Below are 121546 nucleotides of genomic sequence, written 5' to 3' on the forward strand. Positions count from 1 at the left end.
TGAAAAATATTGATTTAGCATCTAAAGACACATTTAGATATGTAGCTCACACTAAATACAATGTTAGGAATAAATTTTTGTGCTCTTAACTTCAAGCTAGTTATCATTTTTTTTATTAGCAAAAAGAATAAATAAATAAAAAATAGAGCATTTTAGGGACAATTTCGCCATAATCTAAAAAAAAAACTACATCCATCCAAATGGAACTACTACCCATTCCCCTAGATACATCCACCCTACCCGGCAAAAAAGATTACACATGGTTATGCAAAGTTAAACAAAGTTGTAAATACAAGTTGTCTCTACTGCAAACAAAACTGGCTACCGTGGTTTCTACTCTCTAGATGGTGATGTGATCATGAATGTTTTTTTTTATTAGCAACCCGCCCCGCGTTTTTTTCAGCGGGTTGTGGGCCGGCCCGTACGGCCTGCCCCACTTTGCCACCCTTAGCAATGAATTAATAAAATAAAATGGAACACTTTAGGAGTGTCCCAACCCATGTGATCATGAATGTAGAGAAGCAATCCAAGAAGATTACGAGAGTTAGAAACCTCAAAGAGTCTTACAAAGAGTGAGATTAAGAAAAAAAATGAAATATTATTTTTGTAAAAATTAAAAATTCTTTGTTTGTAAACATGTTGTGATTTGTTTTTCAAAATATATTAAACATCTGAATATTATAGAAGGAGATGAAAAAATGTATGCACTAACTTAACTACCAAGATGGTTAAGCTAGTTTATGAGTGTAATCATCTTATTTATGAAATCATGTAGAATGTCAACCAAGGTGGGGTCTATTACCCTTTTGTTAAGTTTGTTTTGCTTTCTTACCATTTTTAAGAAGCTTATGAACCTTTTATCACCTTATGAACCTTTTATCATCCAATCTTAATTTTTCTTAGTTTGTGATCTCATCGTGATAAATTATCTTTAAAGTATCTATTCAACTATATTTGGATCGGAGGTATCTTGTGTGTCCTGAAAAAAAGAGAGTATAATTTGGCGTGAAAAACACTTATAACACCATTTCACCAGCATCATCTATACATATGGATATTAGATCTAAATTAACCTATAAACTAGTTAGATCTGAATTAACTTATACACTATTTTATAAAAACGTTTATATAATTTCTCTCAATTCTTATCTCAAACATCGATATAAGTTAATTTTATCTTCAAAAAATAATTTCATTATTTTTTTTATTTTAAAAAAATTATAAAAAGGTTTTTCTGAATTAATAGTAATTAAACTATAATTGGACATTAACAATATGCTTCCAGGCCTTTAATTGATAGTATAATAAGTAAGTTATATGAAACAAAATAAATTTATTCTCTCCTATAATTTAAAATTGATACACTTTTAGAACATAGTATCATCAACTTTTTATTACAAGTTAAGAAAAATCTCATGATAATATTTATTGAAATGTAAGTGTAAACATGAGTTTCACATTAGATAAAAATAAACAACATAAAAAAAACTTTAAATTTAATGTTTAATGATTTTGAGTTAATTAAGTATAATTTTAAATTCACTTATATAATTTATTTATGTTTCATTATAAATATATTAACAAATTTCATATTAGCAATAACATTTGTAATCATGACAATTATAATTTTAGAAGACATCAGAACCTATTAATAAACATGATTACTTGTCAATCATACCAATCTTTACCAGCCCTATATTTTGAATCAATAATAGCATATTCTAATTAAAAAGTTATATTATTTAATATTTTATTAATTAACTTCTACTTTTATAATGTTTAATTTAAAATATCTTAAATGTAATAAATGAGCTGGCGTTAGTAAGATTATTCAATTTAGACATTTATCTCTACCAAAACAATGTTCAAAGATAGCAATAACACAGTAAGAAAAACTTACTTATCTCAGAATTTGCGAGAGTTTCTTTTTTTTTTCATTACTTGAAGAAAGAAAAAAAGTCACATCAAAATTTGACATTTGGTTGTTCCACTGGTTTTTAACAATTGATATTTTCTATAAAATTTTGATTATATTCTCTGCATCAAAATTAACACTGTATTCTTTCATTACTAATTCAATGCGAGTTATCAATTCATAACAAGATCTTAAAAAATAAAACATTAATCGATCTCAACAAATCTAAACCAAGTGAATTTATGGAAAAGGATCAAATTCTTCGATACTTTCAATACTTTAAATAGAAACAATTTTAAAAATAAAATTAATTAATTGTTATATTGACTAAATTAAATATTATTTTAGAGATTAAAAGAATTATTGATTTCTAGATTAGTTTATATTATTGATAAGTATCTAATTAGTTAACAAGATTTTAACTACTAATTATTTAGATTCTAAATTTGGTAGTAAAAACTTTGATAGCTAATTAAATACCAATTTAAAAACTTTTTATCAATAATATAAACTAATTTAAAAATTAATAATTTTTTTAATCTCTAAAATAGTATTTTTTTTATCAGCAATAAAAAATCAATAAATGGGAACCACTTAACCCTTATATATAAATAACATTACCATTCTCCTAGCTAGAACCGCCTACCAGAATGCAAAAAAAAATATTAACGGATCATTTTCATACTGTCCAAAGGATTCAGAATCTAATTTGAGGAAAGAAAGGGATCACAACTAGACTTTGCGTAAATCCAAAACCAAATCTTTAAAATAGTATCTAATTTAGTCAATATAACAACTAATTATTTTTTATCTCTAAAATTAGTTTTTATTTAGTAATTTTCTTGTAGTGTTAAAAGGATTGCAATCCATAAACTTAATTAAAACTAATTGATCCTTAACACTAACACAATAATTAAAGAGAGTTTATTTGTTAATTTTTGATATACAAGAAAAATTATTTTCTCAACAAACACTCTTTCATAAGAGAATTGGGAAAAACAACGATTAACCAAACCTAGATGCAAGATAATTTGGATGGTATTGAGTATCAATTCCTTCTTCTCCTTTTGGTAATTGGTCGATTTGGTACTCCAATTACAGCTTCTTTTGCGAGAAGCAACATACACTCTGAGACCTCCATGGCATCCACATAATCTTTCACCATACGCTGAAGGGCTGGTGAACTCTGCAACAATTCTTTGTTTTGGGAGAATTGTGAAGCTTCTTGTTCTTTCTCTCGCATTTCAAGTTCCGTAGCCTTCTTGTGTTCCTCCTCTGTAAGAACTTCAACAGCAGATAACTCCTGACATAGCCTCTCACCAACTTCATTCGATGCGTTATTTTCTCGTACATTTGCTCCGACAACATTTGACCTGCGCTTCCTCCGAAGATATTTGTCTGCAACAACGTCAACACTTGGATGCGCATAAGAGTAAGGCTTTTGCCCAGGAGAGAACATAACAATAGCAACTTCTGCACCGCACAAAACAGACAATTCGTTTGCTTTTTTGAACAAACCTGTGCGGCGCTTGGAAAACGTTACTAGCTTGGTGTTGGGATTCTTCACCTCTGCAATTTCAATCCTACGACGACCCATGATTCCAGAACAAGATCGCTGAAAGAGAAGGGTTTCTGTGATGATTCATTTCCCCACACTTCTTTCTTTATATACTCCCTCAAAATGTTACACATCTTTCTAATATTGAAATTACAGTTCCTAACTTTTTTTTTGTACGCGTATTGGAAATGTTTTAATTTATTAAATTGGTGCTATCAATAGTTTTGGCTTCATCTCTTCACATTTTTTAATTTAATTTTAAATATGTAGCCATCTTTCAATTTTTTTAAAACAAAAATACAACTTCTATATTCGTTAGATATATATTATTGCAGGAAATACCAATAATTCTTTTATTTATTAACGTTGTTTTCTCAAATATTTATTTGAGTTGTTACAAAGACGGTGTAGATGAAAAAATATCGTATATATACATTCTTACGAAAATTATTAGATATATATTTCGGACCAATAATATAATTACAAAAATATGAGATGAAAAGAAGAAGGTTGCTAAAATATATATCTATTGTGTATTGTCTTTCATTTTGTAAAAGGTAACACATTTAGTAAGTAAGAGGTACCTTTGAATTTAAGAGTGATATTAATCAGATGAAGTCAATGACACAAGTATTAAATAAAATATTAATTATATGTAATGGTATCATTAAATGTTATAGTTACTAATTATAATATATATTAAAATAAAGAAATGCAATAAATGATAATTTAATGTGTCATTAATATTTTTTGGGGCAAATATGGCATTTATATATATATATATATATATATATATATATATATATATTTTTCTAAATTCAACTAAATATTTAACAAAATTCTTAATTTTTTTAATGAAAATTTTCATGTTAGGCATCACTATGCAACTTGACATCTCAGCTAGGCTGACATCTCAAGTAACAACAATCATCTGTCATCACATGAAAAAGTATTATTAAAAAAAGGAAAAAGAAAGAAAATACAAAAATATGGGGGGACTAGACCAAAACCCACATGTTAACAAAAACGATACATAAGTAGACTATACCTATTCATAAAGAATTCTAAGAACATACTAGATGGAAGTCTATTATACCAATGAAATGATTGTCTATGAATGAACCCTAAATTAGCCAACTTATCAGCACATGCATTTCCCTCACGAAAAATATGAGTAACCCTAAACCTGATTGTCCTACAGAAATTAAGACAAGTATTCCATCGATTACGAAGCATCCACGGAACAGTAGTCCTAGCAGTAAACGCAGCACAAACCAAGACAGAATCACATTCAAGCCAAACATTAGTAAGTCCCATCTTTTGAGCTTCCTCCATAGCATGTATAACTCCATAAAACTCAGCAACCAAAGCAGTTTGAACTTCAAGAAACCCTGAAAAAGCACCAATAAATTCTCCCATACTCCCACGAAAAATACCTCCACAAGTAGCAAGACCAGGATACCCCCTAGCAGCCCCATCAGTGTTAATTTTAACCCAGCCTGGTGAAGGAAATTCCCATCTAACTGGAAGAGGATGAAGAACTTTCCCACTACGAGTCTTAATACCAAAAAACTTAATCACGTTGAAATCCAACATATCATTCTTCATTGAAGCTTTAGACGAATTTCCCACTAGACGAGTTAAATCTTTAATTACCGAAATAGCCTTAGAAACCTCAATCTTATCCTGAAATCTAGCATAATTCCTCATACGCCATATCATCCATATAGAAAAGGTTGTCACAGCAAGTTTAATCAATTTAACCAAAGGACTACCATCACTCTTAATAAAAGAAAGAAGATCATCCTTATTAGAGAAATGAGAAGTAAGAAAAATTTGTCGAACCCAACTCCAAATATGTAATGCATTAGAACATTCAAAAAATAGATGTTGAATAGATTCTTCATGCTTTTCACAAAGCGTACACATAGAACATATATGCAAACCCTTATTCTGAATATGCAGATCTGTAGGAAGTCTTCCATGAAAAATTTTCCAGAGTACTAAAGTTTTGGAAGGTGGAATAGATGAAGACCAAATGAACTTACCCCAACCACCTGGAACTCCTGGTTCCAAGAAAAAAGTCCTAGCCGATTTAAGAGTGAAACGACCAGACTCATCTAGAATCCAATTAGGAATATCTTGTTCCTCTCTAACCATGATATGATTAAAAAAATGCGGCATCTGCTGTAAAGATAAAGGAATATTCCAATCATAACCTGACCAAAATTGAGAGACTGTATCCGGAATGTTAGCCCCATCAGATAACCCTGCAATATTTGCTAAAGAAGTAGTAGAACACCATTTATCATTCCAGAAATTAATAAAAGAACATGTACCAACAGTCCAAGAAGTATAATCAAGTATGATAGAATAAAATTGTTTAATTCCAAGCCAAAGAGAGGAGGATCTATAAACCATTCTAAACTCGTATTTTGATTTAAGAACTCTGGCTTTCAAGAGTAAAGACCAAGGTTTGTTGCTATAAGCGAAGTTCCAAGCAAGCTTAAGAAGATATGAATTATTTTCATGATGAAGATTAATAATATTCAAGCCTCCATCCTCAAGAGGTGAACAAATTTTCGCCCAATTAACAGTAGCGATACCTTTTTTCATAATATCACCAGTCCAAATAAAATTCCGGCACCACTGCTCAACTTGCTTAATAAGAGAAACTGGCCATTTATACATATTAAAACTATAAGCTAGAAATCCAGTAATCACTGTATTGACCAGCTGGATCCGACCCATCATGCTAAGAGATTTACCTTTCCAAGATGCTAGCTTCAATTTGACTTTATCAGCCAAAGGTTGAAGAAATCGACACTTTGGAGCACCAACAAAGATATGCACTCCTAAATAATTGAAAGGCAAACAACCATGACTACAAGAAAGAATATTTTGAATTTTGGTGACAAATCTTGGAGAATTATCCATGGTGAAGAAACTACTTTTAGAGTTATTAATATATTGACCAGAAAAATCACCATATGTTTTAAGAAAAGTACTCAAATTTCGAAGAGACTTAATATCCCCCCTACAGAAAATAAAAATGTCATTAGCATACAAAATATGAGAGGGAGTGAGATAACCTTTCGGACTAGCCATATTTAAAATCTTCTTATCATTCACAAGTTTAGAAATACCTCTACTAAGAACTTCCTCTGCAAGACAAAAAAGTAAAGGAGACAATGGATCACCTTGTCTTACACCTCGACTGCAGGGAAAAAAACCCACCAAACTACCACTTATTCTGATAGAAAGCATAGCTGAACGGAGAATTGTACTAATCCAACTGACAAACGAGGGGTGAAAACCAAAGCGTTTCAAAACTAATAATAAGAACTTCCAACTCAGAGTGTCAAAAGCTTTATGAATATCAACTTTGTAAGCCACATTACCTCCTCTAACCTTTTTAGAAAGCATATTAATAGCCTCAGAAGCAATACCAATGCAATCCTGAATCTGTCTACCCTGCACAAACCCATATTGATTAGGAGAAATGATTCTAGCAGCCACAAGAGCAAGCCTATCCGCCAGTATCTTGGAAATAATTTTAAATTTGAAATTAGCAACAGCAATTGGCCTGTAATCTTTAATGGAATCAACACCCTGAATCTTAGGAATAAGAGATACCACATTACTGTTCATTCCAGGGAGAACCCAATTTTGTTTAAAAATTTGTTGAACAGCATTACAAACATCTGTCCCAATAATTTCCCAGCAAGAATGATAGAAAACACCACCAAAACCATCAGGACCAGGAGCACTATTACCGTTAAGATGAAAAACCGCATTCTTGATTTCAGAAAAATCAGGACATTTAATCAACATCATATTTTCCTCAGAGGAAACCATCGGAGGAATATAAGTACCAATAAAATCTTCCATATTATCAGCATTCAGAACATTAGAAATAGACTCAGCATAAAGATTTTTATAAAAGTCCAAAATATGATCCTCAATGATTTTAGAATCCTCCGTAACCTCATTATCAATCCGTAGACGATGAATCCCACTAGAATTATTTCTCCTTTTGACCACAGCATGGAAAAAAGCTGTATTTCGATCTCCATCCTTGAACCATAACATCTTAGCCCTTTCTTTCCAAAACAAATATTGACAGTGAAGAGCATGATCAAACTCCTCCTTAGCAATCTTTTCTTGACAAAGAAGCCCATCACTATCAGACAAACTAGCAGTCTCTAAGTTTTTTTGAATACCAAGGAGGATACCCTGCTTAAGAAGAACTGCATTGTGAACATTACCAAAAGAATTTTTATTCCAGTCCCGGAGCTCAAGTTTCAACCTTTTTAACTTATGTTGCAAGATAAACATAGGACAACCAACAACCTTATTAGCCCAAGAATCATGAATAAGCTTCATACACGAAGTGTCCTGAAGCCACATAGAAAAGAAACGAAAATTGCTAACCTTCCGCAAAGAATTACTAGCAAGACTAGCAAGAATAGGGGAATGATCAGAACAATTTTTAACAAGAACTTGATAAGTACAAGAATCCCATTCATCCAGACACACTCCATTACATAAAGCCCTATCCAGTCTTCTGTGAATTCTATGCAACCCTCTCCTTCCGTTACACCAAGTATAACAAGATCTAGTAAAAGGCATACAAGTCATCCGCCGAGAGCACAACATTAAAATCTCCCAGAATACACCAAGGCCCTGTGAAGAAACTAAGATCCCTCCACAAAAATCGTCTAGACAAGTATGTGTTAGCACCATAAACACCTGCAAAGCTAAAACTTTTATCCTGCCAAAGACAAGTTACAGAGATAAATTGATCATTAACCAAGAAATTTTGGACAAGATTAGGAACCGACAAACACCAAAGCTTAGCAACTTTATTAACAATAGGAGACGTAGCCACCAAATGCATATTGACAAATTTGAAAAGGACGTCAAAAGCAGTAGTGTACGGCATCATGGGTTCAGCAAGAAAAACCAGGAGAGGTTTATGTAGGTTAAGTAAACTAAGCAACATCTCCACAGTTTTGTGGTTTCCCAATCCTCTGACATTCCAAAAAAAAAGAAGAGACCTTCATTGCGACGTTGTAGAGAGAACTGCCTTAGCAATTTTCCTGGATTTACCAGTCCCCTTAGGTGGTCTCCCTGGTTTTCTTTTAGTGCGAACTGTTTCTTCCCCATTATCACTATCATCCTCCTCCATCTCAGTAGAGTCAACCCAAAATTTTGAAACAACCTGATTTTCAATATGATCAGAATTAATTCCAACAATGGTAGGCGGAATAGTTGATGCTCCAATATGAGAATTACCTCCCACATCTGTAGTTTCCAAACCATCAAGAGAGGAAAAGTGATTTTGAAGGACCAACGATATTGCTTTAACATCCCCAATATATTTAGCCTTCCGAGGGGAGGTATGAGGCGACTGAGATGGTACAGTCACAATAGCAGAGACCTCCACATTAGGATTAGTATCTGCATGTGATTTAGCCCTCCGAGGAGAGGTAGTACGCAATGGAGATGGTACAATCACAGGAGCAGAGGCCTCCACATGATGATCATCAATAAGAATCGTTGAGTGTGACTCTGAGTCCTTAGCTTGAATAACAACAAGTGAATCCAAAGTGGGAGAGGACAACCCCTGCTTGGGTGAGGACCTATCATGATCTGAAGCATCCTCAAGAGGAGGCATATCTGCAAAATCATCCTCTCCTCCATCTGTTTTATCAGCAAGGTGCCCCAGGGGTGACCCTACATTAACCCCACTAGTAGCATCAACTCTCAAATTATCCATGGGACCTTCTAAGAGCTTCGTCTGCAGATTTTTTTTCCGATATTCTTTACGTTGGGTTGGAATCGTGGTCCTCCCTTGTTCCTGTTCATCAGAAGGTGTCTTCTGAGAAGGTTTATGTAGAGGCCCAGGAACACGACCCTGGTCATGGATCACTCGGCACTGAGCAAGCTCGTGCCCAATCATCTTACAATGAGAGCAAAATGGAGGGAGCCATTCATATTCCACACCAGCTACAAAAGCAAAGTCTGGACGTTCAACCAAGAGCTGATCAGGAAGGGGGGACAACAGATCAATATCCACCAGCACTCTAGCAAACATAGCCCTATTCTTTCTCATAGTATGCTCATCCAAAGACAAAGGAGTACCAAGGCCTCTGACGATGGAAAATATTGTCCTTGGTTTCCAATACTCCAAAGGCAAATGGTAAATTCTAACCCAGGTCTGAGCTTTGGTACTCCTCATGGTAGATGGGACAAAGTCTTTTGTCCAGGCAAACAGTCTCAATAAACCAGGAGATAACTTCAGGGAACCCATCCCGAGGGCCCATCGCATGTCTTCTATAGAAGCGAACTCAAACTCATAGAAACCCTTTCCAAGAGGAATTGCTTTCCATGGTCCAAGAGCTTTCCACACCGGCTGCAACTTTTTAGTTAAATCCAGGTGTGTGAGAGGTTTATCCCCCTTAGATAGAATAACCCGACCATGGAGATGGGTTTTGCAATCCTCAAGACCAGCCAAGTAATCTGCCTCATCAATTTGGACAGCAATCATGTCACCCTTAATACAAGGGGTAGGTAGTTGGGACAAAGGAATGTCACATGTATTTCCCAAAGCCTGAGCAAAAGTCTTCCTTTGACCGGTCATAGAATATACTTTATTATCAGGACAAACTTTTCGATCCATCAAACAAGTCCATGGAATGAGGAAACCCGCAGAGCCCTCCGCCATTTTAAAACCTTTAGTAGGAAACCCTAAAACCCCCAAATCTTCAATAGGGTTTCGGTTTCGTTAATTTACGTAACCTGGACCTGCTGCTATTGGGGTTCGTCGTCGTCTTTCTCACAGTACTTGCTTCGTTGTCGCCTTTACCTGCGACTGCTGCTGCACCGCGGCGGCGACTGCTGGCTTGGCGTTGGAGGAACCAGGCTTCGCAGAGAGATAGAAACAAAAACCCTAGCGATGCTGTGAGGGAGGGCGGTTGCGACGGTGGAGAAACCGGTCAAACCCTAACCTAGCGAATCTTGCGATCGCTTTGGGGGCGCTTGAACCTCTTCACAATTATTATTTTTCATAAAATATATTTTTGAGTAATTAATTAATAAATAAATAAATATAATTTATCGATATTTATTACATATTTTTGATAAGGTAGTTATTACATTTAATAAATCGTATATATATATACATATAACACTTATTTTTTATAAGAATGTATATATATACGATATTTTAAAATGATTTTTTAAAAATATAATATTAAAGTATTATTTAAATTTCAAACATTTTTAAAAAAGTAGTTGAAAATCATACATTTAAAAAAATTTTAAGCCTTGATATTTTAAGTAGATTTGATAAAATAGTGGAATCGAAATTTTCAATTAAACTTGCTTGTATTATTGAAAAACATAATAAATACACAACTAAAAGCTAATTTTCAATTAAAAATAATAAATTTAATTTACACTACAAGAAAATCATTAAATATAAACTAATTTTAAAGAAAAAAAAATTAGTTCCTAAATTAGTTTATATTATTGTTAAATAGTTTCTAAATTAGTATCTAATTAGCTACCAATATTTTTGCTACCAATTTTAGAATCTAAATAATTGGTAGTTAAAATCTTAATAGCTAATTAGATACCAATTTAGAAACTGTTTAACAATAGTAAAAACTAATTTAGAAACCAAAAATTATTTTAATCTTTAATTTAGTCACTATAACATATAATTATTTTTTGTCTCTAAAATTGATTTATATTCCATCATTTTCTTGTAGTGTTTAATGAGATGAAAAAATTATATATTGGTTTAGTATTGATATTATTTTTAACTAATATTTTTATTTTATTATTAATGTATTATTTTGTCCCTTATTAATACGATTTTCTATTAATTATAATTATAATATTTACTGGTATTATTATTATTATTTTATTATTATTATTATTATTATTATTGTCATAAATAAATTAATACGAGAGGAAAGGGAAAAGTGGTTAATACGCGTGAAGAATTTAATAAATACATTAAAAAACAAAAATTGTCTAATCAATTTTGTTTGTTTTGATAATCAATGAAGAGAATAATAGTTTCTATGCAAATATGTGTTATCTGGCAAAAACAATTTATCAGTATTTTTTGTCAGCTTTTTATCAGTCACGTAACAACAATACTTTCTGTACAAATGTGAGTTAAAAAGAGTTTTTTACATATCTCTTTATCCTTTCAAACAATTCACATTCTTTTCTCTCGTTTTCTTTATTTGCTTTCTACCAAACAAATTATATGTGTGTGTTTGTTCATATTTCTTCATACTAAAATTCAGTATTCATTATAAAGCTAAATGAATAAAAAAATTTCAGGTTCCTAGGAGTGATGCAAAAGTAAAAAACTATTCTTTTGTTGAAGCTTTTGAAGGCTCTTTTTCTTTCTTATGCAGTAGACGGTACAAGTTATGTTCTTTATTTTTCAATTTCTTCACTGATAATATGGAGTATGTTAGATTAACCTTTTCTCAAATGAATTTGATGGATTTAACTGACATGGATATGGTCAGCTCAAGTACTAAAGTATTAGGGAGTGGAAAAACACTTTTTACAAGATTATACTTTTAAATTATAAATGATTTCTTGTTAATATCTCTGACTATTTGTGTGCTTGATGCGAGGTCTGCTAGTGTTGAATGCAAGAAATAATGCTGAAGGTGCTTGTGTTATCTGGGTTTTGATTTGTGATAAAGTAAAGAAAAGTAACATGTGAGGTGCATGTGATTGTTGCAGTAAAAATTGAAAAAATAGGAGAATGTTGGTGTTTTGAGAGGTAGGAGAAAATTGAGGGTGAGTAATGTGTTGAGTGAAAGTGTGGTTGTGGGTGAAAGGAAAAAAGAGAGAAGGAATCTGTGTATTCTGTTAATGAAAGCCATAGAAAGTTTCATATCATATTGATCAGCAACATGCTGCAATGAGATGCAATTCCAGTTTTTTGTGAGTGAAATCACCATTGAGCAACTTTTGCCTCAAAATACTTGATGTAGCTTGCCTAAAACATACCAAGCAAGAATAGTATGGCACTTTGGCTGTAGATGAGGTAAATATTTTCAATATGAGGGTCAACTTTCAAATTTGGATCTTGATTCTTGAATACAGAATAAGCATATGCAAATACTTTATCAAACCATGAACCAACATTCTTCCTGCTTTTCAATGAAAAATACAGGCTAAAAAAACTTTCATGTGACAAGATTATGTTTAGATTAATATCAGCGTATTTCAATGAAAAGCAATCAAGACCAAAGGGCATTTACAAGTTGTGATAAGATATAGAGAGAGAGAGAGTAGAAGGAAGTTACAGGCACTGATTCTTGTTTGATTTATCATATCAAACCACTAAAAAACTAGATTGTGGACTTAAGAAATCATCACTGTGCTTTTCTGATAGGCCTTAAGGTGAGGCCATGAGTAGGGGAGAGAAGGAGAGAGCAAGATTATATAATGGATGGGGGGTAGCTGAAGATGGGTTACTTGTTACTTATTTATTCATCTAGTAACTTAGATTTATAACTTTGATTTCATTCCAATTCAGCATCAATATTACTTTTATTTTATGATTCCTATTTGGTTTTATATCTTTTTTATAAAATTGTTATAAACATCACAACAAGGCTTTCAATGAATTCATGTGATCTGACATTAAAAGGAAGAACATCTTTCATTTGCCGTATAGTAATAATTAAGTAGAGTTTCCAAGTTGGTTTCTACATTAGAATAAATCCGCAGTTAGTCCCATTTAATTGATTGAAGTAAATTAGCACATGTCAATTGCCACATGATAGAGCAAGGAATAGATTTGATAGAATATGGACTTTGCAGAACTATATAAATTGCAGAAGCTTATTTTAATTTTATTCAACTAAAGTGTTTATATAATTATATAAAATCAACTACATATTTGATATATGCTAACTTATTAAAAGTCATTTGAGTAGGTAGAGCAGTGATTATATAAAGGTAGTACATGGTACAATAGGATTGAAACAAGCCAAGCTCGATTACATAGTAGAAAAAACACTAGCTCATGCATGAAATTGTTTGTTCTTGAATATGCATGAAGCACAAGAAAACGTCATACACAAAACACATTCTTGTTAGAGCCAAAAGGCAAGAGTCCATAGAAGTTGTCATCATTCACCTATAGTTGCGGTATACAGGGGTATACATGCAACTCTCAGCATACTCCACAAGATTCTGTGGTCGAGGAAGACGAGTGGCCAAGCCTACAAAAACAGTAGAAACAGTTGTTTAGTTTACAAGGAAATAGATGAGGATGAAAGAGTCAAGAGAATGAGCACACACCCAGTTCGTAGGCCTTGGCAGCAACATTTGCTGCTATATTGGCTGAGATTTTTCTGATATTAGAGAATGGTGGGTAAATCAAACCATTTTTGTAGTTCTCCTCGCTAACTTGTTTAGCCAAGGCTTCAGCTGCACAATTCACAAGAAGAATGTCAATGAGTTCATTATTCCATTCTCAATTTTACATCATCCAAAAGCATTGTTTATGTGTAAGCACTGCTTATTACATGCTAATAGATTGCAATATTTGATAAAATATTGGATTTATCTTGCTAAATTTGTCACATTCACTTACAAGCTGCTAGAAGCATATCATCATGTACTCGAATAGCTCCTGAGATTACTAAACCCAAACCAAAGCCTGGGAAAATGTAAGCATTGTTTGCCTGAGTTAACAAGGAAAGCATCAGACACGATGTTCTGCTGTTTAACAAACGAAAATATAGAAACAACAATGAATTTGGAGAAGACTTTTAGACCTGGCCAGAAGCATAAACCTTGCCCTTGTATTCAACAGGATCAAATGGACTCCCACTAGCGAAAATTGTACGACCCTTTTTTGGAAAACAAGCAGATAAATTAATATTCTTGCAAAAATGTACGAGTGTTGAGCATAATTTGCATCAAAGAATATTAACCAGACTAGAGAAAGATGTGATTATCAGTCTCTTTACCTCACTCCACTGATAAGCCTCTTCAGCAGTACACTCAGACTGTGAGGTAGGATTGGAGAGAGCCAAAATGAGAGGTTTCTGCAAGGGAGCATGGCAATGCAGTTCTTATGTAAAATTATATATCTAAATACTCACACAAATACTCATCCACAACAAGAGTGAGATTAGGTTTTACATCATTGTTTGAAGTCATAGCCTCAACCACTTCCTTTGTAAATGTTTTTCCCACGCCCGATGATCCAATCAAAACTGTAGGTTTGATAACCTGAAATATGCAGTAATTAAGGAGAAGGGCATATCTAAGGCAACCTATTGAAGGCCATAAGCAAACATATCAAACACCTTGACGGCCTCTAGGAGACTGTTGACTGGCTCATGTTCATGAGCCCAAGGCTTCTTGAAGTGTTGAAGTGAATTCTTCCGGGAACTAACAATTAAACCCTGCAACACAATGAAAAAATGCTTTAGAAAAAACTGAACAAAACTAAAATTTAATAAAAAAAATGAATCAGCAGAGAAGATTTTCCTGCAGAAACTTGTCAAGCTCTCTACTACCTTTGAGTCTACAAGCCATATCTTCTTGCGACTCTCTTCTATAGGTGTCTTAGTCTGGCAGAGAAACAAATAGAACGTCACCAATTGTGATTTAAAATGAACTCAAAAAACAAGTGTTCCTGAATAAACGGTTGATTCACCTGCTTTGACATCTCAAGAGCTATTAGCTCTGCTATACCGGTTCCTGCCTGAAAATGAACAAACAATGAATTAGACAAACTGATTTGTTGAGTAACAAAACGATGGGCAATTGATGCCTTGTATTGTCACCCTCAGAATAAAGATGAAATTTAGATGATGAAAAATTAAATGACATAAAATGTGTAATGCTGGATACTGCTTTACTACTTTAGTTGTTTCTCTCCACTTTGACGGCATGGAAAGAAACATAAATAACTGTTAAGAAGTGGACTTTAAGCCTAATTCAAGTTCATAAAATCGACTTATAAGGTGAGATTTGCACTTACTTCTATACTAAGAAATGTCCTTATCTCTAATCAATGTGAGATCTTCAACAATAACGTCAGAAAAAAGGGGCAAAACAGAAAATGGTCTTACTTCTCCAGCACCAAGAAAGAGGAATGTGTGCTCAGGCAAGGTACCACCAATGAGCTTCAGGGCTGCTACAACACCAGCTAGAACAACAGATGCAGTCCCCTAAAATAACACATTAATAATTAGAACATAATAGCAATATTCAAGAAATAGATGCCTGATTTTGAGAGACAAAGTACCTGTATATCGTCATTGAAAACAAGATGAGTTGTACCATACTTAGCAAGCAACTCAAAAGCATTGTGATTTGCAAAGTCTTCAAACTGCAAAAATCATTTGAAATAGAAAGAATGAGGCATAATAATTGAAGAAAATAGGTTTAGAAGCCCTATAAACCATGCATGGAAAATTTGTACCGACCTGTACAAGAACTTTTTCTCCGTAGTTTTGCTTCACAGCAGTCATGAACTCATGCAGAAGTTCATAATATTCCTAAAATGAAACCATTAAAGTTGCCTCAGATCAAAACAAGTTATTAACTGTACAATAATATGATAAAACAATTCTTAGCAAGACATATATCTTATACAAACCTGCCCAGTTGCCCTATTTTGCCTAAGCCCAATGTAAAATTCATCGTTCAGTAATTTCTCATTATTTGTCCCCACATCGATAGTGACAGGCAAACACTGACCACAAAAATAAAATCAAATGTAAGAAACAGAGGAAGAAATGAAGAGGACCAAACACAAACATCATATGTAACATGCAACAATAAATGGAAAATGCTTACAGCTGAAGGACGAACTCCTCCTAGTGCCGTGTACAAAGCCAATTTACCAACAGGAATCCCCATCCCCTGAAGAACAACCAAAGTAATTAGTTATGTGTTCATCTACTTTCACATGTCTATATTTTCTGTGTAAATTAAGAAGTTCAATTCCCCTGCATATGTACCTGACATCCAAGATCTCCAAGTCCCAAAATTCTCTCACCATCAGTTACAACAATAACTTGAATACTCCTCTCAGGCCAGTTTTTCAAAACCTCAAGGATTTTACCCCTGCAAATAGTCAACAACTTTACTACACTGCACCAAATGTGGCTGAAAGTTTCATACTAATGCAGGAAAATAAAGAATTATACTTTTCTTTCAAACTAATGTAAAGACCCTGAGGTCGCCTGAATATGCTCCCATATTTCTGGCAAGCCTCACCAACAGTAGGAGTATATACAACTGGGAGCAATTCCTCGACATTATCAATGAGAAGTTTGTAAAACAGCCTTTCATTCCTCTCCTGTATACAAGAACAAAATGCTGGTTAGTTACTTCACAGCTTTCATATCCTCATTTTATATAAAATATATCAGTTCTCATTAAAATGATATATTTTCTATGTTCTTACAAAATTCAAGGGCCTTGATTATTTGCAGGGATATAGTTCAAAGCACTACTAAGAGAAGAAAACAGACCATGAAAGAAAGAAATTACTATCAAATATTGCAATGATATACTACCATCTTTTCAGCAGGAAACTTAATATGAACAAAAACACCATGAACAATGGAACCTAAACAAGAACAAATCTCATGCAGTTTAGTCTATTTATAATGACTTGAAATTCTTGCCTGAAGGTCCATCATGGCCACGTACTTTTGCAAGGGAACCTGATATTGCCTGATGTTGTGCATCAGCTTCTTCTCCTATAGAGAGTACAAAGAAATAATGAGACCAAAGAGGGGGAGGAAAATAATACTCTCATAGATTTTACATAAAACTCCTATCAGAAGGCACGAACCTGAAGTGACTGATTGCTGACAGTGGGAGGTAGAAGCCCACGCAAATAGTGTGCATCCCTCTCTTTCTCAGTGAAAGCTAGCCCTTTGTTGTACTGTGGATCCCTTAGCAGAGAGTAACCACTGCAAGTAGCACAAATTGTAACAGAAACTCTAAATCAAATCAGAGAGGTATTTCTATCTACTAAAAGAGTAAATAGTAAATGCATGCACTCATAAAGGAAAGGATTTTTATACAACTATCTAATCACAACTTACAATATACAACAAATTCTCGATGTTACATTAATTATCTTAAAAACCATTCTAACATGAATTTTAAATGGTTTACCATGTAAATTTTTCTGTAATAACAGTACATAGAAATAAAGAGGTTACTAAAATCAACCCAGTAGTAATGGCACAAAAAAAACAAAGCTATCAGCTAACTAAAATGCACAAAATTCCATGAAAAGATGCAAAAGAAACTACATCCAACTCAACTTAGAAATACAATATTAAAGCATGAGCATATACACCACATGTGATTGAACTAATGAAGAAGTAAAACGAGTGAGAAAGTGCATGTAATGTGAGTAGGACCTGGCAACTGAGAAAGTCCATGGGGTGACAAGTTGGTCCTCGGTGGCGCGATCCTCGCCGTAGACATCCTCAACGCCGCCGCTGACGGTGGATCTGGGGCTGAGGTCCAACACTGACTCTCCATCTCTCAATGACTTCAGTGTGCTCTCCATATTCCTTCCAATCACTTTCTTCTCTTCTCCCTCTTCTTCTTCACCGGTGCTGTGGATATTATTATTTTGACTAACCTGTGAGTTTACACGCAATACAACTTTCTCTGATATTTTCCTCTTATCACCGCCACAGCAGCCAGAAAATCCAAAATATTTTGAGCACCCGTGTCCCTACTTCACAGAAGTTAAATGTCAAATACACAACAATTATGAAGAGAAGTCAAGGGAAGAGTGTGCAAGTGGGGTGCATGATGTGTTATCTGTCATTTTCTATTTGAAAAACCCTGCCAAGTCTCGTCTTCTGTGCTTAATCGTTGTTATTTTACTAAGTTTTGCAGATGGTTAACTTATGTAGACCATGTTGGAAATTTTCAAACTTTAACCAAAAACAAGTAAAAAAACGAACTATCTCTGGGTGAGAATCGTTAATTACCATTAAACTGGCTATGTTCAACGAAATCATACGAGGGATAGAGAGAAAAGATAAAGGCTTTGTCTCTGTTGGGCGATACTAGATAGAATTTGTAGATGACAACGTTATATAGGTGGCACTGTGAGGTATGAATTAGCTTGAGGAATACTTTTTGTCTTATGTCACGTATTCTTGTTGGATAAAGGGAGATTAGACAATGTTAAGAAAATTGTTAAAGCAATAATTTTCTACTTTGCTACAAAATCATTTATTTCAAAGTACACATTGTTAGTTATATTATAGTTATGGTTTGTAATATGGTTGGAGAAAGGTGTCCAAATTAGAAGGAAACGACCGCTGTTAAACACGTGCTGTGCGTTGTTTATCCTGAAGAAACTATTAACCTAGGATATTCATCATCACACGCAAAGTTAGGATATTCTTTTGTGCATTGTATAAAAAAAATACACATTGGTGTTTCTTTTTTAGAATATAGAGAGAACTTTTTCTTTAAGGAGAATATAGAGATAACTTCAAATAGTTTCTTGGCTTTTAAAATGATTCGTATAAACAATTTTTTAGTTTTGTATAGGTTTAATTAAATTTTAATTACTTTATAAATTTAAATATTTTGAATTGAGTTCTATTAAAAAAAAATTCTATTAAGTGTTTAAAATTTTTTATTTAAGTATTTTGTCATTTGATTTTGTCATTAATAATAACACGTAATTGTTATTTTTGTCTTCCCGCCTTCAATATCACTTTGTTTATACCAGTGACATTTAGAATAATTTAATAATTGGTGTAAAATACTAAAAATAATCAATATAAAAATTGATATTACAATAATTAATAAATATATATCTTATAAGACTTTCGAAAATGACTATATAAATATCATTAAAAAATTTAAAACTTATAAATTGTATGACATTTTTTACATACTTATTAAATAGGTATCAATTATTCATTATCTTTATTAATGATTAATTTTATGGAATAACTTAATTTAGAAATTCTTTTGTTTCAATTTTTCCTTGCAGATAACTCCTTATTAACCATTTGAGTCCTATTTCATTCCAATCAATAATTTGTTACTCGTTTTGATGCTACTTTTAATTATTATTTTTAAGTTTAATTAAGATTCATAATAGTAACGGTGAAAAAAAAACTATAATAAGTGATTTCACATTTTGACCTAACAATGATTGACATTGTTTCTTTATTGATTTCAGGTTGTGAAGCCCAAAAGCACCTATAAACATAATTCTTATTATGGTAATTGTTAAATGCACCTATAAACTTTATTCTTATTATGCATTGTTAAAAGCAGCCATAAGATTGTGATTCGAAAAAAAACAAAAATATGTTTAGGAAAAAAAAAAGTATCCCTTCACCTCCATAGTTTCTTCTCACACCCCATATTTTTTAGAATACTACAATTGTTCCTTTCAAAATTTAAAATTTAGAATACAAAATTTAACATTTCAGATTGTTGTATTTCGAATACTAAAATTCGAAAAGTATTTTCAAATCCAAAAAATATAATTTTGTATTTCAAATCATAAAATTTAGAAGGTATTTTGAAATTAAAAAATATCTTTTGAACTCTACAATTTGAAAGTTGGGAAGGTATTTTCAAATTTAACAAATATCTTTTAAATTCTACAATTCGAAAAGGGTAAATTAGACTTCTCACAAAAAGAATGGAGTTGCGGACAAAAGATATGGAGGTGCAGGAAGAAAACGACAACTCTCTGACAGCTGTGCCAAAATCGTGGCCCAATGTCTTTTGTGCAGTGGGAGATGAGAGGAGAGACTTTCTGTTTCTGCACCCATAGTTTCCATGTGCAGCCACGGAGGTGGTCAAAAGACGAAAATGACCATTAAAAATAGATAACAGAACAAATGTATACATGTATGGTTAAAAGTAACATGTTTTTTCCCTTTGAAATGAAAAGCAGATGAATTTGGAATGTATAGAGAAGGGGTTGGTATAATGAGAAGAATAATGCTAAAAAATGGAAATAGAGGAGAAATGAAAGTGGCTTTTTATCTCAGCATTACCTAACTAAGCAACAATGGTGTGTTTGGGTCCTTAGTGATCCCTAAAGCAGCACGTACTTTATTTTTGTCTTTGACAAAATGGCTCTAATGTTTGCCATCGCCACTGCTTTGGGAAGAAATAGACAAACTAATCCACACACCAACTAAAGTTCCCTCAAATAATACCACTGACCCACATGTAATGTATGCCCATTACTATCACCCTTTTCAATCCCATCCTTTTTTTCTTTCAACTTGCAATTTTTCATTAATTATATCATTTTTCTCTAATCATTTTATTTTTATATAACTTTTGAATAATGTTAAGAAGTACACTTCTTTCAATATATGTTATGAATGATCCGATAACATATCGATAGCAAATGACACTATAGATCAATAAATTCTTGTTATGATAGACTTTGAATGACTCTGATATCATGTTAAGAAATAAACTTCAAGTCTAACTCAATCTCATAAAATTGACTTATATGATGAATTTACACTCATTTATAAAGAATAAAATATTCTAATTTATAATCGATGTGAAATCTCTAATAATAAACATTAAGATATTTAGTGAAAGAACATAAAATATTTAGACATGGATGTAATTTCGATTCCTTAAAAAAATAATATAAAAAAGTTGAAAGTTTTAACTTGTGAGCATTAAGACCCAGTGTTTGTACAAGGCATACAGAACAATTACTGAACATTTTTTCCTAAAACATGATATTTTCGTACTGATAAGAAGAAAATGGAAGCGAAGATACGGATCCCAAATTTAGAGATTGAATGAATTTATTTATTAATGTTTATGGTGAAAGAGGGTTAAGGAGCTTTTTTTGAGATTCAATGATGGCACACGACGACAAGTGCCAAGGCAGCCAAAGTAAATATAAAGTGTAGTGCTATCATAAAGACACACCTTTCAATTAAATAACTCATTATTTCTGTCATACGTGCTAACTTCAAAGCAGTTTCCAAAGTACATTCAAATAATAATAAAAAAGTTTAAATATTTTTTAATAAAATAAAATAAAAAATCTTAATATATAAGTGGATGTAAAATTCAATTTAGTAAAATTCATTGTATAATATAGATATCAGTTTTTTAAATAAATATAAATTTTATAAATTGATTTTATATAATTGAGTTAAATTTAAAATTTATTTTAATATTTTTTTATACCATCATTCAAACAATGTTTTTCATATTATATAGGATAACTGTAAGGTAAAATTCTTCATCCCAAGTACTTTAAGAAATTGTATATCCAATTCTTAAATTAATGTCAAAATACCACTAAGTTTTTAATTCAAGTTCTAATAAACTCGGTCGTTTTATATAATATTTTGAGATCAAAAGAAAAATTCAATAAAAAGTAATTAGTTATGTTTTTCTATAACAAAGTAATTATAGATAAAGTCAATAAACTCCATAACAATATGATATATAAATTTTGATGCCAAAATAATGAAACTATAGTGTATATTTATATGGTTAATGAAGAGTGAATGTGAAAATAACCATTTTTAATAACATAAAATTTTCAATATATAGAAAAAAATTGGAGGCATCTTATTATAAATATATTTATGTTAAATGAAATTTAAAATCTTAAGTTTTACATCAGATTTTGGGACATAAATATATATATATATATATATATATATAAATTTTGAAAAATTAAAGAATAAATAAAAAATATCTAAGTGTAGGAAAAGAAAGTTTTAAAAATATTTGACAATGATAAACTCATAAACTCATAATATCACTCTTAATTATATTTTAGATTAACTTAAGTTTATAATACAATCCCATTGATTGATACTTTAAAAATATATTTAAAATTATAAAATAAACGTTGTTTATTTAGTAAAAACATCTAAAAGCTAATATTAATTATTTAAAGTTTAGATTATTAAAAATAAAATAAAAACATAAGGATGAAAACAAAAATGTATTCATTTTATAAGAGTTAAAATCAATAATTCTAAATGAGTAATAATAGTATTTCTTCACATCTGTACAATTTCTGCCAAATTTTCCATTTTCTTTATCAATCTTCATAACCCCTGTCACTAATATTCTAAACTTACAATATTAATATTCTTTTTTATGCGCACACAGTAGAATAATTAAACTTCACTGTTTAATATGTTCACTTCAGTTTTGACCAACATTTAAATTAAAACTATGGCGAAGTTATTGTTGTTATTTCACTTTTTTTTTCTAATTTGGCAATGGGATATTAACTATTTTTTTCTATTTTTATTTTTTTTAATGAGATTTATAGTGATTTAACTTTTTAGGATTCAGTTAGTTTAAACTTAATATATTTTGACTTTTAAGTTTAAGGGATAGCATAGTGAGTTAGAGGAGGAAAGAGTTATAAACTGTTATTGGTTTTGATTCCCGAACGATGTTAAACTATATTGATATTACCAGAACAAGTCTCTAATCGAGGTCTAAAGGGAGTGATTTCCTCCAAATTGAAGGGTTAATGAACATTTTTATCCACATAGATGATGTCACTGGAAGGATCGTAAATTTTTTTCCTTAATCCTTGAATGGGAATTATTATTCTGTTACGATCAATATAATCTTACACCACTTAAGAATCGAGGTGAAAGACTCTTTAATACACCTTCTTCTCTTGATTCAGCATAATGTCTTTTAAAACAAAAATAAAAGACGAAACACCAAATTTTAAAATAAATAATTTCTCTAATGTGGTGATTTTGATCTTATCCATTCAATCTCATAAATTTGAATTCGAAACGCAATAATAGTTAAACACATGCTTCATACCAATTTGAATTAAAACACCTTACCATAAAAGACACTAAACCATTAAAACCTTTGAAATTTAATAAGGATAGATAGAACAGCAGAAATTTGGAATGATGGATGAGAGCAGCGTAACAGAGAAAGACGAACTGAGGAACAAGAGAGACATAAAGGCTCTAATAAAGCCAATTTCCAACTCACCAAACTTGAAAAGCTGTAAATTAATTTCGTGCACAAAAAAACAATAGCTGCATTAATCTCCCACTTTAATTTATTACTGTGAAAAGTTGCAGTAGGTGCATTCCTTTATTGGGAACTGAGAAATTCCAAACCACTGGAAGAAGACAGGCACAAAATAATTCACAAACAAACACATCACATTTTTCTTTTCTTTTTCCTTTCATTCTTTTCTTCCATTACACTAGTACTGTCACCAACATCCTCAAACCCCAAAGTACAGGGAGAAAGAAAAACACAGTTTCAAAACACTAATATACAGTGTAGTGTAGTGAACCGAAACAAGACAGTATAAGCAAAAACACAAAATAAGCATCAGGACAATCATCTCCCAAGAACCGATCCGAAAAAAACCAAAGCTGCTACATGGAACGAGAGCAACAAAGTCACGTGACATGTCATCCACGTGTCACGTGCAAATGATCAATCTGATCATATAACTCTCGTCACGTAGCAGCCAAAAATATGCAGAAGTAGGTTCTGTTGATGCGAGATGAGAAAGGTTCTTGTTGTTCTGAAAATTGGAAGTTAAAAATGTTGAAGATTCCAAAATACTGTTCATGTGTTCATGTTCTCCATGAAGTATGATATGGGGACTCAAGATGTGCCATTTTTTTCTGCAAGTTGAGGTCATTGTAGAACTTCTTGATGAATTCTTCCGCTGCCACGTCGACTTGGCTATCGCCGTCGTCTTTGAGAGGGAAGGGTGAGTCGGTGACTCTGAGTTGCTTGCCGATAGGGCTTTTTCCGAAGGCGGGGAAGGGGGAGTTGCTGGCGTCGTTGTTGAGGATTTCGAGAACCTTCTGAACGGCGGAGAGCGTGGAAACGTCGTGGTGTTGGGAGGGTTTGGAGAAGCGGTGATTTTTGTGGGTGCGTTTGACGGCGTGGAAGGGGATGACGGGGCTGTTGCTGCAGCTGAACTCGTAGTCGCGTGGGGAGATGAAGGTGGCGTGGTGGTTGTGGTGGGAGCGGGAGGAGGTGAAGGAGGCCATGTAGTAGTTGAGCATGAGGTTGTTGAGCAAGGCCTTCTTTCCACGTTTGAGCATGAGATGGAAATCCGCCATTATTTTGCTCTTGGCTATGCCCTTCCTCAACATGAAGAACATCACACGTACGATGTTCCATACCTTCTTCGCCACCATCTCCGTGCTTCCCTCAATCTCCATTTTTCTTCTTTTATTTTATGTATAGATGCTTAAGATTCTTTCAAGGGAGAGAGAGAGAGAGAGAAAGTGATAGAGAGAAAGAGAGAGAGAGAGAGAGAGTAATAATTGAATGATTGGATTGTGTTTTGGTATGCAGTGGGAGAGAAGGGTTGCAGAGCTATTTAAAGGATTCAGTGCACATGCAAGTGCCACACGTTCTTCTTCTTATTAATTATTATTATCATTATTTCTTTTCATTTTTTTAACAATTCATTTAAAAATTATATTTATTAATGGGATGAAAATGTTTAAACCAGACTAATCTCCACAACCATATTTATCAATTATACACCCATTTCTCTCTTTGGCACAATACATTATTATCACACTAACTTTACATATTCCAAAATTCAGTCATTATAAACAACTATGTTATACATAATCTTTTATTTTAATGTCTCATTTTATTTTTATTTATCAATTAAAAAATATTTAAAAAAGTGTATATAATTTAAATTGCTTTCTGATAAACCAGAAGCTGATATATTAAATAATACTTTTGTACTAAAGATGTTTGTTAATATTTTTTTTTTCTATTATACCACGCACTTTTGATTTGAAAAGTCTTTATTATAATACATGAACCTAATAAAATATTAAATATTTATTACATATGTTAGTAACAAAAAATTGTGATTACTTCATAGGTTGATAATTTCCATCTTAAAGGCAACTCGAATTCATAAATTGAATAATCATAGAAATTCATTTATTGTATACCTATAAACATTCACATGCAACGTAGAGCTTTTCCCCATTCATCATTTATATTTTGATCAAAATTATTCTTAATTACTTTTCATCTGACTAATTAATGTAAATGATAAAAAAAAAACCTTCCCAATTTAATAGTTTATTTCGTTTTATTATTTTCAAATTTATTTAAATATTATCTTATTATTTAAAATTTATTAACTAATTTTATTAATAGATATATAGCATTATTGCCACGTTTAATTAAAGACAATTTTATGAAAACTATAATAAAATAAAATAAAAAATTAAATTAATTATTTACTTCTAAACACAACATTTGTTTTTTTTAATAATCATCTATCACTACATCATGAAAAAAATATCATTAAAAAAAATAAAATAAAAATAAAAACACTAGATAAAATACTTATTTTAACTAATGTACGAAAACTAAATTTAAAGTTTCTCACATTTTATATAAAATAAGTGAATGCCCTAATAAATTTATTAACTTAAACTTTATTTATAAAATTTATTTTAATTGATATAATAGATTTTCATAAAATATTTTCTTATAGAGATAACATTTGTTTACGCATAAAGTCTCTGTATAAACAATGTCATTTAATATCATTATTGCTGTACTTTACATAATTTCTAATAAAAAAGTAATTTATTGACCACCGCTATAGAAATGACGGATTAAACAAAACAGCAAAACAAGTTTATGTATATATTGAAGGGTGAGGGGAAATTTATATGACAATGACAATTTGGATATTTAAAATTGTGGTATTGGTGTTGGTAGGTTGGTGCATTGCAAGGAATGTACGTTGGAGTTTACTCCAACTTCTCCATCATGGAAACCCATGTTTATTTATTTAACTAAATTGCAATTTTACAGTTTAATAAATACAAATATTATCAAGAGTAGTTAGTCGATATTCAACTCATTTTTTATTAAATAAAAATTTTATGATAGTTATCATCCAACTTGATTTTTCATCTATGCTAACAACAATCATTTGCATAAAAAAAATATTATTAAAAAAAATATAAAAATATAAAAATATGAAAAGTTAGACCAAAACTCATATATTAACAAAAACGATACATAAATAGATTATAACTATTCATAAATAATTCTAAGAACAAACTATATGGTAGTTTAATAAAAATAAATCTTCTATAAATAAATCATAAATTAACTAACTTATGAGCATACGCATTTCCTTAACGAAAAATATGAATAATCATAAACCTAATTTTTCCACAGTAATTAAGACAAGTATTCAATCGATTCCGAAGCATCAAATGAACACTGGTCCTAGTATTAACACAACACAACCCAAAGCAGAATCACATTCCAGCCAGACATTATTAAGCCCATCTTTTGAGCTTCCTCCTTAGCATGTATAACCCCCATTAAACTCAGCAACCAGAACAATTTGAGCTTCAAGAAACGCAGAGAAAGCTCCAATAAATTCTCCCATACTCCCACAAAAAATATCTTCACACGTAGCTAAATCAGGATATCCCCTAACAGCCTCATCAGTGTTAATTTTAACGGAAACTCCCATCTAACAAGTAAATAAAATTTAAATTTAAATTTATGAATATAGAAAGTATAATTAATAAAAGAATTAGTCATATTTTTCAATAAAAAATATTTACCGTAAATCCAATGAAAATTAGTTACAGGTGAATAGATTTGCATACCCAAAACTAATAATTAGCGACATTATTTGAGATTTTTAGTCAAGGATTTGCATTTGCCGTGCGGACTAAGTATTGATTAAATGTATTTCAACCGCGTAATCTCTACCGTCCATTTCCACTTATAATACTTTTTTCTGCCTCATTTTTCCCTACCTTATTATTCGAGGAAAGCGTGATATGTCAACACGTTGACTGTTTAAATTACGTTTTGGCCCATTGAAATAAGTTAACATTATTTATACACGTTTTACTTTTTAATTACTTTTTAAGATCTATGTGACTTTTCAGCAAGAAATCAATTATATTAATAACTAAGTTTCATGGAAATATGCATGAAATAAAAATCACGAAAGAAAGAATAATGTTTGATTCCTGGAAATAGATTAGATACTATTAAGGCGATTTTTACTAATTAGTTTGAGCATAAACTAATTTTAATTTATAATAAAAAATTTATTTATTTTATTAAAATGTTTGTACAATGCATGTAGAAACAAGAGATCCATGATCGTCTTGCAATCCCTTTCAAATATCATTAATGCTTCAGTCGCTGTTAAGGGCATAATTTGTAATTTTGGTAAACTTATTCATAGAAATATAAATGAGTTGAAATTTATGTTAATAATTTTTAATTAACACAATTTTTATAAATAATATTATATATATAGTTGTTTTAGCCAATCAATTACAATATTTAGTTGATGTTGATTAAATTTTGAGATGACCACCATATCATATTTTTGCATGTTTCATGAATTGGTTCAAAAGAAATAAGGAAGTTTCACCTGTCAGAAGATACACGACGTTCAAGTCAATAAAAATATAAATTCTAGTGTATATAGTAATATAACATAAGATGAGTTGAAATTACTTCCTGTGAGTTATTGTTTCTGTGAGTTATTGTTCTTGTTGTCTGAGTCGTCCTTCTTATCTTCATTCTTTCTTATCATAAGATGAGTTGAAATTACTTCCTGTGAGTTATTGTTCTTGTTGTCTGAGTCTTTCTTCTTATCTCCGTTCTGTCTTATCAGGTCATTTTTTTTCTCTTATATAGGATATAGTGTTTTCTCCATTCTCCCTGTATCTGGTATTGTTTTGAGATATATTTCCAACTTAATTACAATCTCGCATATACGGTCAATCTCCATAATTAACTTTCTTCCCTCTTTATGAAAAATAAATGAGATATTTATCATTAACTTAGAGATCGATATTAAGATTGTTTCACCACATAATTGAATTTGACCAATTATCTCAAAGATCAACAACATTAAGACCGTTTTATCACGTAATTGGATTCGACTCGTTACCTCAAAAATCCTAACCTCAAATCGAAGTGAATGAAGCTAATAATTCATAAACATTAACTCCATATATCAAATCTATTTTCACCTTTGACTCAATCCATAACCTCACAATAATATTATTATTAATTTTTATTTAATCTGTCATTAAAATATTTGACTCCACAAGTTTGAGCCTCATATATAAGGGATGTTTAGGTTACGAGGATTTTTCGGTGGGTCTCACCCTTATGAGTTATAGATATCAATATTTTTAAAATTAAAGATCCCAACAACACTGAAAAAAGCATGTACATTGTTAAGCGAGAGAGAATGATGCATCAGGTGTATAACGCTCGCTCAACTACTACCAAGTGTGTGCCTATTAATATTTCACCTCACTGCAAAATCGCACCCATCACTCATTAATAGGAACAACTACTTTGGAAACGTGGCATTCTCCTGTTCTCTTACAACACCACATAAAACATGAACCGTTCGTAATTCGTTATTATGTGTGACTAGATATTAAAATTTTAGTTTAATTTAATGATTTCAATCACAATGAGACATTGTAATAACAACACACACACATTATCCAAATATACAATGCTTACATATTACACCTAAAATTTGTCTTATGTAATATGTCTCTATCTGCCAATGTCTCGTGAGTTGAATGTTTAAGTGAAAGATCAATTCTCACATTAATTCAGAATAAATGAGTGAATAGTATGTATAATTTAAAGGAGCGACAAAAATAATTATATATATATGCACAACCTCTGGTTATATAAAATGACTATATTTAAATATAGCTAATTTGTTAGCTGAAGAGGATAATGTGGAATTGAATGAGCAATCTAACATTTACAAAATTTTCATTAAACAATTAGACATTTTGAGTTGATTAAACGATAAATTATAGTGAATTTTATGACTGATTTTGAAATTGATGAATTTAATTAATAAACGTTATTTTCTTTAAGTACAACTGAAAAAATTGGGGTAATAATCATAATAATAATAATTTCACCCAATAATATTCATACTAAATTAATTTAATTAGACCGATTTATTTTAATGATGTTTGAATATGAAACTACACTAATTAGTTTTTTACTAGTTGAAATCGGACGAACTCTAGAAACTTTATTATTTGATTTTGGCTGACCGACATGTTTAGAATGCAATAAATTCAGAAGATGATTAATAAAGTTAAGTCGTATGGAGAATTAGGTAATACATCTTTAATCATGATCCATGCGTTAATTTCGGTCCAACAGTAACAAGACCCATTACAAACATATAAATAAGCATAACTTACAAGAAAAAAAAAACAAGTCATTATTATGCATTTATTGTACTGAATACTTGAGTGTCACAACACTTTTTGCAAGTGTCCTCCCAACCGAGAGTGAATGAAGAAAGGAAAACTTGATTGAAGGAGAGAAACGAGAGTTGAGGAAGGAAAAGTTTACCGGCCAAATCTAAGGAGTAGAAGAAGAAGCATATATCGACCGACCGAAACGAATGAGTGAATTGTTCAGCTGGTAGAAGTTCTCTCAGTCCTTATTGAATGATAACTAGTTTCAAAACTTTAATTTTACTTAATAAAAAAAATTATAATAGTTTAAGGTGATTCTCAATTTTTTGTAAAGGAAGGGATTGGAGAGTATAAATAGTTTTTTTGTTCTTTCATTGATAAGGACTTTGCAAAATATATAGAGAAGTTAAAACTACTTAAAAGATATGTCTTTTTCTGAATAACGTCATATCAGTGAATATTTCTATTATATTTTTGTTTTTTTAAATTAAAAATTACGCGTACGCAGATTCCCTTTGCAACAAATTATGATGTAGGCTCTATCAGTTGAATATGCCTTAAAACAACACCCCTTTTAAAATGCAATGAAGGTTAGTGTTATAGGCAATGGTCCTTAATGATCAACCATACACTCAAGGTAAAGGTAAGTTTCATCATTTATTTTCATTACTCTTTATATTTCTCGCTTGATTATTGCTTCTCAGTTTTTTATAAGTTACATTTTACATAGATTTATATTTTCACTGCTTTCTCTCTAATGCCTTTTCATATAACTTCATTTCTAATATTAAATATTTTTTTATCCTTTTCATTTTAAAGAAATGAGTGAAGTTTACATGGTTGATACACATTTGAAGGATCAAACTTGTTTTTACAAATATTATAATAAGAATGTTTTCAATGAAATCAATGTGTTTAGTAGAATTGTTTTTCTTTGATATTTAAAGTTAATTAAATACATTTAAAATGAACATTTATTTAGATTACTAGTCTAAACAAAAAAGTCCAAGTAAAATTATATTTCTTTTGATTAAAATAATTTGCTCTCATAATAAGTCTAAAAAAATAATATTCATCTGACTAAAATCTAAAATTTAGTTAAATAATTACACAGCATTAATGCACAAAATTATTTTTAAAATATTTTTATATCAATAGTTGCATAGCAGTGCTTTGACCTGATGATCGAGTTTTTGTGATAAGGAATATAAACGATAATTTATTACAAAAAAAAAATCATATTATAAGAAAAAAGTTCTCACAATATTTAGTTTTCATTGAGTCTTTTTATGAAAAAGTTTTCAACTTTGTTTACATGGGAAAGTAAAGTAATGTTTTATTTTTTATGGAACAAGTAAATGTTACTGTAGAGAACAAGAATAAATTTAGGAGTTTCCTTAGCCTTGTTCTCTTCCAAGGGAAAACCTTTGACTTTGAATCTTTTCTTAGACTCAGATTTAGTGCACTTTGCTTTATAAAAGCATCGAGATAAGAGCAAGACTATTTTGAAGGGATAACCCATACTTCACTTTTCCAATGCTTTACACAATTTAAACTGTTCTAATTTAAACATTATTAGGTTGATTCACTTTAGAGTTTTGTTTATAATAAAAAATAATAAATATAAACCACTTATTATACATAAACACTTCTAGTAGACATACTCATATATACTTGTAAGAATTACTCCTAATTGAATCAGAAAAAAAACCACCTGTCAATCAAACATACACCTAAAAGAGTACATAAAAAAATCATCCTCATACAAATCAAAGGTCAATACACCAATTAAAAAAAAAGAAATACACAATATATGACTTAGATGAAACTTAAAACCAAACATTTAATTGAACTAAAACAAACACTTTCAATATATCTAATTTAGATTCACTTTTAGAGTATAATTTTTTTTTATCAATAGAAGATCGTTAATAATTTAATGTTAATATATTACTATAACATTTTTTTTATAATATAGTTTTTTTTTTTCAAAAACATCAAATTTTTACCCTAAAATTAGAGTATACATGGTAATCCAATGCGACACATTTGTTATAAGTAATATAGAATTTAGAGTATTATGAAAACATATAATAGATTACCATTTTAATAACAATAGTAATGTATATAAAATATTTAAACTTGTAAATATATTTTTTCTTATTGAAAATTGTAAGTGTTAGATATACTTGTACAAGCTCGACAGTAGTATACAATGGTAAGCATTTTGAAAGTGACCATAAATCAAGAGATTAATGTGAGATTCAAACATATTATGATATATTGAATAATTCTAAATAATAAGTTTATGATATATGATTTTTAGCTTAGGTGGTGTTTTAGGTGGAAAATAGATATTTAAATTTAAAATACATATTTTTATTTTGAGTTTTTTTTAGATTGGTAATCTCTACATTTTTAGTTTTGAATAAACAAAAGTACAATAATAAATCAGATAATATCATACAAAAACAATAAATTTTAATAAACAATTAACATCATTGTTAAACTTATTTTAACAAAGATCCGTTTTTCACAAATGAACATACAAAAATAAAAAATTATATTTTTTACTTTAAATTTTGATTAAACCATTTAATTGAATAACCTATATTATAATGTGGATTTTTTAATCTATTTATGTAAATAAAACGACTAATTCAACATAAAAACGAATAACTAATTTTAAAGGTAAATTTAAGGTCAACAACAGCAACATAAAAAGAAAAAAAAAATCAATTAAGAGTACATAACTCTAAATAAATAAACGCGAATAATTAAATAAATAATTATGAAAAAAATACAAAAGACTACATAAGTCATAAAAAATTATGGTGAACAAAGACCGAATGAACACAATTTTTTTAGAGTTACACCATTTTTGTGTGTGTATTATGTGGATTTTTTTGAACTTTGAAATTTTTCATAAAACTCCTAACTATAAGTTTATCTTGACAATTATTTCCTTACAATGAAAATTTAAACTTTGACGGTATGTTTTTATGTTGTTAAAGACTCACTTTTTTTTATATATAAAGACACATGTTTATAAAGTTATTTTCTTTCTATAATTTTGTTAGATTATGAAAATTGTTCAAGAGGAAAAATATTGATAATCAATATATCATTTATTTTAATGATATTAAAACATGAGATATCTTCTAATAAATATTTTATAAAATTTGAGATAGGTCACTTATTACTTATAATTTAAAAAAAAAATCTCAAGAGTTTAAATGAAATGCAAATTTTTGATTATGAAAATCAATCCCAACTTCATTAGTATAGTGATTAAAAGTTTTATGTATACTAAGACTTGCATTCAATTTTATCTTAAAACAAAATGTTAATTAAAATTAGAAATCAATACCAACTATATGAAATAAATTGTTTCAATAAATTATTCTTGAAAAAATAGTGTATCTTTAACTTTCTTTTTTATTTGGCAATTGCTCTAGAGTTATTCTTTATTGTTTAAATGATCTATTTAATTTTTGTTGCAAGTATTCAAATAATTATTAAATACATTGATTTAAAGATATATATATATATATATATTAAATAACTATTAAATTTATTGATTTAAAGTTTTATGCCATGTCATATATGAGAAGAAAAAAACATAATTAATATTCTTTATTGTTTAAATGATCTATTTATTTTTTGTTTAAAGTATTTAAATAATTATTAAATGCATTGATTTAAAGATATATACATTAAATAATTATTAAATTTATTAATTTGAAGTTTTCTGTCACTGTAGATGTCATATTTGATATAAATATTTTTACATAAAATAAACTTCTAACTTTCTTTAATTGTGTATATTAATACAATTTCTATTACAATCATAACTTCTTATTGGATTGTTTCGAACACTATCTTCCTTTTTCTATTATTTCAAATATTGAGTACATCTTCAATTCTTTATAATTATATTGAATTTAAAGTATTATCCATCTTTTGCTTGATTATAGTATAATGTAAAGATTAATTAGGTAAAAATCTTATTAAGATTCCAATACTGTCTAACCTTCAAAATGTTTAATAGAATTTTAGTAAAACATACAATCTTAGTTTTTACGTTTTTACTTATACTAGTGTAATATACATAAACTATTTTAGTAATCCTAATAGAAAACATAGTTACATGTTTCACGAAAGTTGGTTACGATAATTATATATTAAATATGGACATGTAATGACACTTTATAGTTCAGTTAGAGTTATTGTTCAATTGAAACATTATAGTAAAAGAGTAAGTTGAATGACCGCTCATCTTAAGACAAAAACTTAGTATTGTAATATTTGTGATAAATGAATTTCTTTATGTACATAAATTAAATAATACTTCAATTGAATCATGTTATTTCTACGTATTGAATCTTTCTTATTTATTTATTCTTTTAGTTCATCTTATTAATCATTCGTAACCACTTTTTCCTTATCATCTTACATTTACATTTGTGTCATACACACTTTTGAAACTTAAGTTTTTTTCTTATACTTATACTTTTCCATTTTAGGAAATTGATCAAAGTGTTTTGCACAAATATTTTACACATAACATTGGCAATTTTGTATGATTTCTTCAATTTTCATATTTATTAACATTGACAATTTAAATTGAGTGAGTTAAATTATATGATATTTTAAGTAAAAAAATATTTGATTTACCAAAAAAAATGGTGGTATATTTAAGTTTCACTCATGATAAGATAATATTTTCAATAGAAGAATATACCAATTATAAAAAAAATTAAAAATATAAAATTATCAAACATTTCTTGTCATGAAATATTTTTTATCTCTATAAAAAATAAAATAAATGAGTTTATAAATACATATATAATTAAATATAATTTTTCCTTAATTTTTTATTCAATTTACTTTTTTTTTGGTAAACAAGAAAAAAAGATGAGATATATATATCATGGATTGAGTCTTCTTACTAAAAAAAACTAACATATTAAAAATTATTCATAAAAAGTTACTTCTACAATTTTTTTTTAAAAAAAAAAACATAACAGACACTTTTAGTTGAGTTAATTACCCATTTTTTTTCTAACCAAGGTTTTTTTAACTAAATATTTAAAGGATATTTTTGTTTTTCATTTTATTAGAGGTTTAATTAACAAGTTATAAGTGGGAATAGCAGGGCCCAAGTGTTTTAATTAAAGAGCAACACAGGAAGTTGATCCAATCTCCATGAGCTGAGCCCATGAGATCAGTGGGAATATCTTCCTGCACTCCCATAATTGATTTCTGCACTCCATATTTTCAAAAGAATTTATTTTAAATTTTACAGTTTGAAATTTGTATTATAGAACATACAATCTCAAATAAAATTGTATATTATTAATTATACAATTTAAAATATAAATTATTAATAAATTTTTTGAAAAAAATAAATTATATTTTGAATTATGTAATTTAAAATACACTATATTACAAATTCAAAATATAAATTTTATATTTTAGATTTTATAATTTAAAATAATTTTTTTATAAATTTTAATTTTAAATTGTACAATTCAAAATAAAAAATTATAAATTTTAATTTTTAAATTTTATAATACAAAAAGTCTTTAGATTTCATATTTTGAAATTAAAAAATGTTCAAAATAAAAAATATAAAAGGGTAATTTAGTTATTTTAAGAAATATGGGAGTGCAAGAAACGCATAGAGATGCATAAGCCATGAGGGTTAATAAGAAGTTTGAATTGTGAATATTTCCCCAGAATGATTTCTTTGACTTTCTCTGGTTGCGTGTTGGAGAATCCCATCCCAGGATTATTTGTGATGGCGACAAAATGTTAACTGCTACTTTTCGGCACTCTCAACTACTCTTCTAGTTTTCTGTACTTTCAAAATCATTAATTTTGATCTTCTTGTTCCAACTACAATTTAAAACTACAAACAGATTCAACAACACTAATCTCACACAACAAATAACAAGATCATTTCCTCAGACCAGAAAATAAGCCAAAAGGTAATTTCTGGATAAACTCCTCATTTTTTCTGTTGAATTTTCTATACCTCTACAATCTTTTATTCTTTCTTTCTTCAACCATCATGGTCAAACTTGTTTCTTGGATTCAGTGGTTTCTCATGAAGTTAAGTGTTCTTGGGCATCATTATTTGGGACTTTTTTTTATCAGCATCATATTTGGGGCTAGAAAGGGCCCATGAATGTGCATGTTGACTTGATGATTGGCCTGGTTTGCGATTCTAAAGCATCTGCCATGGAAGAAATACTTCTCTTCCGCCATGTTTGAATGAATTGGGTGCACTTGTTTGACTTTTTATTTCTTGGATTTTATTTCAAGTCAGGATTATTAGGCAGTTTTGGTGGTGCTTGCACATGCGTCTCTTATCTTTCTGTAGTGTAATTGTTAGTAATCAGACTTGTTTCTCCAATTGTTAGTTGGATTTGTTTATTCCCTATTGCTGGTTTAAATATTTACTAGTAGTTTTACTTTTCCGGTTTTAATGCAAGAACCAAAATGTTAAAATGTTCAATTGTCTCCTCCAAATATTTATTTGAGCATTGACAAAGATTCTGAATCATATGCAGAAGAATGGAGTATCAAGCTTTTGGAAGGGCTCAGAGACCAAAAGGGGCTATCATAAAACAGACATTGAAGGTGATGCTAGTTTTGGCTGTTGGTGCCTGGATGTTATATCAGATCAAGCAATCAAGAAATGATAGAGAGAACTATAGCGATGAAAGCAACCTTGTTGGAGGGCCTGAAGTTGTATTGTTAGGGCGTAAAGGGATCCTATCACGGTTATATGAAATAGATTTTGCAGACTCAGGAAATGTAGATTCTGCAGGAGAAGCTAAAGAGTCAAGTAGTGTCAGGGATGATGGATCTGAATCATCTGATGGAGCCAAGGAAGATAAGGGTGAAGCAGAGTCTGTAGTTATCAATGAGAAATCCAGCTCAAGAGAAAGAAAAGAAGTGGAACTTGAACCACAAACTCAAGCTGAGGTGTCATCTGAAAATCAATACAAAGATTCATCCAAAACAACAGCCAGAAAGGTTGGTATAGAATCAAGGAGAAGTGAGTCAGGTCACAAAGAGCATGGTGATGAGAAATACCCAAAGGGATCAATAGTAAATGATTCTAAAAGTAATGGCAAAGAAAAAGAAGTACAACTCAGGAAACAGCTAAATGATGTGCATGCTAGACAGAATGCTACATTAGATTTCTCAGAAAAAGAGAATGATGGAGATGAAGGGCCAATAATTAGAGAAAAGAAAACCGGGATACAGAAAAATGTGGTGGAGGGTGCCACAAATGCTGAATTGACAGAAGAAATAGATGAGGTCCAAAGCTTTCATGATGAAAATGGTGTCCCACCTGATGTCAATGAAACTGAAATAGTATTTGGTCGGGCACACATCCGGCATGAAGAAAACCTGTCAAGTGTTAGTAAAGGAAGTTGGCTCAGAGGACACATATATGAAGTCACATACGTAGAAGATAACACTGTTGAAGTGAATTTGGAAGCATCAAAGAACGATGCTGATGAGGAAATGAATGCAGGAAATAGTATTACTCATGCCTATACTTCAGGCATGAAACACAGTTCAGAAATCGGTGAAGCAGATAGCTAGTTTGGTTTAATAAGATTATGTTTCTCATCTTTGTAAACTAGAGTTCATAGATGCCATTTTCATAAAAAAAAAAAATACAGAGCTGTAAGGGGTGAATTTCTAGGCTATAGAGTTTCTTTAGTTCATGACTATGTATGATGTAATTGTACATAGGGAATTGTAACATTGCAGATATTTTTCTTGAAGAGATCACTTCTGCAGCATTGTTTTCGTTGGATTTGAAAAACTGTATAGGCTAAGATAAATGTAATTGTTGTGAATGATACATTTTGTTTTCCAGCTACTTTCAGCTTTGTTTAAAGTAGTTTGGTTTTTCATTGCAAATCCGGTGACAAGCATTTCGAGTCCCATGATTTGTAATATTATACGGTCCTCAAAAGTAGTTTTCTGATATGGAGAGTATCTGAAACGAAAAAGAAGAAAAGAAATATTGGCATATATGAATGGTATAATATGATTGTAAATGGCAACTCCTAGAAATGCCATTTTTGGTAGCTGTTGAATATTAGCAGAAATGAAAAAAATAGATGAAAATGTGATATGTTGACGCAATAATAAAAGATACAGATGATAGGCTGTAAAGGGTTTAAGGAAAGAGGTGATGCCTTATTCCTAAATCCTACTATTTTTTTGGTACTTCATAATGAAAATCACATTCTGAGAGTTGCAAGAGGTAGTAATAGAAAAAGGTAATAATGCAAAAAGGCCAGAAAAAGGTAAATAGAAAGTGAGAACTTTAATTGCATTGTGTCTAAATTTGGCAGCTACTCACCCAAGCCTACCCAACAGTAGCTCATCTGTTTGTTAGACTGCTGCATTCATTGGAACCTAACTTTTGGGGGACGAGATTTCTGAAGATTTGTGTGAGAGAGAGATAAAGGATGTGTGAATATTTGAGAGTTATTTGACTTGTTAGAATAGATTTATAAGGATAATTAATTGAAGTTTGTAAGTAATATAATAGGTGAAAGAAATTTTATAAATTAGTTTAAAGATGTAAATGTAAGTTTACAAATTTATAAAGTTTTTTAAAAATATTTAAATAATTAAATATGAAATTTTTTTGTATAGACTTGAGTTAATTAATATTTTGTTGAATAATTATTTTAAAAAAATGAATTTTTTGGAATATGTAAATTTTTTATAAATTTTTTTTGATAAGTAATATGATGAGTGTGATTGAAATTTTATTTTATTTAATTAATAAAAGATTAAGATTACATGTTTACTATTTTAAAAACTAATTAAATTATTTATGTATTTATTTTTTTATAATTAATAATAATATTATTAAGTAAATATAAATTCATAGATATTTAATGTCTTATTTAAATAAAAATTTAAAAAATATATATTTTTTTAAATATTCAAAATCTTTAATAAATACTAATACTAAATATTCAATGTCCTATTTAAATAAAAATTTAAAATATTCGAAATCTTAAATAAATACAAATCCTAAATATTTAAATAAAAATATGAATTAAATAAAATTCCTAAAATATTCAAAATTCTAAATAAATAAAAATTCTAAATATTTAATGTCTATTTAAATAAAAATATGAAATATATAAAATATTCAAAATCTGAAATAAATAACAATCCTAAATATTTAAAGTAATATTTAAATAAAAATCTGAAATATATAAAATTTTTAAAATATTCAAAATCTTAAATAAATATAAATCCTTTAGTTCTATTTAAATAAAAATCTAAAATATATAAAATTTCTAAAATATTCAAAATCTTAAATAAATACAAATCCTAAATATTTAAAGTTATATATTTAAAAGTCCTATTTTTTGAAATTTACCTATTTCCATAAAATCAACGTAAAATTACATCAATTTTTTAGATTTGCTGAAATTGCATATACTATATTCTTGAGTGATCCATGCAAAATCATTCATAAAGAAAAAGTTGAGAGTGAGAGAGAAATTGACACTTTATATTTTTTTGAAGAAAAATACGGGAAGTTAATTGATTCGTATGCAAACAAAAATTAATTTGAAGTGAAGTGGATGTCCAAGACAAATTACAATATCAAAAGATAAACTGATCTTATAATGAAGCTTGATTGCAAAAGAATAAAAACCAAAACAACATTCTCCCTCAAAAAATATTTGGTGACGAACAAATTTGCTATTAAATTAACTAAATATCCGATTTTTCACTTGCAGTTAAAGCACCTTGATATAAAATTTCGGGCAAATTGATAGTTTTAAAAAAGTGAAACTACTTCATCACCAAGTAATTGGTATTTTAAAAAAAAGTATTCATTTGACAGAACTGGAATGGCAAGAGCCACGCAATTGAGCTTCCATATTTTACTCCACCGCCACTATTTCTTTAGGAACTAAGTTTTTGTTTATCTTGGTTTTATTATTTTATTGTTTTCGAAAGCCTATAAAAGGTAAGAGGCAGAATGTATCAGGATCATACTAGTTTATGAATGAATTTCACCTAAAGTGCCATTTTTTCTGTGTCAACTTCCTTTTCTTCCTTACGTGATTGAATTTAGTTTTCAGTTTTTCCCAAAACAACATTCACTTCCTGCATCATAACGCTGAATTCTATAAGTTTAATAGTTATGTATGCAGATCAGGCAAGAATAAGATTCTCAATCCTCAGTTACAGTTACTAGATTTTAACCTTGTACTGTGAAAGCTTAAACGAAAATCAACTTATTCTGTAATTAACAGAGAATTTACAGATCAAAATTTCTCTACTCTGTAGTGATCTATCCATACCTTTACATGGGTCTTCCTCCAAACAACTTGCCCCATTAACACAAAAAATAATGGTTATGGAAACATCTTCTGTTTATGGAGTATACATTATTGAGAAATAAAAACATCAATTTGCAATGGTCAATGCAGGCAGAACTATAATTGACTGTAAATTACCAATGCTTATGTAAATTATCTTCAATCTGAATTAGTTGTCAGGCTATAAGCAGGAATCTTAGCAAGTCTTCCTTCTTCCATTACCGATCTTATCCTCTCTACCTCCTTCCACAAGCCTCTATTGGCATAGATATTAGACAACACCACGTAAACCCCATCACTCCATGGTTCCAATTCTTGCAAATGCTTAGCTACCCACTCCGCCATGTCCACATTCCCATATTTCTCACACGCACCCATCAAACACCCCCACACTACCGAGTTTGGCTTCATAGGCATCTCCTCCACCATTCTTCTGGCATCCTCAAGCAATCCAGCTCGACCCAGAAGGTCCACCATGCATCCATAATGCTGCAATTGGGGTGCTATGCCATAAACATTCTTCATCATATCAAAATAAATTCTCCCTTCTCGAACTGCCCCACCGTGCACACAGGCACTAAGCACTCCAATAAAAGTCACATAATTTGGCCTCACCCCAGCCTCCCTCATATGACAGAAACATTCAAGCGCTTCCTTCACATGTCCATGCATCCCATACACCACGATCATGGACGTCCACGACGACACACTTCGTTCCTCCATTGTTGCAAAAACCTTGTAAGCCAGGTCCAGCCGTCCACACTTCCCATACATATCAATCAGCGAATTCAACATCAAAACATCAGTCCTCTCACCAGCTTCAACCTGGAAAACACATTTATGCAACTGGAGAGCCAGGTTGAGGTCACCAATCTTCCCGCAAGCCGAAGTCACATTAACCATGGTCAACCCATCCGGCGCAAATCCCCGCCTCCTCATATCAAGGAACACGCTGATCGCATCTCGGACAAGGCCAGATTGGGAAAGCCCACCTATTACAGCATTCCAAGAACCAAGCTTTGGGTCAGGATTTTCATCAAACACCATTCGGGCACTTCCAAACTCGCCAGCTTTAAAATACAAACTCAAAAACCCAGTTTCACAGAACTCGTTACATTGCAGTCCAACCTTGATACCAACGGAGTGAACCTGTTTCCCGAGCTTAACATCATAAGTTTGGGAGACGGCCTTGAGAACAATGGGAAGAGTGTAACAATCGGGCAAAACCCCATTCCGCAACATTAAAACGTGGATGCGAAGTGCATTGCGTGGAGCCTCTAGCCTGGTGTATGATCTTATGATATTGTTCCAATTAAACGGCGCAGGATTGGAGATAAAAAAATGCGTCCTTAAAACGTGCGCATACACTCGATTCAGTTCCCGCACAGTAGCACAATTACACAAATGAGCAGCTACCAACGCCACAAGGTCGCTCCCAGAATAATCCAGAAGAGATCGAAGCACAGAGTTTTGGGTAGAGAAACAACGATGACGAAGAGGGAATGCGAGTTGGAACAACCTGCGCATAGACATAATAATAACAAGGCCTTTTCTTTTCGGGTTCAGCGAGGTTTTCTAAAATAGAATAAGGGCATTTTAGGTAGTACGAAATTACAAAGAGAGTGTAGGGAAAGGCCCTTAAAAGGAAGTTTCTTCCTGCACCTTTACGTTTCTTCCTGTACCCCATAATTTTAAAATTCCGAAACTAGTCTTGATCTTTTATTTGAAAATGGTACCTGTATTTTTTAATTACGGATTTATAAATTTGGAATGCATTTTTTGCATTACGGATTCTGAAATCGGGAAACATACTATGGATTCGCAAATATGAAAGATTACCAGACTCACTAATTCAAAAGATTTATGGATGCACCAATATTTTTTGGAAGGCAAAAAAAAATGTGAATTTTAATCTAACAGACTGCACTGTCTAAAATCGCAACATATGTATTGCGAAAATGAAAGTCTGCAATAAAAACAAAACTATAAATCCGAATTCCAAAATTTTTTTACTTACCTTCTTTTTTCAAGAACTGCTAAGAGAAACCACCGAACTACCACCAAGTGGTCGGAGACCCCACCAATTACCACCAAGAGAAACTGATTCTTGTGCCAAGAGATGGAGCATCATCGTTGTTGTGAGAGCAATGTAGTCTATGTGCAAAGGAAGAAGAAAGAGTAGAGTGTGAGTTTTGTGTGCATTTTAGGGTTTTTAAAAATTATTAGGTATAAGTTTGTCTTTGCATAACATTATGGGCGTGCAGGAAGAAAAACGTAGGGGTGCAGAAAGAAACTGCCCCTTAAAAAATAGCAGGCCTCATCTCAGGCCCAACTCAGATGGCCCGACAGGTATAAAAAAATAAACAAACAGTTTGAGTTGCAATTTGCAGGGCAAGACAATGTAAGCTTTTGGTTGAAGCAGAAAGTGAATTTGGAAGGTTCTTTAATTGAAAGATGGAGGAGTCAGTAGAATCAATAGCGGTTCTGGATCACGACGAAGACGATCCTTCATCCACGATATTGGATCTCACCAGTTACCAGCTTCACGACCTTGACTCGGTCGAGTTGCCTCCCACCCTCACCGAGTTGGACCTCACCGCGAATCGCTTGTCCACGCTGGACCCGCGCATAGCCAACCTCTCCCATCTCAAGAAGCTTTCGCTGCGCCAGAACCTCGTCACCGACGCCACCGTTCTCCCTCTCTCTTCCTGGAACGCCCTCGCCTCCCTCGACGTATATCGTTTAAGCCTCTGTTTGGAAGGATTAACAACATTTTTTCAAACGCATTTGTTTTATTCTTTTCTTTTTTACATGCAGGAGCTTGTTCTGCGGGATAATCAATTGCGGAACATTCCTGACGTCAGCATATTCCAGAAGCTTCTGGTATTCGATGTTTCGTTCAACCAGATTAGTTCGCTACACGGCTGTGCCAAGGTCTCCGATACGCTCAAGGAACTCTACGTGTCAAAGAATGAAGTTGCAAAGATCGAGGAGATCGACCACTTCCATCAGCTGCAGATTCTTGAACTCGGCTCCAATAAATTGCGGGTGTGTTGAGGTTAACGGGGTTTAGTTGCTGGGTCCGTGCTATGTTTGTTTCCGATGTTTTGATTTTTTTTGTTTGTGATTCAGGTGATGGAGAATTTGCAGAGCCTCGCGAATTTGCAGGAGTTGTGGCTTGGACGGAATCGAATTAAAGTTGTGAATCTGTGTGGTCTCAATTGCATCAAGAAGATTAGTTTGCAAAGCAATCGTCTCACTTCAATGACGGGATTTGAGGTATGCTCTCTACCGAGGGGGTTGTCGTCAATTTGAATTCACAAATTTGAACTTGCTGATGAATGTGGGTTCCTTTTAGGGTAAAATATTCATTTTTTCTCTCTAGTTCTGATTTCAAGCTTTAGTCTCCATACGAAAAAACATATCAAGTTTTAGTTCTAATATAGTTTTTTGTATAATTTATCACCAGCAGAATTAAATTATATGCATGTATAGGAACTAAACCTTATTTATCGTGTAGGAATTAAAACATAAAATGAAGATAAATACATGGATTACGTGAATAGGTTAACGCCCCCCACCACGCACACACCCTTTTCTTCGGGAAAAAAAGTATGCATTGATTATGTAAAATAGTTTTACACTTTTAAACAATCACAAAACCACGATGTTTGGTAAGTTTGTTGATTTTTAAAATAATCTTAAAAGTCACGCCATTGGTAATTTGTGATTTGGATGTAAGTGTAAAACTGTTTTAAATCTATGCATAACCATTTCTTTTTTATTATTAATTGAGAATTTTATAGTTAACCTTGATTCTGGGATGCAGGGCTGCATAGCTCTAGAAGAACTATACTTGAGCCATAATGGTATTGCAAAAATGGAAGGGTTGTCGACATTAGTCAATCTCCGGATTTTAGATGTATCGTCAAATAAGTTAACTTCAGTGGATGACATTGTGAACCTGACGCAGTATGTCTGCTTCTCCGTTAGTCCATCCATTTCCCTCCCCACTAATAACTTTTTGAAGTCTCACATCGGTAAATTCATTGCCTTGTTTAATTTACTGCAGATTGGAAGATTTGTGGCTTAACGACAACCAAATAGCATCACTTGAAGGAGTGACTGAGGCTGTTTGTTCTAGAGAGAAGCTTACTACCATCTACCTAGAGAATAACCCATGTGTACGGTTCCTTTTTAGTGTAACAAGTTTGAATATTTTTGTTCTTGAAACCTTGATATTTGGCAACTGGGCCATATGTTGTTTTTTGCATTATACTACAAGTTTTACTCTTTTGGTATGTCTTTAATTAGTTTCAACTGTCATTTGATCTTGTTATGGAGTTGTATTGTAGATTATGAAGTGTGGATAATCTTACCTAGTTTCATTTAGAACATATAAGCTCCCATTGCCACTATTCCATGTGTGGCTTTGACTGGATAAATAAATGAAGTCTCTGTAAAAGTGTAATTTATATGTTGGACTGTTTATATATTTTCAGCTTTGAGCCTTTCATACCTGTTGATTTTGTTATTTCCGAAGTACTGGGTTTCTAGGAGGAAGCTTAATTTGACATTTATATTTATCCTTGTGTGACAGATTCCATGTTATTCCTTGTCTGATCTTTCTTCTTCAGGACTTCTTAGTATATGATGCATTTCTTTAGGAACTAATCCTGCTTGTTTCTTTCAGGCTAAGTCACCCAACTATACTGCATTCCTTAGGGAAATATTTCCCAACATCCAACAAATTGATTCTCATGTATTTTCGTAGAAGTTTCTTGGCTTCAGCCTCTTTGATATCAGTTGCTTTGAAGCTTTATCCTAGCAGATCCATTTGTAAGTTTTGTAAGTTCTTTGTATGATTTGTCATTCCTAATAATCGTGTTATAGGTTGCACTTTGATAATTTCTGTAATGTATGCAGGTTCCGCTTTGAAAGATTGATGATTTGGCTTTATCCACCTGATGAAGAGAATATATATGCTTATCAACCATTGGACAATATTGTGGCCTGACCATTTGTTACCTGTCGAATGAATATGCTTGTTATATTTCCTTGTTTTGCAGACCACATTTCTTTTTATTTGTTTATTTTACAACCAATTTTTGAGAAGCATTGTAACGCTTTATTTATGTTGTTTATTACATTTCCAGCTACAGCTTGTGGTATACAGAGGTGTAGATTAATGATCGTCCAGAGATCCATTGAAATTTGTTTTACTAATTTATTTTCCATAACAAGTTAATATTTATTGTCATTCTTCAAGACTCTTTTCCTCTCTGGTATTCTTCAGCTGGATGATTATTTTTTGCCCAGTAATGGATATTAGAACTGACAGTCAAAATTTCTGCCCATCCAGAATGGCGGTCTAATGTAATGCAGGACAACTATGATGAATGGGGTTACCCAATGCAGGCAGAACCAACTGCTATTACAAACGTGTTTCTTTTAGACCGTCCTTATCCATAACAAAGAAATGACTACTTGCTGTTTCAAAGGTTATAGTTTTACCACTTTAGTCTTACAAACTTCCATTGTTATCATGTTAAACTTTATTGAGTTGTCTATGAACAGCACTGTATAAATCACTTTAGGATGTGTTTACCTTGCAAAATGGGAGACGCCCCGAAAACAACGATGTGAGCATACATATATGTTAAATCCCACTTAGGAGAGATCATCTGAAGGTTGTACAACCTATCCAAAAATTTTATCACATTTTCTTATCAAATGTGTACTGTATTACTTTAGAATTAAGTGTTGTTTTAGGTGTTTCTATATGATATATGAGAAAATTTATTGTCTTTCCTTAGCATTGATTCAATTTTCATCAGTTATATTTTTATCACGTCATACTAGTATTTATATAGTTTATCTTTTATCTCTCATTATAGTACTATTTCCCCCCCTTTTTCTCCCTAACTGTTTTCTCGTGTCTAAAACTCATTTTCGAATGAAGAAATTTCATTTAGGTAATGAATCCAAGTCATCTGGAGGGAAAGAAAATTTGAAAAGCCTTTAGCAAAGAAAAATACCAAATCAAACAATTAATAATTACAATTTACAAACACTAATTTTTGGATAATCTAGGTTGTCACTAAAAGCATCCTGGCACAACAGCACCAGCAACTGAACAAATTGGTTTTCCCCTGAGGTTATTTTTATTAGCGCTTAGACTTCTTAGGCAAGTTGTAGTTCTTTTTAAGGAACTTAGCAGCCGTTTCATCATTTCTATGACATAAAACTCGCAGAAGAGTGTTTGGTTCTCTTGGACTCCATTGACCAGATGTCGTGGGCAATGGGAAGTGTGATTTGTTTGAAGAATTATTATACATTTCCATAATAAGCTGAGTGAATATCTTAGTCAAGTCCTCAGTATCCTTGCGAAACAGGGGAAGCACTTCTTTAACAGATGTAGAATGCTTTTCTATCAAATCAGCTGGTAAACCCTTTCCATTGGACCAGAATAAATCAGTGAGAAGCTTAAAGTCCTCATCTATTATAACATGGTCTTGAAGAGAGAAAGCTCGTGCTGGACCCCCAGCTAACAAAACCAACAAGAGCCCATCAAAAGAAGCCTTCATTACATCAGTTATTACATGCGTTATTACTCTGTCATGCACAGTGGACAATATTATCTTCAAGCATTGGTTAAGCTCCTCAAGAAAAGGCTCAATTCTAGTGGATGAAACTTCACCAACATATAGGCCATCCCAAAGAACATGACCGAGATCCTGGAAAATCACTTTGTATGCCATGGCCTCAGAGAGTTGACGGATACCTTCCACAAAAGCAGCTTTAGAAAGCTTGAACTTCAACCTCTTCTCCATACCATCCTCTTTTGCGGATTTATAATTTCCAAGACGGGCAATGGTCCTCTTTTCTAAAACCTTTAGTCCCATGCCAATGCGCTGCATGGTATTTATGCGAACACAAAACTGGGGCAACCCAAACGAGTTATCTACGTTTGTAGTTCCAAGATGGAATATCATTCTCTGAGTCACTTGTGACTTTTCTTTTTTTCTGAATACACCATGAAATTTTGATCCTGCCGAACACCGAGTCAAGGCTGGCATGATTGGGATGAAGGTATTACGGTTTCCTGCAGATGATCATATCAAATGAAAGCCTGGTCATCAAGAGGATTGCTGAGAAACTCTTTACGTATACGATTATCAAATGGTATGCAGTAAATATATACCACAGCCAGCTTTGGCCTTCAAAATGTATTGTTGGAGAGATTTGTCAAGAGCAAACATCAATTCAGGAAGCAAAACTGCGTGCATGGGTATTGGCAACAGAAAGAACGCTTCCAGGGAGTCATCTATGATTCCTAGAATTTCAAGAGCGGAAGGAGCAAAACACTCTTTATTTGCACGTGGAATCCACACCTGCACCAAAAAAAATTAACTGAGCAGCCCTATTAAAATGAGTTCTGGCTGGACAAACCGTACAAGTATGACTTGTGAGTTAGGTTACACAATGATTTCTTGTGGTGTTAAAATGTCACCACCCATCTCGAAAAGAGTCATCTAAAAAAGTAAGTTTTCTTTTGTCTAACTTGTTTCGCTCTATGCAAAAAAATACATATAGGCCTAACCTAGATCAGACTGCTGGTAAAAAATTGTGGTCAATTGTCATTTTTTTTAACTTGGGAGAGTTAGGAGGGTATCACTGTGTGTTTTAACAACCTAAGAGTGAGGAAATCTATCATGAGAAAAAAATTTGTGAAGTTTTTTAAAGCAAGATATCAAGTGTAAGAAGCTTTATTGAACTTCAAAATCAAGTTTGTAGAGGAGAACAAACTTGATACCCCAGCATCCGCAAAAAAATATAGAGAAGAAAAGATGCATTTTATGTCACACTAATTACACAATATAAATATTCCAGATTTCAAGTGTTTGATTGACAATAACCTCGTATTAACAAATATTTTAGCTTATAATTCTTTCGCAAGATGTCAAGTTTCTTTATCACAAGCATTAGCAGAAGAAAATGCCAAAAAGACAAATATGCTTGGTAATCATGCATTGATATATATATATATATATTTTTTTTTTAATTTCAGGCTTTTGCTAATTTGCTCCATCTTAGTTTGCCTGTTATCTTGTATTTCAAAAAATTCTCTTCACAAAGGTAAAGGAAGATAAACTAACATATTTTTAGAGAAAATATTACATTGATTAGATTGTTAGCAACAAACCTCTTCTTGTAGATTTCTGTCAACACATTCCTCCAGTCTGTCCACTCTGTTCTTGATCCATGACTTTACCAGATTGATAATTACAGCTTCAGCCTCGTAAGGGCACATCTCCCTTATAATGGATTTCCCACCATCGTCACTGTCAATCGAATCTTCCACTGCTATATGTACCAGATCTTTCTCCAATTTATCAGCAGCTATCAGCGTTTCTACAGTATCAGGAGTCAACTCCGTAACACTCTTCACATATTGCTTCAACTCATGACCATAACATACATGAAGGGTAGCAACAGCAACACCAGCCGCAAGTGGATGCCATCTCTTCAGTATTGGACTAAACATTGCTTTCTCATCAAAAGCCAGTTCGCTGATGTCTCGTGCAAGAACTGAGAGACTTGGAAAGACTTTATCCTGTTGTCCAGGTACATGCTTGCTGTTGCGGGGATCCAGTTTCTGCTTGAAAGAAAGATTAAAAGGAGTTAAGTCAGGCTTTTGCCACCAAATTTAGGTAACAAGGTTTAAAAAGATACACTTAACATAATTAGTCTAAAAATCTTTAATACTCCATGAAAATTAGCCTCAAGAAAGGAAACGAGTGTTCTGTGCTTAGGGAAGGGAGTTTGAAGGGTTGAACTTGCCTGAATAAAAACAGCATGCAATGATGATGTAATGTAATTTTCAACTCTGGTGCAGGATATATCAGCTTCTTTCCTCACCCTACTACACTCTAGAGAGATATCTCCTGCCAATATCTTTGCTGACGATACTGCAAGACACACAACACTTTGCATTGACTCAATATTATCGTCATGGAAAGTATCATGGTAGGCAAGGAGCCTTTCTTCTGCCCAAGTTAACATCAAATTCAATGCGTAGCTCAAGGATTCTGAGTAAAATGGATCCTTCATCGCCTTGGCATCTTTGGCAGCTTCTGCCAGCAGATTACTTGATGCTAACAGCAGATCATTTTCCACTTGACCAGTGGCAACATAACGTTGAAACAAGGTCCAAGAAAAACAAACATTATGCAGCATCTCATTCATTCCAAGAATAACCCAGGTTGTCTTGATGAGCTCTAGGACCTCGTCAACCTCTTCTATCACATTGGTTTCTTCATGATTATCAAAACATGCTTCTAACAGAGTTTGGTAGATCCTAAGGTTTAGCGGAAACCCATCAGCCCAATGGCATGTATCGGGAACAGACCCCTCAAATGACCTACAAGCAAGAGACATAACAACTTTGCGAAGTGCATGCATTGATTCATTGTCTTTTCCAATATCCATGGGCTTCTCAAGGCCTCCATGGATTATTTCCTGCAGGTTCAGTGCGTTAATATCTGCCTTATCTAACGGCAGGCGAGGATGCAAGAGAAGTCCTGCTTCAAGAACCTTCAAATTCCTCCTTAACCAAGCCTCGTACTCTTGTTCACTAGGAAAATCTGGACACTTGAGCTGTTGCATTAGCTCTAGCGGCAGAACCATCGATTCTATTCGTCTTCCAAGCTATTTCAAGAACAAAGACCCAGTAAGCTTGCTACCATTAAATGAATAAACGAGATGAAATTTCGGAATTTGGTCCACACATAGATAAATGAACAAAAAATTTCTCATTTATCTGTTCACTTTTTAAAATCAGAAAAATAATATTGAGTAGACAAAATAGTACTTTTCAACCACAGATCAACTTCTATGCGTTGCACCATCTAGTGTGAAATTTTATTGTATACCATTGTCATCTTAAATGGTATAAGATTCGTTTTTAACTTCTGATTGAATATATATATTTTTAGCCATGTTCTGGTTGATCAGCGGAGTCTTAAATTACGTTTTTTCATTCATATATATGATTCTTTCTTTTCAATTACATTTTTTTCATTCATATTATTCTAACTTGAGTTTATTCTAACTTGAGTGATTCCAAATATGGAGTTTACAGTCTTTGAAAATATTAGCAATATATTTTCCAAAATTTGATTTCGAACAACCTTTTTCCAGATGAACAAGATTCACATGAGTCTCACTAATCATTCCTGAATTAGTAGGAACTAAATAAATATCAAGCAGTAACAGTAATGTAAATGTGTTATAAAGAGTATATATCACTAACATTGTTCCAATTTTTTCTCATTGAAGAGATACGAGATACGAGGTGAATTGGTGTTCCAAGTGTAAGTTCATCAGCTTTTTGTCCCATCTTTACTTAAATAGTTAATCACTTCATCAATATTAGTCACATGCATTAACATTAATGAAGTTTAAACTCAAGGATTTTATTTTAGAGCAAAATAAAAAAAATAGAAATAAATAAAATTTTGGAGCAGAATGAGACCTGGCCAGCAGCTACTCTGAGGAAGGCACGTCTGACACGAGTGTCAGTGACTTCCGTCACTCTCATCTGCACTCTCATCAACTCCCCCGTCGTCGCCGCCCTTCTATTCCTCCACGACGACGTCGTTTTCAGTCCCAGCTTCTTCTTCACCTCGCTCGACGCCGTCACAGTCAGCGACCTGTACAAGGACGGCGAAGAATTCCGTTTATCTCCTCTGTTGGAGTCAGAGTGCAAGACGAACGTCAACGGCTTCGGCCCCGAACTCCGGCAAGCTCCGACGAGGATCTCGTAGGCCGTTTCCCGGAGCTCCGGTTCTGATAAGTTGGGAGCCGCGTGGGCGAAAGCGGAAGGAGGAAGGTCGTGGAAGTGGTGCATGGTGTTTGGAAACGCAACGAGTGTTGTCGATTAGCATTGGTCTGGTTTGTTTGGTTAGCTGAGATAATGAATGGAAAATTGCGATGTTGAGTGTGTGCGAGAGTGAGTTTGTGTGAAGATTGGGTTTGTTATTGTTGCTTCACTTACAAGCCATCTTCCTCTCCCAGCTATTCTTATTTAGAATTTAAAGGGAAGAAACACTCGTTTAAAAAATAAACAAAGGAAGAAACACTACTTCAAAGTTAACTCTTTTCTGCAAATCTCCCAAACACTTTCTCTAAACATTTTTGTTACATCTCCTTTTCTTCATCTCATTTAAGAGGATATTAATAACATACAATTTAAAATTTAAAATATCTAATCTACTTGTATATATTGGTATAGCCTAAATATTAATTGAGTGTAACAATTGTTTTTTATTCTTTTGTCGTTCCTCCTTCGTTCTTTCCGTACTCGCTCATTTTCCTCCTTCGTTCTTTTCGTACTTGCTCCTTAGTGTCCGGTCGGGAATTAACCTGTAAAAGGTTTTTCGACGATCAAGGAAGTACTTTGTATAAGAATATAAGATATATTTGATAAAAACATATCTTACTTACTCCTATGTAGAGGGATTATAATATTTGGTCATGGACCATCTGTTATGATGAACTGAATCTATAAAATATCAGTGTTAACTTATTTTTAAGAAGGTTTCCTGATTTTTCACTTTGGTGAAATGTGAGTCTCTGCAACTGCCTTAACTGTTATTTATTATAATTACTTTAAATGTATTCTAACTTGGTAGATCGGTCACCGAGATCAAATGACATGGTTTGTACGGTTCCTACCGGTATATTTGTTTTAATTATGTTTTTTCTAACCTTTCTTTTGTTTCTTAACACCTCATCAGTTTTCGTTTATATTTCACATCATTGACGGAAGTACATGTTTGTTCTCATTTTTTTATATTTAATAATTGATCAGTGATCAACTAATATATAATTCTGTTCCCTGGTATTGGTATTAATGTTTATAAGATTACTCTGTTGTCCTAGCTATCTCAATATAATAAAAATATATCAGTTTTATTTTACAATATTCTGTTGTGTTAAGATATACAGTGAAGTTCATATCTCTAGGATCAGCTTTTTTAAGCAGTGGAGTGCTTTAACCTTCAGTTTAGCTGCATATTGGAAGTTCCTTTATTGCGAGAGTATGCTTACATTTTGAGATAATATTAGGTATGTGAATGTTAATTTAGTAGTTTATTAATTACTACAACACGTTACGAAATTCATTGGGAGAAGGAAAGATATCAAAACGCCATCTCCTGGCCTACTTGTTAAAGGGCTTTAAATTAATATGAACCAAGTTTTTGGGCCCTATATATGGCTTCTGTTAATATGAGGATAATTTCTTCCTCCACCTCCATAACTTCTTTACTCACCTCCACAGAGGAACTGAAATTACAATTTTATCTTCTTCTTCATTGAACACCCCACTTCCAACTTTCACCGCCAGAGCAACCTCATATTTTTACCGTCTAAACAAAAGAAATTGTATTTTAGATTCTAAAATTTGAAAACAAAAATTGTATTTCGAATTTTAGAATTTAGAATACATTCAAATTCTATAAGTTAAAATACATTGTATTCCAAATCCTGAATTGTATAATTCGTTGTATTTCGATTTCTAAAATTTGAAATATAAATATTTTATTTTAAATTATAAAATTCAGAATGAATAATTTCAGTTTTTGAAAATATGGGTGTGAGAAAAAATTATAGAGGTGCATAAAGAATTTGGCTAATTTGATTTTTTTTTTCTTAGTATTGAATCCAAGAATACTTGAGCCCCACGTTTTCTCTATCTCTCTCTACCCAACTTGCCATGTTACTTATCATAATTAATATTTCTATATATGCATTCTAATAACATTAAATGTGTTGAACCAAAAATATTTAGGACAATTCATAGTTATATTAATATCAATTATGTTCAATTAATTGGTAAAGTCGAATTATGGCTACTCAAATCCCATTTTAGGTCTTGGAGAAAGAGATCTTCTCTATAACTCTTGTTTATTTATCTTTATAGTATTAAATAAATGAGATTTTATCAATATTTGTAAATATTTTTGTAGAAAATAATTAATTTTCATATTACGTGACATTCTAAATTTAGGGAGTGAGATGTTTATTGATGGACATGATTTTATTCCCACTTTAAAGCTGTAATAATAAATTTTTAGATTGTAATCATGTATAAATCTAGTGCTTATTTTTTATTCATCTAATTGAGTTTATTCTGGTCTTAGTTGTTATTTATGTTAATTTTGTATTTTTAATTAGAGTACATGTCTAATTTGTGAAAGTTCAAGTTGCTTATTTGAATTAAAATGAAAAACGATTTAGGAAGATTTTCATACCTAGAGATGTGATATTTTGTGAACTATGTTTTCATTTAAACTTATAATAACTAGGATACAAAATAGTTCACATGAAAATATTTTACAACCTTTACTTGAAATTTCACACAATGACATTAACGAAAACACACAAACCTCTCTTGAAAACCTATAAGAAAATGAGAATACTGAAATTAATAGAAACCATGTTTCAGGACATGTAGAGCACCAACCTTTTTCAAAGATTATCATCATCATGTTAAGCTATGCATTACAATTCCTAAGTCAATTTCTACAATTGTAAACCATTCATCATCATCAAGTCGTATCATAAGATATTAAAAGGTTTTCTTGCACATGGCATTTTTTTCCCATAGACTCCATTATTCAATTGAAAGGTTTCAATGTTTCTAACTAGGTCTTGTGCCTCAACATGTGATGATCAACTACTTGATATTGCATCTATATGATGATCCTTAATATCTTGAAAATCAAAAAATAAAATATTATCTCTATATCATCCTCAAAAATTGAATACTGGACTCTAGTCATTACTATGTAAATTATTTTAGTTAATTTATCTCTTCTATGATATCCATATTGTTGTGGATTCCTCGACAAGCCTCCATTGTAATGTAATAGTGAAGTCATTAAATACGTTGTCATGAATTTAAACTTTCATTAACAAATAAAACACATTGATAAAGATGGTTATGATGTTTGTGAAAAGTTTCGAACTCAAATTTTCCATCCTTTTCTTATAAACATGCTAGTGACATCTTCACCAAGGTTTTTTATCAAGGAAAATTCAGTACTCTAGCTTAGAGAGATGAATATTCATTCTCAAGCTTGAGGAGGCTATATCTTATTAAGCCTTCTACATTTCCGTTTGAGCTTTTATTAGTTTCTATTTTCCCTAAGTGATATATACAGAAGTAATGTAAAGCACTTGTATTTTTTGATTGAAAAAATCTTGTTGTTTTGATGTTTGGTTTCTTATTTATTTATGTTCCATGTGGCAATAATAGATGAAAAAGAAACAGCAGTTGTACCCACCTGAATAAGATGTGTTAAATAAGGCGAGATGCAGAAAAGGAATTTTGATGTGAGAATTTAGAATGTAGAAAAAAGAAGGGAAAAAGGGTGAAGAAAAATGATACACGTGCATGAAATCTTTCCCTGGTCCTTGTCTTTCCCAACGTCAACGCTCAACTGTACAGACAGCGTCCTACCATCTGCTCCCATTCACTGTTCCAGTCCCACTTTTCTTCATCTCCATCACAGTCGGCACATTTCAATTGGTTCTTCAAAATCCCACCTTTTCTGTCTCTTTCTTCTAACACTACCCATTCATTTTCCTTATCTTTTCTTACAAACATAATCTTTTCCGGATCATATTAAGCTGCTTATTATATATGAATTCTAAAGTTCTAATTGTAGCTATGCATTCAAGAGTATAAAAACATTTATTACCTCTTCTTTTCATGGGATGATGGAAGGGGAAATCATCACATGCCTATTAAACCTTTGACCTGTGCTTCTTTTCATGTTGGTTGATTTTTCATATTCGGATAGGTGGTTATAAAATCTATAAGAAATTTGAGAAATTGATGTTTGATGGTTTATAATTAACGATTTGTTCAGGTTTGGAGGTTTTGATGTGTTTCAATGTAGATTTTTCGAAGGTTTTGTTTGATAATTATGATTCTTGGGTGGTTGACTTACTTTTTCTTGTTGACAAAGTTCGTGTTAAGCGGTTAGAGAAATGTGTGAGTGTTATTTATTTTGTATTCCTGAGAATATAACTTTTTGGAGGGATGATGTATTTATATTATACCGTGATCATATTTTTATTATGCTTTTATCAATTTTGACAAGTTTGTGTCACTATGGTTAAAGTTTTGTAAAGTGAGTTGAATCTCTAATTGGTTGGCTATCAAAGAAGATTGGTTTGAGGTTTTGTTGTATAAATTAGTCTCAAATATCTTATTTTATTTTATTTATACTTTCTTAATTAAAAATATGATTTTAATTGATGGAAATTGGCATTTTGTTGGATGGAGTCTTTATCTCTGATTGTTGTCAAGTGTAAATTGGAAAAATCTTTTGTCATCAATCAAATTTGGGAGAAAGCGGAAAGGATACCAAAAGCAGAAATTCTAAAAGGAAGATAAAGACGACCCTGTGGCTCCACAATCACAATATGAAAAAGGAAACCAATGAGAGGGGAATAATCGTTTAAACAGCTTTTCTAAATCATATATTTTAAATTATTATTTTACCCGTAATTATTTTAAACTTTTATTACGAATGCTTTGTTTGAATGTTTGAAATTTTCCATTATATCAGTCTTCAACCCAAAAATAGCAAATACCATATATAATAAAATGTCTATTTATTTTTTTTGGAAAAAAGTAGTTAAGTTGTGAATAAAGGTGTGGATAGAAAGGATTGCGATGCTCAAGTTAGTTCCATTATTTGCAACTTGCTTGATTTGAAATTAGGAAAAGTGTAATGAATATAATTGAATAATGAATATGTCAGTCAGTTCATGACAGCTATAAGTTTAAATGATATCCACAAAACATAGAAACCTTTTTATCAAAAGAAAATGTCTTGCATTTTTTTTCTTTGTTTTCAAGTAAAAATTAACATAATTTATGCTGCCTATGTACGAGTTGTTTTCATCATGTTAGTTGGTCACCGCCATTCATTACAACAAGTGATTTGTACAATTTAAATTTAAAGTTTGGTCATTAAAATTTAAAAACAAAAAAAATGGATCAAATCAGTTTTTTTCTAAAATAGTTGCTTCTAAAAAAATTGTATATGAACATGTTGATTGAAAAGCAACACATACAAAAAAATTAAATTATTTGATCCAATTTAAATGGTGAAGACTAAAATATGCATATACATTGTTGATAAGTAGTATAACCTTTAATGGGGAACAAATATTTTACGGTAAAGGAAATATTGTTATTTCGATTGATGTTTAAAATCTTTATGTTGTATGACGTATTTGAAAAATTGATGTTTAGTGATAACTTTATATTTATGTTTGAAAGTTGTGGTGTGTTTATGTGCAAGTTTTTTGGCTTTCGTATCTCTCTTGGGGCTTGGGTGTTTAACTTACCTCTACTTGCTAACAAAGAACATGTTTAGTTGTTGGAATATTTTGTCTTCTTTTGTGAAAATGTGTTTTCTTTAAGGGGTTGATGTAATTGTTTTCTGTTGTATTCATGCCTCTTCCCTATCTATGTCAATCTGGTTCATGTATTATAGTGTCTGTTGGATGTCCAACTAGTCGGATATTAAGAAGTTTGATCTGGTTCTTTTTTTATAAAGCTTGAAACATCCTAAAATATCTCATTTTATTTTATTTATTTTTGTGTTGATAAAAAAAAAAATACCACTTTGATTCCCGAAAATGTATGGAAATTTTATGTTATCTGTTTAATTAATTGCAATAAAAGAAATCTCGAGTGAAAAAAACAGAGACATGGTAAAGTACTTCTTCTCCAAAGCATATGAAACAGTACTTTTGTTAGATACATCTGGCTCCCTCTGCAACTATTCCATGCATTTTTGTTTGGTGAAGCAAATACATTAATCCTACAAGATTGGTGATGAAATTCGCAAGAACTTCGTTGAAAACTCAGAATTTGAGTTGGCATGCACGCCATTTTCTTTTTTTCGTCGGCAGTGAAGGATGATTGATATCTTGAGAGATAGATTTTGTCCAAGTTGACATTCTAGTAGTTTCATATCATGCAATTATTTTGAGCCACCACCACCACCACACCCATTCATAGAACATATATATTATTGTTATTATTATGGTTGGTACCCCACTTCATGTCCCCTCCTACCTCGTCGTTTCAATCAATTTCCATGCCATATGTGCTTTAGATCGGACTTTAGGGCACACACCAAATTTTGCACAGAACTGAGTTTTCAGAAATATGCAATGTTAGTTCCACCGTCAACATTGGCATTTGAATAATAAAGTTAGTGATCGATGAAGCGGAAGAAGGAGGAGGAAGTTGAGAAGATGACGGTGTGGTATCTGAGGGGGGCAATTAGGTCCAGTTTCTTTCTTATGGACGTGCATGTTCTTCTCATCAGCCGCAGAATTTGAACCGGCGATGAGGGGACCATGTATTAAAGAGAAAGCGATATTTCTAAAAGTGGCCGTTGTTTTTGGGACCACAGGTGTGGATAGTAGCAAACAGGTACAGAAAGAAGAAGAGGAGAAGGAAGAGGAAGAAGGGCTGAGTTGAATGAGTGAGGAAGTGAAGCCATGTTTTTGAGATGAGGAGAAGAACACGTGCTGTGACTCAAACAGTGCCGACACCCACTGTTCATTGCTGACAGGTAGACTGTGACTGGCGGTTTTGACCAACCACCGCCAAATGCAGTCCCACCACCCTTCACCGCCACCTCATTATTCTCTAACGCAACCTCCATCGACCTCTATTTTTATTTCATTTTTCCACTTCTTCAAATGGTACTCGGATTCAATTTTATTCTAACTTTTTAAATTGTATAAATATATGACTGGACTCACAAACTATATTTAGAATTGTGTACGTAAGGAAATGACATGTTTTTTAATAAATAATAAGATATTTAAGATATTTTCTCACAAATTCTTTTATAATTGTTTCCAGGGGTAAGAAAACATAAAATGAATACTTTATAAAATAAAATTAATTTCTGTATAAAGTAACATGTAGTTTAGGGTTTAAAGTGGGTTTAAAGTTTACAGTGATGGAAAGTGTTGAAGATCTCACATCGACTAGAGATTAAGACATTTCATTGTATATAAGTAAGTGTAAACCTCAACCTCATAAACTGGTTTTATGAGGTTGAGTTAGGCTTAAAGTTCACTTCATAATATGGTATCAAAGTCATTTTCGAGTCTATTTTAACGAGTGTTTGTCCACATCGACTAGAGATTATGACATTTCATTGTATAGTCAGTTGGAGGTACATTTGTGAAGTTTGTTAATTTTCATATAATATTATCGTATTAGACTTATACCATACTAATTTTCACTAAATAGGGTAAAATATTATGATAGCATATTTTTTAAATTAAATTATTTCCAATTAATAAAATTATCTACTAAATTGAGAAGCACATGTCATCACAATTATTATTTAGTACACTTTAAATATGTTCTTCATAATAATCAAGTATACACATACACATTATCAACCTTGCTAAAACAATTTACTCAAATTATTGTGGGACTCTTGAAAACATTTCGATTACTCAACTCACCATGATTCTTAACTAACTAATTTAACATGCAAGTTAATATAAAACTAGTTTCCTTTACATTGAGTTCCTTAAACATCAAGAAAATTATAGTTTGAAGAATGGAAAAATAATAAATAAAAGCACTCTAGGAACTCTTATATCACTTCAAAGTCCAAAATCTAACCATCAAACCATAATAAATAATTTCAAAACCACAAGTGGTACATTTCAACCCCTTTCTATGCATGAGGCATTTAAGAGGAAAACATGAGTGGATAAAACTTAACGAAAGTTACAATTCAAACCAAATGTTCTACCCTTCCTTCACAAGATCGTAGGCTCCAAAATATACTATAGGAAGGATAGAAACTTTTTAAGGGACTTTACAAAGGAGGGGGTGAGAATAATTTAATTTCTTATTTGTTATCTATTTTAGTTTATAAGAAGAAGAATATAGTTTATTCCAAATTACTAAGGGCACACCTTCCTTTCCTAGTTTCACCCTGTGCCTATTTGTTTTCTTTTTTATTCTTAATTACTCTTGGCTATAAAAAATGGAAAAGCCAACAATTCAAAGTCGAAACCCTCTTTTACTAACTACACCTTCCCCTGAAACACACCCTGTATAAAACATATAATCAAATAAGTTAACGTTTCAATGTAATCAAAATATTTAATTATCACTTATCAATTGATTAAAAGTCATCAACTAAATGTTGAACAAAAATGTTAGACAAAATAAAAAGAAATTTAACCTTGTAATTAACTACATTAGATCAACCTATAATTGGTAAATACAATAAAATTTGTTCATTATACAAATTGACTCATCTACATAATTATATTTACAAATTTCAAGCTTAAAGGACTAATGTACCCACTCATACCCGAAATATTTAGAGATATAATCATCATGGTTGACAAAATATTTAACTATGTCCAACTAGCTTAAATAAACTAATAAACCATACATTTTACATACTTATAGTAACACAAAAACATGTTACATTTAGAAAATAAAATCCTATTTCATAAGTTTTAGAGAGTGAAAAATTAAAATTGATGAAAAATAAATATTTTAAATTAAGTTTATACAATTAAGTCTCCCCATAAAAACATTGTGTCATTATGTATCTTTTTATACATGAATTGTATAGCATTTACTAGGATTAATATATAACATATTAACCTACTTGTGATGTGTGATAATTGGCACCATTAATTTGTATGTTTATTAACACGGTATCAGAATTTTCTCTAAAGGTAGTAGGGACGGAAAAGATTCTAAGGATTGTCTATGTTGTTGTTACAATGGAAGCAAACGGAGTTTCAACTCGCTTTAATATCATATTACAAATTTTCTATACTAGTTGTGTCAAATGCACAATGTGATTCAACTACTTGTGTTTACAAAAGTGTAAAGAAAAAATATATATATTAGAGAGTACACATACATAAAAAAAAACAAAAAAAACTAAGTAGTTAAAGAAAGAAACACTCGGTAAGAGAGATATATAAAAAGAATTATTTAAAATATTATAAAAAAATAATACAAAACTTATTAAATAATCAACAATGAATCTTAAACCCTAAATCGTACATAAAATCAATGAAAAAAAACAACTTAAAAAAAAGCACAATGTGATTTAACTATTTTTTCCACAAACAAAATTCAGAAAAATAAATATTTTATTTAAAATACTAAGAAATACAAAATTTATTAAATAGACAATACTAAATCATAAACTAAATCGTACAAAAATTCCACTAAGGAAAAAAAAAATAAAAAAAATAAAAATTGCAGAAACATTTAATGAGAAATGATATGTTACATGGCTAGACAATTCTTTTTATATTATTAAATGCAATTCAATAAAATATATTTTATAAAATTCAATAAATTATATTTAGTATTTCTATTATTTTATTTATTATAATCTTTTGCGTATTGATTGTATTGCGTCGTACTTCAATAATATGAAAAAGACACGCTATCATTTTCACAACACGATTTTTTCATGTATCGATGCACCAGTAATTTTTATATTTGACCATATCACAATAATATATACACAACAGAAGGACAATGAGAAACACATACCTCCATCCAATAAATATCTATTATAAATACTTATTTATTTATTATTTTCATCATATCATATATTTCTTTTTCTCTCTTTACATGTGTATGAAGTGTAGCTGAATATTTTTCTTCAATCTCATCAAACATTTTCCTAAAAGGAACTATTTTATCGTTGGATAAAAATATATTAATAATTTTAATTTTTTATATAATCATATTATAACTTCTAATATTATTATTTTAACATATTTTCATATCATTTAATTATTATTTATTATATATTTTTTAAAATCATCATATAAAATGTTGTATACAACTTAAAAAAAATTTCAAAGTATCATTTTTCTTTATCCTTTGAAAAGTAACGTACGGAAAAGGAGTGTGATTCAAAAAGGTGTGCAGCACATTGAGTGGTTGCATTGCATTCGACAGTACTGAAAAACAATCTGAAAAACATTTCCCGAAAGATGCACAAGGTGAAAGAAAAAGTTAAATAAAATATGCACTTAGAACCACAATTTTCACAACTTTTTCTTAACTTTTAGTCCCATTAACAGGGAATAATCTGCTTTACTCCATCACCCACTTTAATAACAAGGTTATTGTTAATAATTAATAATCTACAACATACTTTTTAATATTTTTTCCTCAATTTCTTGAAAACATGTGGACTTACTTTTAATGTATATAACACATTATATTTATTTTTCGACTTTACTATTTTTTATGCATTATATCTTCTTACATTATAAGCTAATCACAATTCATAGTAGATCTTCTTTTATGATATGTATGTTAATAAAATTCTAAAACTTTTTATATCAGAAAATTTACAAGACACATTCGTATGTTTCTTTCTCTCTCTTTGTTTTCTTTTTCTCTTTTTTTTTTAAATTTTTATATAATTTTCTTTCAATAAAAATTAAGATTGCAATTCAATTTTTGATTTGATCAAATTTTCATTCAAATAATCAAATATAGCTTAAGTGAAAATATTTTAGAATGAAATATTTTCACTTTATGATTGGATTTGTGTTAGTTATCAAAGATATTATATGAGATTTAACCTGTTGAATAAATATATGTCTCTTAAAAATATTATTTAAAATAATAAATAATAAGAATGATAAAAGAGTAAGGAAAATTTGTATTTTTCAACTAGATTAAAATCAAGATAATGATTGTATTTTTTATTGATTGGTCTATTTTTTTTTCTTTTTTCTAAAATGATGTTCGTGCTCTCTTACTACTTCACCACTCGGTCTTGTGAACTTCAAGTTTGAATGAAACTTACAAAAAGACATTTCGATATTTAAATGAGAATTCGATATTTAACACCCTATGCTATTAATACTAAATAATGACACAACTGATTCTTAAAATTTATGTTTATTTATATGATTATCATGAATTTTTTATTATGGATCGAATTAAAATTTTAAATTATGATTAAAACTATATTACTTAATATTTAATTAAAGTATCCTATTTTCCCGATGAGTACATGTTTTATTTAGATGTGTTTAATGCAGTTGGCAGTGAGTATTGAGTAATTGTGTCTGCTGAAACGTTGTTTTACTTTGATAAAGTTGCACTACTAGATAGATAGTGTAGCATGGACTATGACGTTATCCTCCTACATCTTTGACACGTGTTTGGTTCAAGATTCGACTCAAACGTACTTTTTTCACTTTCATCCTCCACCATGTTTAAAAGATTTCATGCTTTTTTCAAAGAAGATAAAAACAAACCTCTTTCTGCCTAATGCTTTACTACAAGATACAATTATTGTTATGTTCATAATTTTAACTATATTTTATATTTATAAAAAATATGAAAATTAAATATAAATTTATTATATATTTTTATAGATGTAAATGTATTACAAATAAAATACATTTGAATTTAAAACAATTTAAATATTTGGAATGTGAAGCAATTTAAAACAATTTAAATATTCTTGAACTTTATCCTAATGAATTTGAATGTGAAACAAAATAATATTTAGAAGAATATTTGGGTATTAATTGTGCACATGATTATCTTCAAGTGAGAAAAAGTAGATGGTTTAGAAGTGTTTGGTATGACATAATTGAATGCATGAGTTTGGATATCAAATAAATTCATAATGCTAATTTTTTCTATTCGGATTGAGTCTTGTATCCAAATGAATGTCTGAGAACTTTGTAATTAGGGGGAGATAGCATTATATCACGGTTACTTGTTTCTATATGTGTTTCTTATTTATGCAATGCTAACACTTTTCAGAGTGTGTAGGAAGTTTTGTTGTCTTGCAGGTCTAAGAGAGAAGTTGTTTGTTGTGAATGCAAAAAGTGAGATACTTAAAGCTCGTCTTGGACTGGGTGCAAGTGACTTGTGCTACTGGGACGATTTATTTATCATATACATATACAAGTTCTTTCTGGTTAGTAGGATTCAATTGGATCATATGTTACTAATTGTCAGGGGTTGGAAAGTGACAAAATGACTGTCACCTTCACATAATTCTATTGTAAAACTATTGTTGTAACTGTTGCACGAATCTAAATTTGGTTTTGTGTTTTAGTTGGATAAGAGGTGTGTAAAATCATATACATTTGGTTCTTATGAAATGAAATCTTTTTATGTTCTATGCTACTATTTTGGGTATGACATTATTTTTTGGTAGTCACGTTATCCTTGTAGAAGACAAGTGCTTGATATTTTTGTTGAGAGATGTATATAAGATTGAAGCATATCTTAAATATAACAAATGATTTATTTATTATTAACTGATAAAAATATAAATTTTAAAAATTGATTATAATTATTTTTTTCCAATTTTTTATTTATTTTGCATTAATGTAGTTTTTAACACCTCTAGTTAATATATTGTAAATTATAAATATTTATAACTTTTTAATTTCTTAAACTGCAAAATTATTCATAAAAAAATTATAAATAAGAAATTCAAACTATATTGTTAATTATCTCGATAGACATTGTAACAATATTATAGATCTAAAACAAGATTTAGGTAATTTTAGTTTTTATAAAAAAAATTGATAATTTTGTTATAGGTACTATAGATCTACAATATTTTATAAGCAATACATATGCTTTGAAAAAAAAATTATTTTGTTGAAACACAACCCAATAATTCATTTAAAAAACATTAATATAAAAATGTTTACTAAAATAAAAAATTAATAAACATTAAAAATAGACGTTAATTTATATTAAAAATATTTGATTGGTAAATTTTCTTTTTGCCACCACTTTTGATTGGTAATTAAAACATATGCAAGTTGAGTATATGCCTTTAATGATTGCTTAAAATGCCTTATTTAGGAATTCTTGCACATTATCCCATTTATCACTTCAATCCGATACAAAACGAAAATCATTCCATTAAATTAAAGTTTTTTTTTTAAATATAAGTTTTTATGTTAAACATAAAAACTTGACATTATGCTATGTAAGAAAATAACTATAGTAATTAGTGGTGGTTCCGTAGGAATTGTGTCCCTAAGATACATTTCTTACGATTACATCGAATCGTGCACACGAAAATCACTACAAGTTGACTAATAAATCGTGTATCACAGCCATAGATATAATATAAACCATGTATTATACTCGAAGCTATTATATAGTTTTTGTACAGTGTGTTTAGATAAAGAATTTTTTAAATAAGGTAATTTAATTTTATAGGTAATTTAAAATGTTTTCTAACAAAATATGCTGTGTAGTTAAGGAATTTTAAAGATAATTGAAACGCTTTTTGGTAAACTTTAATTGTGTTTTTTCAGGTAAAAGTTCAAACATTTTTTCTTAATTTACTAATTAGAATTTTCTTTTTTACAATGTGGTTTGAGTGTTATTTACGGTTCAACATTAGTTAAGATTTTTTTTACTAATACTAGAATATTTTTTGTTGTTGGTGTTAATTAGGGTTTTTTATAAGATTATGTTTTTAATCCATTATTATTTCTCAATGTCAGTGAAAGTTTTCTTAGATGTTTAGGGAACTTATTTTTGACGATGGTGAATTAGATTTTTATATTATTAATAATTTTTTAATATTTTAATTTTTTATGGTAATTGAAATATTTCATCTAGATAAAAAAACTTGAAACTTAATAAATTTGAAGTATTTTATTCAAATAAAATAATTTAAAATAATCAATTTATATTTTATATATTTAACCATCTTATAAATTATAAAATTTGCTATTAAACTCAAGATAAAAGGTTTATCACGATTTTGTGAGTAATTTGACAAAAGTTAGTTGTTGTTTCACTTTCCTAGTCCACCAAATTCCAAGTTGGAATGTTTTTGTTTCTGAAAGAAGATAAATAAGTCTCTCTCCGTGGGTACCTAATGACATGCTACTACATATACAAACATAAGAACAAAACACATTATCGTGATTCATGGAATTGGCCATCTGAACCAGTACCTGTTGAATTTATGAAACGTGTTACACTCAGAAATAACAATCACAAGGTTTTTGTTTGAAGCTTTCTGTTCCTCAAGGGTCATTGTTTCTGTGATTAAACCAAACTTATTGTTCTACTAATGTATTCACAATTTTAACTCTTCACCTGTGTTTCACAAGGCTATAGTATATGCATATCTTTTGGTGCATCCTTCACTCATTTGCACTAGCTACCTCTGCGTAATCACATGCACCATCATTAATTAAATACTTTTTTAACTGGTAAACCGTTGACTAATTGCTTAATTTGCAGTATCTGATTATTTGTATTAGGATGATTTTCTTAATTATAGAAAAGAACTTCAAGAGAAGGAAAAATACTCGGTAACATTGATTGATAACTGTGTTTGAGAGGCATAGAACAATGAAGATTTCCTCATAATTTTTTAATAAGCATAAATAAATATTGTGATAAATTTCTTTATTTTATTATACTCCAACCGTCTCAATTATAGACCAGAACAAAACAAACACATAGAAGCTTCTTTCAATAGCCAGAACCAAAATATCTCTGCTGAAAAAAAGGTATGGTGCCGAGAAACGTGAATCTAACAATCGTGTTTCATTAATTAATTTGATATCAGCAACGTCTATTCACCTAATAGCTAATACAATGTTTCATTAATTTAGACAAATAAATCAAACTCCTCGAGTGTTAGTACGAAATTTGATCATCTCACACATGAAAAGAAGAGGACAACAACTAGTTTGTTTATACTTTCAGTCACACTTTCACTCGAGCAGAAAACAGGACAAGAGAATCTTGAGATTCAGACCATTATTTATGATCACTCATCTCTGGCTTCACTGCTTCAAACACACACACAGGCTAGAAAAAAAATGAAAAAGGATTGCATTATGACCGAGATTGATCACTATAGCACTTTTGTCTTATCTTATCCCCCACCAGAGGGCCCAAATCTTGATTCATCTATTGCAGTACAACACTTGTCCTTATGGAAAGAGACTGCTAGGCCTCCTTAACAGACAAAAACTTTTTGAGACATGGTGCTCAGGCCCCTGGGGACTCTCTCATTGCCATCATATCACCTCAACTACCCTTAAGAGGCTGCACTGCAACTACACACCATTTACACATGGATCATTGCCATACAAATATCTTTTTTCATCTCCTATTATTGTATTTGAGAACCTTCTTTCTTGCTGCTAGCTAGTCACATTATATCTCAGACAATTTTACCATCTATGAACCAAGGATGTTTTACCTTCTTTCTTGCTGCTAGTTAGTTTTTGTCAAGGTTAATTTTGATTAGTTGGCTGGAAAGTGTTGTGTTGTAATATCGTCTTAGATTTTTTTATATGGGGTGGATCATTTCTGAAATGATTATTATGTATATATTCTTTCTGATAAACAAAAATCATCTAATATAATAGGCAATGCAAGGATGACACTTAGTAATAGAATCAAATCCCAAAAGAGAAATCGTAATAGAACACTTTTTTTTGGCACTTGTTTTGTGTTCTGGTTTGGGGCACTCTTAAGATTTATCTATGAACCAAGTTTTTAGTTTAGAATTTGTAATTAGGGCCATCTAAGATCTCAGTGATGAGTATCTTGAGCCAGTCTGTTCTCTGTTGCATCTGCATCTATTAATGGTTTATAGTTGTTTTGTTGCTAAGTTAAGCAAATCGCTGACATAGACACTTTGTATTTTGAAGCGCCTGCAACGGCATGCAGAAGCATGTGAGCATCATGGAATCCTAATAACCCTCCACCGTAATCACATTAATTAATTGGTCTCTTCTTCGGAAGAAAGAAAACATTGGTCTTAACCCTCACATGATTTAGCATCACTAACTACTGTGAACAATGATTTAATGCATCATCACAACCACTAAATATAAATACAAAGTCCCTAAGAAAAGAAATAGTTGTAGTGATTGTATATTGTATTCCGTGCCATAGAGAATGATTAACCAAACTTTCACGGCTATCACACTAAGAGAATTCATTGCTTGCAGAGAAAAATGTGAAAACTCTTAAACCAGAACTGAAGAGTGAAGATTCAGTGAGATAAATGTTCATACAGTTTATGTTCAACATTTTACTAGCATTTAAGCAGTCCTCAGTATCTTGTAGTTCCCAAATGTTTCCTTTATTAATCACAAGTCAACCTTGGAATCAAGGAGCACGTGTAACTCCACAAGGAATTACACTAAACTCGATAACATGAAAAACATTTTATATAACTCTACCTGGGTCAAATTACATTAACAATGCAGTTGTTGTTTGATCTATAGCAACTATCAGTCTTAGCATTAAAAAAACTCTCTATTATCAGAGGATCCAGCTTTTTTTTTTCTTCAAAAGTACTTTAAATAAATAAATAAATAAAAGTGTGATATTAGACACAAGCACACGCATAAAACAGCAAAGAACATTATAAAAGAAAAGGTCACAAGATTATAGAAGAGAGAAAATGTTTATATAATAATATAAAAATGAATCTGGTTTCTGGTTTGTAGTTTCTAAGATCTTGCCAATTCCAACCTCACAACAATAATACAACCAAATCTGTACTAAAATACAAAAAAAGGTAAGCAAAGCAATATGGGTCCTTTGCCTCACATCTTACAGCTATGTAATGGGGTCACCAAGTTTTCACTTCCATTATTACCGATGCACTCTGAAACGGTGAATTCACAATGCTGTAAATTGCATGAATACTATCAAGTTTTAATTAGGTATATTGTTGTTGTTAAAACAATTATTTTTTCACTTACTATTTTCATCAATTTTAAATGTTCTCTAACACGTGTAACCTGTAATCTCGTAGAAAAGTTAAGAAATAAAATGAGTTCATGTGGAAAGCAATAGTGAATTGAAAGGCCAAGAAACATGCAAAAGCTTTTTTGCTCAATTATTGGAACAAAAGTCACTCTTTGTAATGGTGTGACCTGTGTCGACCTACCATTGGGTTTCTCATTCTTCCCAATAATGTTGAGTTAACATTTATCTTTTCTATTTAATATCATTTCTTTATTTTCATCTCTACTTGAACAAGTATACTTTCGTTTGTTGCATTAAAAAATGTTTACCAATCATGCTTTATCATTCGCCCAAGTTATAATATAACTCACGAAACTACATTTAATGATAAAAATGAGAATAAATTTTAATTACCCGTATTTAGATTATTTTTCACCTCTACTCCTAAATAATACGTTACTATTCAACATAGAGGTAAATTACAAAAGCAGAAATAGTTAGAAGTACTGTTATTCAATTAATTTAAAAAGTTGTGTCAAAAAAAGTAATTTTAGAAATACGGGTACTGCTTAACAAGTTTAGCAAGTACTATGAAATTATAGGGTTCGAAATTAATAACACAATTACGGTTTCACTTTCCTTATGTTTGTAAGAAGAGAAATGGTGGATTTGTGATCTCACAAGTGTCATTTAGTTAGATGAATGATGAATCCCACCATTGATACTCGAAATCTTCTTTGTTTTGTCACAAAAATTGCGTACCAAATGGACCACAACACTATTAATGTGATGAATGGTAGATGAAAATAAATCCAACAGTACTGTGAGGTGGGGCTGTTATTAAATATAAATTTGGCAAGTGTGAACATGGGAATTTTGGCTTTGCCCTTTTTTTTGCGGCTATTTTTTCCGGTTACGTTTCAATTAAAGTCTTAAAAATAAATTTTATAAACTGTCTATATACCCCTAATAACAAATTTCAACACATGAAATAAAAATAATAATAAGAATAATTGTAAAATCTGCCAATTTTAATGATTCATTTTGTATATATAAAAAGAAAAAAACTTACAGAGAGGTGACTGTAGCCTTCCCTCCACATTAAGGGATTGAACAGTGGTAAGGTCCAGCTTCCAGAAAGTAAAGAGGAGATTTATTGGCTTAGAGAAGGTGTAGCATGATTATAGTTTCTCCTTTTTCATGCATGGCAAATTTATTATCCACAGTTCTCGTTTTGCCCCATTTCAACAAATCCACTGCTTAGGTGGTAACTAGTGTAGGCTGCATTATTGTTTTCCACCCTGATCCATTTCTCTATTTTATTTTGGGATCCCCAATTTCTGTGCCATTCATTGCAAATATTAATAACTCTTTTACCTATAGTATTTCATAATTACTTTTATATACCATACCACTCTTCTACACTCACACACATAACTTGAAATTAAAGTTACTCAGACATAATTTTAATTAATTTTTTGCTATAATTTAAAAGCATGTGACAGTAGGACACTTAACATGGCTCCTACATTGACCATGGAAATTAAACGACCGAAAGAGACTTATAAGAGACCCAAGTGTTCGAATTTAAAAGTCGATTCAATTATCACATATTTTCTGACCATTTTATCATTCTGAAGGTTTAAAGATTTTGGGTCTTTGACCACATTCCGAAGCTCACCACACCACACCACACCACACTGACACGTACATAACGCGTCGTTACAGCGCACCAATTGCGGATTGCAACCTGTCACCACCGCTAAGAGCCATCTGAACCCCACAAACAAAGACGTAACCATGATCGAACCGTTTTAAAGTTGGAGCGAGATTTAGGATTTACGACAAGTAAAAAATTGTTTTGAGTAAAAGTTAAAATTGAATGTCATTAGGTACTGACATAAGAAGTAAGAGAAATAAACGTGTTCAAGTTGAATCTCCACTATTGATGTCAAATTACTTAAAAACGCAGAACCTAGTATGGTTTGCTTCAACTTCAACGCGTGTCCATCTCCCTTTGCCATCTCATCTCCTCGTTATTCTCTTTCCATGACAGTAATATTTCTAAATTCCTTCTTCCTTGTTCCTGTCCAAACAGCAATACACCTTAACCTTGGATGCTTTTGCTTCTACTCAGTAAAAATGTCTTTGTTATTTGGATTTTCCCGCATTTTGCAAAACCAGCAGAGCAGCGAATAGCTTCTACTTCTTTCCCAAAATGCAATATAACTAAGAAAGAGAAGTGAGAAACTAATAACATCACGTCTCAACAAGCTATTGAGCTTACTATCATCAATTCTTTTACATAATCTATTCGTTTTTCAAGTTATGCATTTTCATTTTTAGTGCTGAAGTAAGAAAAAAAAGAGAAGGAGAAGAAAAAGTGGAGACAGAGAATCCGGTTTTACTTTTATTGGTGTTGAAAAGTAGAACAAAAATACAGCAATAATTATATGATACAGGATCTGGCACCATTTCTACACGTATGGGATTTGATTTGCATTATTATTAATATTAGTAGGAGGAAGAAGAAGAAGAAGACGATGAATGTTTGAGGAGGAGGATGGAGAGAGAGAGAGAGGGGAAAAGAAGAGAGTGAAATGGGTAGGTCCATCATCCTTCTTGAGAGACAAGAAATGTATGGAGCCCTTTAAAGTGAAAAATTGGGAAAGGGCTCACACATTCAAAGTCAAATGAAATGAATGGGACAAAAAAAGGAAAGCAGTGCACACACATTAATGCTGCCACAAGGAACCCTCAAAGCCACAAAGAATCATGCTCTCTGACTCCCGCATTGAAATCTCATCTCCAATGAAATAACCCCCACACTCCCTTTCATCATAAATGCCGTCACACCACGCCTCCGAATACAGCCACCCGTCCACCGGCTCCACAAACACCACCTCCTCACTCCGCTCCGGTATTTCCAAACTCGTCCCCAGACTCGGCAGCTCCACTATCTCCCCCAGATCCTCCGCCGTCGACGCCTCCCCCGACGACGAACTACCCGCCAACGACGACGAGGACGAACACTGCGACAGCGTCCACGATGGAGTCGTCGGGGGATCCATCACCTCCATGGCGGCGGCCTTCGCCGCCGCCGCCTGAACGTCCCTCGGCGAGTTGGAGTCTGGCCGGGGCAGGGAGCCCGCGAGCTCGGGGAAGTTGAGAATGGCGGAGTTGCCTTTGATGGCGAGCGCCGCAACGTCGTGCGCACGCGCTGCCATCTCGGCGGTGGCGAAGGTGCCGAGCCAGATCCGGTTCTTCTTCCTGGGCTCGCGGATTTCGGACACCCACTTCCCCCAGGAGCGCATTCGTACCCCTCTGTATACGGGGTGCTTGCTACTGCTATCTCGGGCCTGCTTGGGCCTTTTTTGATCCGGTCCTTCCAAATGGGCCTCCGACGAGGAGTGCTTGCCAGTGGAAGCAGACGACGATGCTTCTGAGCTAGGTTGCTCAGCCATTACGTTCCTTGAGTGTTGTTGGTGTGAGTAAGTGAGTGAGTGAGTGAGTAAATGTGTGAGTGAGTGGTAATGAAAAGTAACTTGGAGGGAGGGGAGATTGTGTGCATATATAGTAGGAGTGAAGGGTTTTAGTAAGGGGAGAGAAGAGAAGAGAAGAGAAGGACTAAAGATATGAAAGAGAAACGTGGGTCTTATTTGTAAGTGACCCCCACACGAATGGCTCTGCTTTCAAACCCCTCCATCAACATGCATACATAATATTAATATATGGTGCATGCACATCTTCAAAGATCTCTATTTTATTTTTATTTTATTGTAGTGAAAGTGATGAGCGAGTGTGGCGTGAGTGAAGGAAGGTAACAAGGGGCCAGTCGCCCTTAATAGCTTGACCATTGCCCTAACAAACACAGCCTGGCAGAGGAGTGGAGGCCTTCTTGGACTCAATGGGAATTACTCTCCTTCATTTACACTCTAATCACATTCATTTTAACTATTAAATCTGATTATGAATAGAATTAAAACAGAGGATTTGATTTTAGAATGGAGGAGTGATTACTAGAGTCCCTCTTGAGACTTGACAGAATGGCCCAGAGTGAAGGCTGTTAGTTAATCTTTCCCCTTTTACTCATTAATGAAAAATGAAAACGTAGAGCATTTATTTCCCTCTTTGTGAGTGTTGTCCTGTAGCGAAGGAAAGAAAGAGAAGTATATTTGTAAAAGGTAGCAGGGTGCAGTGGCATTATATTCACATTGTCACCCACCTGACAGAGGAAGAAGAGATAAGGGACTCGTTTTCACTTTTCAGTCACCTTCCAACAAAACCTTCCCTTTCTCATTTTCTTCATTTTCTTCGTTTTCTTTTCATCTTTTTACTAACATAACAATCTCTATACACAATCTAACCATTCTAGGGTTTGGTCCCGGCATTACAAAAATCCAATCATAACTCAACTGCATCTTTCATCCACATCAAATCCATTTTTGGATCATTTCCCATCCACTTCCTCATTATATACAATGCTCATGCTATTCTTTTCAATAAATACCCAAAAAGTGTTCCCTAACCTATTGGGAACGGACACCACTTCAGTTAAATACGATTTTCTTGCATTTAATTAAGAAACAGGGGAGAGAAACTTTCTGATTCAGGTCTTTGTAAGGGGATATATCATTAATGACCATAACCAGGCTTCTGCAAATTCTTATTAAAGATGTAAAATTGGGTATTGGTGATTGATAAAAAGATAAGTAATTTGGCATGGTAGTGTTAGTGAAGAAGTTAAAAGAAAGAAGTGGATGGAAGATGAAAAGGTTGGAGTTTAAAGATTGAAATAGGTGTGAAACTACTTTTATGTCGGGAAGCCATTAATGTATGTACTTGGGAACTCACATACCTCAACGAAGAGAACGACGCATACCCTGTTTCTGTTCGTGTCAAAACGGAATTTCTTTAGCTTTTCTGTTTCACTGTTTAACTGTCTTTTGGAGGAAACGGTCAAACGGTCAAAATTCAATAGTCAAATATATTCATTTTCTTCTCTTTTTTTTTTCATTTTCTTCTCTTTTTTTTTTTCATTTTCTTCTCTTTTTTTTTCATTTTTTAATTTCATTAAAACACACACCATGATCTTCTTCCCTCTATTTTTTTAAAAACATTTATTAGAAGGTGCAACAAAAAAAATTATCATCATATTTTATTTTTCTATTGTTCTTTTCATTTTTATTATTATATTTGTTTTTTTATCATCAGTTATATTTTTTTTTCTTCTCAATTGTATTTCTTTATATAATTAAGTATGGTATAATAGTTAGTTATGATAATACTTTTTATTATGTGTGATGTCTTGAATATTTTACTTAAATAGAAATTGTAAATATTTTGTTTAAACATAACACGAAGATAAAAAAATATTAAAATGATGTAATTAAGATTTTAAATTGTTTCTGTTTAAAGAATTAAAAAAGATATGTTCAAGATTTATTTGAACAAACACATTTATGAAAATATCAATTCTAAAGATATTTGAAAAATACGGTCGAATATTAAAGTTACTACACATATTTAAATATTTTCATTGTTGCACATAGAATCTCTTTTATCGAATGCGTTTTTAAGTAGATATATAAGGTTAAAAAATTCTATTTAACAATTATAATAAAAAATATGTTACTCATTCAATATGCTCGTCAAATCGTTTGTAATGGACAAAATTGTATACGCTTTAAAGGTTTACTTTACACTGTAGAGTTTCAAATCATTGTCAAAACAAAATAAAACATTGAGTTACTTTTAAATATCATTAAAATATAAATTTTTAATATGATTTTTTAATTATCAAACCATTTAATGAGTCATATATCGTTTAGTGTTTTATCATATCGTTTATAGGATCTTCGACCATACTCCTATCAGATCATCTATAGGATTTTTTTCAGTTAATTTTTGTTACAGTCAAAATACAAAAATGTAAAACTTCACATATGATACTCTCATTTAATGATTTAATAGATTGTCTAATAATTTAACATACTCTACCCAAGCTTAACGTGTGTTTAGATTGTACCTAGGCTTAACATGTGTTTAGATGGTCTAGGTTTTCAACATATTATTCCATTATTATTATTATTATTATATATATATATATATATATCATTGTTGCATGTTATTATGTTGTGTTTTTAGATTATTTAGTAACATGTTTTTTTCTATAATTGTTTCCTTACTAAGTATTAATGAAATTTTATTGGGAAAAAAAAGCACCAATATCTTTCTATTTTTTATAGTAGGCTAAAATTTGTAGCAAATTATAAATTTGGATGGATTTCACGTTTAAGTGACACCTAAATGTTGGTAGTTCGCACCTTTAATGAACTTTGTAAATAAGAGGGAAATGAATCCGTAGAAGAGGGAAAGAGTTTTTCAAAAACGCATATATTTTTTTATTTTTAAGGAAATATTAAAACATTTTAAATACATTTATTTCTTTTAAAAAACATAATTATGATAAAATTGTGAAAGTGTGTTTTAATTTAAAGAACAAAACGGCACATGTCGTGGTGGCTAGGGGCAATTAAAGTGTAACTAAAATGGTGAGAGCATTAGGTTGATGAGAGTTTGGGTAAAAAAAAATTTTTATTAGAAAAAATAAATAAAATAAAATCAGACACTTTAGAAATATTCTAATCCTTATAGAGATATTTTAGGGTGTCCAAATTATTATATACAAAGTAACAAAAGTCAACATATTCAACACTGTACAAACAGACTCTACATACCTATAAACCAAACCTCAAAAGAAAGGAATGACAAACAAATCCAATATACAACCCCTACTATCTTGTCTGGATTCATATAATCGGTATTTAGTCTAAACAATATACACAAAATAAACTCTATTACAAATTACAAACAAGTATTAATATAAATAAAAAATCTTCGTCCACAATCATACCCACAACAGCATGACAAGAGAAGTCACTCTTCAAAACCAAAAATAGATTTGACAGTGTAGGTTGAAAATAGGGCATATCCCAAAGCTATGAGATTATTTAAAGAAGAATTGTTAAAGAAGTTGGAATGTGGTGGTGTCAGTTAGTCCTAAATATCAGGGCCCAAACATTTGATCTATTAAATGGGTGGAGCCATCCATTTTTTGTTAACCATAGTTTGAAATCGTAGAAGCCATGATTAAAGGGTGAAAATGTTAGAAAGAAAAAGGAAAGAAAAGAAGTTGATTTGAATAGAATCTCGTTCTGTGTATGATTTGAGAGTATACGGAATTTTGTTTTGTGGGTCTTTACTGCAAAATAAGGAGAAGAATTAACATAAGAAAATAGCATTGAAGAATGGGTGGTGGTTACAGAGAGCAGAGCCAAAACATATGGTATTAAATGAGTGGAGCCACCACGTGTTATTGGTGCTGTTGTTGTTTTATCTTGTAATTTAGTTTTGGATCACATAATAACACTCACTATCTCATCTTATTCACATGCAATTCAGATGTCACCCATACCTCACACTTTGGGATTCTCAACTTCCAAGATATCACTCTCATTTTATTTTTGCTGCTCCTTTTCAATCTTTTTTCTGTCAATTTTATTTTAACATTTGAGCAATGAATTGTAACAGAAAAATGAACATTCTGTGGGGTCTAAATATTTATGAATAACCTAATAATAGCTAAACAGCATATAACACCATAGATCAACCAAACACTCTTCTAATATCATCTAAAAGAAAGTTTTAACTTGAAACAGTTTTACAAACTAATAATCACTTTCATGAATATATGTTAAAATTTGAACCGTAGTTAAAATATGCAGACTTTAATGACATTCATTGCTTCTCTGATGTATTGCTGCATGTTGTGCACAGTAGTAAATAACTGCAAATTCCATTTCTTTTATCCAACTTCATTGTCTTATAATCATATCTCCCATGCTGTTCCTCCTCTTTTGTAGTTATAAAGTCGAAATTACAGTTTGAATAGAAACATAATTGTGCAGATGCAATTTGAGTTGAAAGAGATGCATGGTGTATTTATTAGGGTTAGTACGGTGCAAAGGTAACTGATGGTGTAAAGTGTTCTTAATCCATGAGTTGGTGAGATGAGGTATACATTGTCTATTTCGCTTTGATTTCTCCAACTCACTAACTACGCCACCACCCACCAACACACAACTATATATCCTTACATTAAATATTAAATCTTTCATTACGAATTACGAATTACGTCAACGTGTTCATGTTCATAACAATAATATCAAAATATTACTTTTACAAAAAAAATCATACTTAAGATGGCCTATGGCTTTCCATTGGTTAATACAAGCAACTTTTATTTAAAAGCGCAAGTAATAATTCAGCACTGTAACTACAGCCTGTGATCACTAATCTAACTTATTAAATATTTAATTTAATTACTATATTTTTTAATTTATTATTTTGATTTTACAAGTAACTGTGATGTCATGGGCCGATCCCACTAAGAAGGTGAAACAACTCGGATGACGATCTATAGAGTTGATGAAAAAGATTCTCATTCATTTCTCTTAAAGAAACGAGTGCGTTAATGAAATAGTTTGCTAAATATTCGAGATAGAGAATAATGATGGAATAAGGGTTAGAAAGAAGATTAGATACAGGGAAAGATCCAATATAAGAGAAGGGAGACCGATCAGAAAAGACAGACTATTTAGACTCGAAACCACTATTTCTGACTAATGAGACATATCTCTTGGCTAGAACAATAACAAATTGTAAGTTTTTTTTTCTTTTTCAGAAAAACAAATTTAATGAGTTTTAATCTTGTTGTTAGTGCTACTATTAGGGGTTTAAGGTTTCTTATTACCATATAGAATTTGTTTAGATGTTCTATCTATTTATTAATTTATTAAAAATTTCTTTGCTCGACTTATTCTCAACCGTGTGTCATAGCATAATTTATAAATTCCCATTTTTACCATAAAGTCAATGATTTTAATAAAGGTAATGATATATTGGTAATTTCAATTTTTTATACAACTGCATCACAATTTTCAATATTATTATTTTAATATTTTTTCATATCATTTAATTATAAATTTATCTTTTATTATATATATTTATTTTTAAACTCATCTCTAAAGAGTTATACAAATCCAAGAATTATCAAACTATCATTTTCCTTTTAATAACTCCATCATTGTAGTAAAGAATAAGCAACCTAATTATATAAATGAAATGAATTTTAATTGGAAATGATTTATTTTTCTAGAAACATATATTACTAAGACTTCTCTTTAAATACCACCATTGATGACACTCGTTTATTATTGTAGTATAAACAATCCCACGAGCAGTTTAGATGATGAGACAAAAACATTGAGTCAAATACTAAGGAAGCACATATATAATACTAAAGGTGATTAAACAATGAATTGTTTACTAGGGTTTCACGGCATGTCACAAAGACAACACTCTTTTCTCCGTATCTGAGCCGCAAGTGGAGAGAACAAACAGCCATGTCAGCAGATATAGGAATCATTAAAAATGTATCAGACTCAACAGTATATGATTTTGGTTGAGGGAGACAGGGAAGTTCTGCATGAACTATTTGAGTCACTGTGCTTGCTTCAGAATGGAAGGAGATCAGAGGAATATCTAAAGGGAGCTTCTGTTTCATGACCAACTCCTTTCTCTTTTCGTATGTAAGATCCTCCAAACCCAGCCTGTCACCCTACACTACATGTAAATGGAGGAATTAGTACTTTAAAGTCTATGCATAAACTTTGTAGCATAGGAAACAGTTTTTTTTAATACCAAACAATAAATAAATATAAAAGAAACACTATTCCAAACTTTATACATAAAGGTATGTCTCTCACACAAAACATCATCAAGAAACATTCCAGAACAAGCAAATGAAAAAGAAAACTAATATCTCAAACTACACAAACATCAACGTTTTGCTACCATAATAATACAAGTAATTGAACTTTGGACCCAATCTGATAAAGAGAAAAACATCCTTAGAACTTTTTTTTAACCAAACACATATGAGTGTCCTTGAAGTAGAGAAAAAATTTCACTTTAGATCCACTATTATCCGGTTAATCAGTATCTCATTTCTTTGCATAGGAAACAGTTACTACAAGAAAATCATCAAATAAAACCAATTCTTAGAGACCAATATAATTAGTTGCAATAGTAACTAAATTAGAGACATTTTAGAAACTAAAACAAAAATTGGTTTCTAAATTAATTTCTATTATTGTTAAATAGTTTATAAATTGGTATTTAATTAGCTACCAAGGTTTTAACTACTAATTATTTAGTTTCTAAATTTGGTCTCTAAAACCTTGGTTGCTAAATATCAATTTAGAAACTATTTAACCATAGAAACTAATTTAGAAACCAATTTTTATTTTAGTTTTTAAAATGGTCTCTAATTTAGTTCCTATTGCAACTAATTATTTTAATCTCTAAAAATTGGTTTCTATTTCATGATTTTCTTTACCTTAATCATTCCGTCTATTATAAGTTCCAAGATCTTCAGGGTTTCTTTGTCAGCATCTGGCCATGACGGAGTGCCACCATATGGCTCGGTAGCAGGGCCAAACCAGCAACTTTGTCCTTCAGGTCGGACCAATAAATAGATAACTCATTCTACTATCTCATTCACTGTGGTAATTACTAACTAACGTCATAGATAGTAACCAACTTATTGCAACTAACTACTAATGAGGGTAACCAAACACGATTGAGGAAATTTGAAACTGCATGTGTACTGGAAAAAGTTCAAATGGAAAAGATACACAGTTTTTAAACTATGAGCTACATACTCCTCAGCAAACAACAGAAGCAGATTTTGTAGTGTGAACGGAAAATTATGTGCATTGGTTAAAATCGGTTGACTAATTTAAATGACTTAATGATCCATTACCTCACTGTGAACTCTTATGGCCTAATAAACTAATATTTTGATTTTAACTGTAACTACTACTTTACCCGTTATTTATTTACAAAATTAAAATATTTGAATTATAATTTTTTGTTCAGAAGCACAATAATAGAAAGTAAAAAATCATTTTGAAAATATGGAAATTCTTATAATAAACTATGTGTAAGAATGATAATAGAAAATAATTAAGTAAGAAATCAAATTAACAAAACATATCATATTTCGATCTTACCACTTTAAAAAGAAATATGAGTAAGCAAATATTTTTTTTTTATAGATGTCAAGGTTTTGATTTTATGTGTGACTACAATTGTGACTGCATCCGCCGCAATATCTAGAAATGCGACAAAACTGCAATTATAACCGTAATTTAAAACCTTGACTTTCACAAACCTGGAATCAACAGATAAACAAATGAACTGGGCAGTGTTCACATACACCGTGTTTGGGTTTTATTCAACAGGAATGGACTGTTGTTTATCTGTTGATTCTGTTAATGCCAATATTAACAAGATTTGCACTATTCAGTTAGATAGTAACCAAAAATTATCTATGAAGTTACTGTTTTCTGGCTAAATGATTTAAATCACAGTGAAAAAGAAAAAGAAGGGAAAGGTTGCAGAGATAGAACTGGCATGTAGAAGTATAGAACTCGTAACTTCAAGCAGTTCTTAGATACTGCTAAAGGCTCTTTGCTCATCGGTTCCATGGTTTTCAACCTCCATATGAGAAGTTTGCACGGATGAAAATGATGAATGTAATGTGTCTCTGTAATTTGTTTATAGTTTGACATAATAACAGAAGAAATGGAAAAGGTTGCTACGCACCCAAGCTATTTACAAAGAAGATACCCACAGAGAAGGAAAAACAAAATTCATTCAAAGTTACCATATTTTTACACCCTTTCTATGCCATACAATCACTGCACAACTCTACTTAATAATTCCAGCTTTCCTTTTTATGCATTCAAGATTAATATGGTACAGAGTTTATACATATAGACAATCTGAAACACTGAATACAAATTCAAGTTCCTATTATATTCTCTCATGAGTTTCTCACACTCAAAAATTTCCTCTTCTTTTTCAGAACCCTCATGTCTGGTGTGCTTCTGATTTCTAGTTCAGAGGACTCGTGTGAATCATCATCTCAATTTTATTTGAAACACTCTATTATACCAAATCGAATGAAGGGTCATGTGGAAGAGGTCATACTTCAAGGGCTTTACATGCCAAAAAAAATGTTTCTGAGCCTTTCTGACCCCAAGTTGCAACTTGAGATATTTCTCTTGTGATACTGAGAGAAGTATCTGTTTCAAGTTGGGAATATCTTTTTCAGCAAGGATTATTGAGAATGCATCCCAATTTAAAACCTCAAAGAAAGGTGGAACAAAATTGTCAGATATAATCACAGGTACACACTCATAAAATATGGCTTCAACAACTCTTGGGCTGTTGACCTCATATCCTTTAGGGCATATGCAATACTTGCTGTTCTTCATGTGATGGATGTAATTCATTTTGCTTGCAACACCATGAGGCATTGGGCCATATATCTTCATATCAGGGTCTTTGTCCTTCCAGTGCTTTAGCAATATTGGACGCAAATAACCATGCATATTTCCAGCATAGAAGGCAAGAATGGGTCTTTGGTGAGGAGGCTTTCCACCCAGGTCTCTCTGAGGATCTCTAACTGATCGGACATAAGCTTCCGGAAGAGAAACATCCCTTCCTATTTTAAAGCCTTGAGTCACATCAGCATTGCAGAGAGCTTTTATGCAGTATTCCATATGGTGCCTTGTTTCGTACGGAGCCTGCAACAATCCAGTCATAAATTTTGTACCAATACGCACACATGCTCAGTGTTATGCTACACACAAACACTGCTGATATGCTGATATTTTTAGTGACACACAGACAAAAGAAAACTAAAGATGATGTAACTCAGTAGAACACTTAATACCAGAGTGATATTTTTTAGAACACGATGACCATCAAAAGGTTGCTACATTTACCCTTTTATTCACAAAAAATGAAAGTGATATAGCTAAAAAATACGCTTCTTCAAAAATTGTAAATAAAATATGTTTGAAGGCTGGAACAGTCCATGGTTCACTTGCAAGTAGAATTAAGGGGGAAAAATAAAGAACACACAGCATACCCAATCATGGCAAGCAACAAGAAAATGGTCAGCACCACCAGTTCTGTTGAAGTGACGATATTTTGCGGAAATTTTGTCTGTGTAGTCTTTCAAAAACTGACGGAGATTTGTTCGATTATGAGAGTTACGTACATAAAGGGAGTGTTCTAACATACGCGCACTGAATGGCAAATAAAACAGGTGTGCCTTTGAAGGATCCTTCACAACAAAATGTTTATTTTCCTCCATCAATTTCATAAACCAACCCTCTGAGGCATATAGTCCCTTAAGTATAGGTTGATGAAAGATGGGTTTATCTCCATCCTTGTATATATAAACCTTGAGCATGCGTTCCATGAGTTCATAACTCCTGCAAATCCAACAAGAAAAAAGTTAGATGTTCTTGAACTTTGTTCATAGTAGCTCAGACCCAAGTCAAACAATGAAAAGGAACGTAGGACCAAACAAATGAAGACAAATATCATATTTAGAGACGAAAACTAAGATGGCCTTGTGATTAAGGTACATTCCATATTATCATACCCTCAAGAGGAGTGACCAGAGTCAAACATTTTAATGATCAATTAGAGGAATCATGTGTATGAAAAACAAGCTTGACTCAGAACATATGCATGTCAAGGAAGGACTTCAGTTTTTTTTTATAATCCAAGGATTCACTTTAGTTGAGTTCATTCATATTTCCTTTAACAAGTCCATCAAGCGTACCTTTTGAACATAGAAATATTGCGAAAGAGAGGAGCATAAAGTTCTTTGTCTTCTGTTACTGTAGGAGCATGCTCAATCTCTAACCTGGCAGCAAGAATTTCCAGGTCACGTTTGGATGACCACCTTGGTCTCTGCAATAAAAGTAGATCTCCAGATTGAAATAACCATACCAATGTCTTGTCCAGGTAGCTAACTAATAATTGACAGAGATATTAACATAAATACTATTGAATATGGTAATTCATGATATTAGGGTTCTTGATGTTAATCAAGATTGCACTGTGATGACTAATCAGTATTAACAGAAAACTAAGAAACTTAACAAATACCATTGCACGAGCAGAAGCACGGCGACGTACTAGAATGTGGTTCATCTCCTGAATTAATGTTCTTGTTTTAGGTGGCATCATACACCTCATCTTTCTCCTAGGAGTTATCATTGCAGTACTGTTGTTTGAGGCAGAAAACACAACTTTCTGGGCAGAATTTTCAAGACTAGTCACATTAGCAGAGGAAGTTGAACTGTGCGAGGTATGAACACGAACACCATCATATTCCCTTGAATCCACATTATTATCATTTACCAACCTAGAGGCTCTCCTTTTTGTTTTCGAAAATTGCTTCCCTGAAAAGTTAACATCACTTCCCTTGCCCAAAATTGCATAGAAGTTTTTGGATTCAACACTCTCCAAGTCCAATCCGTCTCCTTTTCTTCCAACATCTTTCTTCTCAGATAAACTGCGAGCATCATTTTTATCTGTCCCATGTTCAAAAACATCATCATTAGATAAGTTTCTTTCAGAGACTAAGTCGCCGTTTTCATCATTGTGCCTTCCCATTTTCTTGCCGTCCCCAACTTCAAATTGAACAATGGGATTGGGCATTTTTTCCACCGTGGCAATGAAAGCAGAAGAATTAGAAAACCCTGAAACAGAGCCCATTGGGGGGCTCCAAACAGTGAAGTACTTTGGTGTTGAATGCAATGATGGAAATCTAACTTTATCATACTTTTGAGGCACTGAAGACCATGGGGCATTTCCACTTCCATATGGAATCAATATTGACTGAAACAGTAAATAATTAACAGCAAGTACCCCCAGCAGAAAAAGCAATCTCCGGTGCCCCATATGACATAACTCATAAAAATATGGAAACAGTTAAACCAGTTAAGAACTGAGATGACCCCAAATCACTTCCTTCTTGGACAATTACCTTCGATCTTCCAAACAATCTGCTACATATGACTTCACAAATCATTGAAGAAGACTTGAAGAGAAAAAAATCAACGGATCCCACTAAGAAAATTGGAATATTTTATAGTTAGAGAGATTGCAGACAATCCAGAAAAATGTTGAGTCGGATCATGTAATTAACGACTGGGTCTAAATTTTCACTATTTCTTAAGATGTATGGAACTTGAGGAACATGAAGAAAACAAAAGCAAAGAGTTGAAAAAATTGACATTTGTTTGGTCTTTTCACTAACGAGACAAGATGGGAAGGTGCAGTAGCAGTACTAACCTTAGTACAGTGAAGACTGAAACCGAAGAGACAAACTTGAAGTTCTCTTTCTCTCTCCTTTTCGCTATTTCTTTTATACAGTCACCAAACAAAGACGCACTTCAGAAGAGATCTAAGTTGAAATCTTTCAAACTATCTAATAATAGAAACAACTTCATCAACGCACATATACTATTTTTTTTATACCAGCCACACAAACTAATTAATCTTACTTCAACATTTTCATTCCTGTAAAACAATCTTTTCACAGATGTTTTTAACCTTAGAAAAAGAATAAAAAATATTATAATTATAAATTAAGTTGCTTCATATTTTATATTTTTTTTCAATTAATTTTTATGGATTATATATTTTTCGACGAAAATTATAACAAGAAAAGGAAATAATAAGAAGTTTCCAAACTTTTTTTGTAAGTTTTCTTTATTAAAAACTATACCTTTAAAATACTTCTTTTAATTTATTTGTATCACTTCGTTTACTTCATCTTCTATATTTTATTAATTATACATTTTGAAAAAAACTTCTAACAAATTTACTGCAAAATTAAATAGGTTAATTTTTTTCTTTTTAATTAGAATTTTTTTGTCTGTATCAAAGAAATAGATTTTACTTCCAGAAAAATATGAATTTGACTGATTGACTTCTAAAAGAATTTCACCTTGCTTTCAACATTTCTTCACCTTAAGTCTCAATTTAACAGTTTTATTGACATTGTTTAGAGGTACAAACATCCAAAACGACGTCGCATGAATTTGTTCTGCCATGTGACAGCACACAAACACAGAACCCTGAGCCCAAACAAAGTTGAAGAACGCAAAAGACTTTATCTTGTTCTTGATGGCTCTGAAGGTGGCACACACTAACACTTTTCCCATCTTCGCCCCAACCCTCGACCCCAACCCCAACCCGCGTACATCCTCGGAGCTCCGACTCTCTCGCTGGAACAACCCGCAAACCCGCTCCGACAGACCCCCCAATGCACGCCGAACAAACCGGCCCTCCGGCCCGGCCAAAAGGTCCAAAAGCCCACAAAGGCCCAACGTCGACCCGCAGTCCCACCCGGCGCTCAGGTTCTCCAACATCCCCAAATCGAAGCCGCGACGGATAACCTCCGCCCCCGATAACGTGAAAATCAGCGACGACGGACTCTCCTACGTCATCGATGGTGCCCCGTTCGAGTTCAAGTACAGCTACACGGAAACCCCCAAAGCGAAGCCAATCAAAATACGCGAAGCGCCGTTCCTGCCGTTCGGTCCGGCCACCATGCCGCGGCCATGGACGGGGCGCGCGCCGCTACCGCCGAGCAAGAAGAAGCTGAAGGAGTTCGACTCGTTCGAGCTTCCACCGCCGCACAAGAAGGGGGTCAAGCCGGTGCAGTCGCCGGGGCCGTATTTGCGGGGGACTGGGCCCAGGTACGTGAAGTCGAGGGAGGAGATTTTGGGGGAACCATTGACGAAGGAGGAGATTCGTGAATTGGTTAATTCCTGCATGAAAACCCAACGCCAACTCAATATGGGTTCGTTCGTTGCTACTTGCTACTGTTTTCTCCTCGCTTTTGTTGTGTTTGTGGTGGAAAATTCACTGTCTTTGTTTGTGTTTTATTTTAGGTAGAGATGGTTTTACGCATAACATGTTGGATAATATACATGCTCATTGGAAGCGGCGAAGGGTGTGCAAGATCAGATGTTTGGGAGTGTGTACTGTCGATATGGATAATGTTTGCCAGCAGTTAGAGGTTGGATTCTTCTCTACTTTATTGCAATAAATAAAATACATTAATTTACATGCTTAAAGATTTTTACATTCTCGCGTCTAATCACATTCTGACATTTATGATAAGCTACATTCCTCAAATTTTATAATAATTACCGTAAAAGTTATTCATCTATGATGTAGCAGTCAATAAGTTATGTTAGTTGTACTAGTTATGTAAAATTTGTTAGTTGTTAATTTTCTCCCAAATGAGCTCTACAAATTGAAGATGTATACATACACTCATATTAGCATCTTTTTCTTATCAATCAAATACAATGAGAGGCTTCTATGGAAATCCTCCCTTGTTGTTTTATTACTTTTGGCCTCTTATCAACTTGGGTTCACTTGCACATCTTCTCGAAAATCTGATAGTGACACTTGACATTGTTAATTTAAAAATATTTATATTGACAGCACGTACAAATTCAACTAAAAGAAATGGTCTGAGAAGTTTTCGAAGTCATAATTTTGCTGGGTGTTCCGATGTGGTTGTTTCTTTATTATGGTGTTTTTTTATTGTCTTTCTAAGAGATCAAGTGGTAAAGAACAGTATAGGTTAGCATGCCATGTGGAACACTCTTATGCAGGTTGAGAACTTCTTTTCTTTGATTTCTCTTAATGATCTAAAAAAGCCCGTTTCTTTTTCTTTGCAATGATTTATCTTAACCTACTTTTGTGTATTGGCTGTGTCCCCTGACATTTATCATTGAAAAGAAGTTAATCATGTTTAGTTGTTGGGTAATTTTTCCGCATAGTTTCATCTCCTTGCATATCTTGCAACCCTTAAACACAACCTCTGGGTTAAGGAGGAGGAGGAGGAAGATAAATATTGATTGGAGAAGTGCAAGATTTGTCAGGAAATGGAAATGTGCAAAATATCATTGTGCTGCATCATTTGAGTTTCTCTTGCCTCATGTTATCTGATTTTCCAGGAAAAGACAGGGGGTAAAGTCATTTTCAGACGAGGTGGTAAGGTCTACCTGTTTCGAGGAAGAAACTACAATCATAAAACACGCCCACGTTTTCCACTGATGTTGTGGAAACCTGTGAGTCCAGTATATCCTAGTTTGATTCCGCGAGTTCCTAAAGGTCTAACTCTGGAAGAAGTAACTAAAATGCGTGAAAAGGGACGCACATTGATTCCCATTTGCCAGCTAGGTACCATTTTAAGGATGTTTAGTGCAGTTTAGTAATTAAGAAAAGTTAATTTCTCATGGCAAACTGGCATCTAGCTGTCTTTTTTTTTCATGATACACATACTCTTTTAATGCATTGGCTATTTTTATCATGCTACAGGAAAAAATGGTGTTTACTATTACCTAGTTAACACTGTCCGGGAGGCATTTGAAGAGTGTGACCTAGTGCGTATAAACTGTCAAGGACTAAATAAAAGCGACTATCGAAAGATTGGAGCAAAACTAAGGGTATAACCAATTTTGCCTCCAGTGTCGAAGATAATATGAACTCAGATTTTTTCGCTGTTATTTTGGATTTTCTTACATTAATTAATGAGCATACTATTTTAAAATCTTTCTTTCACATCTATTCTTTTAACTGTAGGATCTTGTACCTTGCACATTGATTTCCTTTCAATATGAGCACATACTTATGTGGAGAGGACCAAATTGGAAGTCCTCTATACCAGATCTTGGAGATGACCTCAAGGAAGCCAATAAAATTGTTGACGATAAACATTTTGAAACACGGTCATCAGAGGCCCTAGAAATCTCAGCTCCAGGTCTACAGAAGAACCCAGTAGAGCATGCAAGTAATTTTTCACATGACGCTAGCATTTCCTCCTGTTCAAGTGCTGCGACTTTGGATAAGGTTGAGGTGCCATATCCCAATGAAAATAGCAGACAATCTGTTTCTGAGGTTACTGAGCTTACTTCACTCACAAAAGTCTATGAAGTTGAAACCGCAAATGTTGCCACAGACTCCTGTGCTCAGCCAGACCCTTGCACGAGTCCCAGTCCAAGTATGACCTTTTATAATAACAGTTCTGAAGACTCGTCGAGAGCTATGAGTGATAACCATGGAGCTGAGGATATAATGGATAGCCAAACCTGCTGTGGTGGTCTTTCTGCTTCAATTTCAGGATCTGATGCAAATGTTGGAGGTGGTGACAATTATATCAATGGCATGGTAGATCCTCATTCTGATGAGCTGCTAGATGCTTTAGGAGAAGCAGATGTGAGTCAGTTACCAAGGTCAGCTGCTCCTTGTATGAAAGAAATTTTATTACTGTTCGAACAAGCTGTTGAGAAAGGTAGTGCACTTGTTCTAGATAAAGATTCTTTGGATGCGGACAATATTTATCAAAAAACAGTTGCCTTTGCCAAGTCAGCTTCACCTGGACCAATTTTTGGGAAACACAGAAAGTCTCCAGATGCGGTTCAAAAGAGTCACAAGAAAGAAGGTTCGACTTTAGAGACTAAAGAAACTACCACTGTTTCCACGAAACGGGAAAAGGCGAAGAGTACTAAAATTTCTAGAAAAGCTAATTTTGATGACCAATTACTGAATGTTGTACCACAAGGAACATTAGGAGTTGATGAACTAGCTAAACTTTTATTATGATACTGGATGGTTTTATCGAAAGTTCTGATGACATTGCAGTGCATTTCATTTTCCATCTGAATCATACGTAGTGCATTTTTTGACAATGTATTTTTTTTTTCTACGGCCTTTGCTTTTGTTACTTTCCATAGTATAATTCCAATATTATCACAGTATGGTTTACTCGCTGTCATTATTTTGTTATCAGCTTCCTCATGACTTAGGCTGTGGCTAGACGTCTAATGTAACAGAGTGGTATGGAAAGACGGGGAAGTATCACATCACTATTTTATATTTCATGATGAAATGGGGTCAACTGTTTATTTCATTGTATGGATTTCAGGTAGAATGATGAAGAAATGATTGAAAAATAAGATCGTGAACCCACAATCTCCCGAATTTGGTAGGAAACAAATAAAGTTTTCAGATGCGTAGAGATGAATCGCATTTTATCGTTAATTTGCCTTCTTTTTGGCACATCAAGTCACCTTTTATTCATCACATTTTATACACTTTTTATTCAATTCACAAAATATTACAAGAGGAAGTGATAATCACTGAGAAAAGGAGATTACATATATATATAAGCAACAAACATATTTAAAAGAAAATGTCTAAATATAACTAACTTTTGACAAAGAAAGGAACAACACAATATGCTAAAAAAAGAAAAAAAAAACAATCTAAAGGAAACTACGCGTAAAGTTTTAAACAGTTGCCACTGGCCTCCCGTCTGATACATTTTGGTCGTCAGTTATAACATTCTTCCAGAACCAATGGTTTTCAAAAAGAAGATAAATTTCCTCAATTGGGACCTTCTTTGTTTCCGGCAAAAGGAAGAAAACGAAGCAACTCATGAGGATAATTAAGCCAGCAAAGAGCAAGAAGATTCCATATTTGAGGTGGCAAAGTGACATGAGGAACAACTGAGCAACAATTGCAGTGAAGATCATGTTGACACACACCACAATACTCTGTGCAGCTGACCTTATCTCCAATGGGAATAGCTCACTGGGAACCAACCACCCAAGGGGACCCCAAGATCTTCCATATGCCAATACGAACAAGAAAATCACAACCACCAGAAGAGCACTGATTCCTTTCCCAAGTTCTTTCCCGTGTCCAAAATCCACAGCCAAAACTGAAGCCGTAATAATCTGCAAAGCAATTTAAAAAAGTCCAATAAGCAATTCCATTAAAAGCGTTGCATTTGTTTGATAAAACTAAAGCTTGAACAAGTAGTTACCATGCAGCATATCATTTCAAATCCAGCTTCCAGGAAGAATTTTCTTCTACCAAACTTGTCAACCAAAAACATTGAGATCACAGTGGCAACAAGAAGAGCCCCATTGGTGATAAAAGATGAAAAGAGAGCAGCATTAGCACCAAACCCCAAGCTCTGGAAAATGACAGGGGCATAGAAGAGGATGGAGTTATTGCCAGTTAGCTGCTGGAATGCTGGAATCCCCAAGGCACCTATGATCAGTTGTGGCCTATACTTTCTCCTCAGGAGTGTCCTAAATGGGCTCTTCACAGCTCTTGCTTCTTCACTTGCTTCCTTAAGATCTTCAAATTCAGCATCAACATCCTTCGTGCCTCTAACTTTTTCCAATACTTTTCTTGCTTCATCCAACTTTCCTTGCTCCACAAGGCTGTTAGGTGTCTCAGCACAGAGAATACCACCAATGAGCATAAGAACTGCCGGAACACCTGCCAAACCCAGCGATATCCTCCATCCATGCGGATGGATGTTGTTGGTAAAATAATTCACTAGGTTTGCAATTAAGATTCCAGCACAAGTTGTGAACTGAAACAGTTGGTTCACTGCTCCTCGATTCTTAGCTGGAGCCATTTCCGAAAGATACAATGGAACAGCCTACACATTTGAATGCACCATTAAGAATAATATTTCTTTATAAGTAACCTATGCATGTTACATATCGAGTCAGAAACAAGAAGCAAAGTTGAAACTATAATTACAAACATTATTATGAAGTTTGTATCCACTTATTATATTGAAAATTAAAATGACTTTAATAAGGTGAATGGAGTATTTGACTTACTTGGTTACCAAAGCCAATGCCTCCACCAAGAAGGATCCTGCCAATGATTAGCATTGGAATGTTCTTGGCTGCTGCATTGAGGATTGCCCCTGCTAGAAAGCTAAGGGCTCCCACTATGATGCTGGCTTTTCTTCCCTTCTTCCTTGTTAAGGAGGAAGCAAAGAATGTCATGAACAGTGCTGAGATATAAAGAGATGATGTGAACAGTGTGAGGACTTGGTTGTCATATTTGCAGTAGTCGGTCTCATTCTGATGCATGTTCTTCCTCATGTACACGTCTGGGAAGAATTCCTTCAGAAAATCATCCATGGAAGTTACCCCACCTGACACATCACAACATCACATCTAAATTTCTCATTCTCAACGTACTTTCAGACACCATGAAAAGAACAACACACCCATAACATCACAAACTTTTCTTCCAATGATTTTCTGAATTTTCTACTTTCTAATGCCTCATAGTGACCAATTCCATTAGAACAAAAGACACAGTGTAATCATCTCATATTTTTTTAAAAACATATTTGGTATTTAAATTTTTTTAAAATAAATATAAAAATGAGAGAAGATTAACCTGAAACACCAAGATCATAGCCAAAAAGTGAACCACCAAGTGCCCCAACAATGCATGTGAAGGCAAAATAGATAGTGAATTTGTGGTTATAGAGATGAGCCCTTTTCCCACGTTCTCCTCCTTCTACTATTCCCCCTGCCATTGCTCTCTCTGTCACAACTTTCACTCTTCCTTTTCTGAATACAAAAAGCTCCACCAACTTTCACTATATATATATTAGAGCTTCAGAGTAAATAACAGTTTACAGCCATTAGAAAAAGAAAATTGGTAACAGTAACAGATACAAACAGGGATATATTAACAACTAGTAGGTAATTCTGTTGTTAATTCATCTAAAATAGTTAATACTTAAAAAGCATATAAAATATGAAATATAGATTACAGAATTGGAAGAAAATATTTCTTCATGCATATCTTTTTCAAATTGCTTTGTTTCTCTGTTATCATATGTGGAAAAGGATATGTTGAATTCTAATAATTGAAATTAATTGTTAATTAATAGTATAAGTATATTTTAGTTTATATACTAAATAGTATAATGTAAATCCTAAAGTCGTTGAAGAGATAAACTATTTATGGAATTATAACATATTGGTTTATTTGAAGCCAAATTTGTTTTAAACTTAAATATGAAGAATAAAACCAGAAAAAGTTAATATTGAATATGTTGAGTTGATTTAATTTAAAAAATACAATTTAATGTGGAGGATGTATCTAATTCAAAGCACTTATAACTATATCAAATTTGGATTGTATCACACTTGAATTATATTTGGAAAGTTTTATGTATAAAATAATTTCTAATGAATTTAAAGAATTTTTTTTAATAAATTTAATGAAACAGATATCATAAAATAAAAATTGAAAACACTATAGCTTTTACTCGTTTCCATAATTTAAAATAACATATTTGCAAGCTTTAAATAATTTTTTAAATATAAGTAAAAGCTAAATAATATTAGTACGAAACATTGTATGATATTGGAGAAAAAAGCGAAAAAATAGTAATAATTTAATAATAGACACGTCTTAAATAATTATATACAGATAAATATATAAAATACAATATAATATAAAAATGGTACGTTACATTAATCTTAATAAACCTGTTATTGGAAATATAAAAGCACTTTACACCTATGTAACATAGATACGAGCACTTTACACTTATGTAACATAGAAACGAGCACTGACCCACAGAGACACGGAGATATGTATAATCTCTAAAATGCAGGACACGGGGATACAGATTTATATATTTTATAATTTTGAATTATATAAATTGAAAATAAATATTTATGTGCAAAAGTATGTTTCAGATTCTTTTGGGAGCAGGAAGATATTTTTCATGACTGGTTCAAAAGAATTTGTTTCTTATTTTTATAATCATAATAAAAATTTATATAATAAATTTGAGTTTTTAGAAAATTATTGTATTTATACCTTTTAAAATTGTGTTAGAACCGTGTTAAAATTTTCAAAAATCCAACAAATTTTTTTAAATTGAACACTTCACGATAAATGTCGTGTCGACACTTATACGTGTGTCCGAGTCTCATAGTAAAGATCTAAAACGTTACCCTTATTTAAATACTCATCTAAATTATTTATTATACTTAACTGTTAATTTTTATAAATAACATATATGTTCTGTTAAAACAATAGTATTTTGGACTGATTGGATTGCTCGAACTGAAAAAATAAAAATAAAAATGAATTAATAATATTTAATTGATTTTACTTCGGTTAGTTTTAAAGATTTTCATAGTTAATTAAAATTAAATTAATCCATACCAATATATATAATATAGGGATTCCATTATTCATTTTTTTTTCTAAAATTACTTAGATATAATTATTTTTTCTACCTAAAAGTCACAATTTGTTAACAACTTATTCTAGTTAGAAATTTGATTTTATAAAGATTTTAATTGAGATTCTTAAACATGAGTAGGTTTTTGTTCATTGGTGCATTTCATGTTGTGATAAGTTTTATAATGAAAGTTTATAACTATTAAATCTTAATTTAAATTGTGATATACGGTTGTTTTTCAATTATCGATTATTTAAAATATTGTAAAAATTTAAATTTAGATAGAGATAAAAGATGAAAAATTAAAACAGATAAACATTCTAAAAAATCAATTGTAATTTGTAAATACAAAAATAAAAGGTATTTTGTGATGAGTGAAGTATAATTCTTTAACTTGTTAGTAGGGAAATACACCTTTAAAAAAGAGAGTGATGATATGTTAAAACTGTATACAGTAAAATCATATATATAACATAATAACAAATTAATATTTTAATAATATTTATTTTATTTTTTAATTTAAAATATTATTATATTATTATAAGGAGGTATGAAGTGTGTTGTTTACTATTCACAGAAATGTCAAACAAAATTTTCCATCAAGATTCAAGAAAAGAAGAAATGCAGAATATGAAATTTCCTACCTAAAAAAATAACTACTTTATAATATAATTTTAATATATTTCTTATATAATATAAGTACTTTAAAGTTAGTTTGAAATTTAGTGATATAACTAAAATTTTCTGTATTTATCTTTGCTTTATGGGTTAGAATCAGTGGTTACACTTTGTTCTAAATTCTGGCATTCTTAAACCACTAATAAAATTCCATTGCTTCTAAAAACAAATTTGGCACACTTTCTGCTACAATTCTCTCTTCTTTAAACCACTAATAAGATTCCTTTGCTTTTCAAAACAAAATTTAAATTTATTCAGTGTAGGACAAAAACTTAACTGAACAAAAAAATTGTTTGAGTTTTGTAATTATAAAATGTTGGTTATATAAATAATTTTCTTCACTTTACGAGTAACTCTTCAAAAAAAATTTAATATCTTCAAGTTTTAAAAATAAACATCCTTGATTGTTTATTGTATTCATAATGAGATTCGTTTATATTTTTTAAAAAATTATTATTTTAATATGATTCTCAATTAAAAAAGAGGTATTTATAAAGTATAAAAATCTATTCATATAAATAATTTTCTTCAATTTATAAATAATTTTTTTAATTTAAATAATCAATATATATATAAGACTTATATTAAAATGATTTTTTTATTTATTATAACACTCTTTCGTAGATATCCATCTAGATGCTATGAAGGTACAGTATATTTTATTGACGTAAATCGTTTGGATTAAGTGGATTTTTTTGGATTAAGAAAAATTAAGTAAAAAGTGAGAAGAAAAATAGAAATAAATTTAATTGATGTGATAGAAAAAATTAATTGAATAGTATTGCGAATTATTAAAATATTTTTTATTTTATTTTAATGAGAATGAATATAAATTAATATTGAAAGGTGATTAGTTATAAAGTTATTATTTTATAAAATTAAAAAATAAATTCCAAAATACAATATATTTAAATAATTAATTTTAATCATATAATTATTTTTGACATTTAAAATATGTTTTTCTTAATTAAATTATTTACATTATTTTATCCTGATAATATATAAGGACTAAATTTATAAATAATTGGATAAATTTTGTAAATATTTATAAGGTTTAATAAAAAAATATTTCATATTTATTTAATTTTAATATGTTTTTAAATTATATAGTAACATAGCATTATATTAATTATTTTTTTCCTTTCTTCTTTTATACAATTATATTGGTTGAGAGAATTTAATTTAATACAATTCATGCTTACTAATTCTAGTTTCACATTATATGCTTAATAATAATAGTATTTTATTTTGTATAATTATTTAAAATCTAAAAGTTAAACATTTAACTTATAAAATAATAATTCTTTCATCTAAAAAAATTAAAAAGTGTTGAATCAAATTCTATATAACTTTATTCCACAAGGAAAGGAGTGGCAACCATGCTAAAGAAATAGTACTTGTCTCACTCCAAGTATAACGGGTCTTATTGGTAGTCATAAATCACTAGGCATAATGAATCAAATAAAATCCTTTTGTTTCATTTTATATCTTGCCATTGCTCTAAGTATTATCGTAATGGTCTTTATATAGTATACTGTGGACAATTTTAAGAGCAACAAATTATATTTTCAAAGCAATAACATAATACACTTAATTCTTTGATAATGTAAGTAAGAAACAAATAGCTAAAAGAGAAAGACAAGACATATATTCTTGTTCAATCTATTCTGTTGACAGTTTTATATTGTAGTTACTGGTTTCCAGTTTGATGTCTTTTGGTCTTGGTCCGATCTTATGATGTGCTTCCAGAACCAATGGTTTTCAAAAAGAAGATAAATTTCCTCAATTGGGACCTTCTTTGTTTCCGGCAAAAGGAAGAAAACGAAGCAACTCATGAAGATAATTAAGCCAGCAAAGAGCAAGAAGATTCCATATTTGAGGTGGCAAAGTGACATGAGGAACAACTGAGCAACAAGTGCAGTGAAGATCATGTTCACACACACCACAATACTCTGTGCAGCTGATCTTATCTCCAATGGGAATAGCTCACTGGGAACCAACCACCCAAGAGGACCCCAAGATCTTCCATATGCCAATACGAACAAGAAAATCACAATAACCAGAAAGGCACTGATTCCTTTCCCAAGTTCTTTGCCATGTCCAAACTCCAGAGCCAAAACCACAGCTGTAATAATCTGCAAAGCAATAAAAAAAGGTCCAATAAGCAATTCCATTAAAAGCGTTGCATTTGTTTGATAAAACTAAAGCTTGAACAAGTAGTTACCATGCAGCATATCATTTCAAATCCAGCTTCCAGAAAGAATTTTCTTCTACCAAACTTGTCAACCAAAAACATTGAGATCACAGTGGCAACAAGAAGAGCCCCATTGGTAATAAAAGATGAAAAGAGAGCAGCATTAGCACCAAATCCCAAGCTCTGGAAAATGACAGGGGCATAGAAGAGGATGGAGTTATTGCCAGTTAGCTGCTGGAATGCTGGAATCCCCAAGGCACCTATGATCAGTTGTGGCCTATACTTCCTCCTCAGGAGTGTCTTAAATGGGCTCTTGATAGCTCTTGCTTCTTCACTTGCTTCCTTAAGATCTTCAAATTCAGCATCAACATTCTTCGTACCTCTAACTCTTTCCAATACTTTTCTTGCTTCATCCAACTTTCCTTGCTCCACAAGGCTGTTAGGTGTCTCAGCACAGAGAAGACCACCAATGAGCATAAGAACTGCCGGAACACCTGCCAAACCCAGCGATATCCTCCATCCATGCGGATGGATTTTGTTGGTAAAGTAATTCACTAGGTTTGCAATTAAGATTCCAGCACAAGTTGTGAACTGAAACAGTTGGTTCACTGCTCCTCGGTTCTTTGCTGGAGCCATTTCCGAAAGATACAATGGAACAGCCTACACAATTGAATGCACCATTAAGAATAATGTTTCTCTATAACTATCATATGCATGCTTGGAAATCCATTCAGAAACAATTAGAAAAGAATGAAATGAGTGACTAAAGTAAAATTTATAAAATTGGGACTGAAATGAGTCTTGTAATCTGAGGACTAAAGTGAGGGTTGATGGGTTTAGTTTTGGAGCATTTGACTTACTTGATTACCAAAGCCAATGCCTCCACCAAGAAGAACCCTGCCAATGATTAGCATTGCAATGTTCTTGGCTGCTGCATTGAGGATTGCCCCTGCTAGAAAGCTAAGGGCTCCTGCTATGATACTGGCCTTTCTTCCCTTCTTCCTTGTTAAGGGGGAAGCAAAGAATGTCATGATCAGTGCTGAGATATAAAGAGATGATGTAAACAGTGTCAGCACTTGGTTGTCATATTTACAATAGTCTGTTTCATTCTGATGCTCCTGCTTCCTTTTGAACACGTCTGGGAAGAATTCCTTCAAGAAATCGTCCATTGAAGTCACCCCACCTGACACCACACCATCACAACTAAATTTTTTATTCTCAACTTACTTTGATGTAATAAAAAAATGCAGGGGAGGTAATAATACCACTTCAACTGAAAATTAAGAAACCAAATCTGATTACGGGTCTTTGCGTTTAGTATCAAAATTAATTTCACAAAAGTTCAACAGATGTTGTCGTCTCTTTCGTGGCTATTGATTTATCTTCTGTAATCTGATTTTTTATTTGTGTTGGCTCGTGTTTCACTGAATTTTCGAATTTGTTTTCAAAATTATACGACTTTGTTCTTTTATTTTTAAAATTAAAAAATAGTTAATTCTCATGTTTTAAACATTATTCTCAACCATTTATCTTCATGGAGTAAGACAGATATAGATCTGAACAGAAGCTGCAGCAAATTTGTAAGCGGTCATGTCATATCATAGTTCAACGTAAGCTTTCAGACATATGCAACTTCATTGCTTGTACACAACAAAAGTAGATAGTTTGTTTAATCAAACATTGAAGATGAAAATTGATAATTCAGTTTTATAACAGTTCACCAAACCATTTTTACAGCAATCTTTTCAAAAAACTGAACTTCAAAACAAAGTTCAGTTTAGTTTTGGGAACATCCCTAGCCCATGGAAGACATGTCCAAGAAAAAACGAATTCAATTCTAACAAAGTAAAATGTGAAAACATGAATTAACACATAGACAAATTAAAAACCAATAATACTACTAAAAACACAATGGAATAACAAAAAATAAAGTAAAAGAAGCAATGCAAAAACAGTGTTTGTTTAATACCCTGAATAATTGCAGGGTATCATGAATTCAGAGAATACTAAATTCCAGCGGCTATCCCCGGCAAAGTTTTGGAGTCAAAATCAATACACACTATACGCATGTTTCAACAATAAATCAAAATCAAATCAAAACCCCCTTTTTTCACGATCGTTATATTAAATTCTTCACAAGTTTATACTTCGAGTACCAATGCATCATCGTCAAGTAATTAGATTTTTGTTGTTACTTTTCTTTAATGCAACGAAGAGGTGTGGTGAATCTAAAAGAGAAACCGATGAAACAGATAAAGAAGAAAAAGTAACATAATTTGGCAGAACAGAGCATGTGAAAGTGATGTCAGAACAGAAACATGAACAGAGGAAGAAGAACCTGAAACACCAAGATCATAGCCAAAGAGAGAACCGCCAAGGGCCCCAACGAAACATGTAAAAGCGAAATAGTGAGTGAATCTGTGCTCGTAAAGGTGAGCCCTTTTCCCTGGTGCTCCACTTTCTACTCCTCCACCTGCCATTTCTCTATCTCTGAATTTGTGTTAGTGTTTCAGAACAGAGCTCAACACAACACAACACAACACACACAGTTCCACTTCATATGACTCTTATAAGGATGTCCTAGTCAACGCCCCAACCCAACTCATCAAAAGGTAACTCTTTTTTATTTTATTTTATTTTATTTAAATTAATATACTAAAATACAACGTTTACTAAATTACTATTCATTCTTTTCTTCCTACCCCACTCATTAATGTTTTCATTTCCAATAAAATAATATTCTTTATTTATTTCTATATATAAATAAATATTTAGTTTGTCATTAATAATTTGTTTTTTTCACCCTAAACACTAAAGGACACTAATAATTGAACTTTTTATTTCTCCAAATGTGTATAGGAAAAAGAATGAGACATTTTAAGAATTAAAATCATAAATGGTATTTTGGCAAAAGGACATTAAAAATTCATAAGAAAAATTCATTTTCTTTTCTGAATCAATTATGTTAAGTGTCTCTAATGGATAACCTCAAATGACATCACACACAACATGAGTTGTGAACAGATAGTACCAATTTAACCCATCAACGGATCCTCAGATTTCGTAAACACAGTTAATGCGCAACTACGAAAGGAAACAACTCTAATTTAATGCTGCCAGAATAAAATATGCTATTTTTTCCCTTTCACAAACAAATATATTAAGGAATAATTAATTAATTAAGTTTAAATCATTAGCAGTGGAAATATAGATTAAGATAAAAAATGATAAGAGTGAGAGTCAGAGTGTGGAATTATCAAACTGAATGGTCAATCTTATCTTATCTCAGTCATATAAATTACGTGAATATATAATTTGTGACAACTTACCAATCAAAAATTCATCATTTTTCTAATATGGAGGCTGCATTCGTCAATGCATTCTATTTTATTTTGAAATAGTCAACTATTGTCGAACCATGTGATATGGTTTATATCTGTTTTTTTAAAATGCATTTTAAATAATGATACATAAAATCAATTAACATATTTAATTAATCTAATTTAAACATTAGTTTGTTCTTGTGAATTGGTTGAGCGTAAGTTAATTCAAAACTATCTCATAGCATAAAATTCACAATTAAATGGAGAAATTTAGTGATAAATAATTTATTTAAGGATTTAATTTAATCTTATTTTTATTTTAATGTTGATTTATTTAAGCTGGTTTTTATTTTGAATGTTAAATCAATTTTTTCTATCCAGATATGGGATTTTATGTATAAATGGTTAATACTTTATTAATTGGTATTTTAGTCCATGTATAGCGCTTCATAAATATTTCTTCTATATATAATTAAAATTCACAATAAATATTTTTTTTAATGCATACTATAAATTATTAAAATTATAACAAATGTCTTTAAAGATATAGCATTTAGATTATTATTATTCTTAATACTCTCACTCTTTTGTTTTCTAATTAATAAATAAATAAATTTTCAACTCAACCATATATTGGTTCAATAACTCAAATTACTACTTTCCACCTTTACTTTATAATATATACATACGTTAATGGCAATATTGATTTATCAAAACTTTAACCTATTATATCTATATATCTATCTATCTATCTATAATATTAAATTATTGCTTTTAAATTATTTCATATCCTTGTATTATAATATACCACAATAAATCATTCCTTTCGTTGATATCATTTCATTTGTGAACCCTCAGTGTTTGAAAGATGTTTGTTTTCTGTAATTTTATTTTACTTTTCTTGGAAAATATAAGTTGAGAATAAATATTCTCATTTGAAAGTTATGGAAATGTATTATCTGATATATTATATCATAGATATAAATTTATTTGAAAGAAGAACCATCAACTCAATTAACTAAGTTCAATGAAACAATTAACAGCATCAAACCGAATAAATGAAATGTATGTCAAAATATCGCGAGAGGAAAAAATTTGTGAGATTCTTCCAGTGCAAATTCTCCTCAATGGAGTAGTTACTTTAGGTGAAGCTTCCATATCGTTGGAAACCAAACCACTATAAGTTAAAGTTGTCTAACAAAACACTTTTTTATGGTTGTTTCAATCTACAACACCTGAGAATCACAGCAAGTGCTATTTATCAACCAATCAGCAATTACGAGACTATGAATAGAGGTAGAAACAATCAGCAATTTCCGAAAGAAAGAGAGACAAAAGACTGAGGAACACAACCAATTACGTTTGTGCTAATTTAAGAAGGTTTCTATTTTTTTTGGACAAAGAAGGGTAGTTTATGAAACAGAGAAATCGAAATTGAAATAGAAAGTCGTGAATTGATAAATTTTGTTGGATTGGTTGAAGAAGTCCTCCACAATAAATGTACTGACACAACCAGCTTTGTCTAAATAATGACAATTGGTGTAGACATCCTTATACCTACCAATAAAAAGATGAATTGGAGGAGTTTAAACTTTTAAAGTAACTTCGAGATGAATGATTTTGGTCTCCCGATACGAGACGTATATTACGAATGAATATTTATAGGGATCATACACTTGTGATGCTTTGTTTGTCTGGTGTTTATAGAATGTGGTTGAAAGATTTGGAATTATAGAAATACTTCTGGGATATTTGCTCAAGATTCAAGTACTGGAGAAAAAAAAGGAAGATGAATATTACATTATGCTAATGGAGTTGGTAACATTATGCATAGATATGGTTCATAGTCTTAGTATTGTTAGTCGATATATGAGAGAACCTAGACAAACTCATTAAAAGGTTTTAAGGTGGGTGCTGAAATATTTAGAAGAACAATATTGTCTTGTTTGGTATATAGTTATCTACCTTTCATAAAATTGTTATAGAAGGGTATCTGGACATTGATTATGTAGTTTACTATAAATATAGTATACAATTAGCGGTGACTTTATCTACAACTCATACAAAATGTATTGCGTTCACAAAAGGGGTAGATGAGATACTGAAATTGAAGGGGATGAGTTGAACTCTTCATTGTAACAATCAAAGTGACATACATCTATAGCTAATCAAAATTACCATGAGAGGATGAAACACATATACATCATAATACATTTCGTGAGACATTATTGAGTTTGAGGTGGTCAAGATCAATAAGATAGTTTAATAAGAAAATTCACTAGATATATTTACAAAAATTTTACCAAGATTGAGATTCAGATAGTGTATGAAGCTAGTTAATTTTTCATTTGAGACGAAAGAAAGTTGAAGTTGATAGCTCTCCCATGATTTGAAATCAAGGTAGAGAATTGTAATGATTGACCTAAATCATATACACAAATCGTCTATTGGAGAGTTTAGTCAAACAGTCTAATTAGACCATCTGATGTGAAGGAGAATAAAATATCTATTGGAGATAATCTAATAATATTAAAATGAATTTTACAGTCTAATTTGTGTTCGATAATTGACTTGATAATTTTATTTTTTGAACGATTTTCGGTTACTCTTTAGTATAAGGTATATATATATATATATATATATATATATTTATAAAAAGACTTTATAAACTTAGACCATACACACATTCTGAGTAAATGTTTTGGATAGACTATAGATATTAATAAAATTCTTTTCTTCAATGTTGTTCATGTGTTTTTTTCTTTGTTATTATTGAAAATCGAACAATTCATCACTCATTATTTACACTACATTTTATTTAGTGAAATCTATCTCTAAATAATTAATATGAAAAAGTTCATTTTGAAAGAGAATTTTTAGCATATTTTTGTAATATTTAAAATTAAATAATACATATATTTATTATTATTATTATTATTATTATTATTATTATTATATATATATATATATATATATATATATATAATGTAGCCTTTTCTCACCTAACCTAAGGAATGACTTAAAAGCTATTTCATAAAAAAAAACAAATATATATTAACATGACCAATTAAATATAATTTAAGAATATTTTTACTATTTTGACTTAAATATGTTTTTAGTTTAGGTAAAATAAATAAGTTTTAATTTTTTATTTTTATGAAAAGTTTTATTTTTTTATTCCTGTGGTATTTAAATCAATGTTTTTAATCTTTATAAAATGCATGAATTTTTATTTTAATCTATGTATAATTTTTTTATCCCTTCAAAATTTAAAAATCACCATTTGTTCTCACATTCATTTTAAGATAGTTAAATAATATTTATTTTACTAGTTATATCTAAGATATTAGTAGGCGTCACTTAAAATAGTCATTTGACACTTTATTCAACCCATAAGTAATTAAATAGTAACACGTAATACTAAAAATGAAAACAACATTTCTTAAGCAAATAAAAATAAAAATTAAGTTTAAAACTCACTTAGAAACTATAATATAATTTAAGAACTAATTTTCATCTTCTAAAGTAATGATTTGTTCTTTAGAGTTCAGTAGTTTGAGGAATTTTAGAACGAAAAGTAATTGCTGCAAATGCACATAAAGAAACATTTCTCTTATAAGATAATAAAGAAAGTGAGAAAACATATCACTTTCAATATAAGGAAAAAAAAAATGAAATGCGTAAAGAAAATAATCATTTCCCATAATATCCTCAGTCCCCAAAAAATGTGTTATTACAATTTATCCAATACCGAATGTCTTCAATCGAATTATTTTTGTCTTCTCTTTAATTTTAACTGTTCTCTTTGGGTGTCCAGGTGGGATACCTGCAAAGATGTTTTTGTCTTCTCTTTAATTATAAGTGTTCTTCTTGGATGTCCGAGAGGGTAAGAGTATCTACAAAGATCCTCTGACACTCAAGTTAGAGGAGGTCAATTTTGGTAGTTTAATTCAAAATTCAAAATAACATTACATTTCACTATGAAAGTTTTCTCTTATTTATACCGTTTTAGTGAATCTTATCCTGTCAGAATGATTAAACAAAATCTAATTGACGTTTAATCCCACTTTATAATCCCTAATCGAGATTAATGTTCCTACTCTGTGATGTGACGTGAACATTGTTTTTTTACTAAGTGACCGCTAGACCGTCTATTCAGATTTTTGATTTCATAATATAACAAAATGTATAAATAATTTAAAACTTCTTTAATTTAATTTATTGATTATTTTTTAAAAATAAAAAATTCCTTCATTTTCATTTTTCATTTTTCATTTAAACATGGGTTAGTTTTTCAAAAGTATGAAATGAAATTGGTTTTGAACGGTGCATGTAGAATGAGGTATCTATGTCACCTTTATTATTGAGCTCATATAGTCAAGATGATAATCTAAGGGGCAGTGTTCTGGGTCAAAATAAATGTCCTTTTAGATCTTATAAACATAATTTGTTCAACCTTTAATTTTGTAAAGGATATTAAAAAGGGTTAAACTTAATTTAACTTTATCAATTAAAGGTTAAAAGTAAATATTGAATAATTAAAATCAAGTAATCGATATTTATAACTCTAAAGATTAAGATGGAAATTTACTGTGTGCAGGTTGAGATAATAAAGTAACGAGAAAGGGGTCTAAAGCATGTTTTGAAAATTTTAATTTGTCATAATTTAAAAAAAAATAGGTATTTAACTGTTATCATTTTGAAAAATATAATGTATTTTCAATCACTCGAGAATTCAATTTTCAATCACAATGATCTTAAATATGTAAAGTATCTTAGTTATTAATAATAATGAATACAAATATTTTAGTTATTAGGTGGATAAGATATTATGATATCAGAATACATGCTGTTAGTATCTTTATTTGATTTTTTTTTATCAAACTACTACAGTAAAATTATTAAGAATTGAAAAATGATTTATATTTTTTTTCATATATTTATTTATATATATATACATATATATAGATTTCTAGAATTGAAAATATTTTTAAGAAAATAAAATTTATTTAAACATATACTTTGCATATAATTTATTTGATTTTTTTAAAAAGATTGATTTTTATTGATAGTTTGTCATATATTTAGTTTGACTTACATTTTAGAATTAAATTTTTATTTAAGTTTATAATTTAAAGAATAACACCTATTCTCGTCCCTGTTTAGAAATAACTCATATATTAACTAATTAAGTTTGATTTCTTTAACATTTATTCAGTGTTTTAGTTATACTGATTAGTAATTTATGCTAACATACTCTTCTTTACTAATTAATTACAATTATGTATAAAATATTTATATTATATAATTGAAAATATTATATTATGACTTAAATTATTCATTGTAAATTCAATTTAAATATTAATTTGTGATGAATTGTATAATATGATAGATTATATTTAAAATATGTAATTATTATGAATTTTATATTATAACAATTTATATATTCATTAGACAGAGTAATTTTTAATAATAAATTTCTTAAAGTATATTTATATTTTTAGTATGATCTTTAGGTGTAGTGTTTTTAAAACATAATCATTTGAAAATCAAAATGGAGATTTGTATAAAATTTTAATTGGTAGAAGACGATTAATTTATTTTTGGTTTGAAGTTTGAAACGTTCCATCGAACTCCCAAATGATAGGGAAAAGGAATAGAAAGAGGAATCAAGTAACAATAATTCCAGAGAAATGGAATAATGCAAAGTAAAAATGATGGAACAAAGGAAACAAAATTTGAGAAGCTAAGTTACCGAACCAATATAATACCTATTATTCTCCGCTTCTCTTTTCTTCTCTTCTCCCTAATCCACACCACACACAGCACCAATGGTGAGAGTGGTTCTCATGGCTTCTTCGATTCGACCCACTCTCTCCTCTCTCACCATCTCTCCACCTTCCTCTCTTCCTCTCTTCAACCCTTCTCCCCGTCTCTCTTTCTCTGGTAAGTTCATATTCTTCTGTCACTTCAATTGATGAGTATTTGTTGCCTTTTTTCAATCCCAATTGCTGCTTCAATTGCCACTTGTGCTGATTCAACACTTTGAAATTGAATTTTGGATTTGGGTGCAGTGTCTCGGTACCATAGTTTTGGCCTGAAGGCTTCCAGAGTGCTGAGACAAGATGGTAATCCCGTGAGAGTCATGGCGTCAGGGGACGTGTCTCAATCTGTCGCGGCTGCATCACCGGAAAATGTGCTTGAGTGGGTCAAGCAGGACAATCGAAGAATGCTTCACGTTGTGTATCGAGTTGGGGACTTGGACAGGACCATAAAGTATGCACTGTCTTATATATATATCCCAATTGGGTCTTGTTTGGATAAAACTTTTCAATAAGCACTTATAGGAGAGAAAAAAAAAGGTAAAAAATTAATTAAGTTTCTACCTTAAGTTAAAAATCAGCATAGATGAGTTAAGGTAAATTTAGAAGAAGCTAAATGAGAGAACTTCAGCTTAATTGATTGAAAGCTGCTTATCTGTGATATAAAAAGGTTTATGGATGAGCGTTTACTCTTGGTGATTTTAGGTTTTATACGGAGTGTCTTGGAATGAAGCTCCTCAGAAAGAGGGACATACCGGAGGAGAGATATACTAATGCCTTTCTTGGATATGGGCCTGAAGACTCACACTTTGTTATTGAACTGACATATAGTAAGGGTCTCACTGTGTTTATAATGGTATTCCTCTTGAAATGTGCAAAATCTAGTCTACTCAATGACCTTTAGTAATAATTATAGGACTTTGGCTCTTTGTTGGAGTAAGCTATGTCTGCTTATGCAAAGAGAGTTTTCGATTGATTTTGGCTTTTTTGTTTAACAACATTTCAGATTATGGAGTTGACAAGTATGATATTGGAACTGCATTTGGCCATTTTGGTATTGCCGTTGATGATGTAAGTTTTCCAAGCTTTAGCATCCTCTGTGGTCCTTTTTTTTAACATCTTTGTAGTGCTCATAGGTTGTTCTTTCCTGTTGAGTTGGTAGGATTTCTTCTCTATTGGCCTTTTGACCACATTGCTAGAATTTCTTTGTTTGTATGATTCTCTATTAGGTTGTAAAAGCAGTGGAGCTAATAAGAGCTAAGGGTGGTAAAATAACTAGAGAGCCTGGTCCTGTAAAGGGAGGGCGTTCAGTAATTGCATTTGTTGAAGACCCCGATGGTTACAAATTTGAACTTATAGAAAGAGGTCCAACTCCTGAACCCTTGTGCCAAGTAATGCTCCGAGTGGGTGATCTTAATCGTTCCATAGAATTTTATGAGAAGGTTAGGGTCATTTGTAGTTTATGTTGGTTCAGACTCTACTGTTTTCTTATTTCCTTTGCATAAAATTAAGGTCGTGTCGTTTTTAACATTTAGGCATTTGGTATGGAGCTGCTTCGTACTCGAGACAATCCAGAATACAAGGTATGATGACTTCCCCTTTACTTTTTTTTTTTCTGTGAAATATATGCAAATTATATACCTTATATTTAACAGTTAAGATGGTTTAAATTTAGGTTTATGAGTGTGTGAAATTTTTGCAAGTACATTTGATGATCTGCAAATGCAACTTTCCGAAATTTTTTTTTCTGATTTTTATGATGGTTTCCTTTATAAATTTGAGGTTTTCGTCTTGCTTGCTTTATCTGCCTCAAAATTGTTTCACAACACCTTATTTGATACTTTAGGGCATGTGCTTATCTTCATTTCACCTGTGTTTCTTTGATGGCCTTCTTTTGGGCAGTATACCATAGCAATGCTGGGTTATGGTCCAGAAGATAAAAGCACTGTTCTGGAGTTGACTTACAATTATGGAGTCACTGAATACGATAAAGGAAATGCTTATGCTCAAGTAAGTAGAAGTTTCTCCCTCCCCAAATTCTTTTTATGGGATCTGTGGAAGAGGTTTTCATTGCTACAATTATTATATCAGCTTTTATTTTCTGTAAGGGAGAAAGTAAAAATGAAAGAAAGAAAGGGAATTAGAGTGGAACGTGATATTCTTTGAATGAGTTGAGAGTGAAAATGAGTGAAAAGTAAAATGATTTCATTTATTATAGTTATTATTTATTATTTTTAGATTATTTTAATTATTTATTATTGATTATAATAGAAAAATAAAACTCAATCGATTATGGGTTCAAGTAATTGATTATGCTATATGAAGCTTATAAGCCACAAGTCAACGTAAATTTCTTCTCATTTCTCACCATTATAAAGCAGAAGTTGAAACCTGTGATGCACGCAAGAGTTTCAGCGCAAATCACTTCACAACCGCTGTTCTAAAAGTGCAATACAATCGCATATCATCTCTTCTCGATCCTCGCTAACAGTAAAAGAGTTTGAACAAACAGAAGCTAACTGAAATGATTGTTACCTTGTGTTTTCGTATCCATAGTTAACTTCATACCTTCAATTTTTCAGCACAATACGTATGATCTCATACTAACTACCCAAGCTCTCTGTACTTGACCAGTTGTAGATTCTTAGTGACTTGTTTCATACCTACCCAAAGACAATTCTTCTGTTGATTTTCTTTGCACACCTTTCTGATTCTGAATGTGTAAGGTAGTCAGGACTCAGGAATCAGTTGAACAAGAACTTGTGCTGCTGTATTCAACTTTTGAGAAATAACAATATTATATTTATCTAAAAAGTGACACGCACTACTTTGTTTTCTCTCTAAACTTTTTTCTCATTTTCTATCAAATCTGTAACTTCTATGCCAATTTGCAGATTGCAGTAGGCACAGATGATGTGTACAAAACTGCAGAAGCGATTAAACTATCTGGAGGAAAGATTACTCGTGAACCTGGACCATTACCTGGTATCAACACCAAAATTACTGCATGCTTGGATCCTGATGGTTGGAAGTCGGTATGTCTAATTGATCTTGCTATTTAATGTCTCCCAAGGCTTAAGCTAGAAAATGAAAGCTCATGAATGAGGCTTGGATAAAAAAAGCTTATGTATAATAGACAAGGATTGAACTTGATTGTTTGTTGATAAAGGCTCTAATATCTTATCGAAGGCAAACACTCTTAAAAGGATTAAGTTATATCACTAACATGCCCCCTCACCCTTCACACAATAGGCCCATTTTTACAGTATATTCAACTTTATCTTCATTTAGAAGAAATGGCAATAGAGATGAAAGCTTGAACTACTTGATCATAAAAATTTTGATTGTTCGACACTGTTAAACATAAAATCATTCATATGTTCTTACTAGCAATCTGAACTGATGATAGGATAGTTAATTCATGACATGATATCAATGTTTTTATGATCATGTGGTTTGAAATTCAATCCTTGTTGCTCATTCGTACTAATCAGCATTTGTGACTAACTAGCTTTACCACCTCTAAATGTGCAGGTTTTTGTAGATAATGTTGATTTTCTAAAGGAGTTGGAATAGAGTATTCTTTGAAGGAAAATATTTGCATCAGATGTATCATATTCAAATCAGATTTTGTAGATAATGTAATAATGACACAATAGCACCGACCCTGTAAGCTGTAGCAGATGTCTTTGTCTAAATACAATGAAGAAAGCTTTTGACAAACTTTGCCGTTCGTTGTTCACTCCCAATATTTCAGATGGATCATCACTCTTCTATAAATTTTGGACTCCGGTGTTAGCCAATTAAATTATATCACTTTATAAAATTATTCGATTTTTAATCTCTTGCTTTTTTATTTATTTATTTTACCATAGTTGATGCTGTTAAAGTTGTCTGAAAAGTTATCCGATTAACAACAGGGAATTAATTCGTGGTTAGATAAATTTATTTTTAATCTTTTGAAGTCTTTTAATGTGATGAAAATTCAGGTTTTGTTACGCTTAACTCAAGCTATACCTCCTTCTACTATAAAATACAAACACAACCACCAATATTATTTTCAAAGACAGTTTTTCAAAATTATATATCTACTAAGTTTTACACTTATTTACATTTATATATAATAATATAAATTGTCCTATAATAATACGAATTTATGAAATTAATATTAATTTATTGATTTCATTTATAAGAAAAAAATTGTTGTTTTTGTAATTTAGATACTATTTAATTTTTTAATACTATTTCACTTCTTTTGAAAGTGATATTTTTATTGTTTCATTATTTTTTATTTATATAGTTTAATTATTAAAATAGTTAACATAAATATGTATATTATTAGCAAATAATTATATAAATTTTTTAAAAAAGTATGTTGCTAAATTTTAACATACATTCAATTTTTACTAAATTATGAGCAAAAGTTAAAGAATCATATTTTAAAATACCATTAATAAATATATAGACATATTATTTTTAATCAGGTTCGAAATAATCATAAATATTATTAATAATATTTAATTAACATCATTATTTTCATATTTCAAAATCACATTTTTCTAATCAGATTCATACAATTTAAAATAAATTTTCGTATGACCGTGCCCATGCTCACTAGTTTATACTCTAAAATCAAAACATCGTACTCAATAAATTCACACAAATAAAGTAAAAAAATGTAAATAACTATAAATTATGAAAAATAACAAAAAAAAAATCATATGTACTGATTTTAAATACATTTCTAGTTATATACATAATTAAAAGCATCATTAAATAAAAATAGGTCACTCAAACATATAATTTGATAGTGTGCTATAATATATAAAAAAAAATCGAAGTATAAGATATAAATCACTATTTTACGTGGCTAATTTACTCTTTTTTAACATATCTTTTTATCTCGTGAACAATTAATGAAATAATGGTTTAATGAATTTATAATACATGTCACTAAAAAATTATCAGAAAAGTTTTATTATATAATACAACAACAACAAAATCCAGTTAGTTCATTTTCTTAAAAAACAATATTCATAACACAATATTATAAATATAAACAAAAAACCATAAAATTTATATTTAAATAAAATAATAATTTACTTAAGTTTGTACTTAAGATCAAATAATAATCAATCCAACGTGTTGATAAATTGATTAACTGGAAAAATAAATAATTAACCCCAAAAGATTAAATGTAAAAAAAATGGTAAATAGATGGAGATGCAACATTCAAGCCAAGATCAACACCAGAATACATTTTAAAGATTTTAAGTGTGATCAAAATTTTATAATCCCTTACGAATGATAATGAAAATGACAGTTCTTGAGCTTCATATTAAAAATTACTTGAGTGATCTTGTACCCTAAAATTGCCTAATAATTTTACCTAAAAAGGAACAAGAAATCATTATGATCCCAAAGTAGCACCTTCTTTAAAGTAAAACTCTACCTCCATAATATAACACATCCAACATATAATACACACTTACTAAAAAAACCAATGATTCTATTCTCAATAACTCTTATTTTTAAATCAAGTTAATAAAATGTACTTTAATAAAATTATTTTTAAATGAAAAAAAGAAATAAACAATTTTAACTAATTTTCGTATTTAGTAAAATGAGTTAATATTAGTGTCCCTTAGTTTTAATAGATTACTTAGAATGATGTTTAATACTTAGAAAACTAGTGTTTTTTTTTTACTTATTTAATACATACAATAATATTGTAACATTTATAACAATGTATAATAAGATTTCCACTCAAATTATTTTCTCACTTTATCCTTAATAATATTTTATAAGATTTACAATAAAGGATAATGAAAATAGATTACTACTTATATAAAAAAAAATACTTATTTTTATTCTACAATTAAGTTGTAAATGTTTATAATGTATAATAAATAATTTTTTAATTATCTTATTTTTTATATAATAGAAAAATTATATAAAATTAATATATATATATATATATATATATTTATAAAGAAATTATGATATTGATGGTTTGACTTCATTCTGGAACTTAGACCCAGTTACTAGAACACACCACCATAAAAAACATATACAGTAGAAAACAAAATGGTGGAAGCAACCTTTTATACCAATTTTTAGCTTTGCATTTTGAAAATATTTTTAAACAACCAACTTTGTTTATCACAATTTTCAGTCCACCACCTTTTATTTATCTGTTTCATGGAATTAGTCTAATTTTTAAACACTGGTCAATAATATACCCTTTTTTTTTCATTTTTGTTATATATATTACATTCTTTCCCTGGATTTTTTTTTTCTAATTTAATTTTCCTCCATTCCAAACTCGCCAATCATGGACATAATGAAATGAATCTTTCACTAAATAAAAAAAATTAAAGGGTTAATTATGTTTGTTTCTTAATGATAAGAAAATCATTAAAATAAAAATCAATTTTAGAGATAAATAATTAGTTGCTATAGTGATTAAATTAGACAAATAATTAATTTCTATTATTGATAAATAGTTTCTAAATTGATATCTAAGGAGCTACTAGAATTTTAACTATCAATTATTTAGATTTTAACCTGGTAGCTAATTAGATGCAAATTTAAAAATTATTTTATCAATAATAGAAACTAATTTAAAAATAAATAATTTTTTAATCTTTAAAATTGTTTCTAATTTAGTCAGTGTAGCAACTAATTATTTTTTATCTCTAAAATTGATTTTTATTTAATGATTTTCGTGAATGTACTTTTAGGTGGTTTTTATTCCTAATCCAAAGTTTAGACTTTTTTAAGTTTTTGTAACAATAGAAAATAATTGAAATGAATTCATACTATTCTTATTCTTATGATAAACAAATTTTCAGTATGAAAGATGAAAGATGTTGGTGTTGATGATAATCTGTTGAAAATTTATTTGTTAGATCTTAAAAACACTGGTAAAATACTTATAACCGAAATCTAAAATTTGGATTAGGAAGCGTTATATTACTATCACAAAAAATATACTTAACCTAAAACTGTAAAGTGAATTGAAGGATGAAAGATTTGATGTTATCTAAGTGGGATGAGAAGAGTTAAAGAAAAGTAAGAAGGATCCAAAGACAGATTCTGAAAGTATTATTTGGTAGAAGGATGACAGAAAATACGCAAGTCGCATATCATATGAACAAAAGAAAAAAAAAAAGCATGAAGGCGATTATGGAAAAGAACTAAAACATTATTTTGAAGTAGTAATATTATAGTAATGGTTGAAGAGTTTGAGAGCTCTGACTACTTCAGTGAGCACAATCGCTGGTTCTGTAGTGTGAACACCAACCATTGCAGCCAGCTGCTGAATTTTGTTCTTTGTTTTGGCATCATTGAGGAAGTCATCCAAAGTGAGTTCTTCTTCATCAGAGGCCTCGGGAGCATGAAATGAAGGGTCCATGGTGTGAGGAGAATGAAGAATATGGAAGAGAAGATATAAGAGGAATTGGTGCAGTCGTCATGAAGTGCAATAATGACGAGCGTTATGAAGTGAGGTGAGATGAAGAAAACGTTGAAAGTAAAAGTAATGAGGCAATTATGACCATAATTCATTTGGACCCTGGTTTTTGAATTTTTAGTAAAGCCTCTCATCCTTTCTTTTTCTTTTTCTTCACACATTTGACTTTTCTGCTTTCACTACTATACATTTCTTTCTTATCACCTTTAACTACTGATTTATCAGGCTAATGAGACAATGCAATTAAATCGGACACACTAAACGCTGATACGGTATATCGTAAAGTGTTTCATTAAAAAAATATTTGTTAATTTTTGACATTTTTAACATCTGACATAATTTTAAAAAAAATACATACCTTAATTTTTTAAAAGTTCAAACTTATTATATAAATTTTTATTATATTAAAAAATAAGGAACAAATTATTCTGAACCAGTTAAGAGAAACATCTCCGTTTTATATAATTCAAAATATAGATATATGTCTAATCTGTATTAGATAGCTACTTATTCAATTTTATGAAATGTATAATTATTTTTTTCAAATTTTGAATCAAATTTAAATTCTATAATTCAAATTAAGAAAAAAAAATCAAAATATAATTAAGTCTTTTATTTAACTTTGTTGCCCATAACAAAATTGTGTGATCTGGTATGCAAGATAATGTTGTGAGCTTGTAAAAAGGGTTATTATTTATGAGGGTTAAATTGAAATCCACATAGGCACCATTAGTCATTCTCTCCCTCCTCTGTGCACGTGCACGTTCACGTGAGTTTTTCTGAGCATGCAAATGCGCGCACACACGCATACCCAATGAGTACTTGCAACGATTCAATAATTATTTTATATATAGATAAACTAATTAAATATTTAATTGATAAAAAATACTAATATTCCCTTGAACTTAACAAATTACAATTAAATAGAAACAAAAATTTAAATTAAAAAAAGAAAAGTACTGAAATAAACATGATTCATTTTTAGAATAAATACTCCAAGAGGACATTGGAGAAAAATAGAAACGCTACCATTATTTCTAAAAGTCAATCCAGATATTTTACAAAATTGTAAACATAACACATCCTTTAATCATTCAATTTCAATCTATAAAACATAAGAGAAATTACATCACATTTCTTAGCTTAAAAATCAAATTAAGTGGAGTGAATTTTTAAGTATTCTGAGTGTTTACTCACTTTTAAAAGCTCCATAAAAGCCATTCGTATTTACACAAAAAGATAAAAATACATGGATATGCATTTTCCTCCTCTACATTCAACCCCCTCAACTCAAAATCTGTTTTACTACTGTTTCGTGAACAGTATCTGCACTGCATGCAAGATTGCTGTCGGTAAGAACCAGCATTGATCTCAATATATAACAGCCGCATCTCTGCGGAGCAAAAGCTAAATTATGACATTGACTGTGCAACTAACTCTGCACAGATCATTTGCGAAAAACCAAAATTGGTCTATTGAAACCAGTCTTGCTAAGTGTCAAACCAGAAGTGATGTCTTCTACAGTTCGAAATCCAATCTGAGTCATTTAAACATCAGCCATTAGAATCTGAATAAAGTCATGATAAATAGGCAATGCAACAACAGGAATGCTTGTTACCAAAAGAGGAAGGTAGTATTCCAAAATAAATATTCAACGCAAACCTTATCTAATAATATTTCCTGAAACTGTTCTGGACGAATTGTAATATTACGGTAGTTGGCAGCAGTGGTCTGCATAATGGAAAAAATGAAATAATTCAATAGCCCCTTTCTTATTTTTAGCATTGTCCAGCTAGGATTAAAGAAATTTTTAAGAACAGTAGTAAAATATCAGCAAATTCATAACGCATTAGTTGTTCCATTAACATAAAAACAGAATTACAGAATATACATCCATTGAAGCTAATGATTTGTTTATTTCAAGAAAACATTTTCCACTTTCAAAAATGATTCCAGACCATGCAGAGATTTTACAAGAATAGATCAAAGATAACTAGTGTAAACTTAGTAAGCTTGCCAAAGTATGCATGTAAAGGTTTATAGTTTACACTTCCCAGTACCCCTTTAATAATATTAACATGATAATCACAGAAAGGAAGGCTAGCAAACTATCACCTCTGATACATTACGATTGCTTTCATATGACTTCCATGGTTGAGGTTCCACCACAAAAATGCCACCCTGCACAGAAGAAATAATGTTTTTTTACATATACAACAAAATATAGTTACAGAAAGGTAGGGATGCGTGGGTACTGGGTGGTTTGCTGGTTTCCTGGAGATCATGTGCATTATTAAATAAAAAGAAGTAAAGAATATTAATCCAAGCTGGAACAAAAAGAAAAAGTAAAAAGTCTGAGTAGAGTGAGGAGATGGAACTTGAGAAAGAGTGTAGAAGAAAACATCCATGACTACCAGGTTAAAGAGAAAGGAAGGGGCTGGGAGTAGGTTTGCAGAAGAAATCATGTGCAGCCATATATACTTTTTCAGTTTCTTTTTCAACATTTTTATATTCGGTGGTCAAGACAAATAGTAGAAAGAAAAACAATAGGATGATAAAAAGAGATAATACTTACAGGTCGGAGCAGTTCCCAAATCTCTGAAAATAAAGTAATTAAGCCGTCATCCCCCCAATTTAGATGTATCCACTTCGTTACACTCAAACTACAATGGAAAGATAACTTATATTTTAACCTAAGCAGCACATTGGAGACAAATCAAAATAAACATATTCGGGTAATATTGTTATAGAGAAAGGGTTAAGTCAAAACCAACTTGAGAATATCTTTCTTCCTGCAGCTTAATAATTGAAAATGCAAGTGCTTGGTCAATAAAAGTAATGAGTAATCATGCTTAAAAATGCAATTTCAAAAATATCCAAGCATTAAGAACAAAAAAGTAAAATATGAGATATCCATTAGGATAGTGCTAAGATGTCACACATAGACTAGGAATATGGCCATAAAGTACTTATAACAACACTTGGGAAATTTTTCCCTTCAAGTTAGCTGGAGGCTGAATTATATCACTATCAGTATAGTGCCAGACATGGCAATTGAATCAACATTCAAATGGAGAATTGGAATGTCTATTTTCTCAATTGTGAATTTAACGGTATCATGAATAGTAAGATTCATGATTGATAATAAAATATAGTCCATAAACTAACAAAGACATAGAAGTACAAATTCACAATCAATAACTGAAACAAATAAATCTAAAAACACATTCAACCCAAATTAAAATTATGGAACATACACAATATACAAATTAATATATTTTTTAATAAAATATATAATATTGGTATGCCAAACTTGACAGATACCAGCATCTACAAAAACTGCCAAAACAGTGGTAGTGTTTGATGGACCCAAATTCCACAAATTATTTTGAATCTGGTGCCTACATTTAGGAGGAAGGAGGCAAAACCTGGCATTGCGGTAAACTTGCACCAGGGTCACTGGTTGGCATGAGTTTGAATTCGGTAAAAGATTGTTTTCATATGCAAGGGTAAGACTGAGAACAATGACCCTTGCTCATAGCTTCCCCTGTAAGAAGTTTTCTCACACCAGGGTTCCTTAGTATAGTTGACATTTAGGGGGAATAATTTAAAGAGTTTTACCTATGAAGATAAAATATAACGAATAGTAGCTAACCACATTAGTGTTTGAAAAGAAGAAAAGACCATCCTCTGAAATTTACAATTTCCAGGCCACAGACAAGTAAAAAAAATCACCATCTTCAAGTAGTTGCTACTATATCAAAAGAAACGTATCAAAGAAAGGTATGAGAGTCAAGAAGAGGAGGATCAAAGAAGAGTAGAAAGAAGTCAAAAAGAATGGGTTGAGAACATAATATTATATTTTCTTGGTCTTTTCAGAGCTGGGTCGTGCATAACCTGACCTAGTTTGGTACGCAACTCACCAGCCATAGAATCACATAATTCATCAAATGGTAATGTAGTGATACTTGTTATTCACCTGTGATTCATGGTACGATTCAAGAACCACACCACAGTGATTTTTTTCAATGATTCATATTGCTAGCTACTTGAATCAAATCATTATTGCATCATGAATCAAACTATACTGATAACAATGGAACACATATCTAGTCTTGATGTTAGGTAATCCACACATGTCCAATCATGCAAAATTTACCCTTTAGTTATCCATTGGTGGATGTGAGTGGTGGGTATTAGGATGTCCCACATTAACTAGAAAAACATAGCCAAAGCGCTCCTGACCTAACTCTGGAGACAACTTCTGGGTCTCGGATATTGCCCAAATTATTTTCAATAAATAGCAACTATCCAGTGGAAGTCAATCCAAAAAAAGGAGTAGAAAGGACTAGAAAGGACAAAAAAATCAAATCCAAACAAATTTGAACAGGACTTTTCCTATAGGGCATAAGGCATGACAAATTTCTACCTACTTCAGTCCCTCCCCTTAAAAGTTTTAGCCCAAAAAATGTTTTTCAGGAAGTGAAACAGGGGGCAACAACTAACACAGTAACTTACCAAAGAATTGTATCATAGTTCTTTCCTGGTGGATGTCGACTGTGAACAAAATTTTCTCGTCTAAATGAAACTATAGTTAACAGATCACTTTGCTCTGAAGAAGAATGTTTCTTTGAAATCTCCTTAGTCTCATTAGACAAGGCAGAAACACTGTTGCCTGAATCATCAGCACGATCCTTGTCCTGAAGTTTGGAGGCTTTCACAGGTTTATTCCCAGTAGAGGTCCATCTAAGAGCTTTCCTGAGATTCCAATATGCATCCTGAACTCGATCTAGCATTGAGCATAAAAAAATCAATTAAAAAAATTATTGGTACTACCCAATTGGCAAGTTCAAAAGTTGAGTAAGGAGTTTATACTTAATACTATCTGTTTCTAAATCATGAATATGATATTGACATAATTGTAAACAACTTATCTAACTTCCTGATAAGTATCCAATACTGATACCAGAAACAAAATTCAGAGCATCTTTACACCCTCTTTTCTCCTTGAGATAGAGTTAAATCAATTTCTAAATATATATTTTTTTAACTAACTGTTTCATTCTATGCTGATTTTAAATCATAAATGTTACTTTGCTAGAGAAGTATACTGCATATTAGCCACCTGTCCCGTTGCAAGGAGAATATAGTTTGAGTTGGTTTAAGCCCTATTCAATTCAAAAATTGAGGCCCTAAGGAAATGTTTTCTGCTTCCATTGACTGTTTTCACTAATAACTACAGAAAAATAAACATTATTTTTACTGTTCATGGCAAAGCAATATCAATTTTTAATTTCAAGACATACACATTAGAATTATGCTATGTTTGGCATTCGTCTAGGGTAAGAAAGAAACATATGCAGAACAAAGCTGAATTTTAACTCACAAGATACCATCAGGCAGGCAATAAAAATTAAAAAAGATTAGAATCTTACCAGAATCAATGTCAAGTCCAAGAATGCTCCGGCAGCAAAACTTCTGTGCTGTGGGGGAGAAGCAATGAGCATGAGATGCAAATAGTTATTTACTTTACAGCAATAGTCAAACTTATAGCCATTTGAATGATAGCTTAGTTGAAGGCATAAATCATTGAAACAGAAATATTAAGGAAATAGGGAGAAAATTACCAATCTGTATAGTGATTATCCCGTTGTTGCAGCCAATATCAAGACAGTCCTTCCCTTCAAACCACTCCTTTCTGAACACTTTCAATCGAGGATCTTCATCCATGCCTTGATCAATCTGAAACAACATCAAATTAACAAAATATCGAACATGGGCAACCTTAAACTCAATAAAAAAAACGCTAACAAATGAAAGAGAAGAAGAATACTCGATATCCATAGTAACTCTTGTAGTTTCCGTATGGGAAAACTTGCTTCCGCTTTTTATTGTTCTGCTTTTGGGTTTCCATTGAATCGCCTCTTTCTCTTTTTTTCTCTTCTTTGTGCTTTTCCCCCATGCCTACAATAAAACCCACCTCTTTTCGTCAGGGGTTTATAGGCTTACAATTATACCATAAACGTTCAATATTCATATTTCTTTCTTCCTAATTTACTTTCATACAATCCTGCACGAGAGAAAAAAAAAATAAAGTAAAAAGTATAATAAAAAAATAAAATTTAAATAAATAAAAATATAAATGTTAATTATATAAATAAGTGGGTAGAAATACATAAATATATTATGGTTGCTTCTTCTTCCACCAGATCAATTGTGATTTACATTCAACTTATGAATCTTGGACATTTCTCTTAAATGGTATGTCGGATACACATATCGGTGTCAACACTCATAGGGTACTTATAGGTGAAGTTTTCAATTCAAAAAATATTTGTTGGATTTATGACAATTTTAGCATTGTTCTAACACAATTTTAAAGAGGACAAATACAATAATTTTCAAAAAAACTCAAATTTATAGTATAAATTTTTATTATGATTATAAAAATAAGAAACAAATTTTTTTGACCCAGTCTTCTTACTGCTCCAAAAAAATTCTGAAACATACTTGTGCACATAAATATTTATTGTCAATTTATATAATTCATAAATATTTTAGCACTATTCTAACACAATTTTAAAAAAGACAAATACAATAATTTTCTAAAATCTCAAATTTATTGTAAAATTTTTTATTATGATTATAAAAATAAGAAACAAAATATTTTGAACCAGTCATGAAAAACATCTTCCTGCTCCAAAAAATTCTGAAACATACTTGTGCATATAAATATCTATTGTCAATTTATATAATTCATAATTATATAATATATAGATTTGTGTCACCGTGTACATTTTAGAGATTATACGTATCTGTGTCTGTGTCGTGTTACCTATCCTGTAAATATCTATTTTATCCTTAATCTTCCTAATATCTATATCCACTATATAAAAAAAAAAAAAGCAGTTTTAGATATATAAATCCAAATTTAAGATGTATTTTCTAGAAATGACCTTTTGTAGTCCTATTTAAACACACATAAATGCCTTCTGAACGTCCTATTTAAACACACATAAATGGCTTCTGAACGTTAAGATCTGAAAATTTCTTTTTCTAGTTCTGAATGCGAAAATCCAAAAAAAAATGAGAAGGAGAATTTTGGATTTAAAAAAAAAGATGCAGATCAAAATTGATTGGTGGTGCTGGGAAAATTAGCCATATATTAAATAGAAAACCATGTCATAATAATTAAAACTTAAATTTGATAAAAAAAAATCAAATATTTTTCTTATGATGTTCGAAAATTAAAAGTAACTAACATTACCACCTTATTTTTTATAGGTTACGAGATTTTTTATTTATTTTTGTGTTTGGCTGAGTGAGACCACTTAGGTAAAACAAATGAACTGGAAATAAAAGAAAGTTGAAAAAAATTAAATATGTAAAAAGTAAAACTAAATATTTAATTATTTGGTATTTTAAAATAGAAGAAAATAAAAGTGGAATAAAATAATTCATTTCATAATAAGTAAAGAGACAAAAATAATAATATAGAAATAAGTGAAAATAGTATGTTATATCTTTTATTAATTATTTATTTGTATTAAAAAAATAATCATTCACTACAATAAAATTATTGAATAAAACTAAATATAAAAACAAAAATAATTAGTTGTTATAGGAAACTAAATTAAAGATATTTTAGAGACTAAAATAATTTTTAGTTTGAAAATTAGTTTATATTATTGTTAAATAATTTAAAATAGTATATAATTAACAATAAAAAATTTAAATATTAATTATTTAAATTTTAATATATAATTATTTAGATTTTAATATTCTGTTAAGTATTATTATTATCGTAATTTTTGTCATAATTATATATTATTTTTATAATTTGTTTCGTTGCTACTGTCATGATTATTTGTAGAATGCGATCACCAACATCACTATTTTACAATCATGTTATTAATAATAATGATAGCAACATAGTTGTTCCAACGGGATCAATTGTTTCGAATTGTAAAACCAACATGTTAAAAGGTTGACCTGGTTGACTAGAGCACATATGTGTTTTGATTTAGTAGATTTTTTAAGAGACTTGTTATTGTTACGGATTTATTTGTTAATAGTAAACTTAAATATCATATCTTTTGTTTGTTTATATATATATATATATATATATATATATATATATATTACTTGAGTGAAATTTTAATTTTATAAATTTATGTCTATAATTTTGTTTTTCATTAACGTGACTCATACATTGTATTATTATATTAAAATTTTAAACAATAGTATATTTTTTTAAAATGGACCCAATCCAATTGAACTTTCAATTGGTGTAGTCACATGTTTAATTCTAATAACATTGATAATAACAATAATAAAAGTTATGATAGTGATAATAGTAATACTTACGATAATAATGATAATAATTATGGTAACTATAACGATAATTTAATTCAGTGGTTAATATTAGCGATTTATAAAATAAAATAAAAGAGAAAAAAAAAATTAAAAACATGATATGGACAGTTATAATAGTTACCTTTTCACCATAATTTTTTTATAATAGTTAATATATATATGTTTTAGTATATCATGAATCAAAGTTATCTTAGTTATATTTTGTGGTTATTTTGAAGATTAGAAATCATTTTGTACAACAGAGAAAACAACAAAAAAATAGCAAAAAGAGACAATGAAACTTAACTTAGAGTTTCATGCCAAGTTCATAAACTCCGTGTATGTAATTGGTGAATGGAGTCTAATTTTGTCAAAACAAAAAACTGTACCACATCTCAACTCCATAATATCGTGCTTTTAAAACACAGCAAAAATCTTTAGCCATAAATTACATTATAATCATTTGAATAACATTTACCTACAGTCCCATAAATAGGCAAAACCTTATTCAAAGGTAAATGCTACTGGTATTCTGATAGCATTATGCAATCAACTAATCAAATTCCAAGTGCACGTCACGGGTGCTGATTTCCTGTGTTTCAAGCACAATTTCCATTTACTCGCCTGGGAATTACTTGACACATCAGAATTTTACAAGAACAACTCAAACAGGATTAGTTTGGCAATATATGACTGAAACACCAGCCTCATGGAAATGCCTGCTATATTACTTTATATTTCAACATAATTTTGTTCGTTGCTTGTACCAAAACATTGAGATCTTGAATTAAGAAGATTTAGTATACAGAATAAGCTTGCATATGAAATCTGCGAGTTCATAGTTTCCATTCAAGATCTCCATGTTTTGGTACAGTTGGTCTGTGGCTCGAAAATAGTTGGAAACATGAAACAAATTATTCAGTAACAAAATAAGCATTTACACTGAACTAGAACAAATGGGGAGAGGGGTCATAGAAGTTAAAGGTAGTCTTACTTGTCCATGGAAACCCCAATTAAGAATGAGATTCAGTTCAATTGAAACCAAATCTTGTTCAGGCTATGAAAATTATCTGTTCCTTCAGATGCATGGCCCCTTTGTAGAGATTTTTTTTGGGACACTCGTACACACAAGTACCAAAAATAATGATAATAGGTCATGTCCATTGATTAAAAAATTAATTTGGAACCTTGCAGAAATGATGGATTGAATAAAAGAAAACGGATATATATATGTTCCTCAATAGAGCTTTACCAACTAACATTCAAATTACGAGCAACTCTAGTTTCAAAAATTACGAAGCTTTCGTTGTCCTAAAGCAATGGAAATTCAAAGTGTAAATCTTCCTTCTTTTCACAAAACTGATCACAATCAAGGCTCACATCAAACATACAAGTTTCAGAACACTAGAGAATCATATAATAATTTGTATCATATATATACGGATAAAAAACCATATCAGCACCAAAAGCTTTGCAAACTTCACTGGTAGATGACATTTTGCATGGGCTCACCACTAAATAGAAACAAATAAATCTATCTTTCATCTTGTCAGCTTTAGCTGTAATTCAAAATTTAATTATTACTATTT

The 121546-nt window shown here is 31.1% G+C and overlaps 14 protein-coding genes and 1 long non-coding RNA gene across 20 annotated transcripts; 5 read left to right on the forward strand and 10 right to left on the reverse strand.

Moving 5' to 3' along the window:
• Positions 1-2817: 2817 nt before the first annotated feature.
• Positions 2818-3603, reverse strand: LOC137809829 (agamous-like MADS-box protein AGL29). Of its 2 annotated transcripts, XM_068610900.1 has the most exons (2): positions 3434-3603; positions 2818-3313 (listed from the first exon to the last, which is right to left on the reverse strand). In XM_068610900.1, the coding sequence occupies exons 1-2, from the start codon at positions 3510-3512 to the stop codon at positions 2964-2966; spliced, it is 429 nt and encodes a 142-aa protein (XP_068467001.1). In that variant the 5' UTR covers positions 3513-3603; the 3' UTR covers positions 2818-2963. The 2 variants fall into 2 exon arrangements, with proteins under 2 accessions (XP_068467001.1, XP_068467000.1); XM_068610899.1 differs by having other exon boundaries at positions 2818-3603.
• A 9847-nt stretch (positions 3604-13450) lies between these two features.
• LOC137812838 (NADP-dependent malic enzyme) lies at positions 13451-18648 on the reverse strand. 3 transcript variants are annotated; one of them, XM_068615064.1, is made up of 20 exons: positions 18515-18648; positions 17930-18252; positions 17350-17470; positions 17180-17254; positions 16697-16848; positions 16508-16613; positions 16344-16409; positions 16144-16239; positions 15971-16042; positions 15790-15873; positions 15614-15712; positions 15196-15243; positions 15056-15109; positions 14843-14941; positions 14676-14765; positions 14501-14578; positions 14306-14380; positions 14122-14212; positions 13827-13955; positions 13451-13747 (listed from the first exon to the last, which is right to left on the reverse strand). In XM_068615064.1, exons 1-20 carry the CDS (start codon positions 18542-18544, stop codon positions 13659-13661), a joined length of 1977 nt encoding a protein of 658 aa, XP_068471165.1. In that variant the 5' UTR covers positions 18545-18648; the 3' UTR covers positions 13451-13658. The 3 variants fall into 3 exon arrangements, with proteins under 3 accessions (XP_068471165.1, XP_068471166.1, XP_068471164.1); XM_068615065.1 differs by having other exon boundaries at positions 17930-18255; positions 18515-18591; XM_068615063.1 differs by having other exon boundaries at positions 14843-15109; positions 18515-18639.
• Positions 18649-23692: 5044 nt separating this feature from the next.
• On the reverse strand, positions 23693-24881 carry LOC137812841 (uncharacterized). The gene has a single exon (XM_068615068.1). It carries the CDS (start codon positions 24734-24736, stop codon positions 24137-24139), a length of 600 nt encoding a protein of 199 aa, XP_068471169.1. The 5' UTR covers positions 24737-24881; the 3' UTR covers positions 23693-24136.
• A 10635-nt stretch (positions 24882-35516) lies between these two features.
• Positions 35517-37709, forward strand: LOC137812839 (nucleolin 2-like). The gene is made up of 2 exons (XM_068615066.1): positions 35517-35793; positions 36379-37709. Exon 2 carries the CDS (start codon positions 36383-36385, stop codon positions 37424-37426), a length of 1044 nt encoding a protein of 347 aa, XP_068471167.1. The 5' UTR covers positions 35517-35793; positions 36379-36382; the 3' UTR covers positions 37427-37709.
• Positions 37710-40057: 2348 nt separating this feature from the next.
• Positions 40058-41845, reverse strand: LOC137812840 (pentatricopeptide repeat-containing protein At1g77170, mitochondrial). The gene has a single exon (XM_068615067.1). The coding sequence runs from the start codon at positions 41725-41727 to the stop codon at positions 40354-40356; it is 1374 nt and encodes a 457-aa protein (XP_068471168.1). The 5' UTR covers positions 41728-41845; the 3' UTR covers positions 40058-40353.
• A 727-nt stretch (positions 41846-42572) lies between these two features.
• LOC137812843 (protein phosphatase 1 regulatory inhibitor subunit PPP1R7 homolog) lies at positions 42573-45462 on the forward strand. Of its 2 annotated transcripts, none has more exons than XM_068615070.1 (7): positions 42573-42927; positions 43012-43242; positions 43327-43473; positions 44024-44166; positions 44267-44378; positions 44888-45042; positions 45121-45462. In XM_068615070.1, the coding sequence occupies exons 1-6, from the start codon at positions 42649-42651 to the stop codon at positions 44966-44968; spliced, it is 993 nt and encodes a 330-aa protein (XP_068471171.1). In that variant the 5' UTR covers positions 42573-42648; the 3' UTR covers positions 44969-45042; positions 45121-45462. The 2 variants fall into 2 exon arrangements, with proteins under 2 accessions (XP_068471171.1, XP_068471170.1); XM_068615069.1 differs by having other exon boundaries at positions 44888-45033.
• Positions 45463-46147: 685 nt separating this feature from the next.
• On the reverse strand, positions 46148-51265 carry LOC137812844 (protein unc-13 homolog). Its single transcript, XM_068615071.1, has 5 exons — positions 50732-51265; positions 49039-49905; positions 48401-48853; positions 47399-47588; positions 46148-47299 (listed from the first exon to the last, which is right to left on the reverse strand). Exons 1-5 carry the CDS (start codon positions 51104-51106, stop codon positions 46362-46364), a joined length of 2823 nt encoding a protein of 940 aa, XP_068471172.1. The 5' UTR covers positions 51107-51265; the 3' UTR covers positions 46148-46361.
• LOC137812845 (uncharacterized) lies at positions 49793-50632 on the forward strand. The gene is made up of 2 exons (XR_011081287.1): positions 49793-49927; positions 50536-50632. It is a non-coding gene; the product is annotated as an uncharacterized lncRNA (long non-coding RNA).
• Positions 51266-70444: 19179 nt separating the features above from the next.
• LOC137812846 (ethylene-responsive transcription factor TINY-like) lies at positions 70445-72152 on the reverse strand. Its single transcript, XM_068615073.1, has one exon. The coding sequence runs from the start codon at positions 71518-71520 to the stop codon at positions 70792-70794; it is 729 nt and encodes a 242-aa protein (XP_068471174.1). The 5' UTR covers positions 71521-72152; the 3' UTR covers positions 70445-70791.
• A 7746-nt stretch (positions 72153-79898) lies between these two features.
• On the reverse strand, positions 79899-83503 carry LOC137812848 (probable glycosyltransferase At3g07620). Of its 2 annotated transcripts, none has more exons than XM_068615076.1 (5): positions 83348-83503; positions 82157-83058; positions 81828-81958; positions 81123-81471; positions 79899-80775 (listed from the first exon to the last, which is right to left on the reverse strand). In XM_068615076.1, the coding sequence occupies exons 2-5, from the start codon at positions 82952-82954 to the stop codon at positions 80107-80109; spliced, it is 1947 nt and encodes a 648-aa protein (XP_068471177.1). In that variant the 5' UTR covers positions 82955-83058; positions 83348-83503; the 3' UTR covers positions 79899-80106. The 2 variants fall into 2 exon arrangements, with proteins under 2 accessions (XP_068471177.1, XP_068471176.1); XM_068615075.1 differs by having other exon boundaries at positions 82157-83122.
• A 468-nt stretch (positions 83504-83971) lies between these two features.
• On the forward strand, positions 83972-87768 carry LOC137812847 (CRS2-associated factor 1, chloroplastic-like). The gene is made up of 5 exons (XM_068615074.1): positions 83972-84863; positions 84955-85082; positions 86035-86260; positions 86399-86526; positions 86663-87768. Exons 1-5 carry the CDS (start codon positions 84185-84187, stop codon positions 87680-87682), a joined length of 2181 nt encoding a protein of 726 aa, XP_068471175.1. The 5' UTR covers positions 83972-84184; the 3' UTR covers positions 87683-87768.
• A 525-nt stretch (positions 87769-88293) lies between these two features.
• Positions 88294-90464, reverse strand: LOC137812849 (sugar transport protein 14-like). The gene is made up of 4 exons (XM_068615078.1): positions 90299-90464; positions 89725-90047; positions 88908-89537; positions 88294-88818 (listed from the first exon to the last, which is right to left on the reverse strand). Exons 1-4 carry the CDS (start codon positions 90438-90440, stop codon positions 88369-88371), a joined length of 1545 nt encoding a protein of 514 aa, XP_068471179.1. The 5' UTR covers positions 90441-90464; the 3' UTR covers positions 88294-88368.
• A 3869-nt stretch (positions 90465-94333) lies between these two features.
• Positions 94334-97577, reverse strand: LOC137812850 (sugar transport protein 14-like). The gene is made up of 4 exons (XM_068615079.1): positions 97322-97577; positions 95844-96166; positions 95014-95643; positions 94334-94924 (listed from the first exon to the last, which is right to left on the reverse strand). The coding sequence occupies exons 1-4, from the start codon at positions 97461-97463 to the stop codon at positions 94469-94471; spliced, it is 1551 nt and encodes a 516-aa protein (XP_068471180.1). The 5' UTR covers positions 97464-97577; the 3' UTR covers positions 94334-94468.
• A 6356-nt stretch (positions 97578-103933) lies between these two features.
• On the forward strand, positions 103934-107851 carry LOC137812851 (probable lactoylglutathione lyase, chloroplastic). The gene is made up of 9 exons (XM_068615080.1): positions 103934-104252; positions 104381-104582; positions 104834-104958; positions 105135-105199; positions 105358-105570; positions 105664-105711; positions 106031-106138; positions 107023-107163; positions 107663-107851. Exons 1-9 carry the CDS (start codon positions 104138-104140, stop codon positions 107702-107704), a joined length of 1059 nt encoding a protein of 352 aa, XP_068471181.1. The 5' UTR covers positions 103934-104137; the 3' UTR covers positions 107705-107851.
• Positions 107852-112687: 4836 nt separating this feature from the next.
• Positions 112688-117647, reverse strand: LOC137812853 (probable RNA methyltransferase At5g51130). The gene is made up of 8 exons (XM_068615081.1): positions 117436-117647; positions 117230-117344; positions 117038-117085; positions 116121-116391; positions 114178-114265; positions 113718-113783; positions 113265-113333; positions 112688-113139 (listed from the first exon to the last, which is right to left on the reverse strand). Exons 1-8 carry the CDS (start codon positions 117562-117564, stop codon positions 113050-113052), a joined length of 876 nt encoding a protein of 291 aa, XP_068471182.1. The 5' UTR covers positions 117565-117647; the 3' UTR covers positions 112688-113049.
• Positions 117648-121546: the final 3899 nt, after the last annotated feature.

Source organism: Phaseolus vulgaris, chromosome 2, assembly GCF_000499845.2.
Source record: "Phaseolus vulgaris cultivar G19833 chromosome 2, P. vulgaris v2.0, whole genome shotgun sequence".
Taxonomy (NCBI): domain Eukaryota; kingdom Viridiplantae; phylum Streptophyta; class Magnoliopsida; order Fabales; family Fabaceae; genus Phaseolus; species Phaseolus vulgaris.

Excerpts from the sequence above, each read along its gene's own strand:
- LOC137809829 (XM_068610899.1), bottom strand. The coding sequence starts at position 3,512 with ATGGGTCGTCGTAGGATTGAAATTGCAGAGGTGAAGAATCCCAACACC.
- LOC137812838 (XM_068615063.1), bottom strand. The coding sequence starts at position 18,544 with ATGATTTCGTTGAACATAGCCAGTTTAATG. Across the intron at positions 16,849-17,179 it reads TGGCCATGATGGACCTTCAG|GAGAGGAATGAAAGGCTGTT; the intron begins GCAAGAATTTCA and ends TCTTGTATACAG. Across the intron at positions 15,244-15,613 it reads TCTTTCTTGGTGCTGGAGAA|GCAGGAACCGGTATAGCAGA; the intron begins GTAAGACCATTT and ends GTTCATTTTCAG.
- LOC137812841 (XM_068615068.1), bottom strand. The coding sequence starts at position 24,736 with ATGGAGATTGAGGGAAGCACGGAGATGGTGGCGAAGAAGGTATGGAAC.
- LOC137812839 (XM_068615066.1), top strand. The coding sequence starts at position 36,383 with ATGGAGTATCAAGCTTTTGGAAGGGCTCAGAGACCAAAAGGGGCTATC.
- LOC137812840 (XM_068615067.1), bottom strand. The coding sequence starts at position 41,727 with ATGTCTATGCGCAGGTTGTTCCAACTCGCATTCCCTCTTCGTCATCGT.
- LOC137812843 (XM_068615070.1), top strand. The coding sequence starts at position 42,649 with ATGGAGGAGTCAGTAGAATCAATAGCGGTTCTGGATCACGACGAAGAC. Across the intron at positions 42,928-43,011 it reads ACGCCCTCGCCTCCCTCGAC|GAGCTTGTTCTGCGGGATAA; the intron begins GTATATCGTTTA and ends TTTTACATGCAG. Across the intron at positions 43,474-44,023 it reads CTTCAATGACGGGATTTGAG|GGCTGCATAGCTCTAGAAGA; the intron begins GTATGCTCTCTA and ends TCTGGGATGCAG.
- LOC137812844 (XM_068615071.1), bottom strand. The coding sequence starts at position 51,106 with ATGCACCACTTCCACGACCTTCCTCCTTCCGCTTTCGCCCACGCGGCT. Across the intron at positions 48,854-49,038 it reads TGCATGCTGTTTTTATTCAG|AAACTGGATCCCCGCAACAG; the intron begins GCAAGTTCAACC and ends TCTTTCAAGCAG. Across the intron at positions 47,300-47,398 it reads GAAGGCCAAAGCTGGCTGTG|GAAACCGTAATACCTTCATC; the intron begins GTATATATTTAC and ends GATCATCTGCAG.
- LOC137812846 (XM_068615073.1), bottom strand. The coding sequence starts at position 71,520 with ATGGCTGAGCAACCTAGCTCAGAAGCATCGTCGTCTGCTTCCACTGGC.
- LOC137812848 (XM_068615076.1), bottom strand. The coding sequence starts at position 82,954 with ATGGGGCACCGGAGATTGCTTTTTCTGCTGGGGGTACTTGCTGTTAAT. Across the intron at positions 81,472-81,827 it reads AATATTTCTATGTTCAAAAG|GAGTTATGAACTCATGGAAC; the intron begins GTACGCTTGATG and ends TTGGATTTGCAG. Across the intron at positions 80,776-81,122 it reads TTGTTGCTTGCCATGATTGG|GCTCCGTACGAAACAAGGCA; the intron begins GTATGCTGTGTG and ends GGATTGTTGCAG.
- LOC137812847 (XM_068615074.1), top strand. The coding sequence starts at position 84,185 with ATGGCTCTGAAGGTGGCACACACTAACACTTTTCCCATCTTCGCCCCA. Across the intron at positions 85,083-86,034 it reads ATGTTTGCCAGCAGTTAGAG|GAAAAGACAGGGGGTAAAGT; the intron begins GTTGGATTCTTC and ends CTGATTTTCCAG. Across the intron at positions 86,527-86,662 it reads AGATTGGAGCAAAACTAAGG|GATCTTGTACCTTGCACATT; the intron begins GTATAACCAATT and ends TTTTAACTGTAG.
- LOC137812849 (XM_068615078.1), bottom strand. The coding sequence starts at position 90,440 with ATGGCAGGGGGAATAGTAGAAGGAGGAGAACGTGGGAAAAGGGCTCAT. Across the intron at positions 90,048-90,298 it reads CTATGATCTTGGTGTTTCAG|GTGGGGTAACTTCCATGGAT; the intron begins GTTAATCTTCTC and ends GTGATGTGTCAG. Across the intron at positions 89,538-89,724 it reads GCATTGGCTTTGGTAACCAA|GCTGTTCCATTGTATCTTTC; the intron begins GTAAGTCAAATA and ends TCAAATGTGTAG.
- LOC137812850 (XM_068615079.1), bottom strand. The coding sequence starts at position 97,463 with ATGGCAGGTGGAGGAGTAGAAAGTGGAGCACCAGGGAAAAGGGCTCAC. Across the intron at positions 95,644-95,843 it reads GCATTGGCTTTGGTAATCAA|GCTGTTCCATTGTATCTTTC; the intron begins GTAAGTCAAATG and ends TCAATTGTGTAG. Across the intron at positions 94,925-95,013 it reads TTGAAATGATATGCTGCATG|ATTATTACAGCTGTGGTTTT; the intron begins GTAACTACTTGT and ends ATTGCTTTGCAG.
- LOC137812851 (XM_068615080.1), top strand. The coding sequence starts at position 104,138 with ATGGTGAGAGTGGTTCTCATGGCTTCTTCGATTCGACCCACTCTCTCC. Across the intron at positions 104,583-104,833 it reads GACTTGGACAGGACCATAAA|GTTTTATACGGAGTGTCTTG; the intron begins GTATGCACTGTC and ends TGGTGATTTTAG. Across the intron at positions 106,139-107,022 it reads AAGGAAATGCTTATGCTCAA|ATTGCAGTAGGCACAGATGA; the intron begins GTAAGTAGAAGT and ends GCCAATTTGCAG.
- LOC137812853 (XM_068615081.1), bottom strand. The coding sequence starts at position 117,564 with ATGGGGGAAAAGCACAAAGAAGAGAAAAAAAGAGAAAGAGGCGATTCA. Across the intron at positions 117,345-117,435 it reads AGAGTTACTATGGATATCGA|ATTGATCAAGGCATGGATGA; the intron begins GTATTCTTCTTC and ends ATGTTGTTTCAG. Across the intron at positions 114,266-116,120 it reads AACTATGATACAATTCTTTG|TTTGAGTGTAACGAAGTGGA; the intron begins GTAAGTTACTGT and ends TTTCCATTGTAG.